Below are 142,454 nucleotides of genomic sequence, written 5' to 3' on the forward strand. Positions count from 1 at the left end.
ACTGTCATGTGTCACACTAGCAAGGTGTTTTGATTACTGGTGATTTGATTACTAACTGTTTGGGGGCTGTGTTGGATAATAGTGGCCTGAAGAAATGCTTGAAAGATTTTCCCACAGTTCGATCAGGCCAGGGCTACTGACTTCTTATGCTAATAGCCCTGTGTTTCTTCAGCACAACCTGGAAGTTTTTTGCTATGTTTTAATGCCTCTTATCACAAAGCATTTTGTCTCTCCAAAAGATTTAATTTCGGAGGAAGTTTCTAAACAGATGCTTGTAGCCAAGCAGTTTGAGCTTATAATTCTTGTACCATCCTGAATTCTTCTGTTTTGTGTTTACATATTCTTAAAACACGCCACTTGGGAGTTGCAAAAGAATCTGTTGTTGAGGAAAAGTCATCTTCACAAATAGTTGAAGAATTGCATAGCTTGCTGCTGCTGCTGCCTACTCTGGTACATTTGCAACAGCCGAGAATAGTCTGCCTTACCTATCTTGTACTTCTTTGTTTCCTATCACAAAACCTAGAATATTTTAAGCATACAGTATAGTTCATGGTTCTCATAACAAGATATTTTCTTCTTTTTAAAAAAAAATGAATGTGTGCCCATGCTGCTGAGATTTTTTTTTTTTTAATGACTCGATCAAATGTAGTAATTGCTACATAATTGAGTTCAAATCCAGAATGATGCAATTGGACACTATTGTAATAGAAAAGAAATGTATAATTCTTGAAAAAACACTTTGGGGAAACTTTGACTAAAAAACAGAAAAGAAAATTCAAAGTCAACTTTTTTTTTAAATAAACAATTCATGCGCTGAATATTTTATGTAGAATTTATAGTAAACCCCCATTCCTATGGTTATGTAGTACAGCAGTGAGTGTTAATGGAAGCAGAATCTTAAAGTGACTAACTGCTGCAGGTGAAAATGAAGGAGAAATAAAAATGTACTTTTTTTTTCCCCCCCAGATGGCTGCGCCTCTGCATCCAGGCCAAGTGGGAAGAAGCCATTCCTCTGGCCCTGAAAATGGCTACAGATCAAGGCAGAATGAAGTTTACTCGACCCTTGTTCAGGTGAAAATAATTTTCAAAGCTCAGGAGCTCACGTTTTTGACAGTCTTAGAGTTTGGCCTTGATATCATGACATATATACACATGTATTTGGTATATTAACATATGTACGTAACCATTTAAGTCATGTAATAGAGAATCTTATGTGTGCTTTGGGTATGATAATCTTCAGAATAGTTTTCCATTTCTTGATTATCTTTTTTTTTCTTTTTTGTATCTTAATATTGTGTATTTTAATATGAGGATTTCAAGGGAAAAGTAAAACTTTGAGGTGAAAATCCACATTGAACTATGTTTTCATTGCTTTTTGTGATGTTGTATTTTTTACAGGGATCTCTACAATTTTGACAAGTCCCGAGATCTGGCTGTCAAGGCGTTTCTGGAGAACAGAGCTTCTATGCACCCAGTCACTTCAATGCTGGTGGGCAAAGACTTGAAACAGGATCAGTGACAAATTTCTCTGAAATATTCTCATTCACAGGGAGCAAAGAAAAGACTGATCCTGCAACCTCTACTGATATGCGTGCTTGGTTATCCCATAAAAGGTTCTGCTGCCTCGTTACTAATTTAGCTTAAAACAAACCTTCCAAATCAGTTTTTATATTTTGCACCCACAAGTGAAACTGTAGAATCACTGAATTTATGGAATTAGGGGAATGATTTTGTTACAAACAATTTTTAAAATACAAAACAGCAATTCTGAGATGCAGTCATTTTTGTCAATTATGTGGAATTTAAAATTGTGAAAAATTAACTGGTGGATGTTGTCACTCTGTGCACAGCTTTCTTTTTCATAGCAACATGCAGTTGAAACTCCAAGTGTCTGAAGACTTAAAAAATAATAAATCTTTTTATTGCTCAGCCTATTTGTCCTTGTATTGATCTGTACAAAAAAGTACAGGAACAATGATAAACAATTTTATCATACTTTCCTGCACTGTGAGAGAAATGTTTGACTTGGCGTCGAACACTATGAGTCCAAAAAGATTATGAAGACCAGACTGGATCACAGCATTATTATATTTGAGCAAAATTTTATTCTAGCCTTATTTGTCATGGCCCTTAGTATTAGTCAGTTCTTCATATTGATCACAACATGATGATTTTACTTAAGTGTTCTGTTGAATCCTGTGTAGCACAGTAATACTTGGAGGCAGCTGAAATTCCTTTTTTTTAACAAAGCTGGGGTATCTTGCTATGCTTTTAGCGCTTATTTAAATTATTTCATCCGACTTCATATTTTAAAATAATTCCAGTTTAACCTTTTTTGTTTAGCTTGTGCTACTTAGCCTGTGAGAAACCAGAAAAAAGTACACTGACCTTTTTTAAGCTAAAATGGTAATTCGCTCTTGATTTAGTAGCTACTTCAGATGTTAAAGCTTTCTTGTATAAAGGATCTAAGGAGCCATTGGCTCTCTTCTTGCTAGTGAAAGCTTCTAGTGGAGGCCTGGCTGAAATGCACCTGAATGAGCAAGGACAAGATTCTGCTGGAAGGAAGGACCTGCTTTAGAAGAATTTTGGCTCAAGGTATTGGATTACAAAGAAAGCTGTTACTGCCTTTGGTTTTCAAAATGTTTGCCATGTTATTGCTTTGGGGCAACTCTCTCTTTCTTGTGGAAGGCCGTGTCTTTCTTGCAGCTGGGCTAGCTGTGGGAATTTGGGCTGCCAGCCAGGCTTGGTTTTTGCGGCTGGAGCTGGGACAGAGGCAGTGTCCAGCCTGCCTTTGAGCAGCACCATTTCCCTCTGCCACGCTGCGTCACCCATGTGGAGACTTCAACCCATCTCCAGCAAAGACTCATTCCTGTAGTAACTCATCCCAGCTGAGAGCACTTTATAGTGGTTGTTTTGGTGGCTAGGAATAATGTGTTGGATAGCATGAACTACAACTGTGGTGCTGTAGTTTTGTCTTTAAGGATATAGGCACCTACAGCTCCTCTCTTGACACGGTCATTGCTAAGTTTTATTTTAGTATCCATTATCACCTGCATCTCTGCACATCTTTCCCTCCTTACTTGTGTCTGCAAAGGAAGTTAGGTAAGGCAGTATGAGGCTCAGAACCGTGCAGGTGCAGTCCAGTGTTTGATCATACCTGCTATAGCAACATCCTCCAGAGCTCAAATTACAGAGTAATAGAGGATGATTTATGAATTCTGTGTTTAACCTGTGATACAAAACTACCTTCTTAATTTCAGTGTGGGAATTGTGAAAATGTTGCAGTCTGAAAGCCGTAGTGGTAGTGGTGGTGGAGGGGGAAGGAGATATCAAATCAGTATCAGATTCACAAACAGTGTGTGGACTGTAGCTCCGATCGCCTTCCTAGGAGCGAATTGAGTTCCCAAATAGTGTGATCAACTATAAGCTCGACCCTGGTAGTACTGGATTCATGAACAGTCCGTGGACCGTAGGTCTGATCGCCTTCCTAGGAACGAATCGAGTTCCCAAATAGTGTGATCAACTATAAGTTTGACCCTGGCAGTATCGGATTCACGAACAGTCTGTCATCTGTAGGTCCGATCGCCTCCCCCCCAAACAAGTAGCTGCGTTCACAAACAGTATGAGTCACTCAAATGCAACATTTACAAAGCAGGTTTTGGATGTCAGTACAGGAAATTCTCTACTAGAGCGTGGGGTTTTAGCTAGCTCTGATGTACAAATGTGCAATCATCACTCACCCCAGAAGATGGGAGAGGGCTCTCAGTCTCGAGTCTCCTCAGGCAGCGTCCTGACGCAAGGGGAGGAAAGGGGGATCAGCGCATCAACTGATCCAGAATTTATGATGGATTCTTCCCTCTCACTTCTTAGTCTCCAGAGGCAGCGTCCAAGCGTGAGGGGAGGGAAGGGGGCTCAGCCTGTCGACTGACCCAGGAGTTACCACGGTTTCTTCCCCCCTCATTCCTTAGTCTCCTCAGGCAGCGTCCCGACCTGAGGGGAGGGAAGGGGGGTCAGCCTGTCGACTGACCCAAGAGTTACGATGGATTCTTCCCTCCCGACTTTTCATCCTTAGTTCACCTTTTATACTTTTCTTTACATTCAGGTGGAGCTTGAGTGACTAGAGTCATACTTAATATTGTTATTGATTGGTGAAAAAGTTTCTCGCTTTCATTTAAAGGTACAGTCAACCGAAAATCTAGAGCGCGCGCTCAGTGAGGGGTGGTCGTACCTAGGAGGCGGGTAACTTTTGGGATGGAGGTGTGGTTTTCACATTATAATGAGCAAAGTTCAAGCAAAGTTCATCTGAAAGGAGTGATTTGCCACCTTTGCTGGCTCAGCACCGGACATGTTATCGTATATCTCCCATTAGACAGCTACTGTGCGGCTTCTCAGCAGCCCAGCTCAGGGAGCGCAACAGAGTTTGGCCATGGTGTCTTCACCCCGCTCCATCCTCCGTTACTCCCCTTTGCAGCTGCGAGGAGGGCAGATTGTGCTACCTAGGGAACCGTGGAGGAGCAGAGTCCATGCGCACCAGCAATCCTGGAAGTGGCAACTGTGTAGCACCCCAAGCAGGCCTCTGTAATGCCAAAACTTCGGTTAAGTCCTAGTTTTCCTCTCCATTCCTGCTTTCAAACAATTCTTCCACAAACACTTCTTCCACAGAATGAGCAAGGCAGATTAATTTCCTACACTGCCAGCCTGCTTCATCTCACTCAGGTTAGAGGTGCAAGGCTATAATCTAGTCTCCTTTTAATCCCAGCAGCTGCTACCAATCCCTAATGGGGCAAATATCTTCTAGCCTTGTCCTTTATGCACGTATTAGTATGATCTACTGCCATGTAGGAGCTCCATTACCTCCTGTTAAATCTTTAAGGTCTTAGTACAGCTGCATTTCAGTATATTCTGATTCATTTGTCTATTTTTCTTGATGCATAAACTCTAGCTCCTGGTTTTTCATTTCTATCTATCTGGTATGATCTCTGGAAAAAGTTCCTGTGACAGTGGGGGGGGTCCCTTTCCCTTCCCAGAAAAAGGGTGTGCTCCCTAGGGTTGGTTTGATTGGATGAAGTCAACTGAATACATTGGTCTGGCTTATTTACAAAGGTAGGGATCTTTGGGGGTGGATTTTTGCTGTTATCTGATTGCGGCACTGCAGGCCGGCGGAGCCACAGTCCCGCTGGAGCACGGTGTGGAGAGGAAGCATGCCCAGATACACCGTGCATGTGCGGGGAGAATGGCTGGCAGTTCCTTGCCAGAACTGCACGAGCACCATCGGGTGGCTGGGAAAGGAGGCCGTGAGGCGATACATGAAAAACAAACCTGACAACGGCGGGTTTAACTCGCTGGAAGAGGTAAAATTCTACGTGCGGAGGTGCAAGGGGCTCGGCTTGCTGGACCTCGATGACACGGTGGAGGACGCGCTGGAGGACAACGAGTTTGTGGAAGTGGGTAAGCAGGCCCTAAGCAGCACTCCGCAGAGAGCTAACGGATGGTGGGGGAGTCAGCGCACGGCGTGTGTTCGTCTAAAATCGCATCTGAGATAGCCTCTGTGATTCTATGGAAAAAAGGCCAAAATGCAACAGTAGTTACAAAAACAGAAATATATTTTATAAAGTTTAGAAGCTACAGGGTTCGGTATGGATCATCTCTATATGATATCATATGCACTGTCCGTGTGAGATACGGACTACGTGTCCAAGGGCTGAACCGTTTGCTTTTGCCTTTAGAGTACCTTAAACAGTTACGCTGCCACTTCTTGTTTTCCTGGAAGCAGAGAAATATGATTTGGGCTGACGACTACAAATTAAAATTCATACTGCTGTGTATTACAAGGAATAGAGAATTTCTTTTTATGAAAAGTCCAATTTAATGCTGCTTGTGCTTACTTTACTTATTTCTTCTAGTTATAGAAGGAGATATAATGTCTCCAGATTTCATACCATCTCAACCAGAAGGAGTTCATTTGTATCCTTTTTTGATTTTTTTTGTCTTTTTTTTTGTAATTGAGAACTACAGTTTTCTACATTTCCCTGTTTTTTCAGTGTTCCTCTGTCTTTAGAAAAAGTTGGTAGCTTTAATCAAATAGCTGTGACCTGTGAAATTCTGTTTGCCCTTTATTTTCCTTTACAGAACTTTTAGGTATAGCAAATACAGAGAACCAGAACAGGTAGGACTTGATGATGATTCTACAGCTCAGTAATGTCCTTGCTATTCACCAAAAGAAACTCTTGAGAGTTCAGCAATCACAGCGTTCACAGCATGAATTACAGTTAAATTTGCTGGGCCTGGGAATCAGAATTGTAATGTGCTCATTACTTTTTTGTTGGAGAGTTTCCTGCCTTACAAATGAGAATATGAGTGAGCTTCCTATCATTGCATTCCTATCATTCCTATATTTTTATTTAATACTGATTATTAAGCAATTTTATATGTAGCCCAAATTAAAGTGTGGTTCTTTTGTGCAGTACATTTCTTTAGACGGGGACAGTTTAACAACAGAGGACCTGGTGAATTTAGGGAAGGGACTCTACAAGATAAAGGTAAAGATTCTGAATGAACATGGCTAGACATTATGTATTTATCCTTCTCTGATTAGAATTAAGGAATAATAGTTAATATTGAAAATATTTGTTTTCTAGCTCACACGTGAAGCTGAAGCTAAAGTTAAGCGATCAAGAGAAGTGATCGAAAGGATTGTAAAAGAGCAAACAGGTATATATGTTTTTCATCTCTAGCTGTTAATTATTTTTTTTCATTTGGTTTAGATAACTTTCTTGGGTTCTCTCCTTACCCAGAAGTGTATGTGTCTTTCAGTTGTTTATGGAATTACCACAGGATTTGGGAAATTTGCCCGAACAGTCATTCCAAATAGTAAACTTAGGTAAGTTATGTATGCACATCTCCTTTATTTTCAGAAGACATGCATATAAGAAGGATCAGTTCTACACTGTATGTTTATACTTCTTTAGTTCAGAGAGTAGCTTCAATGTTTCTCTTTGCTTTGTGCAACACAAAAATTTTATTTGAAAGACTTACTTGGGGTTTTACATGACTTTTTTTTTTTTCTTCTTTTTCATAGGGAGCTCCAAGTGAATTTAGTTCGTTCACATTCTGCAGGTAGTCAGATATTGCTTGATATTTTCCCTTTTCTGTCGCTGTTGATATCGGGCTTAGTAACTGAGGCTGTTACTGTTTCAGGTGTCGGGAAACCTTTGAGCCCAGATAGATCTCGCATGCTCTTGGCACTGAGGATCAACGTCCTAGCTAAAGGATACAGTGGAATATCCTTAGAAACTCTCCAGCAAGTTATTGAAGCATTTAATGGTAAAAAGACACTTAAAGAAATATAGTATGAGCAGAAATGACAGGAAGGGCTGAGGAAAAGGTGTGCAACAGACAGGCATTCAGCCACTGAGAGCTTACAGAGTTAGTTCACGACCAGGCAGGAAGTTTTTGGCAGAAACATGAATTGAATCCAGATAATGTATATCCCAATTCAGCCCTGGCTATACTTGTGAACCTGATGTTATTCCTTACATTCTCTGCTGTGGAGAGAAAACTCATTGTGAGCTTGTAACAGGCATGCTCTGAACACAGAATAAATCAGGACGAGAGGTTCACGGGCAGGCCAAGGCTGACAGTGAACTAGAGCTATTTCTATACTGAATGGTTATGGAGAGGGTGACCTCCATGGAATGTTAAAAGCAGGTTCATTAAGCTGCAGAGGGGTTTTCTCCTGTCTATCATAAAACCAAGTGACACAGCTCACAAGATCACCAGTGACCTGTAGGCCCTCTCATGCATGAACTGGGTGGCATCTACTTATCTTCTAAACACTGGATGTTAGTTGTTCTAAATGGCAATGTTTCACTGTCGTGACTGTTAGTCAGCCTGTGAAGAATCCAACTCTAACCTGGGGCAAGCACTTTTATCAAGATTCAGGTCTGTAATCCACCCTACTGGGTTCATGCTGACCTATGTGCCAATGTCTTTTGGGACGCTGAGATTTTTGGATGGGGCTATTATCATCTTAAAAAAATGCCTATGTGGGTGTTTGCTGAGTAGGCCCACTGGGCAGTATCTGCTCTTGTGAGTAGATTCGTGCACAGGATCGTGTCACGAGCAGGAGCTACAAGACAACACGTGCAGAACCGCATGGATGGTAACAGCCATTCACGCTGCCTCAGCTATGAAAACAGTTAAAGCTACACTGGGTGGCTGGAAGCCTGAGCAGGAAAACTGTTCTACTGTGGGAACACTAAACACGTGCTTATTCAAGGCATCCCTCTCAGACACAAGGTCTGTCCTGGAAGACAAGTTTTTAGCTGGATACTTGACTCTATTTTTGAGTTATTCTGGGACATGTAGACTATGGTGGCTACTCACAAATGTGCCTTCTAGAACACATAATGCTCATTGATTTTCTTGAGTACAAATACTGCTCCTAGCAATTTTACATGGGATGAAATCTCACATATGCAAATATTAGTAAAAAAAAGCCCCACTGCCAAGAATTTCTCATACAACCCTGACAGCGAAGAACTAGGTGGAAAGGAAAAGAGTTGCGCAGAAGCTGTTGGATAAGCCTTAGAGAGCCTAACAGAGCTGAGAGTAAGATGGCAATGGTTCTGGTTTTAGGTTGATGAATTCAACAGTCAACTCCAAATTCCCACAGACATCATAAATGATGACAGTGTGTCCCATGAATCAAGATCCCCTGGAATCAATATTTCCAGGTTACAAGTCCTGAAGAACCCTTCACAACTGGGATGTGACCCGAGAGGAACATATTTTAGCTGCCTGACCATGTAATTCTAGTTGCAATGCTCACTAGCAGGAGTCCTCCAAGATGTTATGGGACTTAACTGAGAAGGGAAATGATTTCTCTATAAGCTGCAGCTAGTCTGGGAGCAGGATCAAATCCTTGTCTGCAATAAGAGTTGTGTTGGTGGTTATATTGGTCATTATTACAGAATGTAACTGTCACCATATTCATGTGTCTGTTTTCCAAGGAGCATATCAAGGGAAAGCTCTAATGAGAGTTGTAATTATTTTCTTTCTAGCATCCTGCCTTCCTTATATCCCTGAGAAAGGCACAGTTGGAGCCAGTGGAGACTTGGCCCCCCTCTCTCATCTTGCTCTGGGATTGATTGGAGAGGGAAAGATGTGGTCTCCAAAGAGTGGTTGGGCTGATGCTAAATACGTAAGATCCGTGTTGGTTTGTTTTTGTTTTCGTTTTCTGCTTGCTTTCTTGCTGACTATTCTGTGTAAATTGTGTGTAGTATTGAGAAGAGGAGTTTTCCTAGAATTGTTAGAATCATAACACTTACAAGTGTTCAGAAACTGTGTACCAATTTGAATTGGGACTAGGTTGCCTTTAGCAGCTCATCCTGCACCTTGAGGGAAGTGGATCCATGAGAGTGGAACATACTGGCCCACATGTCATTGTAACAGACACTGGATGAATGTCCTGCATGTCATTAGATCCTAAAGAAATATCACGGCATGGTATCACAGTGCAAGATGCTGCAGTGACATTGTTAGGGGCTGGAGAGAGAGATAGGATGTGATACAAGCTCTGACAGAGCTATTACTACACCTTCAGCTCCATAAATACCAACACTGTCACACAAAACCCTCAAATTAGAAAAATTCAAATGCTAAGAAGAACTGGAGATTTACTGAACTTACTAGTGAAGCGTCTACTGCATTTTATAATTTCATAGTACACAGATGTTTTTGGTATAGTTGCAGGGAACCTTAGTAGCATCCTTTACAACAAGAAATTTATAATAAAATTATTTTATGTTAGATTTCTTTGGTCACTAATAAGCTAGCAGATTGATCTAGTGGTTAATATCTCCAAGTATGGCCTTTCCAAAGTCTCTCTTAGTCATTTGTTCTGTTAGACTTGTTGGTCCTACCCATGTAATGTTTGAATACTAGATTTATTTATAGATTAACAGTCATATCATCATGGTAACATGGAGGAGTGCTGAGAGCTACACAGGGAGACAAGGAGGGAGGAAAGGAAGGCAGTTTGTCCTGGGCCTCCTGTTTTCAGATGTGGAAGGGTACAATGGCTCATTACTTTATCATCATACACAATATATTCAGGTCATTACCATCTCACCTCTTACCAGTCTCCCTGGGAACAAGGGAAGGAATTGGTGAGAAGGGAGATGAAGCCCAAGAGGAATAAGAACTTCATCCATCAGGTCAGTGGCTCACACAAGTATTCTGTAGCAGGAATGAAATCAAAACCAGATTCCCCAGGAAGTATTTTCGACATGAGATCACCCAGCCTTTCACCCTCTCTCTGTTACCTCTGCATGCTTTTGTCAGATGATTAAATTTGTCTCTTTTATCGTTTCCAGAGGTGAGAAAGTTTCTTGCATTACTGCTCCTTCCATTTCCCAAATATATTTCTCTGAAATCATCTCTGGAAATCATCTGGAAAAAGAAAAAGAAAAGAGCATTCTAATTAGAATAAATTACACTATTCCTCCATTTTTCACAAGAGCAATTGCCTGAATAAAGCTCTTCAGCACTGGAGATACTCTAAAGAAAGATATGACATCCTGTCTCTCTCTCTCCAGTTTCTAGGGAATCATTCGTAAGAAATTGTTTACATCAAGCCAAATCTACTTTGAGGCAGGGGTAGGCAGAACTACCTTCCCAAGACATTTCCTACCTTATCTCCTATTACTCTCTCCCATCAGATAGTATGCAACAGATGTTAATGAGCTGTGACACTATCTCATTTTATTGCTCCTTGTACCTTATTTTTCTGGCACTGGGAAAAAAAGATGCTGGTTTTGAAGCCCAAATATGCAATCTTTTGCTTAGCCCAGCAGTGTTTGTGTGAGAGAAAGTTCCTTTTTCTCTCTTCACTGGAGAATTTCCTAATGTTTTTTATTTATAATTGAAGATTTTAAAATTTTGCTGACTGAATTCTTGGAAAGCATTTTCTTGTTAACTGTCTTGTCATCAAACTACTTTGCAGGTCCTGGAAGCCCATGGTCTGAAGCCAGTTACGCTGAAACCAAAAGAGGTAAGAAACCATAGCCATGACAGCTATAGGAAAACAAGCCTCACTGTTCACTAGCTGCCTTATAGTTAAACTTAATGACTGAAATGCCAGTAATGCTATAAATGCCAGTGATTAAATTCTATTTTCACTGGCAATGGGGATTGATCCACATTTTCTACTACTCCTAATCATTCATCAGTGGAAAATATTACTGTTAATATCCCATGTTTTTCCAGGTTAGTGGAAGTTGTAGTAGTAGGTAACTAAAGCGATGTAAACAGTAATTTTAGCTTTATCCCACATAACACTAATATAGAACTGGTCTTTCTGGTTGCCAATCAACAGATTACTTAGCTGTTCCCTGAGGGTTTATATTCAGATATGTCCTGATTTTATAGACTAAGTTTATATTTCTAGGAGTGTTTATGAATACATAGATCTGTATTCTATCATCAGAGAATATGACCCTTCTTAAAGAACTATAGAGATCTGGAGGCTCCTGTTGTGGATGGCTTTTCAAAAAACTTAATTTATTGCTAAAAGTATATTTTGTAATGTTTTAAATGCAGCATGTAATACTTATACATAATTATGCAAATATATAGTTATAATACCTGTATATGATATAAATATCAGCAGCACAGTGTGAATAGTTAATGTATATAGATTAATCTGTTAATTAAACAACTACCTTTTAAAAAAGTACTGTCCGGAGTGGGGTTTTTCTTCCAATATCACTCCACTTAACTTGAACTGTCAAATCCAAGCCTGGCATTTGGATTATGTGTATATGGATTCAGTAGGGAGGCACAGGCATCTTCAGAAAACTCTTTGTCTCATCCTGAATCACAGCTCCAAGAAGCCCTCTGAAGGTAGCAATCTCTGACCAAAGCATGAGCCCCGCTTATATTTGACTTTTAGGCTGTTAAAATTAGGTGAGATTAATCTTATTTCAAGGATGAAACTTTGCATGGGGATGCAACAGGCCTGAGGCAGTGCAGCCCTCTGGTAATGCACCTCAGTAACTGTAAAACAAATTCAGAAGCAAGCAGCAAAAACCTGTGTCTCCTGGAGAAAAAAGAATTCTCCTGGGCTTCAAGGGCCTTTGGAACAAGCCTGTAGCTGGTATCAACTGTTTAAGTTGTTAAATCAGTTAAGACTTTTACTTCTGTTTTAGTTCTCTGCTTCATTATTATAAGTGTTTCTCACATGCCCCATGCTCATAGCTCCTTCAGTTTAGTTAATAACAAAAGAGAGTGAGTAAAAATAGTGTTATGCTTGCAAAGAACAGGAAAAGAATAAAACATTCCTCTTTGCTGTACTTCTCTGGTTTTAATTTGGATTGTTGCAGAGATGGTGAGTTCTCACAGCATGTGGAATAGCACCAATGATGTTGCTTAACATCTGCTCTCTTTGAAGGGTCTGGCTCTAATTAATGGGACACAAATGATCACTTCGCTGGGATGTGAAGCAGTTGAAAGAGCCAGCGCTATTGCTAGGCAAGCAGATATAATTGCTGCCCTTACACTTGAAGTCTTGAAGGGTACAACTAGGGCCTTTGACACAGGTTGGTACTGGACATTTTCTGTCCTTTAGTTGACAAGAGAGGGCAAAACTTAACAGTCCTACTTGTTTTTCTAGATATACATGCAGTGCGCCCACACCGTGGGCAGGCTGAAGTGGCATTTCGATTCAGGTCCCTTTTAGATTCTGACCATCATCCATCAGAAATAGCAGGTGAAAAATCTTAGTCTTGAGTAACCTCCTGAGTTACTCAGGACAGGTTGGCTGTTTCTACAGTCATACATACATTTCTGTGTAAGGCATATTTGTTTTTCCCCTTGTTCTTCCTAGAGAGCCATAGATTCTGTGATCGAGTCCAGGATGCCTACACAATGCGCTGCTGCCCTCAGGTAAAAAGCGATTTATGTTTCCTTTTACTGTAGCTGACAAGGGATGGTGAAGTTTCCACCCCAGAAATATATTGCCTGACTCCACTAGAGGAGGCAGTTTTATTTTGTTTCCCCTTCAGTTCAAAGTTGTCTACTACAAGAGACATGTAATTTGTTGATCCCATGTTATGGGAGTGCGTATGCCCATGGAGCAGTGCCTAGCAGTGCTGTGCTCACACCTGCAAAAGGCCAAGAGTGGGAGGCCTGGGGAAGATCCTGGCTTCCACATCTGCTTGCTTTGTAGGGGCTTTCTTCAGCCTACTTGCTAAGACCATGAGCTGGGGAAAAATGTTTCCAGAAGCAGCTGGAGTGACTTACTGCATCCCAAACCTGCGGTATCCCAAACATATTGGATGAATTTTATCCCATGTTCTAACATGAGCAAAGCTATTGCAGCCAGTGAAAGATTTGTCTAAGTAACTAATTTGTGAGAGTTTTTTTTCTATGTTGGTTCGCTTAGGTTAGTTCTTGTTTAATATCACTTCTATCCTCAATCAATTAAGAGAATATTGATTTGTCTTTCATTTTGAGCAAACCATCGCAAACAGGTAAAGAATGATGCACTCAAATGATTGTCTTAGCAAGACTGTCATGATAAATGTAAATCTAGTCTTTCAGATGTGAGGATGGGCAGTGTCCCCCAACAGCAATGCACATTTTTTTCAGAGCAAATCCAAGACTGTCTTCACGTCTTCATGATTTATAGATTGGAATAAGGGGAAAGACAGCACCTGCAACTGGGCCAGAATACTGAAGGTGAACTAAGCAGAGATGCTAAGTTCTGGTGATAATATCTTTTGTTCTAGGTTCATGGAGTGGTAAATGATACAATCGCCTTTGTGAAGGACATCATGATGACTGAAATCAATAGTGCCACGGACAACCCTGTATCTTTCTGACGATTTTATTTCTCCAAAAAAATTTTCCTTGGCGCTTTTTATCTTTTTCTTTCAAATTATCATTTATATGTGAGATTTAAAAACCATAGTTGTCTTCAGTCAGTAGCTACAACTGGCTCCAAAAGCAACACTCCCAGTGTAACTAGTAGGCCGCAGTTGTATAAAGCACTGGAGCACGCAAGTGTGTTTTGGGACTTATACATAAAGTTTTATGCATTTAAATGCTTCCTAAATCAGATTCTGGGCTCTTATATTAAACGTATAGTTAGGCAGAACTTGACAATTGATGGACTTAGACTGGCAGTGAATTTTCATTTGAAACATCTGGTGCTGCAGCATTAACAGAACCTGGACTTCTGCCATCAGTGTAAAGATGTTATTGTCATATCAATAGCTGGTAAGCATCACTTCTTGCAGCCTGACTTGGAGAGAGTCTACTAAGCAGCTGAGAAATATGCTAGTATCCAAACATGTTTTTTTGCATCCCTAATAGTTTTCACGCTCCGATCAAACACTTCATCTCATGTAGTCCGTTTAACAAAATATATGACAAAACTATCTCTGCAAGTTTGGAGAACTGAGATTCGATCTTCATTTTCTGAAAAAGTGAGCAGGTGGAGGTAATGCAATGTACTTGCAAAGAAGAGCATGTTAGCATGAAATGCCTTCAGAGAAGACATTCTGATTATTTGCAGTAGTTGTCATGTAAGCGGAAACCTATTCATGTTCATGCCTTAGCTCTTCCCTAAAGATGGTGTTTGCTCAAAGGGCAGAGACCATTTCTGGAGGAAATTTTCATGGTGAATATCCTGCAAAGGTAATCAAGCATTCAGAGAAAAAAAAATCTGTTCCTTTTTTTTTAATCATCTGACATAATGAGATCTTCTTTCGTAGGCTCTGGATTATTTGGCAATTGGTGTGCATGAACTTGCTGCAATTAGTGAAAGAAGAATCGAGAGGCTCTGCAACCCGTCGCTCAGCGAACTGCCTGCGTTTCTGGTAACCGAAGGAGGCCTGAACTCTGGCTTCATGATTGCCCACTGCACAGCAGCTGCCCTGGGTGAGTGCTGAAGCAGTATGAAATGGGAAGTAGCTGAAATGGGAATACCAATTTATACTGACGGAGCGGTAACTGGATTGTAGATGTAAAGGAGGTCTCGCTCCCAGTTGTTTCCCCCTTCTTTTCCTCATGCTTTGGGCTATTGGGTGGCGAAGCCAGAGTGCTCAGTGCAGCTGCAACTGTGTCAGCTCAGAATGGTTTGCTCTGTGCTGACCCTCGTTTCTCACTAGCACATGGACACCACTTGCCTCAAACTTAAGACTGTTGGGATGTTCTTAGTACTCAGTGCCTCCATCTGACGGCCAAGTGCATAAACCAGTGTCAGACTCCTCCATGGAGGAGGAGACTGGAGTTCCCAGGAATTTTAATTGGAGGAGCACAATAAAAATAAGCATGCCAGCATACTTTTCCTCAGGGGGATAGAAGGTTGTAGTGAAAAGGAAGGGAAGAAAAAAAGGCAAAGGAATCATTGATGATAAATAAAAGAAACTCAACTTGTGTTTTCTTTCCTAATGTCTCCTTGTTGTCTTTAACTGTATTATAGACAGGGATTTGCCCAGTTTGTACAAAACATATTGCTGATAGTGTCATGATAGCTGTGGATATTGATTTAATTAATGTAATTAATTATGATTGACAAATTATGTCCACATGCGATTACCAAAGAAAAGTTGTTGCTGCTTTTTCTAAATGGTTTAGCCCATATCAGGTCTTTGCAGGTGTGTATAAGGCTGTGTTTACTGCTGGGCCCTCCTTATAGGGGTACTTTGCTGTTGTGGTAAAACATCGTTGTCGGTGTTTTCCCTCAGGGTGGTGCCTCAGGCTAGAATGGGGTTTCACTGATGCAGAGAGGCACCTGTCCTCTGCAGCACTGATGGACACATAGGTAGGGGCTGCTGCCTGCCTGGCTGCAGTGGGACTCACCCGGCACTGTTCTCCCGGGACAAGAGGAGTCCAACTTGGGATATGGTGTTTGGAGTCAGTGTGTTTCACAACCTTCCTTACTACTAACTTGGGATACGGTGTTTGGAGTCAGTGTGTTTCATAAACTTCCTTACTACTCCTGGACAAACACCTCTGCAGGCCTCCCTAGAGCCAGCTCAGCACACTGCATACCGGGATTAGCGCTCAGCACAGGGTTTGTTTAGGCTGCATTTGCAGAGTGTATCTGAAGCAGATCCATAGAAGCATTCACATCCCTTCAGTTTAGGCAGCTGAGGCAAATAGTGACATCAGTGAGAGCAAATTCATCCAGAGAGTCTGCGCAGCCTCGCGCAGCCCGGGCAGCCAGGGCTCTGCTGCTCGCAGTGGCCGTGACGGTAGCTAGATGCCAGCTCGGGGTTTGTACGTACCCAGCTCTCCTCACTGCAAGTCTTCTTTTTTCTTTCCCATCATTCCTGCTTGGTTCTGATGAAGAGAGAAAGGGAAGAGATGTGTGTTTTTCTAGGTGCAGTCTCTGCTTCAGTTGGGAGAGGGTCCGGATGAGTGTTGCTCTATCTCCGTGGAGCTGTTTCTCTGTTAGAGGAAGCAACAGCATTTCAGTCCTGCAGTTTTTCAGGGAGAGCAGCTTTGAGGAAGAGGCTGAACTGAAAAAAAAAAAAAAAAAAAAAAAAAGCGGTCAATATGGTCAATATGAACTAAATTAATGTAATAGAGGAACTCTCCCCATAGGCTGGTTTTGGAGGTGGGACTGGAATATAAGCCAGCTGGTTCCCTCTTTTGAGGACTGGCAGCTTTCCTTTTGTCTGCACAGAGTTTATGTTGGCTCCAGGGTCTAGTTGTCGCTTGGCTTCCAGTGCTGGGAATCTCAACCTGGCTCATATGGCAGTTATATCCAGGGCTCATATTTGCTCTCTGAAGTTGGGGCTTCTGGGTTATTCTTGGGTCTCTGACATGGGGAATGAAAATGACTGCCAGGCCTCCAACCTCGTGACTACCACCGGTCCCAGAAGTTCACTGATTAGAGTAATTTTCCACTGGTCAAAATAAACACGAATTAACCGAAAATAACATTTGAATTCTGATTTTAGTCTTAAAGAAAAAGAAAAAAAAAGAGAAAAAGAAAGAAGAGGAAAAGAAGAAACAGGAAAAAAAAATGTTACTGCTGTTATTTTTAAGTCACACTGCCAGTTTCTAAAGCAGTCCTGTAGTGCTGTCCACTCCCAGGGATAAAGCCACAAAATAATTGCGGCTCTTTCTGCAGTGCTAGTGGCTGCTTCTCTCCCTTCCTCTCTGGTCTCGCCGTGCCTGCCAGGCTGCACTGCTGCCTCCCCCGGGGCTGCTCCTGCTGCTGAGCTCTGCCGCCGCCTGTGTCGCTGGGGCCCTCGGCGTCAGCAGCTGCTTTCCTGGTGCTCCTGGTTTGGTGAGGGGGCCTCTCAGCATCCTGCTGGGCTTTGGGAAGGAAAGGTCGGCCTGCAGTGAGAGCGCTGTGAGCGGCACCTTTGTTTCTTCTCTTCTGAAGAGCAATGCTCAACCTTAAACTTCAGCACGGCACCCACACGCCTTCTGGCGGCCCAATTCCCCCTGCTTTTGGATGCAGTTTGCACAGGAGTGGACTGCACGTGGTGTTGCACCTGCATCTCGGGCTTTCGAAGGCAGCACGTTCTGACATTGAGGTGTTTGTGTGCCTGGATGGGGGACCTGCGCAGCCTCATAGGCAGGCAAGGTGAGGGGAGGAGAGGTGAGAGAAGATGGGTACCCTTGTTCTGCTGCAGCTTCTGCAAATCACTGAATCACAGAATGGTTGAGGTTGGAAGGGATCTCTAGAGATCATCTAATCCAACCCCCCTGCTCCAGCAGAGACACCCAGAGCACGGGGCATAGGGTGGCATCCAGGCAGGTTTGGAAGATCTCCAGAGAAGGAGATTCCACAACCTCTCTGGGCAGCCTGTTCCAGGGCTCTGGAAATGCCTCAGGTCAGCTGGGAAAGATATTTGCATCCACAGACTGATATTGGTTATCTTTTTCAGAGGCAAAGTTATTTTATTATAAATTACTCAGTACAATTAAAACATTAATGCATCCTCAAAAGAGGATGCTGGGGCCTGACATGGTGGATGGGCTCTTTGCTGCGGTCTCCTTCCAGGTTGGCCGTTAATTCTAGTGCTTTTTGCCCTTTCTGTCCCCCATTTATTTGCTCCTGACTTTTGCAGTTTCTGAGAACAAAGCCCTGTGCCACCCCTCTTCTGTGGACTCTCTCTCAACCAGTGCTGCTACAGAGGACCATGTGTCCATGGGAGGATGGGCTGCGAGGAAAGCTTTGCGAGTTATCGAACATGTGGAACAAGGTACGCTTGAGATGCTGATTTGGAGATGCATCTACTCTATGTACCTAAGCTATGATATTAATGCCATTCTTCCTAGCTATCGTTATTAAAAAAAAAAAAAAAAGTTCACGACTCTTAAATAGCTATTCAAAGATACTGTATGAAGTATATATTTTTTCAAGCACGTAGATCTTTAACAGAGATGTGGTAAATCTGAAGTTGAGTGTTCCTGTGAAATAAAAACTGCTTACTACAGGACAGTAAGCAGATCTTTCCTCTTCTTTTGCTTAGAAGAGAATAAGTATTCTCTCCTGTTCTTTTATTTTTATTTTGAGGCAGATGGTGTGCTTAGGTACAGATGTCAGCTGTTACTGGAAAAACAGAATTATACAGAACACAAAAGTACTAGCTTAGGTTTATACATTTGAGTACTCTGAAGGCTTAAAGTTCTATAAAACTTTTTTTTCTTTTCATGTGCAGACAAATGAGTTTGTAACCGCAGAAACAAAATCTTACATGCAGTTACTTGGGTGTATTGGTTCATATGAAAATAAAAACTAATGCCCAAAACTGATCTGTTGTTAGGTGGGCAGATACTGTTCAAATGTTTCCAGAAAGAATAAAAATCTGCTTAGAAGTTCTTGTAATTTTATCAGCGCTTTTTGCAAGACATCTGATCTTTCAGCTTTCATGAGCAGAACTTTCTTTTATAGCTCAAGACTCTCTTTTTCATCTATGCTAGTCTGAAAGAAGCTTTCTGATTTACAGTGCCCATTAGCTGGGGTATTCAAGATACCCTACATGAGCTATTTACGGATTTAAGACTGCAGTAATTAGGATTGCTTGGCATATTTAAAAGTTTGTATGGCAGACCACCCAGAATGTGCTTTTTACAACGTGTGATACCCCCCAGCACCATTCCTAAGATGACCCTGCTGCAGGTTGCCCATCTGGACGTGTGGATCCACTGAGGGTCTTTTCGTCTTACTAGAAACAATGTCATATTAGCTAGAGCAAACTCCAGGTTTTATAAAGGAAGCCTCCTGTTGGAGGTTCTGCTAAAATCTCTCTTGTGCTGCTCTCATTTCCTAGTTCTGGCGATTGAGCTGCTTGCAGCCTGCCAGGGCATTGAATTCCTACGCCCTCTGAGAACGACCACCCCATTGGAGAAGGTCTACGACCTTGTGCGCTCCGTGGTGAGGTAAGATCAGATAAACGCGTTGCCCAGAGTTTACCACTTTGGAGACCTGCTGACTGCGGCTGTGGTTAATGTTTGGCCGATGTTCTCCTTACAGGCCTTGGATGAAGGATCGCTTCATGGCCCCGGACATTGAAGCAGCTCACAGGCTGCTGGTGGAGCAGAAGGCAAGTGTTGATTTTTTGCACGTGCCTTATGATCAGTGCTCAGGAGGACTCTGCAGCTCCACTTTGGAAGTACCTCTCCGTATGTTCAGTACTTCGAGTCACTTCATCTATCCACATGCTCTTGCGCAACCTTGCTCTGATTGCCCCCGTTTCTGCTGGTCCCACATTTACATTGCTCTGAAGTTCTCAGTTCCGTCCCAGTAACATTTCCACAGAGTTTCCTGAACTTGTGTTGATGTCTGAAGGAGAATTCTTTGTTTGCTTCTGACTTGGTTGTTTTACTTTCTCCTCCTGCAGGTGTGGGAGGTGGCTGAACCTTACATTGAAAAGTACAGGAAGGAACACATCCCTGAATCGAGACCTGTTTCACCAACAGCCTTCACCCTGAGGTCACTGGCAGTGAACACATGTGATCACAATCATCAAGATGAACTTTAACAGTTGCTAGCATCTGGTAGAGAGTAGATTTTTGCGGGACCTTGTTTGGGGATGGCTCTTTTATGGGAACTCAGCATGGTTTTTTTCTGGGAATGCACAGGAACTGCTTCTGTAGTTCAGAAGCACATATGGATTAGCAGGGAAACGCCTCACCGGATCTGAACCTGTGAAAGACAGTTTTGTCATGACAGCGCGGACAATCATGACCATGAATTCAGCTGAATTTACTGAGCTTCTGAACACATTAAGACCACTTTTATGAAGATCACTGTTGCAGAACAAATCTGCTGTACTCTGATGGACTATGCTTAATGTGGCTTCCCAAAGGAGCCTATAGGTTCACACCTGCAATAAATACAGTGAGATGCCACATGCAGCTGTAAACGTGGTTCCCTTTCTGATGTGCTGATGAAAACTGAAGGCAAGAGCTTAGTTTGGAAAATAAAAGGGCCAGGGAAAGGTACAGGCTGTTTCTGCAGGACAAGGAAGCGGTGTTGGAGTGGGAGAGAGGAACAAGCCCTGGGGCGATAGCATGGAAGTCACCACGCACCTGCCAGCTCATGTGTTGCAACCTGCCCCATGTTACAACACCTAACGTGTGACCGTGAGGCAGCGGAGCCGGGACACATAAATACTAGTTTGTGTAAAACTGGCTGCTTTGAACAGCTTCAAACTTGTGACAGCACAGGCTTGCTGCCCCCAGCTGCAGGGGCTTCAGCACGGGTTGGAAGCCTTCCCAGGAGGACTGTGTAGGTACCCAGGCAGGCAGAAATGCTGAACGGAGCGGCCACAGCGCTGTATGGGGCCACCTTCATGTGTCTGTGTGCTGGACAATGTCAAATGTGCCCCGAAAGCAGGATTAGCAGCAGCTGGAGAGCTGGCACGTAGGCCCCTCACCTGACCACGAGAACTGGTGAGTTGTGCAGGGCATCCTGACCCCTGCCCTGAACAGGGCATGGGGGCTCTGGTTACTCCAAGAATCTCAACATGAGCATGGATTGATGGCTCCTCAAACTCACTAACTCTGGGACCCGCCATACCTACCCCAGGCATGCGAGCTCCCAGCCCAGCCTCTTCCTTCTGTGCCTAATATGCAGCATCTTTGACCACCACCTTATGAACCAAGTAAACCCTCCAGCCTCTGGCCTCTCCTGCATGAAATGAACTACTAAGTGAAAGTGTGAGTGCAAGTGTGACACTGCGGGCTACAGGATTCTTAAACTATTTGCCTCAGAGGAGGGCCCAGTCACATGCTTCTTTCAGCAAGGCTTTCTCAAGAGGTTCCTAGCCCCTGCTCTGAGGCCTTGTTCCTGCAGGCTCCCAAGGCTGTGGGAGCCAACATGGTGAAGGCCACCCCTGCAGTGAGCCAAATTAAAAGACAGCAAACAAAGCTTTCTACATTTTGGGGGCGGGTGTGTGCACGTGCTAACACTGAAGGTCAGGGCTGTGCCTTCCACGGCGGCTGAAAAGATGCTGCAATTGCAGCACAGCCAAGGCAAGAGCCCGTTGCATAATGGTGAGAGCAGCAGAGCTGGCCCTCGGGACCTGCCCCACCAGCTGAACCACTGCCAGACCACTCCATCCTCTCACTGCCAACCTCCTGTTAATTACACATTGGGGTGTGCTCTGAAACAGCTACTGCACGAGATCAACACCAGCAGGCAAGCATGTGGTTTGGAACTCCCATCAGAGCTCCTGTGTGACAGCAGACTTCCCCCACATCAGTACACCTGTTCCTGGCCGGTACAGATGTTAGGGATTTTCCATCTTGAGCGGTGAAAGGCTTTAGGCATTTCAAGGCTTAAATACTGACACTGCTTGACAGAGCCAGCATGTGGACTCTGCCACCACCCGTGGCCATCAGAGCCTTTGGGGCTACTGAGTATGTCAGTTCAAGTCCATCTTCCGGACCTGGCTGCTGCCAAGACAGCCCGCCATGCAGGAAACAGAATTAAAGCACAGTGCGAATGCAAGCAAAATGTTTAACTGCAGGGTGACATTGCAGGGCCTGGGCTCAGCCTCTCCCTCACCTCTGCTTCTGGCCTCAACACACCACAATTAGTGCTAGCAGCTCTGCCCAGCTCACGGCGAGTTGCAGTGCCCTGCATGACAGCTAACTTGACATGGCTCTTCCCAATAAATCCTACCTTGATCCCAGTGGCTCCACTCTGTGCTCTTTTAATATAATAATTTTATAGATCAAAATTTCACTGAAAATTTCTTCATTTCAGGAAATAATCTTTATTCAGAAGAGATACAATAGCAACTATTTTTATGCACTGGCAAGAAGGGTAACTGATATGAAGAAACACAGGGTGGGTAATGCACGATAAACTTGATTTGAACAAAAGGGCTGGTAAAATGAGCAGACCAACAATTTAGCAGTAAAATGCCCGTCCAATTTCTTTGTTGTCCTTTTGTAACTGAAATATTCAATGCCTATTTGATTATAACAGTTCCAAAATGATTGCCTTCTTTCAGTAACTGCTCATTATCCCACACTTCTCATTTCTATATACGATTTTTCCTTTAACTATAACATAGTCAATCAATGCCTGATGTCCCCCAAACTGGTAAATCAAGTGTTCCCACCTGAAAAGACAACAAAACATTTATAAATATAAAAGCAGGTCACATACCCAGTATATCCAGCTATCAAAAAAAGTTTTGTTGCACCACAAGAAAACACTATTTCTTTGTTTACATGTTGTCTCTTATTATAATGAACACAGTGAGTTAATATGCAAACAAGTAGAGAATTCCTCACACAAAACAGAATTTATCTAAAAAATAATACCTGTTTATTAAGGTGCAGATTACTTGTAGTTTTAGCCCTAAAAGTCTTTGGCTTTATTTTCCCCTGAAGCAATTAATATTTGAGGAGGGAAAAAAAAATCAAGTCTAAGATGCTAGGTAGCACAGTCCCTTTTCTGCAGATGAAAACAATTTCAAAAGAAACATAAATCCACTAACCTCTCCAGTATCCACAAGATGCGGAGTGCAATTTAATATAAAGGACTTTTTTTCCCAAGGAACAGAGGAAGAACATACCTTGTTGAATTTATGACAATGACATCACCCTGTTTGCCAGCCTCTATGGAGCCGTGTGTGTCCGATTTTCCCAGGGCATAAGCTGCGTTAATCGTGGCCGCTGCTAGTGCTTCGTTCATGGACATCTTCATGTTTACACAAGCCAGATGCATCACGACAGGCTGGACAGAAAGTCAGGTGCAAAACGTGGGTTACCAGTAACATAAATGCCTCTGTCTAGGCCACAGTCTGGGGCACCCCGAGGCACCCTCCTCCCACCTTGGGCAAAACAAGTGCTCCGGCATGATTTAAGTCTTGGGGATTCCAAGGAGAACTGTGAAATCAGCCTTGCAAGACTTTATTCTAAGCCTCTCAAGCACATATGAAGGATCACAACCCTTCACGTTTCAAAAATTCTGGCCAAAAAAAAAAAGAACCTGCCAAGTCACACAAATAAGCATTTTCAATAGCCTAAGCCAGACATACAGCCTCTTTGTGGAAATGAAGAATGTTTTAAGCATGCAAGAACTATCCACGTGTTGTACTAGTAGGAGGCTTAATACCTGTGCAGTCATATGTATTAGGATAACTTACCATTGAAAAACAGTATGCATTAGGATTAAAATCACTGCCAAGAGCAACTATAACTCCTTCTTTTAACATCCTCCTAGCTTGAGGTTGCTTCAGTCTAGAGGGAGAAAGACACTTGTCAGCAAAATCCATTTATCTGTTACATGGTGAACTACAAGAGCAAAAGTAATTACTGAATTTAGCTACATGGATGAATTTGGTTAAGCTAATCATCTTGGGGAAAAAAGGCAAATTCTGCTCATGGCTCTCTACCTACTGCCCTACCACCTACATAAATGGACACTTTTTTTTTTTTTTTTTTTGGCAGAAATAGCGTTGTGGTGATAGCCACTTGCAAGCATCAGGCTCCAGACCAAGGCAATTCTGGTATCTATCAAACCCTCAATGACTTAAGGATTTACATGATGCAAATCTTTTCTCAAAGACAGACTTCCAAATATGAAAACAGGCAAAACCAAAACAATGTTCTCCTCTTGATTTTGTGGGCAATTTGAAAGTTTTCTTAGGCTATGAATTCCCTTTGTATAGTACACATCAAAGGATTTTTCTCACTTAGCAGTGGTAATACAAAAGATACCTTCACTAGCTTAAGCATTAGCTATGACACAAAAGTCTAATTCTTCCACTGACCATTTTACAAACAACCCCGTGGGGTCTGTAACTTTCTGATAGCACAGGAATCTATCTTCAGAGACCCAGCACTTAGCCATATGTAAAAACCCTTTACACCATGAGCATTATGTACCAAGTTTACATTATTTGGTAGGTTGAAAGTACCTTTGCAACAATCCCCAACTGAGCTCTGATCCAATCAAAACTTACACTTACAATCAACTTCAGTACCTGGAATAGCCTTCTCAAAATTGCCCAATCACTGGGTAAAGCAGGGCAATTTTAGGGTTCACAAGGCTGAGGGGCAGTCTCAGGAAAGATACTTTCTAAGAAATTTTTAGCTGCAGTTGTGGTAAAGACAACAGCAGCAAACACAGTTTCTGGAAATAAAACTAATTAACAGTAAAAATGAAAATATGGGGGTAGCATATCATTTTGAAGGCACTGCAGTTAACACAATCTCAGTAACAGGGTATTATCTTGTTTTTGAGCTTTATTTTTGAGGAACTTTTCAGCCTCTTACTGAAAGCTTAATGCCCATTTGTGTCTTTCTACGTGGGACACTCTTCACCGATCCCAACAGAGTTAGAGGCTAGACTCAAGCCTACGCTTTTTGTGTTAAGACACCAGGAACACAAGCCTAGTTTTGCTATTACAAAAAGTCTGTAGTTTTCCTCCCACAGAGTGGCCTTACCTTAGCATGTAGGCAGTGGTTGGTAAAAGGACAGCTGCACACTTAGCTCTTGCCATTGCATTGATACCTTCATCACTCACTTCTTCCAGGTGGCTGATAGCCTGGGCTCCTAGTTCAGCTCCAAGCTAAGCAAATTGACAAGAAAATTATTCATGGCTATTAGCTGATTCAGGTAAGCAATATTGTTATCAGGTGATTGGAGGAGACAAATCACTACTTATATAGTTTTTACCCCCAAAATATCACAGAGAAAGCCTGAAAGAGAAAATGAATTGTAGAGACAAAATATTTGCCAATTCACTGCAGGAAAAGCTACTCACATAAAGGTATTACCATCCAATAGAGTGCAAGCATACCTTCAGAGGAGTATTTAAGTGATGAACAACATGCAACCTATGGGACAACTCTCAATAAAACCATTACTAACTTCCCATTCATAAGGTACTCAGCAGAAGAGGGTTGATAAAACAGACACTAGTTACAGAGTAACTCCTGGAACTGCTGCCTTCTATGGTGAATCACCAAGAAGGCTTTTATGAATAATCAAGATTTCATTTTTTAAATACAGCAGAGAATCGCTTTAGCAGACCCCCACTGGAAGGAGGCAACGTTCAAGTGATGGTGAAACAGACTCACAGAGACTTTCTTTATTAAGACAGTTGCGAGTCAGTTCTCGACTAACCCATCTCTGAGTATGTGCTAACTGTGCATCTTATTTCATTCTGCTGGGACATTTAATGACATTTTTCCTTTTGTATATAAACTGCATTTTTGTCATTCTTTGGTTCATGGATATCCATCTTTCCCACTTGTATCACATGCAGAAGATAAGCAAAGTCAATGTTTGATTAGGCAGGGCAGGTTGCTCCAAGATCAATGACTCCAGGTCCTTAACTCCAAAACTGCACAAAAACTGCACTTTTCTTTCATCTATGACAGGTCTATCTTATAAAGCCCTAGAAAATAAAATGTTGGTTTTGAAAACTGCAATTATTCCGAAGATTCACTCCTCACAAAAGCAAATGACAAGCAAAAATGGCTCAACTGAATGACAAAACACAAGGTACCTCAGCAGATTTCATTGGGTGGAGTTCATCACCATGGAAGTTAATCTGTAACCCCATATCTTTTCCAGCCTGAAGAATTCTTCTAGTAGAATCCAGATCAAAGACTCCCTTCTCACAGAATACGTCTATGTTGTCGACATCTATTTCACCACTTAGTTTGAGTTCTTTCAGTTTAGGGAGATGGTTATTGATAATGTCATCTGTGGCTTCAGTAGCAGTTTTCCCTCTATTGAGAAGAAAATGTTATAAAGTCATAAGAATAACATCTTTGAAGTCTGGCAAGTATTCAAATCACATATACAATTACTAAATTACTGAGAAAAAGATGCAAATACAAATCACTCAAAAACCAGTCGGTATCAAAAAAAAAAAAAAGCTTTTCCCTTTGTCTCCTAAAAAAAGGAAAATAATTTATTTTTAAACAAAAATAAAAAACTACTGAAACTCATGTATACTCATATATGACTTATTTTCCTTTCAAAGAATACTAGATTATACTATATGTTCTTTATCAGGTTGACTTCTCTACGTGCTAACTAATACATAAGACATTTTAAATTCTTGTGCATTATTTAGTCTGACCTACATATACTGTATCCTAAAACACAACTATTTTAAATATATAACACAATTCATGCAATGTTTTTATGTAACTATCAAAGCTCAAGAGGGACGTGCAGCACAAATTGTTATTTTAAGTTTACCTCTGCTCCTCCTGTGATGCCAAGCAAAGTGATTGCTAGTAAGATTTTCTAAATAAAAAGGGCCTCCTGATTTGAGATGCAAGGTCAAAATCATTTACAACCTCTTTATGACACAAAGATAGCCCAGGAGAGACTAGCAAATGCATTTGAAAGGCAGCAATTCCAAAATATGTAGCAGCATTATTACTTTGCACTTTTAAAATCTAAAGATGTGTGAGACATTGAAGTTAAATGGGTGCCATCTCAATCCCCATTTTCAGGCACCACAGAACAAGCACAGACCAGAATTCCACATAAGGGGAAGTTCTGAGTGTTACAGCGATAGTAAATTCAAGGAGCCAAACTCTGTTCCAATTTACAAATGAAGTTGTGCAATTAAAAGCAAACAAACAAACAAACAAAAAACAGAGCAGAATCAGATATAATTGGCTTTCTTTTGTTCATCTTGCAAATAAAAATTATCAAAGTCTGTCCAAAACAAGTTTCCAAAATGTGGAGGGGGGGAAAAGAAAAAAAAGTAGTAGTGCTGACAAGTCTGAGTGCAAGCCTCTCTTAAGAGGCTTCCAGCACGGAGGCTGAATAAGAAAGACCAGCTACTGCAAGATTTGTAATACTCCGGAGGCGACACCCTTATCAGTTGAGCTTTCTGCTGAAAGCTGCCAAGCCTGCAATATTAGGAGAGCCTCAAATGTAAGAGCCTAGCAAGCCAACAGCTTAGCAAGAAGTTACAAAACTGTTCTGGCAGCAGTCCCAGCCAGGAGGTTCTAAGGAGCCTTTTTTGTGAGTGAACATAATGTTGTTCTTCTGTTCCATGTTAAATAAAATAATCATAAAGTGATTTAAGGTTATCAAAATTGGTGGCAATAAGTTTTCATGACCATGATCACTGCAGAATGACTGGAAGAGTATTAGATACTTTATGGCTATCTTGTCAAGAACTGCTGTTCAGTAGCTATAGCAAAAGAGAGCTTTACTTTTTAAAACCTACATAAATCGAGAAGATTTAAGTAAAAACAAGTAAATCTTTTAAGTGTTTGTATGATTTATGCAGAACTGAACTAAGGAGCAGTTTTACAACATATAATGACGAAAGAAGCCTGGCACAAGCATAAGTGACTTGGAAGGTGTCTGTTTAATGGCTTCCAGAATATCTCAATATAGTATACTTGCCTATTTAACACGTAAGATTTGACATATTTGTACATACTGTTACGTGGAATTTACTTTATTTTGGTGAGGAAAAAAAAAACACTCATTAAGGGATGGGAAAAGTCCTAAGAAAGTTATATGGTTGTAGTTTAGAACTCAAGTTTTATGTTATAGTTAAATCCTCCAAATTCTTATTAAAATTCCTTGACAGAATTGTCATTTTCAGATTTGTTACTTTATTTTAACCATTTTCCAATTGCTGAAAATGATAAAGAACTTCAAATAATTATTTGAAAAAAAATTGGTTTTGAATAATTATTATTAATGAAAGACATTTTACACTCAAAAAATTCACTCCAGGTAAGAGAGACTGGCCTGATATAGTAAATCTACTTGATTCAGGAAGCCATCTGTTATTAAGAATATTTAATTTACACACATCTTTGGCTCAGTTATATGCATAAGATGCATGCAATTCCTCAAAAACACAACTAAGATACTGCTTGGTAAAGCATGCAAGGATTAAATGCAACATATTCTTTCTGTTAGCTAATCAAAATCAAAACATGAAGCCGAGTGCAAGTTCCAAGGCTAGTGGCAAATCCAAGCAAAAGAACTTACTGTGAAGGAAACCCTGTAAAGGAAACCCTGGAATCAGTATTATGTTCAGTGAAAGAGCAACTGCACAGGTTACCTGTCACCTGGAGGCATGGATTCTGTGCTACGCTAAGGCTGGCATTATGTAGTCCTGTGTAAACAACCACTATTGTTTCAAATACTCTTCACTGTAGTTTAGAAGGGGTGGGCAGAAGAAACCTCTCTCAAAACAGCAGCCACCTTTTAATGCAAAGCAGTAGTACTTAGAAAAAGCAAGGCAAGCAAATCCCATTACTTTGGAACAGAATGAGCTCCACAGTACGTTGATGAAATGCCAATATCCATGGATCGCTTAGCGCGTTCGATCACCCTGAGCATTTTAAGTTCTGTTTCCAAGTTTAAGCCATATCCACTCTTGCACTCAACCAACGTGGATCCTGCTAGGCGCATACGTTCCAGCCTGTGCCTCAAAGTGTTGAAGAGCTCCTCTTCGGGGGCGTTCTGAGTGTGTTCCACAGTGAAATGTATTCCTCCTCCAGCCTCGTGAATCTCCATGTATGAAGCACCTGCCAGCTTAAGGACAAAAAAAGAAAATCTCAAAACAATTAGCTGTTAAATGTGAATTCTCTATTGCAGGAATTGTGGGATGACGGAAAGCACCCTGAGGTCTCTGCAGTGCAAAAAAAGAGAAAGAGAGAGAGAGAGAGAGAGAGAGAAATCCCTACAAATTCTCCCCTTTTGCTTCCATTCCCCTGCCATATAAGCAAATAATGATGCAAGAAGCTAGATAAGCAGGATTATTCTGAAGTTTTTCTTCCCCTAAACCCGGGGGAAAACTCACCTCTAGTTAAAAATTTCACTGAGGGGAAGAGGAAGGCAAGATTATGATAGTAATAGCAGGTGGCACTCTTGTACTGGCCTCCACAAATGCAAAAATAAACCAAGCCTGGCTGCAAAGATACTTTTCTTTCAACATCCCAGCCTACCTTCTCAGGTACACTCACAGAAATTATCTTGTTGTCTACGGATGAAAAGCAGGATTCAACACAAAACAGGAATAGTTACGCATAAAAAAAGAAAGCAATGAGAAAAATGCAGCTCTTTAATTTTATGATATTACCTTCATTGCAAACTCATGAACCCTGTCACCAGCCCACACCGGATGTGTATGTGCATCTACCAAGCCTAAAAGAGACACCAGAGCAAATGTATACTCAAGTTAGCTCACTGTGCAAGGGAAAAACTAGTAAGTATGGAAGTAAATTAAAGGGACAGCAGAAGTTCCTTGTGTAGCCTCTATCGCTTGAAAAGAAAGAAAAACACAAAGGCAAAACCCTAGGATTTTCTTTAAAGACTACTGATTTTCTTTTAATTGTGTTTAAGGGTATTTACATCTCTATGTGAAACTTACTTTTCTATTGAAATACGTAAGTTGCTCAGTTTCTTATGTTGATGCTTTGAAACTACTAGAGAACTGAGAAATTACAAATTTTGAAATAGTTCATTAGGCCTCAAGGTCTCTTTAAAAAATGCAAGGTGCTTAAGTTGAACTTGGTAATCTACCTTTTACCCTGGCAATCACCCACTGACTCCATGAGGAAGTTTTTCTGAGTTGTGAAACCAATAGCACTGAGCACCAGCATCCACTTCACATGGAACAGATGTTTAGCAGCTAACGTGCTAACATTCATTGCGAAGTTTAAAATATAACACACTCAGATTTACTTTTTTAAAGGAGTAATTTTTAGGGTATGTTAGTGACTTAAAATCCTGCCCTGTCTCTGTGCCTCCAACTGGATGTGGGCAGGACAGACATATTCAGCTCTACAGCTGAACTGCTGATGAACAGAAAGGGAAGAGAAGGGAAGAAACTCTTAAAGGTCACTCAGAGGACCGGTATGTTGTATTACAACCTATGCTACAGGGGAACAGATGCAAGATGAAACACATGGAGATAGAGCTCCCCTGTGTAGCCAGAAAACCAGCCAGAGTGCTGCAATTTTTCCTTAAAGCACTCCTGATAGGGAAGCTAGTATATTTACCTTCTCCTACACCCCAATCAAACCCAAAATAGACCTCGGTTTAAAAAATGGTATTATATAAAAGTGACTTTCATGGTATTTTACAAAGAGAGGTGACTGTGGGATTGGTGGCGTGACTCAAATTTGTCAAACAGACCAACTCATTGAAAAAAAGGCTGGAAAATGAAAAGGTCAGAATGGTAAATGGTGACTGAAATGCTCATTAAAAAAAAAAAATCACTGGAGATGGTCAAGGAAGCTGTCCGGACAGACCTTCTCAGGATTGCTCACATACATGGCTGGTTTCAAAAAGGTATTCAGCTGCCTAAATTCAATGCAGATGTCTACCTCCCCACTGATTTCAACTAGAAATTTTGCACCGTTTTTAGATCTAGCTTTGAAATTTGTCTAATTTGAAACAGGCTTGGGATAACAAGACAAGTAGCCTCACTCATGAGAAACACCTCTGGGTGGCCAAAAAAAAAAAAAAAAAAAGCCACTGGCAACAGTCTTGTTATTAAACGCAAATAAATTACTGCATTATCAAATCAGAACTGATTACACAGGGAAAAGAGCTGAGGGACTTTCAATGCACAGGTACTTTGTCGCTAAGTACTTCCAGTCATTTTCCCTTGAATCACTATGAGAAAATGCACCTACCTGGTAATATGCATTTCCCAGAGCAGTCAATTACACTGTCAAACGATGCTCCTGAAAACTGACTGCGAATAGCATCTGCCTGGCCCACTGCTTTGATGAGGCCATCTCTGGAAATGGCAGAAAATGAACAAAACAGTTTGCATTTGTCAATGACCATTTGCTGAGCTTGACATTTAGACAGAGCTCCCAAAGCAAAAATGATTTAAAAGAGCAGCTAATGATTTGGGAACTGCTAGTAGGACTGCAGACACAGAGAGGCTGTGGCTTGTTGATTTTATGGACGCACAGGAAAATGATATGGAAATACTATGCATTTCAAGCTGTCTACAAAAATGCTTGCCCTGTTCTCTTAGGATGATATCTTGATGCCCTTTCGTTCCTGCTTCTGGTAGATAACATTTACTATCTTGGGGAGAATACACAAATGCTGCCTCCAGCAAGGATCTGCAGGGCATTCTTGTCCTCCAGAAAATGTTACTGTCCTTGCCAGCCCTCACTGCCTAGATCTGAATCGTACTTTGCTGTTAGGTTAAATCTATTTGGGATTGATTTTCAGTTTTCCTTTAGGAAATTCCTCAAAGACTGTATTGGGAATCCCAGACTGCACAAGATAGTTCACCTCCAGACAAGCATGGAGCTTCACCTCACCTACCCCAGAAAAACTTCCGAGGGCTCAGGTGATACCTCTGCTCCTTAAGCCTTTTCTTTCCCCATCTCTTTTTAAATCACTGGAATAATAACTGGGAAACATCACGTGGAGCTCACTGAAGTTCTCTCTATGCTACACAGCAGAAATTAAGAGGCAGATGCAATCACGGTTGGAGCTTTTGAAAACAGGAGAGAAAAGATGCGATTAGAGACATCAATAATTAACTTAAGCTATTAATTACTAAATCATTTATATGATTGCTACTAATTCATGACAGCACAACTAAAATAAAGCAGAGACAAAAAGGATACAGCAGATAGTAAGGCTTATCATCAACAACATCCCGCAATCTATCTTTAAGAGGCTAGCAATGTAAATATACCAGGAAGTTATCAGATGTTGACTGACATAATCAAAATTATGAAAGCAGATTTCAGTGAGTCATTTCTATTGTTGCACATACCGAAGAAGACCAAGTATATCATACGGAATTTTTTCTTTTTTGGTCTTCCGCAAGATCTGTTATGAGCTGAGTATAGAGAATAATATCCTATATTTCGCAGTACACCCATTGAGCCAAGCACTGCTGACCAAAGGCACCCCTCTTTAGCTTATGCAGATGCGCTGCAAGCTCTATCCCCACACACTCCTAAAAACCACGAAAAAGGTTTCATGTATTGAAACACCTCTAAACTGCCACTCAAACGCTACAGGCAGCAATCACAAAAAAGATGGGTGAGCTAGTTTAGCTAGCAATAAACACTGCTCATAATGTTAAAAAAGCAGACTAATAATGCTAAGGGATGTCTTCCACTCTGTCAAACCATAGCTGTGGTGGCTGAAAGGCAGTTCACAATCAGCTTTCCAGTCCCTGACTTTTAAAGTTAAACACAGTCATCTCCACTGCTATCTGCTGCCAAGCCTTTAAATATACCGGCAGATAAACAGGGATGTAAAATACCTATTCTAATAAATAAGGCACCTAGACGTTACAGATATGATTAAAGACCTGACACCGTATATAAGAGTCAGCCACGCAGGTTCCCCGGCTTTCGCCCGGAGCCCAGGTGTGGCAGCCTCCCCGCCCCGAGGCCACGGCGAGGGCCGCCCCCTCCCGCCGCCACGTAACGGCCGCCCGCACCGTCCCACCACCAGGCTGGCGTGCCGCAGGACGGGCAGCCGCCCCGCGCCCTCCTGCAGCAGGTACTTCTCGCCGCGACCGCAGACGAGCACGAGCTGCTCAGCGTTTTCCAGCAGGAGCCCGTACGCGCCCGCCATGGCCGCGGCCGCACGGCGCCCCCCGCGGCACCAAATGGCGGCGGGCGGCGCGGGGCAGGGAGGGGGCGGCCGGCAGGGCGGTGCGGGAAATGGCGCCGCCCGCCCGCCTCGCCAGCGGGTCCTGGAGTGCGAGCGAGTACCCCCCTCTCCTTACTGAGCAGCCACCTCCTCTCCGGGATGTTTTAGGTGCCCTCTCCTCCCGGCTGGTTGCCCTGAGCGCAGGAGGCAGAACACCCTTCCAGCAGGACAAAGTGAGGGACTCCTCTTTAGTGGGAGTCCTCATGGGTGAGGTGAGGTGTCGAATGCTGGCCCACCCTCACTCGTGTCAGATTTGATGCTTGATGCAAATATGGGCTGAATAAGCTACAGTGCTTTAAAAGTGACCTTGGCACTGCTTGGCTGGATGAGGGATGCTGTTCTTGCTGTCATCTGTAGGTGACATCAACTATAAATTGTGCTGGCTTACAAGCTCCCAGTGGGCTCCCATTTGCTAGCTGGGGATTTCTAGGGGGCTCTCCAGCCCCACCACATTTTGCCCAGACAGCAGTGGCTGCCAACTTCCCTCCAGGAGGGAGCCCAAGCTGGTTGTGAGCCTCTTTCCACACAGCCGTTAGACCCAGGCATCTGGAAAGTTCTGGTTCTTGTTTTGCAGTGTCCCGCTCCTCGCCGCCATCCCGGCACCTACCACAGCAGTGTAGCACTCCTCGCCGCACCAGCCTCCACGTACACCTGCCTGCCTCAGGCAGATATACCTGATAACATTTTATCTCCATAGTATACTTCTCCAGCATCAAGACGTTTCTTAGAGTCTACTGCCCCCTGCGGAATTAGAGGTGGGAAAGTTTGGGAAGAAATGCTTTCAACAGGGACTTTGTCTTTCCTCTTCAAATATGCCTACTGAGAGAGGGACTCCAGCAATCCCCTCCTGGCAGAAGGTCTCATCAACAGACTTTCTGGTTGCTCTTACAGTGGTTATGATCATATCTTCCTGTTAATCAGGGCTGGGGTCTTTAATAGTTCACAGGTGGGCCCTCAAACACCCATCTGGTGGTTTTGATCTATAGTAGACACCTTCAATTTGTGCTTCTATGTATTTTAAAGGAAATCAATTTATAGTGGTTTTAGCACACTTTCATGTATATGCATACGCACATTCCCGTACACCAAACGCAGGGGGTATGTTGGCCCTTCAAATGAATCTTTCTGGTTTAATCTTTTCTTCAGGTAGTCAAATTTTGTTCTAATAGTCTTCAAATATGCAGCTAAATGACAAATGTGCAGCTACAACCCAGTGTTTGTTGATTGCATTTGAAAACAGATGTGAAAGGTCAATGAAACTGCAGTAAGTGTTCGGTGTGCTCTTGGAGTACTGCTTTATTTTCTCAGTACAGCACTCACATAATCTCTGTCTTCCTTTTAAACGTTGCTTGCTATGAATGCAAAGGATTAACAAGTGGGGTGGCAGATGGTGTTTTACTGCTTGCAGGAGCTCCTGCTGCTTATTTTGGCTTTGGCTTTCCCCAGCAGTACCATGGTATGTAATGAAAACGGAAAACACAAACACAGTGAGCAAATGTTCAACAAACTGATATTTTTGCCCTTGAGAGAGCAAGTGGCTGTTAAATTCCAACCTATATTTGTATATTCCCATATTTAATTGCCTGCCAGGACATCCAGTTCTGTGAACAAGGACTAGATGGCAAACTGGCCTCCATGCTTATTACATTTATTTCATCTCATATTTGCACTTTTCTTGCCTTTTGTCTATTTTAGCAATTCCAGAGAGGATTTTGAAGGACAAAGATGACTTCTGCAGCTTTATTTCCAGTGATCCAGTCTCCAGCCACTGATGAAATACCTTTTGGTAAAAGGGATAAAAAAGGGAAGATAAATTCTGCATTTTGCTTCATACCTCTGAGAAATGTTCAGTTATGCTCTAAGGATAAACTTGAGTTCTGTGCACAAGCCTTTTCAGAAAATCATGGGAAGATCCTGACTTAAATCCCCAGAATAGGTGTAGATTTTATGCTCAGTAAGATAAGCGTGTGTTGCATTCTCAGCCTTATGTTCCACCTGCAGAAATGTAGAACTCAGGTATTACTGTGTATTTACGTATTTCCCAGGTCTTTTCCTCTTTAGTAAATTAGCCAGTGAAGAAAAAAAAGGTAATACACTGCAAAACTAGTAGTTTATGAGGCTCTGTGTCTGATGTAATTTTAAAGTACTGCTCAGAAGGGTAAATGCAGGAGTGATCTGTGGGTCACATCATCAGGAATTTCTTGAGTGTGATATAAAAAGTACAAACTCTAAAAATTAAGCTGTATTTAAAAAAAAAAAAAGTTAATGTTAGAGCTCATTGGAATCAAAGACAAGAAGGTAGTATTAGCAGAGGACTCCTGACTAAATTTCTTAAGTTTAGCAGGCTTGAATCATAACCCTAATGTTCCAGTAAGAGTGTACTTTGAAATTAATTTTTAAAAGTGATATTTTAAGTATCAGATTATAACACTTTTCTGCAAAATTTTGTAGATGTTAATAAAAGCATTCAAAAGAACATAACTCCTTTCACACTGAAAGATGGAAAGCCAGTTCTTTACAGAGATGCCGAGTCATGGTCTGCTGAAAAGGTATCCTCCTAAAATTGTTAGTTTGAATATTAATGTCCTGTGGTCATGTTGCTTGTGTTATTATCTTTGACTTTCTTCGGTTCTTAAATTTGCCAGTTTTGGTTGGAAGATAATTAATTTCACTAAAATCTTAAAGCAAGACAGAAGAAAGAATAGACAGGGAAAAGAATAAAAGTAGAGATAGAGAAAAAATTCGGTTGAATATCAAATTATTCACTGAACTGCTTTCAGGTCTATGTTGATGCTTCATGTAAGCGTATGTTATGCCTGCAGTTCCTCAGAGAACATCTTTCAAATGTGCCCTCAGACTTATTTCAAAACATCCGTTCTTGTAAACAGCATATAATCTAATAGGAATACCCAGGACTGGGTATTAAGTCCAAGTTTTAGTCCAAATACCATCTAAATTTTCTTTAAATGTTTCATTTTTTTCATCTACTAGGTAGAGCTTGTAATCCTTCACAATAATACACACAGTGTGATGAAGAGTTCTGAAAGAAGATAATAAAAGTCAATTGCTAATGAAAGTTATTGAATAGCATTTCTCTATTTGCAAAAGTAGTGCAGGTTCCTGACAGCTCATCATCCAGCATGGAAATTTCATCAAATGGATTAAATTCAAATTTTCAGATGTGGAATTGACTCATGCTAAGTTGCAAATCTATAGTGTACACTTAGCTTCCATCATGGCTGGTTATTTCAATTTTACATCAAATTTACAATTATTTTTTGCATAGCTTTGCAAAAGTAAAGATTAAGAAGTTTGCATTTTCTTTTTCCTGTTCATGAAAATTTTGCATCTCAAACAATGGAAACTTTGTATTTACAAAGCTAGCTTTCTAAATCCTCTGTCTATTCATAGGTTCTGTTTTACTAAGCTTTTGGTAAATTCCATAAACTTCTGGTGATGCAAATGTAGTAGAGCAATGTGATGCTTTTCATGAACGTTTGCTACCTTCAGTGAAAGTTGCTGGTTTTAAGTATCCTGCTAAATTAGGTCCTCAGTGACTGTGTCAAGACTGACCTTTTAGAAGAGCACTGCAGTTTGCCCCGGAGGGCTAATTCTGCAGGAATGTGTCTTTTGGAGGACAGCAAAGCCTCTCCAACATACGTGCCTAGGTTTCTTTTCTGTGGAAACAACAGAGAAGCAATGGAGGAGGCTTTGTGCGCACCAGTGGCATGGGACCTGTTGGCAGGAGAAAACACAGGGCCTGAGGGCACGTCCTGACCTAGGAACTGCCATCAGTCCAGCATCTTACAGCATCTGGTCTTACAGCTAGTCATTCTTTGCAGTCAGTGACTGTCCAAAATGTTGCCTCCCAGCAACGTTTGGAATTCAGGAATTGCTCAGAATGGGTAGTCTTTTTTTTGGCTGTTTCAAGGAATGTAAGAGTTTCCGAGAAATAAAAAATGAACAGCGAACTACCTGTTCTTAAATGGACAAAATCAGAATTAAGCTAAAACTTCATGTGTTGCATGTCTTGAATCTTGCTATAACTCTTTTTAGACTTTTTTTCTGACCAAGTAACGTCTTAGTTTATTTAATATGTGATTTTGTGGGGTATAATCTTTTATTCATGGAGTGACCTACTAGTTAGTCTCTGATTTCTTTTGTTCTATGATAAACAGTTTGAACACATGAAATTCTATTTTTAGTTACTTTTTATACTGTTTCCTTCCCCAGAAGAAAGGAAGAACCTGTTTATATTCATGATGGTTAAGCCACACAAACTAAAGACCAGCTTCAATTACCTTGATATGTTCAGAGTACCTTAACTTCATCTATGTTGTAATTATTTTCAGACCTTTAGGACTAAAATGTGTCCTAATCCATGTAAATCTTTAGCTAAATTTTCTTGCATGAGTTCTCCCATTGAAATTAATGGATGACTTTATGGTAGCAAAGATAAATACATGCATGCAACTTCACAGAGTGTGGGTGTAGAACAATAAGTACGATCATGTGTGTTATATAGTTAAATGCCACAGTATTATTATGAATTCACTGTGTTTGATGCCTAGTGGGCATGCAGAAATAAAAGTATCGTTCTGAGTTTACAGTTTAATGAATGCACCTATCAAAAAATCTGCAGATGCTGGACAAAAAAGCTCAAAAGAATTTTAAGATGTATGAAAAGAGCACGCTTTCATCAAGGATGAAAACGTCCCACTTCACAAAGCAGGTGATCTCAGCTTTTGAAAGAAAGAAACAGATTACAGAAGAAAAGGGTATTTGTTTTCCTACTTCTAGCTGGGATGTTGCTTATGCAAAATGTAAGTATTTTTTCTTGTCTTTGCTATTGTATTATTTTTCTTAGTGTAGATTTTCATGGAATTTTGACTTTTTGTCCTCAAGGTAAAATGTGGGTTATAAGGATAAGGTCTTGATTTATAATGATATCCTTCCACAGAAAGCTTAGGCCTTCCATAGAAAGCCTATAGAAAAGCACAACAGTTCACACATTTATTTCTTTCCACAATTTGTCCTTCAAGGGATGATGAAAAAAGATTTGGAAGATTAGACTTTATGATTAACTACCATTTTTTTTTCTTACCATCTGCAAACTACAATTGCTGCAGTCTGCTGTAAAGTTATGTATGTTACAGAAAATTGTTGTGTCCTGTCAGGTGCCCCAGAATTAGAGCTGTAGGGATAAATGATCTTTAATTCTTTGATAGAAATTCTAATGCTAATCCTTGGGGTTTTTTTGGTCAAATTTAAGTAGGTAAAAAACCAAATTCTTGAAAGCAGATGTTTTTCAAATCTTATTTGATAGCATTTTGAGGAATGTAATAACATACTTTGATTAACAAGAGTTCAATCTTCTTAAAAGGTTCTCAATGTGATAAACAGCCTATAACAGATTACATCAGCGAACAGAAAGATTTATTTCTACTGCAGGTACTTTAAAATGCGTATCTTGTTATAGCTGGAACTTTCTATTAAGTATAGCTTAAAAAAAAACCCAACAAATTAAATATAAACTGTGAAAGCAGCTTGAATGAGCATGTTTCCCTCTGAATATTGACATTGTTGAGAGGTCCCCCCTATGAAGTCTCTAGGTTTTACCCTGTAATCTCTGATATCTAGATTAATATCACCTAATCTGATTAAGATAATGTAATCTTAGATATTCTAGTCTTAAAGTGGCTGGTCCAAACTGGTCATCCCTGTGTAGGCAGTGGAAAAAGATGTTTCTCAAGGGTGACTTGCCAGACCTTTCTAAGCCACCCATTTTATGATTGGCTGAACCATTAGTAGGATGTCTTGTCTTTTACTAATGACCATAGGAAAGCTAAAGTCTGTCACCTAGAATCATTAGTTAGATGCCACCTGTTATTAGTTGAGATAGGTCTACCCATTACAATAGAACTGCTTTTAACCAGCAGTCTTATTTATGTGTCAGTGAACTAGTCATAGAATCATAGAATGCTTAAGGTTGGCAGAGGCCTCTAGAGATCATCTAGTCCAACCCCCCTGCACACGCAGGGTCACCTAGAGCACGTGGCACAGGACTGCGTCCAAGCGGGTTTTACAGATCTCCAGAGAAGGAGACTCCACAACCTCTCTGGGCAGCCTGTTCCAGTGCTCTGTCACCCTCACTGTTAAGAAATTTTTCCTTAAGTTCATGCAGAACTTTTGGTGCTTCAGTTTGTGGCCATTACCTCTAGTTCTGTTGGTGGCCACCACTGAAAAGAGACCAGCACCATCCTCCTCCCTCCCTCCCTTGAGGTACTTATAGACATTGATCAGGTCCCCTCTCAGCCTTCTCTTCTCCAGGCTGAACAGGCCCAGCTCCCTCAGCCTCTCCTCATAGGGCAGATGTTCCAGGCCCCTGATCATCCTTGTGGCCCTGCGCTGGACTCTCTCCAGCAGCTCCACATCCCTCTTATACTGTGGAGCCCAGAACTGGACACAATAGATAGGCAGATAGTCAGATAAATAGTCAGATGGGCAAAGCTTACCAACTAATTTAAATATTTGCAGTTTTCCATGAATCTGATAAAAATGTTGTCTCATTCATACTTGTTGATGCAAGGTTGTTTTGAGTTGTCATTCCTCCCCCCAGGATGTTCCCCGCCACTTCCCTGGAGTCATTCTTGTCATAGGTCAGGCCTGGCTTGGTAGCTTTGTATTCAGTCTGTGCGAATGACGTTAGTCAGATATCAAGAGAGAAAGAAATTTTCCATATAACTGGAGAGCACATACAGGACAGGTCATGATTATGCAAATTTTTCAACACCATTGATTTATTCATGATTTACTATAGGTTTACTTTACTTTCAGCATGAGCTTATGTCAAGAGCAGGATTGCCCACTGCTTTGGAAACAGTTAACTGTTGCATGTTCTGTAGCACTATCCACCAGCTGCTTTCCCCTTGCGTTCTGTGTAAGAAACTTTTAACACTCTTGCAATACTTTAACACTCTTGTTTTCCTAGTATGCAGTAACAGAAAAGAAACAAACCGTAAAGCACCTGGAAGAGTTAACAGCACAGAAGGAAAAAGAAGCAAAATCTGCAGAAGAAAAGTTAGATAAAGAATTAATTGCATTTGAGGAATTTCTTGAACAAAATAGTATGAGTGCCATGGATGCATTTAGAAAGTTAGTCTCTGTTACAGTTACAGTTCCTTTTTCCACTGAAAAATGCTGCAGATGCAATTCTCATATGTTTTTGTATTTCTGTGTAGTGCAAGTAAAGAAAAAAAGTCCAAATTGAAAATGGCAACGCATGTAAGGTCAGCTGTAAAAGAAATCTGTACTCTTAGAAGGTGAGGCGGTAATCTTAGTTGCACTTTTTTATTATGTGGTCTTGATCTACTAAAAAACAATCCTGGAGAATAAATTTTGCAACTACAATTGAATAAGCACATGCTTTGTTTGTTTTCAAGTCTATGAATCATTAAGAAAGCTAAATGGATTTGATTTTTACAAACTCAGCTGAACAGTGCAGAATGATCTAGGGTAGATGAACCAAGCTTGTATAGAGCAATATTTCTAGGGATAGAATTCTTGGGAAAGAAGTCCAGGAAATGAATTTTGCCTTGCTAACATTGAGAACAGAGCTCAGTAGTTATCTTCATCATGAATATCAGCTGCTTCATCCATTTCACTACTGGCTTCCCTGCTAAACATCTTTGCATTAAACATAAGTCTCCTGCCTTTTCTTGCGAAGGGCTTTTATAGCTTGTGCACGTCACACCATCTCCTCCTAATATTTGAAAGCGATTCCATGCTTTAGATCAGCCCAGGATCATGTGGCTGTGTTTTGTACCACAAATTACTGGCATGTGATCCACACTTGAATTTTCAGAGAAGATGATTCTCTGCAGTATTATAAAGTATCACAAAAAAGTTAACCATGTAGTTAAAGCTCTTCTATGGAGACGGGTACATGGCAATTTGCAATTGAGCTACATTAAGAACCAAGTTTATTCAGAATGGCCTATTAAACAGGCCTGTGCCCTTCCTCATTGATACCATTCTGATAAGAAAGGTTGTACTTAACACAAAATTTCATATGGTCAAGGTATTCTATTTTTCCCACTTTTTTTTTTTTTTGGAAAAAGTTCTTTTGCTTATTTGGCTTTTGTTTTTTCTTGCACACTGCTGTTGAAGTGTAGGCATGAGGGGGCATTTTTAACACCTTCCTCCCCCTGCCAAATTTATCTTAAGCAAGGCAAGTGTTAATTTATATTAGTCTATAAAATATATTACTACTTTAGACCTTAAAATTTCCTAGGACTAAGGTGTTAGTTTTGTACACACAAGCCCACTGGACATCTAGTAATTATGGTATAAAGAATGTTTGAAATACAGCTTTGCGTGTTAGTTAATTTGTGCTGTTAATTATCAAACTGGGCTTGATCCTAACAGGGTGCGTGGTGTGATCTTGGCAGAATTCTCTCAGCGGCCTTAGGGATAGAGCGGGGATTAGCTGTGTAACCTCCATAAACTTGGTCCAGATCTGAGTTCCTCTGTGGAGAATAAACACAAGTGATACAGCAGTCCAGAAGGGATAGATGGATTTAAAATAGAGAGGTGGGGGAAGGAGTCAGATAAGAGACGTCACATTCACTTCACTATAAAGCCTGAGCTGCACTGTGTAATGTAGAACTGAAACCTATAACCACTTAGTCTATAGGTGAGAGGCTTTTTTTAGTAATCCATGTTAAGAAGTTTCTTATTAAAACATATCCATGTGTCTTAACCACATTATCAAAATGTGACCATGATGTTTATAATATTAACTGTAAGCTCTGACATTTCTTTCTTTAGTGAAATCTCAGATGCCGAGTTTCTCCTCCAGGAGTCCTTACACTACGAAGCTTTTTTGATGGAGCTGTCTCCAAAAGAATGGCAAGAACAACAAAAAGCAAAGAGAATGGAAGCAAGAGCTGAAAAGCTCAAGGAAGAAGAGAAAAAGAAGAAGGAGTTAATTACATGTCATTTCAGTCTACAAGAAAAGAAGGATGCACAAAACTCAAAACCTCCTCCATGCTGGACAAAGCCAACTACAATGTATGTTTCCTCCCCTTTGTTTAGGCAAATATGTCCCAAAAATGCAAGCAAAATCTAAAAAAGGTGACTAAACCTATATTTAAACCTACATAGACCCCAAAAGTAGGGGAAAATAAAAGAGGTTGGATTAAGAGTTCTTCCACATCAATATACTTTTGACAGATTTTATTTTACATCAATGTACTTTTGACATTTTATTTTAGGCTCTGTATTTGTTACTTCTCAATTCATTTGCTTCTATCATAAGGTTTTATGAAAATATCTTCTTGCTTTTTTTTTTTTTTAATATTTTCTGGGAGACAAACTTAAAAATGCAGCCATTAAATGGAAAACAGAACATAAAATTCACTGCCATGATTTTTTTTTTTAATATCAAATTTCAGCCTAGGTTGTGGTATTAGTTTGGCTTGTGACTTTTAAACATATTCCTTATAATTCATAGTAAGTAATGTGGCCTGAACATCTCCTTTGCTTCTATCATCTACTCTGTTCTGCACACTCACTGACTCTCCCTCTCTACCAGTTATTCTAAACTGATATTTAACCTTCCACTAACACTAAGCATGTTTTTTTTTTTTTTTTTTTTTTTTTTTTTTTTCTTACACAGGTCTACTGTAATTTTCAGGTAAGATTTGCCCATATTTAGGTCATGGTAGTTAGAAGAAAAAAAAAAAAAAGATATCATTTATGCTTGTGTCTGTAACCACACAGAGTGGTTTAACGGAGAATGACAGAGCCCTGGAACAGGCTACCCGGAGAGGTTGTGGAGTCTCCTTCTCTGGAGATCTTCCAAACCCTGTTCTTTCACAGGAACACTCAAATTCAGATTTACCATGTCTCTGTTATAAAGATCCACGTTCTTGAAAAAAATATATACTTCATACAGTATCTTTGAATAGCTATTTAAGAGTCATGAACTTTATTGTTATTATTATTATTATTAATAACGATAGCTAGGAAGAATGGCATTAATATCGTAGCTTAGTTACATAGAGTAGATGCATCTCCAAATCAGCATCTCAAGCGTACCTTGTTCCACATGTTCGATAACTCGCAAAGCTTTCCTCGCAGCCCATCCTCCCATGGACACATGGTCCTCTGTAGCAGCACTGGTTGAGAGAGAGTCCACAGAAGAGGGGTGGCACAGGGCTTTGTTCTCAGAAACTGCAAAAGTCAGGAGCAAATAAATGGGGGACAGAAAGGGCAAAAAGCACTAGAAGTAACGGCCAACCTGGAAGGAGACCGCAGCAAAGAGCCCATCCACCATGTCAGGCCCCAGCATCCTCTTTTGAGGATGCATTAATGTTTTAATTGTACTGAGTAATTTATAATAAAATAACTTTGCCTCTGAAAAAGATAACCAATATCAGTCTGTGGATGCAAATATCTTTCCCAGCTGACCTGAGGCATTTCCAGAGCCCTGGAACAGGCTGCCCAGAGAGGTTGTGGAATCTCCTTCTCTGGAGATCTTCCAAACCTGCCTGGATGCCACCCTGTGCCATGTGCTCTGGGTGTCCCTGCTGGAGCAGGAGGCTGGACTAGATGATCTCTAGAGGTGCCTTCCAACCTCAACCATTCTGTGATTCTGTAACTGCAATAAGAATTTTCGCGAGATGAAGAACAATATTCACAGCAATCTAAAGAGCTGCCACAAAGCTTAATTAAATCTCAAATAAAATTTAAGACTGAATTAAGCTAGACCACTGCAAGTTTATTGGGTGCATAATGTCTGTAGCAAAAGCACATTTCCCATAGATATTATTTTTACACTACTTTTATCACATCAGTTCATATGATTAGTTCATTCAGCATAGAGATTGTATTTTTATATTTTGCACATACTTTATAAAAAATCAGAACATTATAGAACATATAGCTACTTTTGCTGTCAGTCTGGACACATTTATTGTGGGAAGATGCTGCAGTTCTGTTTATATCTTCAGCCAGAATGCAAACATCAAAGCAGAAAGAAAAACCTGTGGCAATCACAGAGAAGAGTGCAGAATACAAGAAGAAAACATTCATTACCTGTGAGACTGATCCACAAAAGACTGTTTTCCCTGCTGTTGGAGGTATGAATTCTGGATACTAATTTAGTTCACTGAGAAAGGCAAACCCTGATACATGTCTACGGCTTACAACAGCATTTATTGGCAAATCATGAAACTGTACTGATTGGCTAAATAATGTGTATTTGCTTAGAAATATATCATTTTCTCTCTTGTTTTGAAGAAGATGATCCCAACTCTTTTAAGCGAGGACTAGAAGAAGGAGTGGAAGCATGGACTGAATGTAGATCTGAATCAAGTGATAGCAGAGCGTCATCACCAAGGTAAAATACAAGAAACAATCCTTTCCACTTCATGTTTGCTTTCTTCATCTATGAGTATATAAAGAGGGAAAAAATACATGCTAAAGGGAACAAACCCTCCAACAAATTTATTTTTCTTAATTTTCTTAAGTGGGGTCTATGTTGGAAATTCTCTCTTCTTTTACAAGAGTTTGTTGGTGAGTCAAAGCCAAACAGTGAGTGTGGTGCAAACTTACGCACTCTTCTGCCTGAAGTTTCCTTAAATTCTGAGCATTAGTATCTATCAGAAGAAGAAAACAATTATCTACCCATTGCCTACGGCTGCATTTCAGATTAAGATGTCTTGCAGAGGAATAATGTGTCTTACTGCAGTCATTTACAACAGAAGTAGACTTGAAAAGACCTACCACAGCAAGACTGGACTTTGGTGAGGATTATGTGAAAGTATCTTTGAAGCTTCTGGTGTAATCTGCTAAACAGCTGCCAGTCTGCAGTTAGAGCTCCAAGAGTTCCCCAGGAGACAGAGCAATCATTACACAGAATAGGAGAGAAATGGGATGAAAGAGTGTAAAGAAACAGCAGCACTATTGTTAAATGTGTTGTTCACTTTTGTCTTCTCATGCTATCTGGGAAGTAGCAGATATCATGATTCTACCCAGCCATTTCACAGAAGGTTGCTGCTTAGCTGTCCAGGTTTACTGTGTACTTATTAGTTGTTGTTGGAGCTACGATATAACAAATGAAGCAATTTTACAGATGAAGATAGAAGCCTTATCTGTACCTTGATTTTGATTTTAATTATGTGCTGGACCATGTTTCAAGGATTATCTTGTCTCAAAGATTATATATCAACTAGTGAGATAAAATGATGGCTCGACCACAAGGACTAACTGATATATTTTTCTCTTTTTAGTAGGTGGGAAAATAGGATGGACAGTGTAGTAGCATACGACTTGCCTGTGGAGGATGTGGATTGTGATGTGGTAATGAGATGATCTTTTGATCATTTTGATCTTTGAGTGTTGCTTTTATTCTATGCATTTTGCAGCAGCCTAGGGCAAAAACGGTGTGGAGGAGGGGCGCACCGGGGTGCATGGCTGCAGCTGCCCTAGCACAAGGGCAACAAGTCTCAGGCTGCTTCCTGAATTCCACTCCTGGTGTTTGACATTGATGTTTGTGTAATGTTTTAAACTTCGTAAGAAAGATATTTTCATGAATCTGAAATTATGAAACATGCTATTTCCTGACCAATAGATACTATGTATCTTTCCTCTCTCTGCTTTAGGTGCCAGAGATATATTTCACTGATCCAAAACAGTTACTTCAGATTTTCAGCGATCTAGAGGAACAAAACCTTGCATTGATTCAGACTATTCAAGACTTAGGAGAAACAGTGGATGAAATTGAATATACAACCAGTGCCATAAAGGAAAAAATGTACGATTTTGCTTGTCTGCATATTGGAAAAGCCTATTAGAAAATCAAAATGTAGCTAATTAAGTTGTCTTTTGGATTCATGGAAGATAGGCAGTGAACCTTATCTGTGTTTTGTATGTGTTTCAGTTATAATTCCTAAAGTCCACAAATTCTTGCTTATTTTCTAGTGGAGTGGAGGAGAAGGAGGATCTTAAGTTACCAACTGCCCAGCTTTTTGTCAGTGGAGAATCTCGAGGGTTGGGGGAGGGGACTACAAGTTCCAAATACATTATAGCAGAAGTGTGTTTATACTTGTTCTGTCCTCTCAAGGACAGAGAGGAGAGGAGATCCTTTTTTGCTTCCTGCCTTAAAGAGCTACTATGTAACAACTGATTTCTAGCATATTAATAGCTTTTCTGGAAGATCTGAGTAAGCTGCTGGTTGATCTTACTGCACAAATGGATCTGTCAGTGGGAAGACTGAGACTTCCATTTGTTTTTACCACAGAGCTGACAAAATAAGGATCCTGGCTAGACACAAAAAGGTGCTAGAAGCAGCCTGTGTTAAAGAAGAAGAAAAAAGCATCCAGTTGGCACTAAAGACCAAGATGTTTTCTGTTGGAGAGTTTAGTTCAGAAATCCAGGTATCTTTTTTTGCAAAACACATTTTAAAACAACAGATTTTAGGTTCACAGGTTTAGAAACAAATTCTGGGCTCCCACAACTTTCACTAAACCCAGATATTGACTTTATAACTTCCACCTTCCCAGATACTTAATTTTTATGTCACCAAATAGCTAGTTCACAGCGTGCTCCTACAATTTTTGGCAGGCTGAAGATGCACTGCTTATACCAAATTCCACACCTATGTAATAGCACCCAGGAGGTTCAAGGGAAATTCTAGCAGTGAAAGGGAATCACACGAACTATGACCAGAAAGTTGGCTTGTCAAAGGGAGCCTTTAGAAAAGACTTGGAAGTCCCTCCAGGACATTTTTCACTTATTCATGGGCCCTGGCCTGAAAGTGATTGTGGAGCAACCACCATGTGAGCTGAGAGCAATGGCAAGTATAGGGCTTGCTCTCTCCCTCTCCCCTTGTGCTGCCACACAATTTTCCACTCTTTTGATGATGCCCTTTGAGTCATATAAAAAGTTGAGGTCTCACATACCAGATTTTCATCAAAATCAATTTATGTCCTCTTCTACAAGCTTTGTTCTAATTATGGTGGAAAAAGCTAATTGCCCTAAATGTCCAAAATTCTACACCTTTCTGCCCGAAGATGAAGTCGTCCTTCTTAAGGTAGTCTAGTATGTGCATCAGTAGATGTAATAGGTTAAGTTCTCCGGCTTAGCTGGAGTAGATCAGAGACCATTTTCTTAGTACACAGGCACTTCTCACCTGGTTCTCTGAGGAATATTTTTATGTTTGAACATCTTCTGTTAGAAGAAACAGGCAGCGAGCAAGCTTCTACTGGCCCAGCAAACTTTGCAGTTTCATTTTAGAGGAAGTATCACAGCCTTTCTGTCAGATGGGTTTTTGTTCAGTGTTGGGCAAACTAGTGTTTAGCAAAACGCACACAGAGTCGCCTGCTGCTGATGGATGAAGGTGTCTGTCACACCAGTGGTAAGAGCACATCACAATTGCATACTGTCCTGCTGTTTTCATAGGATTTTCACAAGTAGAAATGCTATTTTTCCTATATTTTTTATAAAATTTGCATGAGTTTCTTTTTACTTTAAGGACAAAATGCTGAATATGCTTAATAAAAAGATTGCAGAAGTATATAAATGTAGTGTTGGAAGAGAAGGGACATCAAATCTTAGCTCAATTCAGATGTTGAAAAAAATTGAGGATCGGATAGAAGAATTATGTGACTTGATGGAAACAATCCCAAGTGAAATTATTGAACAAGCTGAGAAAAGAAAGATGAGTGAGAGAAGGAAAAGGTAAGATATCTAATCTGCACAAAAATTGGATATTCCTATCTGGTTTGTTCTTTTGTGGTCTCAGTTAAGTTGCCCAGTAAAAGCTGATGGTTGGATTTTTTGTCCTCTAAACCATCTCTTCCCTCAGTATAGCATAAACTGTATATATGTTATATTCTTGACTAGTATATAAAGTAACATACGCATGGCTTTTGGAAATCATCGGTTGACAAGTACCTCAGACAATGTAGAAATTTCATTGTCATTTTACATTATCAAATACCAAATACAGTTGGGTTCCCATCTACAGTACAGCTCTCTAAGCACAATGGTCCTGTATGTAATAGTATATTTTTAAAATAGCTGTTCAAAAAAACTCAAACCATACTATTTATCTGTTAAAATGTGTTCAAATTGTACTTTGCATTTGCTTAAAGAATAATCCCCCATACTTACACATTACAGTTGGCCAGAAGAGCAAATAATTTAATGTGATGATTACTCAGTTGTTTTTGAAGAAACTTAATGTATACTTCTCTGTGCTAAACAATTGCAGAAATATTTTTAATACCATATTGGCATTAAGTAGTTCCAGTTACACTATTGTATTAGGCAAAAATAACAAAGCTTTAATCTCCCTTTGTTCTATATCATGGGTTTCACACTACCAGCTTTTAGTTTGTAATATTTACTATTGTAATTCTTTGCAACTATTGTGACAAATTTAATGTCTGCTTTTTATAGTGTGCATCAGATATGTCTTGAGAGTTCATGTATAAATGTAACCTTTAGTATTTTGAGCATAGTATTTTAATTCATTTCTGAACTGTTTTCCTAAGGTGTTTGAAAATTGAAGCTAACCCTTCCTGACCAACTCCCATTTCAAAAATAATGCTTACTACCTCTCAAATTAATGCAAATTCTTCCTTTTAAAAATGGCAAGCTTCTTCCATCTTATTTCCTCTTCTGTCCACTGCAGGTTACGCGAAGAAAAACTGAGACGAGAAAAGGAACTTCAGACAGAACGTCTTAAATCTTCTCTACAGAGAGCTATTGCAGAACCAAAGAAAAAGGTTTGTTCTTAATCTATTCTTTGTGTTTCACAATGATAGGATATTAACTACAGAGTCAGTACAAATGCATCTTTTCTTAAGAATGAATCTACAGCCACACTTCAAGCTTGCTTCGTGACTCAAAGCAGCAGAGTGTTTCTTAGAGACACTGTGGTATAACAGATCTCCAAATCTTATCTACTGTGGAGGCTTTGCAACTATTTCCAAATATTTTAGAAACAGATTTAAAGGTTAAGCACATTTTAATAACAGTATGTACATACTGTGAAGTATACACCTTGCTGTATCGTTCTGTGTTTCAGGTGGGAAGACGACTGGTATTTCGTTCACAACCTTCACCCATTAAAACAAAGAAGGCAGCCAAAGCTGAAGTCCCTGCAAATACCGAAGATGACTTACAGTTTTTCATTTAGAGGTTCCACTTCCTTTCTACTCAAAATAGGGTTAAGATAGCATTAGAACAGCTCAACCACTTGAGAGCAAAGGGACTCACTAAGAAATCAGCAGTATGCTGCAGCAGGCACAGCAAGCTATTTTTCTACAGCCTGGTTTATCACTATTAGAGAGAAGAAGCTATTCGTGCTGCTCCTTCACTCAGCTGAGAACAGCAGCAGCAGAAAGACCCACACACACAAGGTGGGCAGTTCTTCATCTTCCATTGCATACTAGTTTTTTCAATTTTAAGTTGCAGTACTATTCCCTTCCTCCAGCATTAGTTGTTTAGATGCCATTAAGTGCTTAGAAATGATTTAAGTTTTAGCTTTCCCCGTATGTAGAACAAGAAGTACACACTGTACTACAAAGTTGTGGAAAATAAAAAAGACCAAAAAAACCCCAGTTTATTTCCAGATATACAAAACACCTATTCTCTCATTTCTCCATCTTCTTCCTCTTCTTCCACACCTCTGATGTACAAAACATTATTGCACCTATGAGCAGAATAATAAAACAAACTGTTAACCATTAATATATTTGTTTTACTTTTAGCCACATATACACTGTTAAAACATTTTCCAAGCTTAGCAAGAGACTGTTTATTACGTTGTGGCTGTTCACCTTGTACTACTTTTCCTTGGAGTTCATTGTAATTGCAGGAAAATTCTGTCTTTGGAAGTATTAACTACTTAAGAGCACAGTACAAGGCTATTTTACTCGTGCATTAAGGTATAGTCTAGTTTAATATTCAAGCATGTAAAATTAGCAATACATAATACACTGTATTAATGCTAACAGATTAGCAAATCTACAGTAGTCTGGCATTTGGCTACTGAAAAGAGGGATCATAAATACTTCTTTAGAAGTATTCTTTCTTCACACAAGAGTTAAGAGTCTCTGCCCAAGAACTGTATTGAACAGCTACAACTGTGGCATGCATTTAGCCAGGAGGCAGAGCACCAAGCCCTTCGAGGTCTAGCACAAGAGACACAAAGACATCTGCAAGGACGCAGCCCCCGCACGCACGGCCCCGGTACCTTATGAGGACTTCGCCGAGGTGCCCGGACAGCGCGCCGTCTATGTACTCCTCCGTGTTGGCGAGCTGCGGGAGGCGGGCAGCAGCCGTTAGAGCGAGCGCCGCGCAAACCCCTCCGCAACGCGTCAGGGCCGCCAAGCGCCCTGCTCCCGCGCGCCAGAGCGGCCCCTCACCTGCATGTTCATGTAGCCATCGACGGACACGAGGTAGCCCTTGTACTCCATGCCCCACTTGAGCTTCACCATCACCGGCTTCCCCGTGAGCCCGTTCAGGAAGGGTTTGGGGTTCAGCGGCAGGCTCTGCCGGAGGGAACCCCCGTCAGCGCGACACGGCCCCGCGCCCGTCAACGCTCGCGCCTTCCCGCCCGCTAACGGCTGCCGCCCCCCACATCCGTTAACGGCCACCGCCGGCCCACCCCTGTCCGTTAACGGTCGCAGCCCTCACCATGGCGCTGCCGCGGGCTAGGGGACACCGCAGACGCTCCTCGCGGGCCGCACGTGCCGCGGCGCAGGCGCAGGCCGGCGGCGCGGGGAACGCAGGGGAAGGCCGCGCCTGCTCCGCCTTCCGCTTCCGGGGCGACCTCTGCGCGCCAAGAGCAAAGGGACGCTGCCCATTGGGCCGCGCGCCGCCGAGGCGGGGCTGCGGGGCTGCGGGCCTCTCTCATTGGCTGAGACGGGGGCGGCTCGGCCACTTTCCAGCCAATGGTTGGAGGCGCGTGGTGACGTCATTGGGCTGCGCCCCGCAGGACGGCACTGGGGGTGGGGCGGCCGTTGGGGCGGGGCCTGGGCGGCCGTTGGGCCGGGCACCCTCCCTGCGGAGCCGCCTCCCGCCTCCCTGCCGGCCGCCTCAGGGGCCCGCGGGCCGAGTGAGGGCTTTGCCCTCCCTCTCGGCTTTGGCGGTCTCCTCCCTCTAGACCGCGGAGGCGTTTTCGGGCTCTTTGTCCCTCAAAGCGGCAGGAAGATCCTTTCGCCTTCAAAAATTTACCACGATGCTAACACCGCCTCTCGCAACCAAGCGTGAATCCGTCACAGTTTAGCGATGCTGGCTGTGTGTGGGTAAATCACACACACCCACCTGCGGGTGTGTGCAATGACTCCATTGGAGTCGAAGGGCTCCTTTCCAGAACGTTATAATGTTTTTGAGACCGGACAGCGCTGGTAACTGTTTTCACCTCAGGTGTACGTACACCCGCAGTTAGGTCCCTCTCTCTGTACGGCTTTCTGTCCGTCTGTGTGTCATCTACATCTCCACGAGGTGGCAATGTTTAGCCTGCATGGTGACCGTGACATCCGACGGGAGACTCCGCCTGACAAACTCCTAATGCCGTCCCCGAGTGTCGCAGCTCAAAACACGGTGAAACCAATTCCTGTATAAAAATAAAACTGCAAGCGAATACAGGGGCGAAAAGACTGAGAGTTTGGAGGCGAATAATCTTCGCCTCCCAGGAAAAGGAGATGCCACGGCTCTTCTTGACGGTAGAGAGCATTAACCTGTCCACATTCATGACACCTCAGTGCCGCTGCGCCGACCGTAATCCCCAGCTCTTAATCTTTGCTAGATGAACTAATCTTTGTCCTGTTTACTGATCTGTCATGCCCCACTAATGCCGACATTGACTCTAGTAATTCATATCTTATTATATGCCAGAATGTGAATTTATGTAACTGCATATAGAAAAATCCCTTCATATTTGATAAATTGATTGCTTTTTGTGGAAAAAAAAACTACATATGTTCACTAGCTGCCCTTTCCGTATTACAACTATTTTTTTTTGTACATTCTATTTTCCAGAGCACAGTCCAGCTTCCACCCATTGACAGCAAAAACATCATTATCTGCTTAAATCTGAGTCTTTAAAGCTGTTCAGTCACAGTCTTTCTTAGCAATATTTCTATGGCTGGGTAGGAGTGAGTAAGACTGGGGATTACGATTCTTTTTAACACCAGGTATCAAAAGCACTCAGATGTTTATTTCCATCATGCTCAGAAATGAGTGTTGATTTTTCTTTGGAGTTGATTGTGGACAATAGAGACAACATCAGAATTAAGTAGTTTTAATTAGTAGTTTTTCTGGTGGGAAGATTCATCGGGGGGCAGCTGAGAGTGTGGTATCAGCTTTTTGTAGGGAAGCCTAGATTGAGATGAAGTGATGCATAGGAAAAGTGTGAACACTGTCAGAAATTATATAGATAGATATAGATCTAGGCCAACATTCAAGGCATTTGGAGCAAAGAACAGCTGATTTCCAGTAATGACAGGTACAATGTGGCAGAATGCCAGTGAGTTTAGAGTCTCATGGACAAAATCACACCATGGAAGTAATTTTTTGTATTTTCCTGACAAGGATAAATATATATCATAGAATCATAGAATATATATATCCGTGAATGCCAAAACAGCAAGTTTGGCATATGATCTGTAAACAATGTTTCTTATTTTTATATCCTTAGCCAATTCTGATCACAGTGTCTCCAGGTCCTGCTGGGAAAAATTTTTTAGGCACGAAGTAATATATGAGCAACTGCATTCTGTCTTTATTTCACTCCATTCCTCTGACATATGAATGAACATTTTGGCTGTGTTTTCGCACGACTGGCAAACCTGCAGGGCCAGGCACAGCAGTTTTGGAGGCACAGGGCAGCGCAGGAAAGCTGCTTGGCTCCTGGTTTCATAATCCGTGAGTGAATTCACACAGCGGTGCCCTCGCCAGCTGCGCGTTGCCTCTGCAGCACTCCTGTGTGTCGGTGGGGAGGGCAGAGGTACATTGCTGGAAGCACAGAATGCATGACTACATCCCATGTGGATAACTACATAATGTGGTTAATCGGGGGACAGAATAGCTTTTCCTTTTTTTTTTTTTTTTTTTCCCTTTGAGGAATTTGCTGTTTACTTTGTTGACGGAATCGTTCTGACTCAGAGGCAGTCTGCTTACATGGGTTTTCTCCTGACCTTCAGTATAGGAGTAAATTTCACCTTTTGTTTTCTTTGTATTTTCCCATGCCGAGTAATAGTTTGCATTCTTTTCTGTCTTTGGGTCAGGATATTTAGACTGTTGCTAACAAGAAATGACCAGGAAAGAGGTGTTTTTTTTTTTTTTTTTTTTTTTGGTCACAGATTAATACAAACCTTAGATCTTGGGTGGATGGAGAGGATTTTCCTTCACAGCTCAGGGGAGGGAATTTAGCGCGACTGCATACACTTTGTTCCTAAGGAAACATTAAGCAGATGGACATCCGAAGGAGCAGCATTCCTGAGGAAGGGCTACGTTCGACAGTGATGCCTGTGTAAGTGCAAATGCCTGTGGGCGTCATTGACACACCAAGTCACTAACACTGAGCAGAGAAGGTGGCACCTGTTCAGCTCTCATTGCAAAGAGAAAGCGGAGCTGTTCAGAGGTATTTCCTGGTTGAGCTGAATTTGCTGAGACAGGAACTCCCTGCACAAACATTTCTTGAGGAAACTTTTGGAGCTACCCATGTTTCGATATTGGGCTACAGGTATAATGAATCCCTTACACCTTTCCTGGTGATTTACCAGTGTAAATGGGGTTCTGCTCTGCTGCACTGTCCTCCCACATCAAGCAAGTTATGTTTGATACCACACCATCATCTCTGCTGGAGTTGTAGCAGCACCAACATGGCCCTTGCACAGATGCTATAGAGGTGGGCACTGTTTGCAACCAGAGAACTTAAAACAGACATGAAGGTGCAGCCATGGATTAAGAGTGGCCAGAGCTGTGTTACCAAAAAGGAAGCTCTACCAGGAGTTGCAGACCTTTGGAGGAGAGTTTTACATGAAAACCAGTCAAGAGGATTAACTTCACTCTTGGATTGGGTTTCTACTTGACAAAGCTGTGTAAAAACCTGCTGCTTTTCCCACTCTAACCTGCCCCTGGTGAAGATAACCTGATGAAACCATCCTCCTTCCTGCCTCTTGCAGATCTCCCAGACCTTAGGGTCTGGTTCTTGAAGATATTGGGTGGTGTGGCACCCCAGCCTAAGCTGGGTACTTGGTACAATCATGTTGACAGGGAATGATTTCCAACAGTCTTTCTATACTGATTTTTTGGGGACACAGTGGTTATGCCTCCCATGGACCTCGAAGGATTTTGAAGATGTTTCCACCACTGAGAGAGTTTGGCTGCTGTAGCAACTCTGTTAAAATATGAAGAGAATCTAAGTCTTGGACCTAATCTTGCAACGAGCGAGGTAATGTTTTTCTTCAGCAATAGTCATAGTAGAAGAATTACCATGATAAATCACAGTGAAATGTAAAATCAAATCTTGCCCACATATTTTATGTAAAATATATCTGACGAGAATAAGACAATAAAACTTTTGTCTAAAAATACATTTTTTTTCCTATAAGAAATGCAATTTTTTCATAGATGTGAAAAACGTAGATCAGTTGTCAGCTCTTGGTAACTCAGGAAGCTGATGTGATAGAACGTGTGTGCTGGAGTTTGACCTTTGGGGGGTTTGCCAGAATAAAAAGGTTGTCCAACCAGCTGATTTTCGTAGAGGTCACTCCTGGTAGAACATCTTTTCTCTTTTTTGTTGAAAATTTTCTTTTTAACGACCCTGTCTTTGAGCCAATCTCCATATATGTGTCAATAACCATCCTTCACAGGCCTTGACCAGGGATTGGGACTATGATCTAGAAGACAGCGAGATCAAGCTCCAGAAGAACAGGGCTAAAGCATCACTTGGAACCAACCGAAGGGAAACATCTGGGTGAGGCATCAGCACCAAGAGAGGCTGGCAAGGAGCCCCACGCGCCCTGCGAGAGCTGGTGTGTGGATCTGAGGGGCTTGAAACATCCCTTGGAGGGGACTTGGACAATGAGTAGAGATCGTGCTCTAAAGGACTCCCAGTTGGACTGGAAATGGGCTGGCTTCTTCTCGCATCAGAGGATTTTATATGTACTATCAGGTTAACACAGACAAAAGAGTCTTTTCTCTCATAGTTATGTCGATATGAAAAGAGATTTGCGGGCTGGTATCTCTATGTTAACCTGTGTCTTGATGGATTTATATGATTATTTTGCTCCCCACAAGGAGATTTTCTCAAGAAGCTCTGCCATGAGCCTTTCACTGAACGGCGCTGTGCTGATGACGGGGGGAATGTTCTGATGCTACTGAATGGGTATTATACAGAAATTGTGAGAACATCAGCGCCTTCTTTTATGTACATTGAAAACGTTCGTTTGTTTGTGCAAATAGTATTCATGCGAATTATGCAGCTACACTAAAGGGAGGCCCTTTAAAAATGTGTCTCTGAATACACAGACTCCTCTGCCAAGAAATAATGGGACTTCCTTAATTATCAGCTGTTATCTTCTGCTTTTGGCAAACTTTCATTGCTTCATGTGCTGTTGTTTCTTTTATGTTTTGACATTAATGAATTGGAATTGAAACTATGTACTGAAGAAAACAAAGTGATCTGTATAAATAATAAGGTGGAATTCTTGAACAAAGTGATCTGTGTAAATAATAGGGTGGAATTCTTGTGTGTGTCAAAGAAGGGGGGGAAATCAGGCATTGTGCAGGAGGAATTTGGAAGCTGCTTTCACACAAACATCTCAGTAGAAACTAATAGCTGGCTTCAAATCACAGAAGTGGTTCAAGAGTTTGTGTTTTGAGAAATCCGCCTGAGCAGAGCTCAGAAAAGTTGGCTGATGCTGGAGATGCTCCATGTTAGACAGCAAACTACATTTTAACTGGAGAGGTGTATATCCTTCTGATTTTTTTTTTTTACCTCTATCTGTGACTGAATTTTTGATGGTGGGAATACAGACCAAACAATAGTTTTTAAACATCAATTATCCATTTTTCATGCTGAAGCCTTCCTGGGCTATAGTTATCCTGACAAGACCCTGCTCTTCCTGGGGCAGCAGGACATGGAAATCTCTTTTCCATGAAGGGGCTGCAGACAAAATACTCCCAACCCGCTCTGCAGCCTGAAAAGGGGTTATGTCCATATGTCGTGTTTGACTTGAGCCTGAGCCCTGGGCCCATGTCTCTGCTGGGGGACAGCAACCACCACCTTGCATGTGAGACCAGGGGCTTCTACCTCTCAACTGAAGTGGTCGTGGGGCCTCATCGCGAGGGCCTCCCCTGGGCTGGGGTCCACTGTAAAGTCCAATGACAAAGGTACTCTGTCAGTTCATTTATGCAGCAAATATTTTCCTTTGTACAAGCACAGGGAGTTATAGTTGGCCTTTTGTCGCCTTATAGGTGTTTTTGAGGAGGCGCCTTACATGTCATTTGCTTCCCCGTTTGGGAGCGAGGAGCCTGGCGAGCTGCGATGAACAGTTTCTGCATCCTGATGCACGAGCAATTCCGGGGGCTCCTTGTGGGCCCACTCGACCCCGCCACACGTGTCCCTTCTTGTGCTCTCACAGTGTTTGACAGCAGCAGCTATTGCTGCTGTGGGCACAGGCATCCTCAGCAGTGGCAGAGTCTCAGATCCATCGGCCTTCATTTGGAATCTCTTGTCTCTCAAGCAGTGCCGGCCCCTTCTCATGTTGCTTCTTGTTTCTGTTGGGTGCAGACAAGGCATTTGCAGCCCATTTCTCGGTTCCTTTCCAGCCACTGTCATGCTGCTGGCTCCTGCAGTGGCAGTTTGCTCCACAGGTGATGGGGAAGGCCACACGGCTGAGTAGAAGCGTGTGCTCAAGAGAGGGTCAGCAGCTGCCCCGCAGTCCTGCACTGACTTGCGAGCTGAAGGTGCAGACGAGTCAAGAGCAGATGAGGCACTGACCATACTGTTTACAGCAATGCAGGACACAGATACTTAAGCTTGTCTGAGTAATAAAAACAATTGAAATAAATAGGCCTGCTTCTCTGCCAACAAACAGAGGCCTGGTGTCTCATCCAGCTCGTTCCAACCAGCACGTGCAATTTGTGATTGTTTGGAGGATCAGACTATATTCAAGGATTAGCATGTGGCCTGACTTCAGCCGATTTTCATGAGTATACCTATAGGTATACTCATATCCTCAATATTTATTGCTGAATTCAAGGCTTCACTCCAGAGATCATTATATCTTATTTTTCCAGAACATGCTACATTTGTTTTAAACAAGGGGTAAATAACCTGTTTTCCCAAGCACCGTTTTGGACATGACCTTGGCTGAAAATTTCTTGAAAAATATCAGCTTGATGCAGATATTTCCTGCTTCCAGGAGAGCTTTTCTAGAGATTTGCCTCCTGTAAATGTTTATACAAACAGTAAAGACTGCCAAAGTTATAAGCAGCTAAAGAAAAAAGAGCTTAGAATGGAAAATGTGTAACTTCAATAATAAAATTACCAACTTCACTTAGTAAATACATACATTTAATATAGATTCTATATAGTATATACTGGGTAAGATAGGAAAACAGTATTTTGATTGCTGCACAATCAAAAAACATTTAGAATATCCATACATAATTTTGAATATTTTCTGGTGTTTTATTTCTAAAATCATCCTTAATGCTTTGATCAGTTGTAGATTGCACTGAACTGATACTGTATTTCTTTTATATGGTCACTTCACATAGGGCAAGCGACTGCTTGTCAGGATGGACTGTTAAAGATACGTAATTAGAAAGGGGAAAAGCCTAGTTCATAGCTGTGACACTGGATTTACGTGCTTCTCTGCGTGGGACATAAACCACTTCAACTCTTTAAATGCTCCAGAAAAGACCTCTTATCATGTTTTGTTTCTAGGAAAGGAGATTTACAGGGTTAAATGATACGACTAAAGATTTATTTAACAACGGATGTTGAACCTGAAGAAAAATGATTTTGTTTAATTTGCAGTACTGCTATGTTGCAACTCCAAGAACTTTAATGACGATATTATTTTACATTAAGTAGCTTATAACGTAATTCATGGTAAATTGGACTGCATGGCAACTCACGAGCCCCTCCGGTCTGCACGATAAGGGGGAAAGCACAGCATTTTAACTGCGCAAAACTCCGAAATTTGTAATGTGTGCTGTGCAGCCCCCTGATGGAGACCCCCGCCAGGGGAGAGGGGTGACAGTGGCTGCATGGGGAAAGTTAGGTCTGGGGAGGGATTTTCCCCCAGGCCGTGTGGGCTGAGACCTCAATGATTCTTCTCTCTGCTTTTGGGGCCCTCACCAGACCTAGGAACTGTTATCTCCTGAGGTGTCCTCAGAGGTATCTATCTGGTGTTCTTCTGATGTGACATTCATACAAGAGTTTTCTTTGCAGGTCTATTATTGGTAGCACCGTATTTGGCAGAATTTCAGTGAATTTACTCTGAAAATAAAAAGTTTATTTGCATGAAATTGGATTTTTTTTCCTGATCAGTATCTATTAGGTTATTAAATATAAATGGAAAATACTGCAGACCTGTGGCTTTGAGGCTGGGGAGACATTGGGTGAACAACAAGTCTTATAACCCAAAAAGCCCGAAACATCTGTGATATTGCCAAGTTGACTCCAACTCAGATTGGAGTCTGCAATCAAGACTCCAACCAAGACTGACTCCAACAGGCTAAAAGGTGCAAGGTAAGCACATTGATCAGAGCTGTAGTGTCTTTAGCGAATGAAGGGAAACAAAACACCCTTTGTCCACATAACCTTTGATTTTGCTGTTTCTGTGGAAGTACACATCATCTCCAAGTATATTTAAATTGCACCAGGATGGAAGTAATCACTGCATTATCAAGGACAGAATGCCCTTGCTCCATGGGAATTGCCTGTAAAATTGTATTATAAATTCATACTGCCAAAATGACTAAGTCTGGTGTTGTACATCTGAAATACAGTGTAATACATTGTTGTTAATGACAAGCACCACTTAATACTTTTTATCTTTACAGCATAGGCAAATCCACTTAATATATTCTTTAAATATGCTATTTTTCCATGCTTTATTTATACATATTTAACATGCACTTGTCTAGTATGTATTATAAACATAAGTGATACTGCAGAACAGTGAATGCAATACACTACATGTGGACAGATATTTTAAGTGCCACATATATGTGTAAATATACTCTATGTTATTTACTAACATCCATTTTATTTCAGACCTCAGAAAAATGTGGTATTCTCCTGTGTCTGAGACCACTGATTATATTCACAATGGTGAACAGATTAACCATTTAGTTGCAGGTATCAAGGTTGTCACTCAAACTGGCAGCACCTCAGAATGGCTAAAGCTTATCAAAAATTGTCTGGATTGGAAATGACAGCCATACATGCATGAATGCGCCTGTATGGCTGGAAGATTGTTGAAGTGTGAAGTGAAGAAGTTCACTACAGTTTATATTTTATCATAATTACTGTATTTCATGAGGGAGCATTGACTTGCTGCTTTATAAATACAAGGGGAAACAGAAAGAAACTTCATTCTCTTACCATCTTTTTCTCCCAAAGGTCACCACATCTGAACAAAGAGTATTTATTTCATTCCTTACGCACTTACGTAGCCATTTACTGTACTCTGTATAAGTGAAGCAGAATAATTTTTTGCGAGACTAATTAAAAGTTGCATGGTAGAAAATGTTTTTGTGATCACACCACCGTAACGAAATTGAGCTGTCTTTACTGACGTGTGTTCCATTTACTGCGTTTTTTAAAACATATTTCCCACACTTCCAGTGGGCCGTTGTTCTTTTTAAGAGCAAAAGGACAGTAGAGTTTTGCATCCTAAGCAAAATAATATCCTTAATGAACACATTTAGAAAAAAAAGTCATAGTAATTTGCCTCCTCTTTATTTCATGTGTGGCTTTCCTCTGCTTCTTATCACTGTAGCATCTTAGAAAACTTCCATATCAAATCAAGAACAATGAAGTTGCTCTGGATCAATAGGGTCAATGCATGAAGTACGTTTGTCTCAAGCCAGGTGACATTTCCCTTCTCCTCCAGCCCCAGTATGAAGTATTGACCCAGCAATTTTACAATGTTTTACATTTCTGATCCCACGTGGAATGAACTTTCAGTGAAGAGGAAAAGCTGATAACTGAGATTGCTGACTGAGATGAAGGCTGCACTGAGAAAGCTTGAAGGCTTCAGCTGACAGAAGGACAAAAACAAGCATTTATTAAAAAAAAAAAAAAGGTACAAAATACAAATGCCCCAGGATAACACAAGCCACAGTTAATTCATCTCAGAGAAGACCACACATGGGAATGGGACTTAGCCCTGCGTTTTTCCTCAAGAACCTCTATTCCTGAGGAGAGAATGGTGTCCTGCAGAAAGAGAAAGCTTTACTCAGCACGGCACTCCAGACTATCTGTTTGGTTACCACGGAAAATTTGGGGATTTTTCTTTTTCAAGTGCTATGTGCCTAATTAAAGCAGAAGAATTAATACTGACTTGGTATATACTCAAAGGCAACCGCCGTAGCTGCAGCAGCCAGTGGATGAACTGTGGATGACAGCAGATGTTCATGCTCTGCCTCGGTAGACCAAGGCACGTGGCAGTTTTGAGACAATCTGTCACCTCGGGCATGGGTCTACTTCCAGAAGCAGGCTTACTTCTGGGTCTAACACTCGCTATTGCTCTAACAAGTGGCCTTCAGCAGGTTCTGCAATTTATGAGTAACATGGCCATTATTGTTGTATTTTTGGTGTTAGGATGGCACCTGAAAGGCTTACACAAGGTTGAGCCTCTGCTATGTGAGGCACCCTACAAGCAAGAAGAGGGGGCCAGTGTCTCCCTTGCGGAGATGTCAAACAATGGTGGGAGAAAGGAGGCGTCATCCAAAAGGTGGAGGATGCAAGCAGGAGAAGGAACGCCTGCTGCTCTACCCACCACTCAGGAAGTGAAAAAGGTGCTGCCAGGATGCATCAGTTTGCACTGCAAAGCTCTATGAGCACCTAAGGCACAAAGATACACGTGTTTCCACTCTTCTTAATGGCTGGCCAAATGTGGAGAGGTGGAGCACGTCCCTTCCCGAGTGCGTGCGGACGGCTCGGAGGTGCGGGTAGATATGCGATTGTCAGCTCCGATTAGTCAGCGAAGTGACCTACTGTACTCGTGTTCTATAGGTATCACAAAAGCCGTTCCGCCTGTGAATGAGGCGTCGGTGAGAAGCTGAATTTAAGCCCACTATTGTATGGGAATGTCCACTTCGCTTTGCCACACTGCAGACATTCAGGCAGGCAGGACACCCTCGGCCGACTCATTAGGGCATACATTAGAGGCGAGCTGCCCGCGCTCGCCATGAACCCACAGCGCTCGCTTGAATGGTAGGCCCTGGTGGCAGCTCTCAGGGCAGGCCTGTTCCCACAGCACCCCGCTGATCCTGGGCGAACACATTCGCAGCTCCCCGCTGGCTGCAGAATGTATTGCTTACCCCGTCCTCGCCCGCCACTGACAGCCCTCATAATAATAACCTGCCCGGGAGGCGGCGGACAGGGCCGAATTTCTGACAACTCATTAGCTTGGGATACAGTCAATTTCTGACGGCGCTCACCGCCGCCCGTGCAACAGGGCTCAAATAACACTGGGCACCTCCGGTTGATGCAGAACCTGTCTGTCCTGAAAACGTTGCTTTTTTTTTTTCCTTAGGAAGGAGAGCTTGGGAAGGGTGACTCGGTGAAGAATGCCGAGAGGGTAAGACAGAATGATTGGCAGCACAAGAAATGCTCAGGAAAAAACGAGGCCAGTAGGGGGTCGTATGATACTAGAATGAAACCACAGTTGCTCAGAAGGATGCTCGACTGTCGCTGGCAGTCGCTGGAGGGGTGCAAGAGGCATTTCAGAACCTGGCATGCTCCCGTTGTTCCCCTGTCTAGCCAGGAACAGTTCTTGGAGTGCAATTCACCCATAAAACCCCCCATCCAGTGTAAGGAGAGGATATGGAGTGCTGTTCACGAAGAGCCATTTTTCTGACTGCCATGAGATGTTGTTGCCATTCCTCCAACTCGGAGAGCGGTGCTTGCAGTGGAGAGATTTTCACAGGAAGCACCCAACAAGGGCAATGCTGAGTAGATTTGTCACTGCAGGCAAGAGACATTCTTGCTTCTAATGAGATGGGAGCTAGATAAGGAACTGTTACGGAATTCATGCATATTTTCTGTTTGCGACGTATGTTATTAGGATTTCCTATGCAAACTGGAAACTTGAATTTCATTCCCTCTAACAGACTTGCTCACATTTAGTCATTAGAATTGGAAAAGGCAAAACGTTTGATTTATAAGGTCTTTGTCTGGCTTTACACAGGTAGACAAGGAAAGTGTAATGAGTTTTCTACAAATTTTAGTGTGCAGACAAGAAACAGCTTGACTAAAGGTAGTAATTTTCATCACTACTCAATAGTAGTGATGAACTAGCACCTACAGGAAGAGGAGAGAGGTAGCATGAGCAAATGCCAAAAAGACACAACTTGGCAGCAAAAAAAGTTAAAAACAATTCAAGCCATAAATAAATAAATAGAATCACTGCAGTGTGCTGTTTTCATAGCTCAACTTCTTTGAAAATAAGAGTGAAGACATCCTGTACTATAGCTGTGAACATACCTGAACGTTGTGGTTGGGGAAGACTCATGGCTCTTGCTAAAGTGCTTTTCGAGATGTACGATCACAAATAAATAACTTCTGTCTCAGGAGGAAGGGAAATAAGAAAGAATGAATGATGCTGCACTGATGCTGCACTGTTGTATTGTGTGCCCCTAGTAAGGAGTCTGTCTTGTAGGCAAGACAAATTACGGGGATGAAGAGATATTCCAGGCACAGTGAAGACATCCCTGACCCACTAATAGTCTCCCTTAGTTGTGAAAGCAGCAACACATAATAAATCATATCAAAAGTCAATAAAATGTTTTTAGCAACCTTATTAATGAACAGGAAAGGGAGGAGGATGGCAATGAAATCAGTAAAAAACACTAAGTTTGGACTTGTTGTCAGCAGAAAAAAATGCATACAGATTAATGTAGTGATTAAAATGATCAGGCAACATTCACAAAAAGACATTCAGTTCTGGCAAGTATTTCTGGAGGAAAGGAAACCAAAAATATTGATCTAGATTTTACATTGCTCCTCACAACACAGGCAGTCTGTCCAGGGAGCTGGAGGATGACATCCCTTGAAAAGAATGAGGCCTACAGAATCACAGAATCGTTGAGGTTGGAAGGGACCTCTAGAGATCATCTAGTTCAACCCCCTCTGCTCCAGCAGGGACACCCAGAGCACATGGCACAGGGTGGCATCCAGGTCAGTTTTGAAGATCTCCAGAGAAGGAGACTCCACAACCTCTTTGGGCAGCCTGTTCCAGGGCTCTGTCACCCTCACAGAAAAGAAGTTCTTCCTCATATGGAGGTGGAACTTCCTGTGTTTCAATTTGTACCCCTTATCCCTCGTCCTGTCACTGGCCACCACCGAGTAGAGCCTGTCCCCATCCTCCCTACATTCTCCCCTCGGGTACTTGTACATATTGATCAGATCTCCTCTCAGTCTTTTCTTCTCCAGGGTAAACAGGCCCAGCTCACTTCTTAGTCTTTTGTCATATGATAGATACTCCAGTCCCTTAATCATCTTTGTCACTCTACACTGGACCCTCTCTAGAAGCTCCACATCCCTCTTGTACCGGGGAGCCCAGAACGGCACCCAATACTCCAGGTGCGGCCTCACCAGAGCTGAGCAGAGGGGCAGGATCCCCTCCCTCCACCTGCTGGCAACGCTCCTCCTGATGCAGGCCAGGATCCCATTAGGAGTGTACAGGCTTATATCTAGGTGAGATCACCTGTTGGCAAGTGACAAATAATTCCATTCCATTGACCTGAAAAATAGCTGCTCATGGAAAAAGTTGCAAAGATAGAAAGAAACTAAATGAATGCAAATGAAAAGGCTGCCTGACATAATTTGAAAGCCAGGGTGAGTTATGGGTAAGTGAACATGTTGTTCCCCAGCCTGTGCCTAGCTGTTGAAAGACACAAAAAAAATCCCCAGGTGAAGTCCTTGATGGGAATCTCAAGCAGGAGAGCGAAGAAATGGCTGTTGTGGCTGATCTGCTCATGATTCCCACCTGCAAAATATGTAAGGTCGAAAAGCAACACTGTAGTCCGGAAGCCTCAAGAGAGTATCTAAAATCTATATATGACTTAGCCCTGTTTGTTTTTTGGATGTGTGCTTTGTGAAATGCAGGGGAAGTCGGAACCTGCAGTTGGAATTAAACAGCAGTGCCGACTCTTCCCACCAATGAAGGTTAGTTACTAGAAGGAGAAAGGGGAACTTTGTGAAGGAGGAAGGAATTGCAATCAGTGATGGAGGCAGGAGTGCATCTTGTGCTTCTTATACATTTTGAGAGTCTTGTAAAGGAGGCAATGGCATCCAGCTGGCAGTCTTTCCTTGGGAAAGATTCCTCCAGGAGTTTCACCGGGGATGCCAGTGTCCAGGCCACAGCAGCAAGCACATATTCATGAACTGCCTCTAACCACGCAGTACAGAGCAGAGAACAAGCTTTATTGTCTGTTTCTGAGGGCCCTGGTTTACAAAACTAATATCCAGGGGGTGTTCTTCAAGTGCTAAAATATACAGTAAGGGGGAAAAAAAAGAATGACTGAAAATGCACAATCTGTTCAATTTATTTTTCTTTAACTATTTTTACTTAAAACAGACTATGGAAATTTCTTCTGGGATGAAGCTAAATTTCTTCCTGTAGATACCTTTGTATGTTTGTTGCTGCACTTGTGCACAGATGGACTGCAGCTGATGGTGCTACATCTTCTCACACCACATTAGTAACCAGAATAAGGCTGGCCTGTTTGCTAGTGACTTGTTCATTTTCAGTACTGAATTTGAAATGGGTTCAGAAAGACCGATGAAAAGGAAATACAGAACTTGGCTGGGTCAAAAGCAGCAGACCAATATCGCAAAGGAACAAAGAAATCTGCGTTCATATGGACGTGTATATATAAAACAAAGAGAAAACACTTTCAGATGATGGACATTTCCACTTGATGATGTGGAGGGTCCTTATAACACTTTTCAAATTACATATGAAAAGTCTTCACAGGAAGCCACTCCAACAAGCTCCTCTGCAATTATTCTGAATGAGGAAAATATATATAAGGAGAACAAGAGGATGTATTTTCAGGTTTTCCAGGAGATGTTTTGACTTTTGTGCACTTCTTTCTAAGACTGTTGAACATTCATTCCCAAAGTTAAAGCTCTTCTTTCATTGCAGCAGGCTGAATAAGTCCTAAAAATGGGCCAGCCCTAAGTTCTCACTGTCATTGCTAACCCCTTTTATAATACCTTAGATACCTCTCAGGATTAAGATATTTCTCTGTTAAGCTCTCTGAGGCAAGAACTGTTAAATCATATCTGTAAACTGCAGCATGGGGAATTCTTTACATGTGTAAAATTCTTTCTCATTATTTATATATAGGGAAAAACATTTTACAGGCTGCTCTGAGTGCATAGCAAATAACTCAGGGGAACAATGGGAATAGTATATGCAAGCTTTCACCTTAAAGATCCTGTTTGACAACAGAAGTCTGCATGGCTTTACTGGATTGCTTGAAAGTAATTAAGTTAAATATTGTGTGTTTTTTCATCAGCTGGAAGGTTTCTTCTAAGCACCACCCTACTCCAGTCCCCAGTGGACAAAATAGTCTATAAGGGATTTTTAAAACTCAAAGAAATAGAGATGAAGGGATTCTGGCTAGCCCAGGGAGGTTAGTGCTGAGGACATTGATGCTGGGGAGTGGAGAGGGATGGTGTGAGCACGTATTTCTGAGCACAACCATGTCACCGTATTGCACAACTGAGGGGATATCGATGATTATATTCAGATGCACAACATATCATTATAATTTAATATTTATATAGAGACAATGTCAAGAGATCAGGTCAGGATCTGGATTCCCGTGCGCTAGACTGAACTTCATGGACATGAAGCAAATCTCCTTCAGAGCTTCTCCACCAGCATGTCTGTACCATGAGCTGCATCACAGGGATTTCTCCCTTTTTTCCACACAGATATTTTGCCTGGGTGGATTTTGCCAGCTCCCTCTATGGGTGCTGCGTTTCCTGACCTCGGTCCGTGCTTGGCAGGGGCCGTCAGCGGCTCCCTCCCCGCTGCGGCTGAGACCCAGGAGCATCGTCCCACCTGCGAGCACTGACGCCTGTTGCAGGACCCCAGGCACACTGTGTCTTTACACGCTCAGAGATGTATGTTGAAAGGTGTGTTTTTAGCCCTACTAGCCATTTTGTAAGCAACATCTGCTATATCGTGTATTTGCCTGCTGTCTCCTCTCAGAAAAGGAAGAAGTCAAGGTTTTGCAGGCCAAGTCTAATCCTGTTTACATGGTGCTTTTAACTCCTGCATTACTAGTTCAAAGTGTGTGTCCAAATTTAGAAGGAAGTTTAATACAACCTCAGGGTTTGCACTCGTCAGATCTCACTAATTAAACATGTTCAGGCCTGGTCAGCACTTGGATGGAAAGCTGTCAAAAATGTCTCGGTCTTAGCTAGGAGTGGTGTTAAGTCTGCAAGTGATGCATTTCTCTTCATAATGAACAACTGCCTCAACCAGGCTCAGCCTGGCATCTCTGAGCATCTGAAGCAGTGGTGGGTTTAATTATTCCACAGTACTTTGCACTTATCTTCAGTGTGGAAGGGGAATGCCATGCCGATTTTGAAGGCTAGCACAGAACTACTCAGCATTTAGGTCCCCAAATTCCTATTCAAGGACACTGAGACGGACTTTGAAGCTACAAAACATCTGTGCTGGCTCTCTGCACAGTGTGAATTCCTAATGGCACCCCCTGCATGCATAATGCCAATGCTGGTAGTTCAGGTTGGGCTGCTGCAGACGCTCTTTTAATCAGAAGGGAAATGTGCATTTTGTAAATGTATAATCACTAAAATGCTGACCCTCTTTTCACCAGAGGAGGATGTTGATTGGAGGTGTTGGTTTCCAAGAGGAGAGTTATGCTCTTCCTGCCTTTAAACTTCATCCTGCTTCGCCAGCTGACCCCTTCACTCATGGATGCTATTGGTGTCCATTTCTCATGTTTGGGTGAAGTGCACTCTCTGAAAAGGGCCAGCCTGAGACTCGTGAAGTTCTTCAATAGGATTTCAGGATGAACTGGATCTATCAGCACAGAGAGGGTAGCTGAGTTTAGCCCTGAAGTAGTTTTTGCAAACACCTTAGTGATGTTTCGTTACACAGAAGCAGTTGTAATAAGCCACTTTACACAGAAGTTGGTATTTTGCCAGAAGTAATGCTTTAAAATTAGAGAAGGGTTAGTGCATATCCATGTAAAACTTTGCAGCAGATTTTCAGCTACAAAGTTTATCAACTCCTAGACTCCCTGGTTACGTTGCGAACACGAAGTTCAGACCATCAGATGACATAAATATCTACCATGATCTTTGCCATAAAATTGGTGTCTAGTCTAAAGCAAGACATGGTCAATGTCTTGAAATTCCAGACATCTCCTTGTTTTTGCTGAATTTCACTCAAGCTCATACTGAAGTGAAAAAGAGTGCTAAGAGGCCAGTCTATACCCAAGGCAAATTGCAGCCTGTGTCATTGGGCCTCATACAGATCTTTTAACTCTTTGCAAAGAAACATTGTCACATTCATCACACTTTTAAGTGTAAACCTACCTGGCTTTTTAATAGTGGGAGTCATTTGCTGAAAACTACCAAGTGAAAATTAAGCTTTTGCAAACATCTGATTCTGCTTGCATAATGCTGTCAGATTTAGTAATATCAGTGTTCCACTTACAGCTAATTGCTACTACTAGATAAGCAGAAACTATCAATGTGTTTTCATTTGAACATAGAAAAGTTCTCTCTCCTTTGTTGGTAATGTACATAATTAGCACAACATTGCTCACATTTTCCATCATTTGCTATAGTTCCTATGATATCTGATTGAACGGGGCAGTGTGTTAGCATAATGACAGTAAATTGTAATGACAGAGATGACTGATAAGAAGTATTCTAATATTTATTTATTACTCTAATATTTATTTATTATCCCTACTTCTCCCCAGAATGAAAGTACTTGTCAAACACTTGTGTGCCTTGGGCAATTGTCTGTATATTGTATTGTAAAATGCCCAGCCTTTCTCTCACTGTCATAACAGACTGACAGTTTGTTGTGGATCCCTCCTCCTCCTTAGAGAAGGACTTCAGCGAAACCTCCGTAATCCGAAGAGCCTTGCTCTGAATCCTTACTGTATCCTTACTCTTTTGATAGAAGTAAACAGCACCAGGACAGCAATACTTTGTTGCTGCCCCTATATCCATTACAATTGCAGTCAGCACGTGGGGCAGATTCGCAGGAGGGCCATGGGTGTTACTAGGTCCATAGGGCACCTATGACAGCCACAGGGGAGCAGCGCAGCCTCCCCAACGGAGCCTGCAGGCAGCTCTGTTTCTGTTCAGATCCACCAAGCACCCGCCCTGGGTTGTCCTGACATCCTTCAGCGAGTCTCAAGGCCGCACTGCTGATCTTCTCCGCAGCAGAAGGCTCCCCTCGCTGCATGAGGGTGCCCAGATGCAGCGGATGCACCCAGCGTCCTCTCATCCATGCAAGGGAAAGGCAACCCCCCAACTTCATTTCACCCTCCAGGCCTCAGCTGGGCTTCCCGGGCCTGGCGGCTCCAACTGCCTCCTTTTGTAGAGGTGTCAGTCAGGATAACTTCCTTGACCTGGCAAATCGCAGCCATTTTTCAGCTGGACACAATGCTAAAGCTGCAACACATCATTGTGCTCCAAAGGGATTACACAAGCAGGGCTGTCTGCCTGGCATGATGTTATTATATCAATAGGACTTTTCTTTCTCCCAAAAAACCTAAGCTCTGTCATCTTTTAACAAAGAAACCTAATGCCAACCTGTTGCCAGCCGGCACTTTTAGCAAAACACTGCTGCTTCTCTTGGAAAGCGCTAACAACTATAGTCTGTTTGGGACAAAAGTGTCAAGGGCTCCGGAGGGGAGAGAGGACTTCATCAGCCGCCGAGATTTCTGTTTCCAGATCTAATGATGAGCAAACAGAAACAGGGTTCACACAAGTAAACCGTAGCCTGATCTCAAGTCTCTAAATGCAGCGGAAACCCTGGTTCTCCTCACCTGCTTTGGAGAGGTCCTGGGGACTGCCAGGGCTGTGTCCCACCAAAGTCAGCACACACTGTGCTAGGGGCTTTTGCACGTGGGGCGAGGAGGGCCTAGCTGTTGCAGCAGCAAGAAAAAAAAAAGACATTTGATGGATATATCTTCTGCTGTTTCAGTCCTGTGTTTCTCTCCATCAGACAACTCTGCAGCACGAGCAGCCTGCCCGCAGCAGGGCAGCCAGGCCAGCTGGTGCTGCGAGGCAAGCACCGTGCACACTGCTGCCCAAGGCAGAACTCACTTCTCCAGGCTTCTCCTTCAGGGAAAAATCCTGAATCTCCTCCACCTTTCCCTTCTCTCATTGTGGGTGCCCCGATGTGTGTAAAGATCCTTCTGTGCAGGTGTTGTGGGTGCAAACCTGCGTGTGCCGGTGCGCACAGTCCGACTCGGCACCCCTGTGTGCTGCAGAGCTTCCTCGATGGCTCTCGGGGTCAGGAGCAGCCAGCGAGTTCCCCCATTCAATTTATTGCTCGCAGCTTTTGGTTTTGCTGTATTCAACAACAACTAGGAGCATTCTCCCCGCCAAAGCAGTGTTTCACTGCCATTGCCTCGCACTCTCTTATCTCTGGCTCTGTCTGGGTTATTTATTTCTCATGACATAATTCTAATCAAGTTTCAGAGCGCCTGATTCCTGTAAAGCAGCATGAAAAGGCTGTCGCTGCTGTGCCTACTGATTGAGGATTAAAGCAAACACGATTCCATCTGGCTACATCAATCTTTCATGTTCGTCCATCTGTGGTTTTGCCTGTCAGTTAAATTCATTTATCATTACAATAAATCCCTTTCAAAGAAGGGAAAGGGAAAGTGAGGCCATTTGCAGGGCCGAACTTAGTTTAATTTGAGATGCCTGCATGAATCTACTCAAGAAAATACGTGAGTAGGCATTCCTAGCCCATCCTTCGTTATGTACCTGTCTTTAGAAATACAAAACCTCTGCTTCTCCAGGAAGACTGGAAGACAAAGCAGATCCGTACCTAGCAATGCAGGAAGATGGTGTGAGGGATGTGCTGATCAGGTATATTTATGTCTATGCAAATCAAGAGAGACTCTACTTTCTGAAAACCCAGTAGAAGAGGGCAAGATCTTTTAGTGTCTATCAGCATCTGTAAACATATCAGCCTACCATTTATAAAATTAGATGCCAGGCTGTGGAAGAATTGTTTGTGAAAGATTTGTTTGAAAGCAGGAACTGAGAGGAAAACTAGGGCCTAACCGAAGTTTTGGCATTACAGAGGCCTGCTTGGGGTGCTACCCAGTTGCCACTTCCAGGATGGCTGGTGTGCACGGACTCAGCTCCTCCACAGCTCCCTGGGCAGCACAATCTGCCCTCCTCGCAGCTGCAAAGGGGAGTAACGGAGGATGGAGCGGGGTGAAGACACCGCAGCAAACTCTGTTGCACTCTCTGTGCTGGGCTGCTGATAAGCCGCACAGTAGCTGTCTAATGGGAGATATACGATAACATGTCCGGTGCTGAGCCAGCAAAGATGGCAAATGATGAACTTTGCTTGAACTTTGCTCATTATAATGTGAAAACCACACCTCCATCCCAAAAGTTACCCGCCTCCGAGGTACGACCACCCCTCACTGAGCATGCGCTCTAGATTTTCGGTTGACTGTACCTTTAAATGAAAGCGAGAAACTTTTTCACCAATCAATAACAATATTAAGTATGACTCTAGTCACTCCAGCTCCACCTGAATGTAAAGAAAAGTATAAAAGGTGAACTAAGGATGAAAAGTCGGGAGGGAAGAATCCATCGTAACTCCTGGGTCAGTTGACAGGCTGAGCCCCCTTCCCTCCCCTCGCACTTGGACGCTGCCTGAAGAGACTAAGAAGTGAGAGGGAAGAATCCATCATAAATTCTGGATCAGTTGATGCGCTGATCCCCCTTTCCTCCCCTTGCGTCAGGATGCCGCCTGAGGAGACTCGAGACTGAGAGCCCTCTCCCGCCTTCTGGGGTGAGTGATGATTGCGCATTTGTATATCAGAGCTAGCTAAAACCCCACGCTCTAGTAGAGAATTTCCTGTACTGACATCCGAAACCTGCTTTGTAAATGTTGCATTTGAGTAACTCATACTGTTTGTGAACTCAGCTACTTGTCTAGGGACAGGCGATCAGACCTACGGTTGACAGACTGTTCGTGAATCCGATACTGCCAGAGTCGAGCTTATAGTTGATCACACTATTTGGGAACTCGATTCGCTCCTAGGAAGGAGATCGGACCTACAGTCCACACACTGTTTGTGAATCCGATAATGATTTGATATCTCCTTTCCCCCCCCACCACCACTACCACTACGGCTTTCAAACTGCAACATTTTCACAAAATTGGCGTAGTCGGCAGGATGTCAATAAAGGAATTCCTACGGAGACAGATATGTGGCCCCTCAGAAGGTGGGAAAGATTGGGCCAAAGATAATTGGTCAGATCCTGAAAAGGTTTTGCAAAGAATGGAGGAATGCCATGCTAAGTATAAGGACAACAAAGGCAAGGGCGTTATTTGTGCTGTTCTGGGCGGTTGCTTAACTCAGGCGCAGAAGGACTATAAAATAAGTGAGAAATTGAAATTAGATTATCAAAGCAGAATTCAGAAAGTCAAAGCTTACAGCATGAATTAGAGAGGGAACAGCAAATTGAAACAATGCTAATGCAGGCGCCCCACACAGCCCCTGTACACCTCCCTGCTTGGGTCGATCCGTTATACGGTGAGTCATGGACGAGAGATGGAATGGTCAGACCTTGAACCTCCACCAGAAAAATTAGGGAAAAGAATTTGTAAATCAAATTTTTCAAGTTTTCACTTAACCTTGTACAAGATTTTATCTTACTACCTCTGCTGAAGAATTGGTCCAGGATATATCTCCGATGGCCTGAAATTCTCAGTGGCTTAATACTTGATACTGTACTCAGCATGGCTCTTTCCACAGATTTTTCCATTCCTTTCTCTCTTCTTTATCCATATGTTGTATTTCCAGGGAATAATCCTCTTTCCAGTTTGAATTACCTAAGACCAAGTCTTCTAGCCCCAGTTGGCCTGATGATTTCTCCATCTCCTTCACGGAGAGTCTGAGAGTCTCCCCTGCACTGGCCCTTCCACAGGCAGGTACCACCCAGCACAGGAGGTCTCTGTGCTCCAGCGATTCACTTTTAAAAGCTGCTTAAATGCCTTATCTTACAGCTAGGAAGGGACTCAGAGCCCCCACATCTATTGAAAGCCTTGGCTGCCTTGAGAGGAGATATAGAGCAAAGTCCTATGGGGATCCCACGGCAGCATTCACAGCAGGCCCAGGCACCTGTGGCCTCCTAGGCCCCAGGAGGGGCCCAGTGCTGGGCCAGAGATGCTGGCTGCATATAGGAATAAGCTTCTGAACTTCTGAACACGAATAAGCCATTCAGCTCCGGTTCATTACCACCTTAGTCATTACTTTGCAAATATTTGGACTGCCGCCAGAATTCATCAAAATATTTCTGGATTCCAAAAGCGTCAAGAATTCATACCAGCTGTTCATTAGTCACCGCTCGCCATTCAACTCGCGCAGGCTAGGAAACACCGTCCTTTGCTTAGGGGATCAGCAGCAATACCGGGTGACCAGCCAGGCATCCTCAGTCACAAAGAGCCATTAATAGGAGACGGGAGTGAACGTTTTATGAGGCACCCATAGCTGGAAAATGATTTGCCTGGATAGTCAGCTAATGTCTAAAAACACACACACTAGAATCATTTCCCCAGATAACTGTCCCTGTTGAGGACTGTTATCTCTCGGTTGAGGTGACCCTCAGGCAGCTGCTTGCCAGGAAGAGCCAGGGGCAGCTCAAGGCCAGTGCTCCATGGAAAGGGAAAGGAGAAGAAAGGAAGCACCACAATCAGCACAGGGTTTTCAGGCTCACACAGAAGCACGTCAAGATCCCCAATATGGGACACATACAAGTCTTGTGCAGACAGGGTCCTCAAAGGCTTACACGCTTCTCTGAGGCTTTTCTTGAAACTGAGGAATCTGCAGCAGCTGCTCCTTGTCTTCTTGGGTTTGATACCAGTAAATGGACATCTCCCACTGACTCTGGCATGTGAAGCTTGGCCAAAACTGCCATCTGCCTTGAGTCACTGCATAGTGATAAGGTCAACTGGGACACGACCTCTCCAGTCTGCTGATCCTGGTCACTCCTGAACGACGGTCCTTCCCTGCCTGTCTTTAGTACCCACATCCCCTCGTCCCGTTGCACATGCTCCTCAGCTACACTGCCAGCTCTGACCTACTGCTGAGCGCTGCTGAGGGGAATCAATTTCACAAATGAGCCGGTTGCCCTATTTAGCTCCCTTCCTTTTTCCTCTGAGCACCCTTGTGCCAGCAGGATGGCACCCTCTGTCCTGAAACTCCTGAGAATACATAAATAAGGTGGTGACACCTGAGAAAACTCTATAAAACAAAGTTATCAGCTTCTAGTATTTTAATCCGGACCAGTGAACATGCTCATTCACAAAATCTGATTTTGATTCTGGACTGCATGTTCCCAGTGCCTAGAATTCTGTTCCATATCTATCATTCATGCCCATCTTTCACTTCTGAAAGATCTCAAATGGAAAATTACTGGGAAGAAGCTAAATTGCACAAATGGATTCCAGACCACTAAATATTTATGCAGATGAAAAGAAATTGCCTCTCTTACAGGGAGATAAAGATGGTACAAACATAAGATTTAACTAAATATCTGATTTTCTCCAGTCATTCAAAAAGAAAGCTTTAATTTCCCTAAAAAGGACCAAAAGAAAAAAAGAGCACAGCCCAAGGGAAGGGAGGAAAGAAAGACATTAAAAAAACATGAGGCAGTATTTCCCATTATGAAAGAGGCTTTTTGGAGACATGATGCTCAGGACTACATTATTACAAGATTTTGTGTGATTTATGACAAATCTCATAGCTGAAAGAAAATGCTTGACATAATTTAGTTAATATTACAAAAGGTCTTTGAAACAAGCTAGCACAAGCTTTAAACTTTTAACTTACGATAAATTAAAATTCTTAGACCAAGACCCCATGATATTGTAAGGACGCCACATGTCCCCGCAACATCATGAATTTCATTGTTGTTATGGAAATACTTAAAACTGTTGCTGGGTTTGGGGGACTGTTTTTATTGGCTCTAGTCTTCTTTTGTAAAATCATTTTGAAAGTGATTTAGGAAGAACAAAAAAAGAGTTTCTTATCTGTTCTTGCTTTCAAAAAATAAAAGCAACCACTGCTGCCCACTGAACACTGTAAAATCTGCTGTCATATAGTTCAATGTCAGATCATAACAGGCATTGCTTTTCACAAAATTCTGAGCTTTTGAGCATAGGAGGCCAGACTCAAACCCACAATCTTCTTCAGGCCATAATACTCAAGAATTAGTCATAAAAAAAAACAAACTAATGTTTTTATCCCAAGTGAAAAGGCAACTTATAAAGGCTGAGCTAAAGGCTGGGAATTGACCTCTCTCATGTCGCAGTCTAACAGACCTCACGAAGTTTAGGTTTTCTCCGCGCTCTCTTTGAACCTGTGCTCTTACTTCTGCCTCCCTGCCTAGGCTGGGATCATTTGATTACGTTATTTTGTCTCCGTGTTCCTTTTTTTTTAAGATATAAAAAGAATATATTCCATATATACCTGCTAATATTTAGTAGAGTTTTGCTACAGCAACTGGGTGCAGAGTTGTGTGTTAATGAATATGGTCGATCAAAACATGTAACATTTCATGTTAAAATATTTCAGAACAGAATTTCTAGTGAAATAGCTCAAACTGAAAAGCGTGGTTTCAGACAAATAAAAAACCTTCCTTATTTCAGCCCCTACAGAATGACATAAAAACAAGTGACTTTTATTTTTTGCTTCTTCCTTTTCTCCAACTTTTTTATACTAAAAAGAAGAAATAAAGAATGCAGCATAGGGGATATGTCTCAGTTTAGATGGCCAAATGGGAAGGAAATATTACTCTGTAATTTGAAAGCTGGGAGGAGAAAGAAATGGCACTTTATTTCCCTTTAAACCTTATCAAACCACACAACTGGTTCTGCTTCCATCCAATTTGGAAAGGATATTATGGGTTCAAAATGTGTTTAGACATGCGCTCATGAAATGTGAAAATTGAATATCAATTTTTCATTTCAAGTTATTTTCTTACTAAAACCAGAGAAAATTCAAGCACCTGGACATATTTGCTTCAATCATAAAACCATTTTTTCAGCTGATTTTATTAGACGCTCTGGTGCTGACCTCGCAACCCTCTGCTCAGATCTATGTATTGACCTGGTGGCTTCGTGCTTGTTTCCATTCTCACTTTTATCTCCTCCTTCTCATCTGTGTTCTGCAGAAGGTTTGTGAACAGCAGCTTGTTTTTCTTGGCTGGCTCTCAGAAGCATCAATCAATGCTGGATCATTGGACCTCACCCTCTTTAACTTCAATCCTATTTTAAATCCATTAAAAATCGTAGGCATGTGTCCTGTGCCGTCCCCATTCCTGCTTGGTTTCCAAAAGCATGGATGTGCTTTAGCAATGACAGCGGCTGCTAAAGTCCCTTTGAGCTGGTGGCATGAAGTTGGCCTGCACTTGTGGTTGGCCGAGCCCAGCATGAGCAAAGAAACCAGGTGGTCAGCCCGTGAGGAAGACCTCTGGCACCCCATTTCCCTGCGAGTCCTATCCGAAATCAACTCTGCCAGGACGTAAGTTTCTCCAGGCAGCACAGATTCATTTCAGAGCTGGTTTCAAGCTATCTGTAGACACCTCCATGTCAAATACACGTGGGTCATTCTTCCCAAAGCTAACCTCCACTGGGAGAAGTAGAGAGATGAGGTTTATGGAAAATTATTCAGTAGAGATTTTATGATATCATTGGCCTGCAGGCACTCACTCCTTAGACACAGTCCACAGTGGTCGGTACAGGACACGAGGGGAAGTTCATTACCTCCTCACACAGCCTGAACCGGCTGCACATAGTCAAATCCTTCCCTTTGGTTACAAGGTGGCTCTCACAGTAAACCCCTGGTCTCCAGTCCAACTGTTTCCTTTCTGAAATGCTGACAACTTACACCCGCAACTCAGTCCAGGTCTTTCAGTTAGTCCAACTGTTAGAAAAGTCTTAATTTGTCCTTTATGAAATGCTAATAAGTGGTTTCTTATCGGTTCCTACCTCTTGCAGATGTTTGGTGATCTCATCTGTCAGAAATGTATTCAGAATTTTTTCCCATGCCAAGATTGCAAAGCTATTAAAAAAAATTCCCAGACTTTTTAATTCCTGCATCTTTCTGAATGTTCCTTTTACATGTTGCTTAAGCTCTTCATGATTTTCTTTTTTTTTTTTTTTTTAACCAATGAAGAACATTATCTCAGTCTCACTGAATGTCCCACCTCTGAGAATTGTTTGGACGTGGTAGAAAACTATGGAATTATTTGCCCATAGTTAGAGAGAGATTCCCCAGAGCTTAGTGGCTGATCTGTGTCTTAAAAATGCTTTTGAAACTGCTTTTTCCTATATGCAGTTCATTCATATGCTACTGTGGATTCGTTTGCTTTGATTAAAGATCTCATTTTGCAGGTCAGCATATTCTCTTGTGGTACATTAAAATATAGAAATTGGAAATGAAAAAAAAAAGAAGTCTTTCATCTGTTTCTCTTTTGGTGATGTGATAGAGCTACATTATCCATTATTATGTCTTTTAGTGGAGCTGGAAATCCCCTACACCGTGTGACTTCTCTTGTTTCTCTTAGGACTTTTGATTAACATTCAAATACATATTTTGCACAGTTGCACTGTGCACTATAGTGTCATGACTTGTTTAACAGCATTTCTATGCAGAGGATTTCTCTTTGGTTGTTCCCAAGACAGGACTCACACCTTTAGCTACTGTCTAGCAAGCTTTTTTTTAGTATAGAGTGGGTTTAAATAGATAGGGATAAGGAAGATTAATTCACTGTCTGTGTTGTCAGCGAGCAGTGAGCCCAGTCTCCTTGGCATCGTAAAGCTTAAGCTAAAGGACTAGGGTTGAAAGGCTTAGCTGTGCTTCAGAGAGCAGGAATTCAATTTCCACTGGGCCTAGGGCCACAAATGGACCTGAAGTATTGCACATCTGAGTGTTGTGTCACCTGCTTTTTAGGCATCTTGTCACGGTCTGGTCTGTGTAGCCCTGAGTTGGCCGTCTGTGCTCCCCGTAACGGGGGTGGAGAGTGCTCGGTGCCCAGGAGCAGGAGCACAGGGCTTAGGGCACTAGAGGGTTGTCTACATGAGCAGCTAATTCATCATAATAAGACAGATCAGTAGATCAAGCAGCGTCTGCCCTACATGTGTCCAAGGACTCTGCTTCAGACTGTAACACGCCTGTCATGGATGTGAGTTAAAGTTGCCTAAGTTACTGGTCATTAGTGTGAAGCCGTGGGTGTCGCTGGGTGCTGAGGTGCAACTGATGTTCTTCTGGAGCACAGCTTTCAGTTTAGCGCTCTTTAAAGCACTGAATCTAATTCTCGTGTGCCAAACCTGCTATGGCAAACAAAACAATCTGCAAAAAGTAGAAATGATCGAGGAATTTCCTTTAAAAATACACTGCTGTTCTTGCAGTGCTAAGACTACCCCCAGCTTCATCTTTCAGAGATCTGATGTGAATAATGGTGGAGAAAGTCCACTGTACTGCATGATTTCATAATTTTCAGATGCTAAGCCCAAATCTGGACAGGAAGGCAAAGGTAGTGGTCTCTCCAGCACCTCTTCACAGCAAAACTGCTAGGCACAAGGTTCCACCAGCTTCAGTGAGACTGTGCCCAGCGGTTCAAGTATGGGAGGTAAGGTTTGAAGAGGTAGGACCTACCACAGGCAGTTTGGGAACATGGCTTCTTCCTGCAATACTGGCCTTGTCTCGCAAAGGAAGGATTTCAGTGCTATGAATGGGACACTTTCCAACAGACTCATTTTCATAAAGACAGAAATCACAACGAGTGATTGTTCCACATTTTTGAGTTCCACAGATAATTTGGCTTTTGGACTCAGACCTTATAGCACAAAACGAGGGATGTTATAATGACCTAGAAAAGTACAGTCTGTCATGCTTTAACATTTCCTTTATTACTTAATTGTCTTGTATGCTTCTGAAGAAATTTCTCATGCAAAATCTTATACTAATTTAGCAAAAAAAAGAAGATAGTAGAGAATGAATCAGAGAAGAGCAAGACAAGAGCTGAAAGGTGAGGGACTGAGAACATGAGAACGCAGAAATCAGGTGTGAAGTAAGAATGGTTTTATGAATAAGAGAGGATTAAAGACAATAAAATACTATTAAACAAAATTAAAGACTGGAAATGAAGGATGGATTTAGTATGCAACGTAAATGGAGATGGAAGTTTGAGAGTCTTGAAAAAGAAGAACTGATAGTGTGGAAAAAACAAGGGCAAATCAAGAAAAGATACAATAGAAATGAAAGGTCATTTATGTTTATTTTTCAGCTGAAATAGACCAAATGGTTTCTCCTGACTGTTAATGATGAAGAGATATAATGTTTTTCATGATCATTTCAGGACACAGAGAAAAAATCCCTGTCAAAGTTTTTATCCAGTAAAAGAAATACAGTCTGGTGTTGGTGAAACTATTTGTGGATCAACCATATAGATTTCACTAAGATAAAGAATAATGATCTCAGAATGCTGATATAAACTCTTTCATATAGCAACTTGTATCAGTCATTTGTAACAAAGGCAAAAGTTTAGGTTCAAACACTAACAGCATCTCAGCTGCTACTGGTGTCACCTCTGCATGAACTGTGCGTCCTTCAGAGCAGGCATCTCCTTTCCCTTCAGGAGCTTCTAGGATCTCCCTCCTGGGTAAGGGCATGTGGCTAGTGTGCCCTCTGGTAACAGTCTGCCATTTTACTGGACAGTAACTGCAAAGTGTCACCTGCAAAGGTCACACCAAAGTGTCACCTGTCATCCTCAATGATCCTGCGGGACAATGTGGAATTTGAGACACATGCATTAATTCCTGAAAGCCTGAGCTGCTTTGAAGGAGATGGAGATCCCCTCTGGAAAATTCCCTTGAAGGAGATCAGGCTTGCTCCGGTGCAGGGAGCATGTCTGAAAGGCATGTCTGCACTGCTGCCTGCAGCATGGTTTAGAGATATCAGACATACATATAAGCAAGAGCTCAATACAGGCTCATTTAACTTAATTGCACCATTTTCAACCAGAGCAGGAGTCATGTGGCCCCCAGCATCTTTCACATATGCTGGAGCAAGGCAGCTGGGAGCAGTAATAATCCTGTCTGGCTCCATGGCCAACTTCCTGCTCCGCATGTGTCCGATATCCAGGCACATGCTGAATAACCAAGGTTGTTATATTTAAGAGTCTATGAAACACGATGTTTTAAATCTCCCTAACAATGCAAGCTTGCAAAACGCCAAAGGGTGACTAGGTTAAACGCAGACTCATATGCACAAGTCACTCACAGAAATAGCTCTGCTACATATGCTGCCGTAACAATAAAGACACAGCACATTCAACATTTATGGAATAATTCAGCATTTAGCATAAAGAACTGAAAAAACTTACATTTCCACTCACCAGAAGGTAATTCATTTGACCACATGGGGCACTTCAGATATTTGTTAAAAAATGTGTTGAGTGTATAGAAGAAGAAAATTCCTTTTTAGGTGTATTTTCCACTATGAACTATGCCAACACATGGTGATGCACCCAGCAATCTGTACCATGAAGTCTGACTACAGTCAGTGCACTTAGGCTAGCGTGAGCCCTTTCTGGCAGCAAGATGTCCTATTGCATCCCAATGTCATGGGTTTTACTGTACCCATTTTCCTGTAAATAATTCTCATAAGGCCAAAGGATCTTAAATACAAATTGGCTTTGTCCTCTCCCTATCAAAAGAAAGGAGATTATTGTCACAGACCAGAAATAGCCATGATGTCATGCTGCTTGTACGCCCAACAGAAAGCAAAACAAGTCTCGAATGCAGTGGAAGAGCTGCCAAGACCCATAGTAAAAGAAGCAGCTGAACTGAGGTTGCAGCTAAACTGAGGTTTTGATGCTAAGGAAATGGGGATGGACTGGCTCGTTCAACATGTGGGAGTTCAAGATTTTAAAGACAACTTTGTGAATGAGTCAAGAATGGCATCTCTTCACCCTGCACATTATCCACATTCTCCTTAGAATATGCACAACACCACTCCCGGTGCGATATTTCAGTCCTCTCTGGTATAAAGAAAATAAGAAGCACTAGTGATACTATTATACCACATGCATTACTTCTTGCAATAACTGTACAAATGGTAGCAATTTTGCAAAAATAGTTGCATAATCAAATTCAAGCCCGGTATATTTCATAAGAACTTTAGCTCTTCAGATACATGAAATGGCTTACCTGAGCCCATAAAAAGGCATGACCAGGATATCTGTTTTCTCTGTAGCATCTTCATGTCAGCATGGATATCCTACTTTTTAACCGAGGGGTTCCAGCATGTCTCCAGAGGGTAATTTTCTGGTTCCCAGTATGCCACTGTGCATGGCAAATCCATAAACGATGCTGTAAAAGCAATATTTTAGGTCCTGAGGGAGTAGAATATAAGATGATGTTGGACCAGTAAGACAAATTATGCTGCAAATATGACAAATTACCTTGCAGTGCCTCTTGCTCCACCACAATTCTGCTGCCATGGGCCCTCTCTCTTGCCAATATCACAAGACACTGTTGCTGCTGCACGGGTTAAATGATCAAACCACACACACTGAACCAAGACTTGATGCGTAAGTGTAGATTACAGGGCTTTTCCTCAAGTCTCCTGGGAAGAAGCAGAAAACCTTGCTAGCAATAGGCATGTTGCCTTGTATTGGACTTACCAGACAGCATGGTTAGCAAGACTGGGACTGGCTAAAGTGGCTGCATGACCAAACTGATGACTGCAAGAGATGCAAATCTAAAGAAATCATCACAAAGCTATAAAACACAACATGCAAGGAGTGGGAAGGACCCAAGCCATCATTTTCCAGCTCAGCAAGTGATTTAAATGCCTGGGTTTCGAATGTCCCACTGGAGACACCAGGCAGGTGGGTATGCACATTGTGGGTACTGCACTCATTTGGGGTGCCTGAAAATGCAGGCAGTGTGATGTGTTGGAAAGCCTTGGTGGCAAGGTGCAAGCAACCACTGGCGAAACTTTCTGCTGTTTCTAGTATGGCAAAATCAGCCCTCTGAGTGCAATAACTGCTCTAACTGCCAGGTTGTAGAGTAGTCTGAGTCTCCAAAGTCACTGACTTTTTCGGGTTCTTTCTGCCAGATGGTGCTTGTCCGTGTCTCACACAGTCACCCCCAGAGCCACGGCTCTTTCCATTCATTGGCACAAACTTCATTGCAGCTGCACTGTGCACCCAGGAGCCAGGCTGCTGGGCATGTGGGACAGGCACCTTGTGCTGCAAGGTTCAATGGGGCTTCCAAAGAAGAGGGGAGCCACCTTCTCTGTATCACACAGACCGGGGAAGATCTTCTATTCCAACAGCTCTTTCAGTTAAAGTGCATTTGCCAAGTGCTTCTCTGAACAATTCTAAACGCAGTTTGTCAGATTTCCCTCATTCATCCTGTTGACCTTGCAGATGGAGACACATTTTTTCAGTCTTGATTGCTGCTCCTACCTCAGAATGGGTAGTGATTATAACTGAAAGTTAACAAGCTTCACTTAGTTCAGATGGTAATGTGGTCCTCAAGCAGTTCTAACTTGGGAGGTAGATTTGTCAGTGATTCACTTTCTTGGAGAAAGCCCTGACTGTCCAGTGCCTACAGCTGACCTGCTAAGTTACATTTTAAGCCCATTTTCTAAATGCTTGGCATTCTGCATGCACACCTCGGGGTCCCTGTGCCTGACTCTGCGTGATTGTCTTTCTGTACAGGATAGTGCAGCATGCTCGTGTGTCCACTTTGGTACCAAACCCACAACCGATGGGTCTCTGGGGAACATGTGGCTGCTTGGTGGAGCAGCCGTGCTCCCTGGGATCCCAGTGTTCTGGGCGTTACAGAAGAGGGACACTGAGGAACAGCACCGAACGGCAAAGCAAAGAGGCCGCAGGGGATGGCATGGTCCTGGTGATCCTGCCCTCTTGTTCATGCTGGTTCCTGCGGGTAGGTACCGCCAGCAGATGCCCTGGGCTGGGGGCAGCAGTGAACGTCCTCCCATCTTGCTGGAGAAGCTGCAGAGAGAATGGCACGATCCTGCAGCTTCTTTCTCCATCTACAGAGCAATGGCAGCTAGCAGAGGGCACTTCCTTTGATCTCAGTGGGATTTAGCTCGTTTTCCATTGCTGGCATCCCGGAGCAATGCTGAGTGTCATTCGCATTCTCCCAGATGCTGAGGATGAGGCAGCGGTGCCCGGGCCAGCCTGCCCGCTCTCACCGGTGCTGCCTCCCTGCAGCACTAAGCAGGGCTCTGCTCCGCACAGGGCCTCCCTGAGCCAAAAGGAGGGATCTGTCAGCAAGGAAAACACCAGGGAAAATCAGCTGCAGTCCTGCGTGAAGGCAGCACTATGGAAATGATGATAAGACACCTGATTTTCTGTTGCCGCGGGGAGTGTTTTTCAGGCTGCCTCCGGGCTAGCTGCTGGAGCCGGCAGCCGCGGCGCTCGGAAAGTAGCCAGCAGGTTAATCCCCGTAGTAATGCGTGGTAGGTAGGAGAGAGCCGAGGACTGACGTCAAAAAGCTCATCAGGGCTGAGGGTTTCTGTGGCCCCTTAATTTCATCATTGTCTTGATATCTGCATATCAATAACGCAGAAACGTAGGGAGCGACACGGGGCAGGGGTTATGCGGGAGCTAGGAAAACACTGACGCAGGAATCCAGCGAGTGCAGGTCCTAGTGCAGAAATTACGCCCACTGCCTACCAACTGTTTTGTCTCTTTAACGAGTCCTCCTCACCTCCTTGCTTTTTTCTGTGCATTTTTTTTCTCTTCTGGTTCCGTGTGGATGGAACATGTGCAGGTTAGCTGGTTCCCCTTCATTCCTGCTTGTCCAAAATGTGTGGTAAGAAGAGAGAGAGAAAAAGAAAAAAAAAAAAGGGAGAGAAGGAGGAAAACCTCTTAAAATGCCTGGAGCCACAGCCTGTGGATAAAAAACAGCTGCACATGAAACATAGCTGATGTGGTTTTCAAGCTATTACGGCTTAGAGAATAAAATGCCGACTCAACCCTTACTTTCAGAAAGGAGACAGAGCCCCAAAAAAGTATTGTTTAAAATGATTATTAATGTTATTTTAGTGATAGATGTACAGAATCTAATGCACCTGGATACAGCTTCTCATGCAATCCCTTTCTGTACTGTAGTCCAGGGCTGTAACTGCCTTCCCATAAAAAATGCCTGTGAGAGGACGTTTTGGTGCTGTTAGTCAGAGGAGTGTAGCAGCTATCAGTTCTTCTAGACACCAGGAATAAACCCAAACCCCACCTTTCCCTACCATGAACCTGGAGAGCAGGCAGCAAAGGGAAAAGCCACCTGCTCCCATGACCAGATGATGAATCTCTGCTGGATGCAGATGCCCTTTGGCTAGTGCAGGGAGACCTTTTCCAGCATTAAGAGGACTGATGCTATAACCAGCGGGGAAAAACAGGGTCAGCTCTTTGACAGTCTATGTGGTAAATGGGTTTGTGCTCAATAAAGGGATTTATTGGTACATGCAGTGTGCAGAAGTGTATACCTAAGAGACTGAGGCTGTCTCAGCTTTAGTTCTCCATATAATGTACTACAATTTCAGTGAATAACTCCAGGTTTTCTTTTTCCTGTCTTTTTCAGGGTGCCCATTGAGCCTTTGCATTCTCCCCCGTGGCAGGCAGAAATAGGGTGCGTTCCCTGCTCATTACCGTCTTCTGAAGAATAGCGCTATCATTGCCACAATGCCTCTGTGACTTGACTTGCAATTACACTACACCCCATGAATGTGCTTTCATTCGTGCATGCACACGGGTCCAGCATGCAAAATACTTGGCTCAAAAAAGTTCATCACTGAGTACAGTGAAATGTAAGGGCACTTCGGTTGCCTCGTTTCCTTCATTTGTCCATAGGGTGCTGCCTTACGTCAGGACTCAAGCTTTAAAAGTAACTTAGACACAGAAACGTGAAGCTCTAATCAGTAATTACAGAGGTGAATTATCCTTTCCTTTATTTTCCTATAGAAAACTTAGGAACCGAGCTATTTCAGAATGCGATGACTCAGTGAAATGTTTTCATTACTCATTTGATGATGGTTGGAAGATTTTCTGTGGTTTACAGAAAGTAGAAAAGCACAAGACTTAACAAAGGGTTTTAACAAAAAAGATTAAAGATATGGTATCAAAACAGACGAGAGGAGGATGACATCAGACCTCATCCAAAACCCACCGATTGTCATCAGACATCAACTTGCATTGACTTTAGTGGACTTTGAATCAGAAATGTATTTTTTTCTCAAAACAAACAAATTTCTACTGCTGCTAACCAAGTTTTTATAACATTTCTAAATTACGTGTCTGGTACATTAACTTCCGTTCATGGCTGGAGGAGCAGATCTCTCCTCAAAACAGTAATGGCCACCAGATCTGAATCAGCCAAATCTTCCCTGAAGCAGAAAGGGCACTTTCTGCTCATCCAGTAGATGCCTTGTGCTGACTCTGTCCTCAACCACTTGTGAGACATTTCGCTGATGTTTTCAGTTAGTCACCAAAAATACTGGCAAATAGGCAAAACAGATGAATCAAAAATATATGTACAGAGGACAATGGAAAATGAAATGAAAGGCCCCTCAATAAAACAACAACAACAGACAAAAATAAGCACCTCTAGAGCTAAAGCATGTAATTAATTGTTTAATCTAGAATTGCTCTCTTATAGTTACGTTTGTTAGCAGAAAATGCTCCAGCCTGGGCCCTCATCTCACATACTGAAGGGTGACACTCCAGCTGGGTAAGACTTCTGCTCCCTGCCCCGAGGTGAACTTGCCTTTCCCGATCCTTGAGGGAGCTTTGAAGGCACTGGCAAGATGGCGCTTGTGACAGTGCTGAGAACAGACAGACGTATCTGAAGGACTCCATCTGCTCCAAGGGCCTCCTGTTAAACTGTAACAAGGATCCAGCAAGTTTACACAGATGCCAATATAGAAAATGGTGATCTTTGAACAGGCCACTAGTTAAAAAGTAAATCTGATCTTTTGAATTTTTGAGATTTTTATGACAAAAATCTAGGCCAGACTGATCCAGCTGGGCAGTGGGTGAAGTCCTCCACTGCCGTTTTGCTTCTAAAATTAGGTTCACCTGCTTGCTTTAAAATGTTAATCCCAGCTCACCCCAACCCTTGCCAGGGAGCTGTGGTGAAGAAAGTTGCAGTGAATCCTCTCACATCCCCTGCTTTAGGAGGTTAACATTGCATGCTGATCGAAAAGGCTGAAGGACTTGCTTGAGATGTGGAGGACCCTAAAGGATCTCTAAGGGAACCCCTACAAGCTCCAAGGCACCTAAATCCCATCCCTGAGTGTTTTTGTGTTTTGCTCCGTGTAAGACACAGCACCACAGAGCCTCTCAGCTGTACTCATCCCTCTGGACGGGAATCTCAGACAAAGACAGGTCATCTTAGGGTTTCTAGGTGGTTTGCCCCTCTGTCTACCTCCAACCCCACTGCAGGAATGATGACTGGAAAAATCGCTTGGTTTTACTCACCAGTAATACCTATGTTCCTAAGAAATGAAGGAAGTCGGGGAAGAGATCATCTCTCTCTTCAACATAACTATGTGACTTCTTACTCCAGCAGCTCAAGAGACATCACTGATGGATAAAGAAATGTAACAACATCTTTGGTGTGCGCTCCTCTCCCTACCCTCTACCCAACATCCACAGGCGCTGCAAAACAGGGGCCAGCCTTGGCTGTCCCGGGAAGATGTCCACAGCTTGTGGCCTCACGCAGCCCAGCACCGGCTACTCCTGAACTTGCAGCTTTGGTGAGCTTGTTGCTGTGCTTTTGTACAGATCACACGGGACTTCTTGCCACAAAGACCCGGGAGGCTTTGCCAGCATGATCGGAGCTGCCCATGGCCTCGGCTGCAGACTGCACAAATAACACAGAAAGAAATAGAAAGAGTAAAGGGGTTTTATCAGGTTGCCCAGTTGCTAGGCAGGAAAGAATGTGCAGCTCAGTTATTTGGCTTGTGGGCACCAAGGCACGTGTGCCAGTGGCATCGCAAAGGAGCCGCCTTATCCTGGCAAGGTGGGGGCAGTTCAGCAGCTCTCTCCATCTCCGTATGCCCAGGCTGACCTTCGGGTGCCCTTCCTGGGGTGTCTGACACTTTTTCTTTGTTTTTCCCACCTTTTCTATGAAATGTTCCCATTTTAGCAACACCAGATTTCCTCCTTCTACCACCACTGTATGTCCTAACCACATACCTTTATTTCTCTTTCCTATCCTGGCAATCCTCCTTTTCCCACCATGTATTTCTCCTCCTATTTTCTCTCCTTTGCCACTCTCTTCCAACTCATTTCTAGCTCATACCCAAGTCTGCATGTACTCTTCCTCCTCAGACACTCACACCACCATCCATCTCCTGTCTAAGGAATTTCTCTGCAGTTTTTCAGTCCAGATCATCTTCTCTCCTCCCCTGGTGATTTCTGCAGACCGGTCACCCTCTATCCCAACCATCCTTTCTCAATCCCTCCTGTTCTTCTCTTCCAGACCATTAGTGTCCCCGTTTGCAGACTAGCCTTATGCTCCTGATGTCAGCTGGGCTCTCGCTCAGGTTTCCCCCAGAGTTTCCATCCTAAATACTCAAGCAATTCTACCTTAGAAACTAGTACAGTCCGTAAGATACTGCATTTCCATTTTCTCTCCCCCAGCCCTGTGGGATGTGTCGGTTGCAATCCGGCTGTAGCAACCTAAGCCAGCACTCCTCAAACTGCTCACAGGCCACGCTCCTGCGACGATTTCCCTCCCACGAGGCGCGATGCAGAGACCCTCAGGGACAACCTTTTCCTCCGCAGCCACCGGTGTGAGGAGCACCAGGAGCCTGGGTGCAGGAGCGGGCTCGGGTCAGCCTGCAGGGGCTCCAGCCCTGTCGAGACTCGTGGCCCTCTGCGTTCACCTGGAAAGGAGGGAAAACGGGACTGGCTGCGCGAACAAAATGCTTCTCTGTCAACTGTAAACTAGTGCTGAAAAACTAGAAAGTTGACAAGGATTAGCCTCCTTGTACCTTTTAAGTTTCAGACACGAAGATAACCTAGCCCCGTGAGATACATATTTTCTCGCTGTCAGTAGATTATATACTAAATACCTCTCAGCGTGCTGTTTTGTGATTATATAACCCCAAGCAGCCCTGTCTGTGAAGCATTTTTGAAGTGCATTGCAGAATGCAGCACGATGGTCTTAAGACAGGATCATGCTGCTTCTAAACCAAAGCTGTTCAAAGTGCAAGGATAGAAGCCTGAAAATTTTCCTGTCATCTGTACCATGCTCACCTCCCAGGTTCGATTCAGAGAAGTGACTGTGCAGGAGTCACTTCTCCCCCTTCCTTTTTCCCCTGACACTCCTGTGCTGTTGAGACCTAAAAAGGTGGAGGTTTGGGGTGAGAACCGGCCCTGGCTCTGCCCTTCCCTCTCCAAAGCTGCAGGGTCCGCTGGCGGAGACTGGTGCTATTCAGCACCTCAGCCACTACAGGACATCTTGATCCCCAAATGTGTGAGCTAAACCGCCCCCTGACTCGCCTGGGGAATGAAGGCAGAAGCCTGGATGCCCACCTGGCTCTTGCTCACCAAGGAAGCAGTTACTAGAAAGCAGCTGAGGAAACAAGAAACATCCTCAAAGTGTAAAGAACTGCTTTAATTCACCACTAGGTAAGCTCCTCTTTTAAAATGGAGATAGATGGGGGGAAAGGGCAAATTTCAGAGGGGAACTCCTGTTCTGCTTGTGCACCAGAGCACCACGAGGTACAGGAGGTGGTGCAGGAGCCAGACCCAGGCCAGGCAGATCTGCATGTGTCACAGCGTCACAGAAGGGCTGAGATTGAAAGGCACCTCTAGAGATCACCTAGTCCAATCCCCCTGCTCCAGCAGGGACACCCAGAGCACGTGGCACAGGGCGGCATCCAGGTGGGTTTGGAAGATCCCCAGAGAAGGAGACTCCACAACCTCTCTGGGCAGCCTGTTCCGGGGCTCTGTCACCCTCACAGTCAAGAAGCACTTAAAAAGGCTTCTATTTTCCTCACAGCGATGCCCGCAGTGAGGTCGACCAGGAAACGGGCAGCGCGGAGGGGAGCACAGCAGGGGCGGCTGAGCGGCAGAGCGGTGCGCGGGGCTGCGCGGGGCTGCCCGGGCGCTGATGCGGCGAGGGGCAGCGCCGGGGCTGCGCGGGGCGGTGCGCGGGGCGGTGCGCGGAGCTGCGCGGGGCGGTGCGCGGTGCGCGGGGCGGTGCGCGGGCTGCGCGGGGCGGTGCTCAGGGCGGTGCGCGGGGCAGTGCGCGGGGCGGTGCGCGGGGCTGCGCGGGGCGGTGCGCGGGGCGGTGCGCGGGCTGCGCGGGGCGGTGCGCGGGGCTGCGCGGGGCGGTGCGCGGGGCGGTGCGCGGGCTGCGCGGGGCGGTGCGCGGGGCGGTGCGCGGAGCTGCGCGGGGCGGTGCTCAGGGCGGTGCTCAGGGCAGTGCGCGGGGCGGTGCGCGGGGCGGTGCGCGGGGCGGTGCGCGGGCTGCGCGGGGCGCTGCTGCGGCGCGGGGCGCGGGGCGCCGCGCGGCGGCGCGCGGGGCGGGCGGTGCGCGGGGCGCCGCGCGGGGCGGCGCAGCGCAGCGCAGCGGCGGCTCCATGCGCGGCGCGCGGGCTGCGCGGCCATGGCGCTCGGCGGGATGTGGCTGGCGCTGCTGCTCGGCTGCGCCGCCGCCGCAGGTGGGTCGCGAGCGGCGCGTTCTCCGGCCACGGCAGCCGCGTGACTGGACCTCTCTCTATATCGCGATATAGGTAGATACGTAGATAGATAGATGGATGGATAGATAGATGTATGTGCGCACGTGTGCGGATAGATGCGTGTGGCAGATGTGCGCACATGGGGGTGCCCCTAGCCATATGTATGTATAGATCTGTGTATATATATATATATAAAATATATACATATGGGCTCATATGTGTGTGTGTATATACATATGCATATGCACGTGCTTGCATGCTGTGCTGCTGCAAGGGCCAGGGTCCTTCGCGGCTCCCAGGCAGGTCCCCCGCGGGTGGCAGCGGCACCGCGGCCGGGGGGCTCTGCGAATGCTGCTGTCTTGGGAAGGCAGCACGGGAGGAGTGGGAGAGGGTTTCCCCGCAGCGGGGTCCTGCAGCACCGGCGCACGCTGCGCGTAAACAGTTTGCATAACGCGCCGCCCGCGCAGCGAGTGCCAGCTTTCTGCCTTAAAAGAGAAGGGGGAAAAAAATATGGGAAACGAACACGTAATCAGGCACAAGATGTAAATGAAACATCACCAGGCAAGTGTTACAAAAATGCTTAAGCAGGAAGCATATGATTTTCCATGGATGTTTTACAGGTGAGTCATGGTATTTGCTGCATGCTCTCGCTCATTGCTAAAGGTCTGTCCAGTGGCATGTACAGTATATGGAATGGGAGCAAGTACTTACTGGGGTGTAATCGCTGGGTTTACGAGGAGGGAAAAGTGCCGTTTCAGTGGCTGTGGGAGAGCAGTCGGGAGCTTGTGGGAATCCCTGTGCCCCGATCTGCCCTTCCGCTGAATTCCTGTGGCAGGCGGCAGCGCACAAGAGAGCTGTCACCTCCTGTAAGCTGCATCCCTCTGCATCTGTCAGGCTGCCTGGTCTAATTAAAGCGGAAACGGGGAGGGTTTCCTCCATCCTCATCCCAGCGCTGGGATGGGACTGGGGGTCTGGTGTCCCCAGCATTCTGCAACTCCTACAAATCTGTCCAGAGACAGATCAGTGCCATCAGCTCAGCTGGATGGTAGCAGGAGCTGGGCGCTGTGGGGGTGGTTGAACACTCAGCTCCCAGGGACAAGGAGGGCGCTTCGGCCGCCTCCAGGCAGGGTTGTGCTCCTTGAGGCAGAGCCCCTGAGGGGACGGATGCTGGGGACACCAGCCATGAACCTGGCACTGCTGCCGTGCCAAGGAAAACCCTTGCAGACCTTGGGCCTAAGCACTGCCTCCCTGCAGGCAATACCCTGCGGTGGGTGAAAAAGCAAAGGGTGCAGCAAATGTGCACAATAATCCTGAGCTGTCTCAGGGACCCGGCTGAGCGCTGCAGTCTTTACTTGCCCCTTCCCAAACACGCTCTGCGATGCAGTGAGTGAGGGAAGCACAGCAAATGTTCACCTATTTGCTTAGCAGCTAACTGCGCTGTGCTACATGTAGCCAAAGAATCCAGGAAAGCAGCCAAACACATAAATTAAGCCAGCTTGTGGCAAGCCTGGCTGATAATATGATAATAGTCCTTACTTACCTACCCCTCAGGAGCGTGGTGTAGGTTAGTTAATGTTTACACAATTCTCTGGAAAGGATCTTCAGGAGATAAAAGCAATATTATATAAACTTTCCAGTTATATTTGTTTACTTTTCTAGAAGTATTCAGCACAGTTGATACACATCATCTCAGACACACTTCTACCCCTCATATTTTTATCGGCATAGGAAACTAATTTCACCAAGTATTTTTGCTCCCTAAAGACTTCCCTGGGTTGTTTACCCAATGAAATCCAGAGCCTGGCCTTAGTAATGCTTTCTAATGAGGGCATAAATAGTAGTGGTCCACATCTGTTCTGAATAATCCGTGTAGAAAACCTGTCTGAATTGCTGGTGGTAGAAACGTTTTGTCTCCAGTGCGTATTCCCTTCAGAAGCAGAAGGCGCAGGGAAATCTGTCACATGCCAAAGGCTTAGCCTCTGCTCGTGCATAATATCGCTTAATTGCAACTATGACACTGTAGACAAAAAACGAATAAAGCCCCCAGAAAGGATTTATTGGATGCTAAACTCAAATGACCTTTGGATGTATGAAAAAAATGCTCAGAAGAAGCCGTAATAATTGGTGCACAAAGCGGGCTATGTTGGCCTGGCCCTGTGATAAAGACAGCATTATGCACCTCAGAGGTCTCGCTCTGCCCGCATCCAAGTCATCACCACCCTTTTTTTCCTCTTTCCCACGTAGAACAGTTATGTTTCGTCAGAACGGCCTTGCACGGCAGCTCCACTTGTTAGAGAAGAGGTGAGGAGCCCTCCTCGTCACCCCAGCTCGCCAGGGGTAGTCACCGTGCTCAGTTTCACCCTGAGCCCCATGGCCATTTTTGACCCTGCTAATGCATTTTTTTTCAGCCGTCAGAGACTTGGTTGCAGGCGGTTTGCCAGTGCTGTTCCAACCGAGGATCTTTTTTTGTTTCGCTGTGTTTCCCTTTGTTTTTTTTCCTCCCTTGTGCCCACCGGCAATGCGTTCCCAAAAGATGCGGCGGGATTTTGATGCCATCCTGAGCTCCGCTGCAGCGTGGGGCTGTGGGGTGGGAAGGGAGGGTGGGGAGAAGAGGCGCCTTGTGTCCCGACATGTCGGCATGGGCACGGGCCACCCCCAAGAACCACGCCGACCTCTCTCCTGGCCTCTTGCCTGCAGGTGCGAGCGGCGCGGGCGCCCGCTGCGAGAAGGCCTGCAACCCGCGGCTGGGCAACCTGGCGCACGGGCGGGCGCTGCGCACGGACACGGCCTGCGGCACCGGCGCCCCCGAGCCCTTCTGCGCCTATGCCGAGGCGGCCGAGGGCAGCTGCGCGCCGCCGGCCTGCGGCCGCTGCAGCAGCGCCCACGCAGCGCTCGCCCACCCGCCCGCCGCCATGGCCGACTCGCCCTTCCGCCGCCCGCGCACGTGGTGGCAGTCGGCCCAGAGCGCCCCGCAGGAGACCATCCGGCTCGACTTGGAGGCCGCCTTTTACTTCACCCACCTGATCGTGGTGTTCAAGTCGCCGCGGCCGGCCGCCATGGTGCTGGAGCGCTCGCAGGACTTCGGCAGGACCTGGCGGCCCTACAAGTACTTCGCCGCTAACTGCTCGGCCACCTTCGGGCTGGAGGACGACGTGGCGCGCCGGGGGGCCGCCTGCACCTCCAGATACTCCAGCCCCTTCCCCTGCACGGGAGGAGAGGTAAGGTGCCTCCTCTGAGCTTCGCGATCATCCCGGGCGCTTTCTACAAAACTTAAAAAAAAAAATAAATTTAGCATTTTTAGAAATTTTAAAATTTAAAAGCCTGGGGTCCCCACATTCCCTTTAAATACGGTTGGCCATCGCCAAGAGGTAAGCATACAACCAGCCAAAAACCCTTCTGGCTACCCTGATAGGTAGTTCTGCATAAACCAGATTAACCAGATAGTTAAGGAACCTTATACTTCATTTATTTATTTATTTATTATGTTTACACTTATTCTTGCATGAAATCTACATGCAGAATGGCACAAAATCACAGTTGCTGAGAAGGAAAGCAGAAGTTTTTTGTGAAAAATCAGCTTATTTTCAATATCAGAGACTGCAGGAAATAAGTTCCATGCTTGGAGCCTTTGCAGGTAATGCCCGTTCCTTTTTTCTCCTAAACTCTGTGTTGGGACCCTCTCCCAGGAGCCCGTGGCCCTAGGGCTGCTCTCTAGACTCCCACTCGTGGTGAGGCATCTCCAGGGACCGCCTCTGGATCTTAAAGGCTGCTCCCTCTAGTGGCTTAGTTTAATGAACTTTAGCTAAAAGTTCAATGAAACTTAAAATTGCCCCCGGTAAAATTTAGAAAAATGGGCATGTTTAAATGGTGAATTAGGTTGGCTCTTTGTGTTTAGTCCTTGCTGATTACTTGCTTTGAGGTGAAGGTCCTGTTGTTGGAGATTGGTGGTCACGTCCCAGGAAAATCACCTGTTGAAGCATCTGTGTGGCTTCCCGCCCTCAGCCTGTCGGTTGGAGTCACCCTTATCCTTGATTTGGTTAGCAAACCACTCGCCACAGAAATGCCTGGCTACCCCATTGCGTCTCTTGGGGAAGAGCCCCGGGGAGGCAGCCAACGTCGTGCTCTGGGAGAAGCCGACCTGTGCCCCAGCAGGCTCCAGCAGAGCTCTCCAGAGCTGTCAGACAGGTCCAGGACTGCTATTTCATAAGGGTTTAAGTAAGGTTGTTCTCCTCTTCGCTCTCTGTCCTCTCATGACCCAGAAGAGCAGACTAAAATTTCCTTCACAGGGAAATCGGGTCCCGCTAAAAAGTTGGTTCTAAAGGACGTGGCCCACAGGGATTTTCCGAGACCCTCAGCATTTCCACCAGCCCCTGTGTCTCACTGGCTCTACCGATCTGCGATTCAGTGCAGGACTTTGCAGGCTGCAGGGAATTTGTAGCAATCAGCATCGGAGAATTGCCCTCTCCCACTTGCTCTTTGGACCTGCTGGCCAACTACCAGGGCATGTTTGGGGGGCTCTGACTTGCGCTGTCCCTTTTCAGCTTTCCCAGGGATCTTTCTTATAGACCAGAATCCAGAGTATAAAGCAGGGCAGTTATCTCTCTTTTTCCTGTTAGGTCCCATAGAATTAACACCCTGATGCAGTTTTCATTTAAATCACCCCTGCAAAGTAGGTGCAGACCAGGATGAGGGGTGTGTCTGGCGAGAACCTGTGGAAACAACATCCTTGGGCCAACTCATACAGGGGTTGCTGCCATGTGTGGGGACAGTGGGTTTGAGACTCTTACGTAGAAACCAGTGTTTATTTCAAGAAGGAAGAAAGTTTGGTTTTGCATCTACAGCAGTTCGCTGCAAAATAGGCTACCTCCTGCAGGAGGTACATGGAGCTACCTCCAGGATCCCTTCCAGCAGGATCCCTTCTTCTGGCTTCACTTTGGTTTGTGCTATTACAAAGAAGCCATAAAAGTCAGGATCATTTAATTATTCCAGGCTTTAAACAAATGTCGAGTACAAGGGGCTGGAGCTTATAAGATTTTATGTATATGGCACACTTCAGTTTGTTATACTTAAACACCACTTGTATTTACCTGCAAAGTAATAACAGCAACTTTCTGGTGACCAGATGGCAAGCATGCATGCTTAGCAAATATCACATGTAATTTATTACAGTGTGCTGCATTCCAGCAATTACTTCTAACTGCCAATAGCAACACACATCTCACCTAAAGAAACATCAGAGTTTTGTGTTCTGTTTGGAGTTATGCAGTGCTTTACTCCCACTTCTGCAAGCACCTCATTTCAGACATATGGAAACAGTAATTTCACTTGAAACAGTGGTTTCAAATATGCAGTCATCTCAAAACATCCAATTCTGAAAGCTATTATTTAATTGCAGTTCATTTGCCCCAGTTTTTTTTAAGGCTAACATAAATTCTGCAAGTGCTACTGGAATTCTTTTTAATTTTTTTTTCTATGATGTAAGTATAACCTGTGCTCCAAACTGTGTATCACACCACCCATATATCATTTTCTCCCATTTTTAAACATTTCAACACCACATGGGCATTTCCAGGCCCAGAGTCATGCTCACGGGATTCTGAACAGCGGGTCCGTGCATGTTGCTGGCACCCCCGGGCCATGGGCACCAGAGGTCATGGAGGAGCCATTGGAAAAACTCACAGGAGGCCTTGGGAGGCGGCTACTCACCCTCAACAGCTCTTGGTGCACAGGGACCTGAGGCTTATTTTTAACAGTTCGTGTCTTAATTTGAATCAAACGAGCATCCACTTCACTTCTTATTGTTTGTTTTTCTTAAGAAAAGAAGCAGCAGCCTCTTTGCATTTCTCTAGCCCCATATGATTATGAGTCATTCCTCAGATGTCTGGTCTAATTCTTATGACAGAAACCCTCCCTCGTTGCGACTTGGGCATGATGTTGATTTTGAAGAGATTTATGACACTGCAAAAAGCACGATGCCAAGCCTCTAGATTCTTTTTAAAGACCCAGAGCTCAGTGCTCATGGAAAAACAAGAGATGCTGAATTAGCTCCAGGAGCTTCTTTTCGTCTTTCTTCCTCTGATACGCCAGCTCCATGTTTTCCTTTCTGAGGCTAGGGCTGGCAGCTGAGCTAGGGGATGCTGACAAAGTGATCTGCATGGGACCTACCACCAGAAAAGGGGTGAATGCCTAGCATTCATTTTTCCTGATCTCAGTGACACAAGGTCTCTGCAGTGACTTGATGGGTCTCTACCCATCTTCGATGCCTTTCCCAAATGGGAAACGTACCTCTGGGCCTAGTTATCCTCTTTGGATGCAGCTGAGTGGACCACCCTGAGGGAGGCGTGAGCTGGAGGTGAACAGCCTAAGGTGAGGCTGGGAAGGAAAGGGAAAATCCAGAGGGAATTTCTTCAGCAGCTGTTCACCATGCAAAGCAAGGAGGCTGAATCCACCCAGCACAAAATAGGTATCTTCTCCTCCTCTTGCTTTATGCTGAAGTTATTCCTGTTTTACATCAAAATAGCCTGGGGGAAGATCAAATCCTACAAGTACAATGTAGGAGGAGAGGAATGCCTGGTGCTTAACACAGTGTTCGTCCAGTGTTCATGTTCATCCAGTAACAACGGGAAGCAGGGATTTTCTTTTTTTTAGTGATGGGCAGCAACACGTGCCTGATTAACCAATGTATGGATAGTGCTCAAAATGTGGGAAAGCATATGTCACAAGGGATACGACAGAAACAGGCAGTATGACCATTGCAAGGAATAATTTAGGAATACTTTTTTTTTCCATAACATTACCATGGAATTTGATGTAAAGGGCCAAAAGAAGAATCTAGTCACAGCCATGCACTGGTTTTTGAGAATAATACACTAATGCTCTAGTTTTAGTCTTAAAGGCTTTGCTGAAGGAATTAAGCACATACTTATAGGCATGTACTTAGGGACTTTGCTGACTGGAACTCCATGCAGGAGCAGTGGGAAAAGGAGAAGATGAAGGAAAAGTAAATGCCAGTGCAACCACTTGGGTTTCCAGCAAACTTTAAAGGTCTGCTAGTGGGAGGGAACAAGCTTGCAAAACTGTAAAGGGGAGAACACACTTCTTCCCTGTCAGGGAACGGTTTAGGATCAGCTGTGTGCAAAGGGGTCACTGAAGACTTCCCTTATGCTTAATTTAGTGAATTAATTGTTTCACGACAAAAGTTTGTTTAGCCCAGGCAGAAGCCTCTAAATGCTGGCCTTATATTATCAGGGATAAGGCCAAGTTTTAGCCTGTGTCATATGAGTATGGTACAGATCCAGAATAATTCTAGTTTTTCAGGGTGTTACCCCTGAGCCATATTACTGCGAGGAAAATCAGAACTGGATTCACCAGCCAAATATAATCCAATCTAAGTAAACAAGATGCAGAAACAAAATCTTGCAGCCTCAGGCTCAGATAAGAACACCATTTTTATTAGTATACAAAAAGGTCTATCTTCCCTCCCATATTTTGGATCATGTTAATATTTCTTCCTTTACAGGCTAATCTTAAAATTATCTTTGACTAGATGTCACTGTTAAGGGCTCGTCTACATGGGGCCCTGAGCAGATGTTAATTCTTTAACTATGAGTGAGAGTGACTGTCCACTCTGCAATGCAATTATCTCATTCACTTTAAATTCCCATCTGTGGTCAATTCAGATTAGCTCGCCTGAGTGTCCCCATTTAGGCAAACTCCGCAATAAAAGAACTTACTGAAGCAGAGTCTCCTTGACAAGATTTTAGTAAATTAGTAACTTGTTTGAGTGTTCATCTATTCAGAATACTGCTAATAAATCACTTTGAGACGTCAACCATTGTTGCTATTTTCTGTTAATAGGAGAAGTGTATTTGCAGCTTGAAAATATTCCAGCAACAAATGCTAACATGCTTCCAACTTTTGAAGCATCACATGCTTCTGTTTTACTGCAGTGTGTGTGTGTTTTACTAAGCATTTTATTGATCTCATGTGTCTCCTGTAGCAGAAAACCTTCCAATGTTCTGTGGTGTGTTGTTACTTCATGCAGCCTGTCTCTGTTCATTAGGGATTTGCACACCAGCCATACAGGTTTTACCTGAAAATAACTCTGTAGAGTAAAAGTAAATTGCGTCCTGCTAATTAGGAGTTTGGCCCTAATAGACACGGAGCAATTTTAGCACTGGCTGACACAAACAGCAGTTAAAGGTACTCAGGGTTTCTATTTTGGAAGCCCTACTTTTGGATTATAGACACACTGTGCTGCAGCGTAGAAAGTCTTCCTGTCTTAATTTTGGCTTTAAGCATATCTACCACCTTTTTAGTATCCTTAACTGGGCCTGAACCTCCACTGATCTGAGCTCCAAGGATCTGCTGGGCATGGGAGATTTGAGCTCAGTCACTTGCAGAACTTGGGACTCCACAAGGAAACTGCAAATAGCAAAGAGCAGCCTCAAAAGAGACTTAGACTTCAGACTATGAGAGGGATATGAACTGTTTTGTTAATGGTTCTCTGTCACTGGTATCTGGACAAAGAGGAAATAAAAGCCCAAACTGGCTGCAAGGAAAGTGAGGTTCCTGCTGCTCTCTGGTCTTAGCGGAGCATAGGGCAGGTAAGGATGCAGCCAAGGCCCCATGTTTTCAAATGCCATCTCCATATGTTGTAAAAGTGCCTTTTGTAGAGGAAAATTTTTGGAGAGCATCCTGATGATTCTGTCTTTGTGAAAATGCTCCCTGTTGGGTGTTACACAAAAGCATTGCATGCGAAGGAGCTACTTACTCAGATGGGCGCCGGTGGTGATCGGTTTATGGCCAGGCAGAGAATCACTCTGCGTTATCTCACTGAATTAACCTGCATGAGGGGTCCCCTATTTCCTTAGCCTAAAGAAGAAGAATGATGATTTCTAATGGGATGACATAAGCAGACTAAGGCTGGAGTTGATGAAATGATGAAGGTACCTAAAAATCAAGGGCTGTGCCAGCTGCTGAGCAAGCACATTCCCCCTGGCGTCGGGTCACGAGAGCAGAGCGGGATGGTGCCCGCCGGCCAGCACAGCACTGGACGGCGCTCAGAGCCTGCACCCACAGTGGGGCAGTCTTCTCCTAGGTCTACTGTGCGTGGAGTAGCAAAGGTGATGCTGCCAGCAAGCCTCTGGGCCAGGTTGTGGCAAGCCCCTAGCAGTCCCAGAGCCCCGATGAGTCCCTTTGCTGGGCTTCCCAGGCACCCAGCGTCTCAGAAGGACCAGGGCATGCACGAGATGATTTGTTACTCTCCCCAGAGTAAAATGATCCTCCACACAATTATCCTTTTGCAACTAGCTGACAAAAAGGTCTCATCATCTCCTTTTCTCTCTTCCTTTCCTACTGCTTATGGCACTTGGGATTTGGCCTTCTGCTTGGCCAGCTACTGAAGTGCAGCCATCTCAGGGATGGAGCATGGCCAACGCTTAATAACGCGGATCCACAGTCCCCTGCTTAGAACAGAGAGTTTCCAACTACTGCAGATTGGAGCTGCTGGATCAGCTAAGACAAATTATTCCTAAGAGGGAGCTTGGCCAGTCTATGAAAGGGGATATATTGTAGGCCAGCTACAATGGGAGGGAATGGGTGCCATGACTCCAAGAGGTCCTTTTCAAACTTATGTCCTTATGTAGGCAGTGAAGAGCACTGTACCCAGATGAAACAAGAGGAATTTGGGTAGGCAGAATTTAATTCTCTAAATTGGCACCTGGCCTTGTTAGCAGGACTATTGCTTCCCCTGAGAAAAGTGCTGTGGGATTTCAGTGGCGAAGCCAGAGCTCTCTTCCAGCACTGCACCCCACTGCTTCGTTCCACTGTTCCCTGTTGGCACAAAGGGAAGACTGGCACACTTATTCAGCTCCCCGTTTGCTGGCTGTAAAGCAGGGCTGCCATATTCCTCTGGTTACAAATGTATTCTTGGGAAGCACAGTGAATCTTGATGCATCTCAGAAGTTCTGACTCAGAACTTCGTGCTCTGTGGACTTAATCTGTGCATACACAATGGATATTTGCATGAGATTTCCAGTCTATTGACATCCAAAATGCTAGACAAATGGGAAATCCTCAAATTCCGCCTGGGCCACATTTCCCAGAAGAAAAGGCGTTAGTGTCCCAAACAGCATCGCCGTAGCTGCGCGCCATGGCTTGAGCTCTCCAGCAGCAGGCTGAGAGGGGAGGAGTGCCGTTTCTCAGGGCCTCTTTGACTCTGCCTATTTGCATGTAAATCAGACAGGTATCGTTCTCCCAAAATTAAGTGCAGTGCCAGGCAAGCGAATGCTTTACGCAGCGGCAGCAAGCAGCCAGACGCATGTACACAAAGTCTTTTCATCCCAGACAAGAGCAGTCGCAAAAGGTCCTTCCAAGCGAGCTACCCTCGGGCTGAAGGAAGCGCGGGCGATGCTGCGGCGCTCCTGCACGGCGGTGTGCCCCGCTCCCCAGCTGCCCAGGGGGTTGTGCTGCGGCCCCAGGCAGCGAGCCAGCCTTCCTCGGGGCACTGCCTGTGAACAAGCAAGGCCACTTCTCTCTCTGGCTCTTCAGGTGTAGCTCCAGGTTTTCCTCGGCGTCCCTGTACAAAGCAGGTACTGCTGGCAGACCATGGCTGAGCCCATCAATCTCTGTGGGGATAGAGAAAAGAGGGCAGCTACAAGGAAAAGCATTTAAATATTGTCTTTCTTACTGATAGGCCACAGGACTTCTTCACGTTGTCACCTGAAATGTGCTGGTTCATTTTCCCAGGCAGGATAGTGCAGCTCTGAAAACAGTGGCTTTGAAAAAGAAATTTCAAAGATAAGAACATCTTAATCATTATTTTTCCATCACAGTGAATATCCAATGGCAACATTCATCCAACAGGATTCATGAACAAATGAATTGAATGTTCTGTCTGGGTTTGATGAGAGAAAATAGCGATCAGGTAAAATAAAGCCACTGTGGGAATAAGCTACCTGTCCTTGGAGCAGCATTGCTAATTGGAGAGGAAGAAATCCAGATGCTTCGAGCTGTTTTCAGTGGAGAGGTATTTCTGTGATAAGAATATTACTTCTGTGATCATTGTCTGAATGAAAGCAGGCATGACCTAGCAGTGTTTCATTTTCATCTAATGAGATTGTGTAGCATGATCTCAAAAGGCGCTTGGGAAGTTGGCTCACGTCTGAGAGCTGCTGGACAGAGATGCCAGGGATTCTGGGGAGATCCCAAGGCTTGCCCAGGTTTTCCTCATGCCTCTTTCAGCCACTCACCTGTTGGCTTCCGTGTGTTAGTAACAATTTTTCTTGCACGGTCAGTTATTTGGAAAAGGGCTGAACATTGCCTTGGGTTTCTGAAATTATATTAGTTGTATTGGTATAAATTAATCTGTCAAAGCATCCACTAAAACCAGTTATTTGAAAGAGCTTTGTTGAAACAGCTGGATTTCCTTTTCTAAAACTTTGTAAGACTGTGTAACTCTTGGATGGTGAGATGTGACATTGTTTCTCTAGTTTTATGTGCTGTAAAAAATAGCAGAAGAGCTATAGGCACAAGCCAAATGTGCCCCAATGTTGTCCTTTATCAAATCACATTAAATAGCCATAACAGCCACAAGAGTGTCATTTCTGCAGCAACTTGGTGAGCTCATTGAATGGCTGCTGGTCGTATGTAGCAGATTTCTATGGCCATTGCTTGAGCGTTCGGATATAGAGGAGTGTTTCATATTGTGTCTTGAAAGCCAAGCTGCATTTGCTCATGGTGCCCTTAGAGCTTTCTTTATGCCTAAGTCATCAAGTCTAAGTTTCTCTGCAGTAGCAGGTCATGTTCCCCAATTCCTCTTGCCGCTTCATCTCATCCATGATACTAAAGTGCACACTGTGACTGTGTATACACAGGCCCTTCCCTGAGGAAAAGTGGGACCCTTCCCTAGAGTCTATTTCAACAAATAAAGCAGACAAATAAAGAAATACATTTAGAGGAGCTTGTGGGAGATACCAATTTCAGCTTACAAACTTCCCACATCATGTCAATTATAAAAAGCATCTGCCAAAGTCTTGTTTTAGCCAAGGATCATTGCAACTAACCTTGCATCTTGCTACTGATGGGTTTTTCTCTCAATAGCTCTTCTGCTCTGCATGTGGGATAGTGCATCAAGTGAGTCAAGCAGCCATTTATCAGTAGAGGGTAGCGGCACTGTGGTTCTAGAAGCCTTCAGCATAGAGGGAGAAGTTCACTGGGTTTGGTTTTGGTAAGGAACAAAACTTTTTATTAAGATTATAAGAGCTTAATCTCTTAAAGATATATTGATTAAATGTGGTTAGCCAGTTTGAAAGATTTTAGGAGGGGTCAACAGACAGACACACAGATACACACACAGTGTAAGTGCATAAGTCATATTTCAACATGACACTAACCTTAACAAAATGAAACACTCCTCTGCAGACACTGTTCTCCTCTCTCAGAGGAGCTAAAGAGAGAATGGGACAGAGATTGACCACACTGGCACAGAGAATCCCTGGAAATTCAGTGTCAAACATCCTAACCAGGGAAGTAAATACTGAGGTAGATTTGAGACTTCAGTAATAAATCTGAAAGACAATAAAAATCTCTCTATAGAATATCTCTGTCTTCCAGGGGACATATGTTGGGAGGAAATAGGTTGGTTATTATCAGCACCGGGGCTAGTGGTTAGAACTTGAGTATGGCTAATGGGGAGCTCTGCTCCTGGCAGTGCCTTGTAATTCCAGTTAAATCATATGAATTCTGTGCCTGAGGATTTTACCTGCTGTAAAAAAGGGTCGCCACAGATGACAGTGCAAATAGGACTGTCCATGCTCCCTGCATGTATCAACTAAGATCTGCTGTGCTTGGCTTGAAATAATGGCAGTGACCAGTTGATGTGTACAATGTTGGTGAGATGCTGGTAGGAAGCACAGCTGATAATGCCATGTGTGTAATCCCACCCACGTGCTTTATCCCAGCTATCATGGTCCAAATTTCACTTTTGTGGTTCTTAAGATAGGTCTGCTACGGCACTAAGCCGAAGTGGCTGTTAGCTACTAAGGTTTGCCATCCTCCTGTGTACAACAAGACTTTCCTTCAGGTGCTGTTGGGTTTTAGGCTCAACCGCTCTTTAGGAAAGGTGCAGGGAGATGAGCAGGGAGCGGTCTCAGCTCCAAGGCTCTTCTGGAGAGCTGGGGACTAGCAGAGGGGCAGGTGGGACCCAGCACTCAAGCCCTGCTGAAAGAGGGTGCAAGAGGGATGGGTGGGTGTGGGGCTCCTCTAAGTGGGAGTACCTGTCTGGCGCTCAGTTCCCACAGCCACGTTTAGATTTGACTCCCTCTGCAAGTGAAAAATAAAAAAATAAAACAAAATAAAAAATAAAAGCCTAATTAGGCTTTCACGGTGATGATTATTTTATTGCTCCTAATGCAGTTTCTTGGATGGAAGTTGAAAGCAGACATTGTGGCAGATTAACATTATAGAAAGCCCCAGTGGGCACACACATGTTGTGTCATTACTATTATTTTTAAATTACTCATATCTACAAATCAGCCTAATTGCCCCCTGTGAGCTTTCAGTAACTCTCAGCAAGGCAAGTGATTACTTTTAACTTTAACATCTATTAGGAGGGAAGCTTAATTGGCTCAAGGACAGCAGCAAAGCTGCAGAGCCCCGACTAAGTTCTGGGGGAAGTGCAGGAACCAAGAAAGGCGACCCCAGCACTAGCACTGCTGTATCCTGCTGGAATCTCCAGGTGGAAACGCATTCACGGGCGCTGGGCATCGGATACGCAGGGAGCTCAGCCCACCGGGGGGCTTCAGCGCTCAGTTTTGCCCCATGTGGGTATCTATCTCACCCAAGCAGGATGTGAGCAACGTTGCCTCAACTGGGGGCAGGGCCTGAGGACTGGAGGGAGATTTCTCAGGAGACCAGGGTGCTGGCAGAGCTCCACCACGGGCTTTACTGCCCGCATTTTGAAAGCACTGTACAAGTGCTAAATAAACCAGATAGATTCCAGTGACACGGAGATTCAACAGAGCCTAATAATACAGGCCATTTAAGCTATATTTATTTAGTGTCCGCATACCAACAAACACTGCAGGCTCCTAATGCAAATCTTAACATCTCTGTTGAACACTTACCTAGACATCACATTTCCTCTTATAAACTGACGCAGGCCTTGCATTTTTTTAGCTGACTGTATTTGGAGAAAACAGCAAACCATGCATCCTTTTTTCTTACAGGAGTTTTTTCCTTTTCTCTGTAAAATGCATGAAAGTGAATAAAACTACTTGCAAAAGTCAAATGAAACAGTACTGAATTTAGTAAATGCCTAGAAGCCAAATAACTGAGTCCCTATTATAAATAGATCACATTAATTGAGGGATTTTAGATGCATTTTCATGGATGTGGTTAGACGATACAGGGCAGAGTCTGTGCTTCTCTTTGGTGTTCTTGCTCCTTCTGAAAGAAACCATGGACCATTTCATGTCATGCTATCATTTGGGTTTTCACTTGCAAGCAAACAAAGTGTGGCTATGCCTTTCACAGTTAGTTATTACTTTTACTTCTGTCATTTTGCTCACTTGTTGGCTTGTTTCCATGTGGGTCTCCTTATTCACTTACCTGTTCATTTATTCACTCTTCCGTGCATTGATTTCTGCTGTCATTTTACGAACCCAAGTAAGGATGGCCGTTGTGGCTACCTGCAAACCAAGGGACCCCGTTCATCACTGCAGTCCCTTGTTTCATGGCAAGAGGTTTGGTCGCCCACAACTCCAGCTGGCAGGAGCTCAGCAGTCCAAGACGCACCTATGTAGAAAGCTCTGCTAGTGGGAAATCTTTCATTGGGTTTGTTGACTTCTTCAGGCAGCGTTGACCTTGGAGCCTATTTTGTTGTGTTCTCAGCATCGTTCATTAGCATTTTCCTTCCCACTGTGGATATATATATATAAAGCTGCCCTTTCATTACTTTTTGAGCGTAAACATACTAGGGTGCTTCTTGCAAAGGGACTTTTATGTATTTATAAATCGAGGTCATTGTGGTACAAGCGGTTACTTGAGTGCACCACATTCATGGACGTTGTTTTATTTATATTCTGGGCTACATTTCTGTGTCTGGGGAAGGGTGAACAGCTAAGGCTTCTTGCGCCACTAAGAGAAAAGAAAAGAAAAAGTGAAGTAATCAACAGATCGAAAGCTGCTCGTGACTGCACACAAGGAAATGGAAATACTGTGAAAATTTATGAGGGTGTCTATGTTGTGATGTGCCCAAAGCACAGACAGATGGAGCGGCCTGGCTGGAAACCAGGGTATTTTTACTCTGCAGTGTGTGCAGGGTGCTCTAGGGGAGGCAGCGCTTGGTCTTCTCCTGATCAGCACCGGGAGGAAGGAGCGCCACAGCAAGTGGTGTCCAGGGTATTTGGCTACGTAGATAGTCTTTTCCCAAGAAGAAAATCCTTCTGGAAGCTTTAAATCACTTCAGTATTGACATTGATCCATACAAACATCACATTTATAGGAGACAAGAACCAACAGAGTAAAATTCCAGATAGTGTGGAAGGAATGTGACTCTTGCACGGTAAAAGGAAACACCAATGTGGAACAGTATGCAGGATTACCCCGAGAAATGCTGCAGGTGCAGCAGAGGAGGGAGACCAGAACAGAGGTAGCAATGCTGGGAATGAAGATGTGTTTTTGATAGGAAGCATTTTGGCATGTCTAGCACAGGAGAGTTGTGCATTTACAGTTTTTCTAGCTCTATAAAACAAGAGCATGCATTAATGCATTCACTAGGCAGTTGCTAGTATAAAGATGCTGTCCTCCCAACTTGTCCTGCCCACTTGCTACCAGGGGAAGCCACATCACCTTCCAAATGTTATAATGCTTAATTTTGGCCTAGTATCATATTGGCAGAGGCTTTAAGAGCCATCCAGTGAGGCTCGCTGAATACAGGTTTTAAGGACGGTCAGGAAGGACGTTCTCTTCTACCCATTGAACTCAACATCTTCCTTGCTTAGTACAGTAACTTTGGTAGCACTCTGTGGCAGGACCTTTCCCAGGGCTTTTTGACTATGGAGAGCAATTGACTTTCTTTCTCTTAAGTCTTCAGGCACAGACTTTTTGGAGAGGTGTGAGGGAATCTGTGTTTGCCCCTTCTCAGCTGCCAGAGCAGTTGCCTCAAATATCCGAAAAATTGAGATGTACCCTAGTGAGCCAGCACTCCAGCCACAGCTGTGGAGCTGCTGCCAAGGGTTCCTGTCCCGGCCGCTTGGGCCATGGACACGTGTTTTGAGTGTTGTTTTGGCGAGCTAAACCGGGAGGTCTTTGCAGAGCTGTCGGGAAGAGGAAGCAGTGGCTCAGGGTTAGTCACTTCGCTTTAAGCGGTTGTTTTGACGACTCTTCCAAGGCTGCTGACAAGTGCTGGCTTCGAGGCGTCCGCGCAGCCTCCCGTGGAGCCAGCCTGGGGAAAAGGGATGGGGACGCAGTGCTGACACAGGAGCTTGCTGGGCTCCCTCGAGTACAGCCCTGCCACGGGGAGCCCATCTGGCTCTTCGGGCACCTGCCTGCAGTGGGGACAGAGATGCAGAAACCGGGAGCAAGGTTACAAAAGCCATGGTGAGGCACACAGCGTAGGCAAGATAAATGTCTATATAGGCTGTAAGTTCTCCTCAAATCCTGCTTGAATGCTTCTTCTGTGCGGTTAAAATTAAACAATATTTTGGTTCAGAAGCCTGGCTGATTACTGTGCTCAGGGGCTGCCAGCAGAAGGACTGTAGGTATAAAAACACAACCAGCTTTGCTCTGCAAAACCACAGTGCCTTTGTGGACAGGATGCTGTAGCCCATGGCCCATCCCACCTGTGGAAGAGCTGCCGAGAGCAGAGGTAAAAGTGCAAGCGCTGACTTTTGAACATCTCTGCACGTGGGGTTCTGGGTAGGGTAGAGATGCAGCTCTATAACAGCTGCTTCATGTATGAAGACAGTGTGACCTGACTGTTGTGCTAGGATTATTCCTAAGATGGGATGGGATAAATCATAGCGGTTAGCCAGGAAATCCTGCTGAGAAACATGTTCTTGATCTTGCTACACGGCCTCTGGGGGCTTCAGTCCAATTGACTGGGACAGGGCAGAGATTTGCTGTTCATGTTTTGTGTGTCATAATAACTGTTTTGTATTTTATGAAAATATATCTAGCAGTAGCTGAGGGATGTTGACTCTGTTATTTGTGCTGGGATCAGACTCCGTCTGTTACTCTGCACTACTTTAGGTTGCAAAGGGGCTCTGGAGCTGGGGCTGCCAAGCCACCAAGTTGAGTTCAGGACAGCTGCGTGTCACTGGAGCGATATGGAGCTGCCATGACGAGCTGCTGAGAAGCTGCTCCTTGTAACCCACCGGGAATTACAGGCAGGGAACATGTTTAGCATCAACTGTTTCCAAGTAGCCATAAAAAGAAATGTTTGCAACATTTTAGGAATTGAGCTGGAATACTGTCTCCATTGAAACCAGTAGCATAACTCCCCCTCAATTCCATCCATCCGAGATTTAACTCTCCAATTGCAAAGGCACTCAAAATTGCTGATCTGCTCACCCCAACTGCCTTTGCTAGAGTTATAAACATCAGAGATGTGCATGGGGTGCATGTGTCCGGATAAATAAGAGCAACTGCAAATGATGAGAAGAAAATCTCTGACTGTATCTGGTTCCCATGTATGTGTTTCCTTCACCGCTCTGATCTGAATCAGGAAGAACAAAGGGCTTCTCAGAGAGGCCATTTATGCAATCACAAGGAATCCAAAGTGCTAATTTTTTACTAAAATTTCTCAGCCTGGCATTTTCCATCATCCCCACTAAAAGGAAATTAATGTCTCAAATCTGGATGTTTTCCAGGGAATTTTCCTTCCGTATCTGAAAGCATCTTGTGTTCACAGAGCCGCCAAGGAGTCAATGTAATCTGCGTTGCATTAATTTAAGCTTGGGTAAATAGCCAGCTCTGGGAAGATGTGGAGGGCCTGGCGTGTGTATCCTTTAGGGGCTGTATTCAGATCAGCTTGATATTCTTAATTTTAGAGAAGCCAAAAAGACTGTGTATAAGTAAAAAAAGACCTTTCGAAATGCGTTACTACTTATCCGTACCCCTCATCAGACTCAGCACGTCTACACAAGGACCACAGCATCAACCCTGTCCTCCTCAATCTTCCCAGCTACCTCCTCCCCCTTGGGCAGCCTTTAGGGAAAAGCAGCCAGACGCTCACATCCCTGTAGGATGCAGCAGCTCTGTGGGAGCTGCTGCTGACCTGGCAGCAGTGCCATGGCACGGGCAGCTTGTCCGTGTGTGCCACTGCGCCGTGACATGTGTGTCCACGCGTCCCTGTCCCAGGACATGCGTGTCCAGGTGCCGCTGTGCCGGGACGTGCGTGTCCAGGTGCCGCTGTGCCCTGACGTGCGTGTCCACGTGCTCCTGTCCCAGGACATGCGTGTCCAGGTGCCGCTGTCCTGGGATGTGCGTGTCCAGGTGCCGCTGTGCCCTGACGTGCGTGTCCACGTGCTCCTGTCCCAGGACATGCGTGTCCAGGTGCCGCTGTGCCGGGACGTGCGTGTCCAGGTGCCGCTGTGCCCTGATGTGCGTGTCCACGTGCTCCTGTCCCAGGACATGCGTGTTCAGGTGCCGCTGTGCCGGGACATGCGTGTCCAGGTGCTGCTGTGCCCTGACGTGCGTGTCCGAGCGCGCTGTGCCATGATGTGTGTGTCCAGGCACTGCTGTGCTGAGATGTGCGTGTCCAGGTGCCGCTGTGCCATGACATACGTGTCCACGCGCCGCGTCGGGCAGCAGTGTGTCCAGGCCCACTGGTGCCAGCCCATGGATCGCCACCACACTCAGTGGGCGTGCAGGGTGCACAAAGCCCCCTGCCACCACTCAGATCAGACACAGGAAAAGCTCTAAATCTCCTTCGAGGCCTTGACAAAACTTCCCCGGGCTGGGGCTTGGCAGCTGTGGAAAGCAGCCAGGTGCTGGCCAGGAGCTCTGCCCGTAGCCATGGGCCGGGAGAGGCCGCTGGCAATGCCGGCGCATCAAGAGCGCCTATCGCCAGTGTGTGTGAATCCCAGCCAAACTAAAGGGAAGCCGTCGTTAGCTGAAAGGGATCAACCACATCCGTCAGTAAGAGCAGAGCAGCTCCCATGCCTGAGCACCAGCGATTACGAGATTCACTAAATCAAGTTTTCTTCCCATCCCTCTGGGTACTCTGGAGCACCCCAGCTGCTCTGCACAACTTGACCCCCTTGGCATCTATTTATAACATTATGGATTCATCCAGCCTTCAAACCGGTCAGTGAAGAACAACCTAACTATCTTTAAAGTGTGCACCGTAAATTAAAGGCACCAGTGACAGATGCCTGTGTCAAAGAAATGTCATTTTATGTGAGTGGTAGCTAAATGAAATGTATGCTGTTCATGGTTTCACACCATAGGCACCTAGGCCAACAAGTTTTAAATAAACCTCTTAAAGAAAATTAGTTATTTTTGTCTAGTGCTCTCAAATTTCAATTTGAGCTAATATTTACCTATTCCATCCAACTGAAGTTAAAATAAAGGGTGGCTGATAAGTATTTATTTAAACTCAAGAAGCCCTCAACTTTTCTTTCTCTCTTATCTGGGTCCTCTCAGCTATCGACTTGCTGTCACTAATCGCCTCACCTAATCACTTTTCCATGGGAAGCAGCCTGGGACTGATAGGCGCCAAATATTTGGAAACCCAGGCTTTATTTGTTAAAGAAATGCCCCACTTTGGGAAAGGGGGAGAGGGGAGGAAACGTTTACCTTCTGTGTTACTGCCCGGAGGAAGGCCCGTCTCTGCGCCACGTGCCTGCTCTCGCAGCGGCGAGGCGCAATGGTGGCGGCCAGGCCACAACCTTTGCTATCAGCTAATGGCAACATTCTGGGGGCACTGCAGGGCTTTGCACGCCTCAGGGAGCCCTAGGTGCTGCCGCGAACCTTGCCCACGCTTTCTGTGTGTGTCTCATCCCGCGGGTGTCTCCGTGCAGGTGATATACCGAGCCCTGTCGCCGCCCTTCGCGGCCGAGGACCCGTACAGCGCGGCGGCGCAGGAGCAGCTGAAGATCACCAACCTGCGCGTGCGGCTGCTGAAGCGGCAGGCCTGCCCCTGCCGCGCCGAGGGCCGCCCGCCGCCGCCCCCGCAGCTGCTGCACTTCGCCATCTACGACTTCATCGTGAAGGGCAGCTGCTTCTGCAACGGCCACGCGGACCACTGCGTGCCCGTCGCCGGCTTCAGACCCGTCAAGGCCGCCGGCGTCTTCCACGTGGTATGTAGACACTCAACAGCGTCCGCGCTGCAAGGGCCCGGGGTTTAAAAGCAGCAGGGGCACCGTGGTTTCTTGATCTGAGCATAGTGTTTGACATGTGATGCCATAAATTCAAAGAGAAGCAAGCAAAACCAAACATCTCTAAAAAGGAGGTAGTCCCCAGGTGCAGTTGAGGAGCTCTGCTTTCCTTCTGCCTGGGTTTAAAATGCAATAGGGCCCACCAGGACCCCCTTCTTTCAAGGCTGCAGAAGTAGCTACTACACAGTTAAGTTTGTTTATTTCAGCTGATTGAAGCAAACGAAAATCACTGGTTCTCTTCTACCCTCAAACTCTAACCAGCAATAACAAAATATTTAGAAGATGATGAATACCAGGTGTTTTGATAACAGACAGGAAGATGTTTCCCTGAAAGCTGTAAGGATTTTGTGGTTGTGGCTGTTTCTGGAGGACCTCAGGTACTGAGTCAGATCTTGGGCCAAGAGTCAGGAGAGCTGGGTTTTGGCTCTTCCAAAACCCAAGAGTCCCAAAGGTGAAGCTTTCTGTTGTGATTTACTGTACACATCTCTGAATAAAAACCCTTGGCTCTGGTTTCAAGGAAGCTCTCATCACAAGAGCCATGAGCTCAAATCCTTCGGGACTGACAAAGACCCAAAATTCAGGTCTTCCACATCTTGAAGATGTGTCCTGTAGCTACCAAGCTGTTGGAGAAAACACAGGCATGATGGCAACCAAAGCATTTGCCATTGAGATGAGCAGAGTCCAAACTTTGCTTGCAAGACCTTGGAGCTTGATCTCACGCTGGCAGAAAAACAGCAGAAAATTGCTTCAGTCTCTGAGCTGGGCCCTCTTCATGTTTTCCTCCCTGCTCATCTTGGCTTTCTTGACATAGGAAAGGTGGGGAAGATCAGGGCAGCTAAACATATTGCATTGAGTAAGGTTAAAAAGGGGAAGATCATAAAAATGTAAGCCAATTACTAGAGGTAAGAAGTCTGGCATCCATCCAGCTCTTCAGGGAATTCTCCTGTGAGTTAAATTATGGTCTCAAACATGAAGCAGACAGCATGTTTTTCTTCTAATAGAACTAGTCCTGCAACATCTTGGAAATATACAAATTTGAAAGCATGCAGCGCTATGATTGATACGCCTGTTTCAAGTAGCACTACTCCAGTTTTCACAGATGTTCCCTTAATGAAAGTCTTTGAAAAGATCTGTTTGCCTGGAATTATTTCAGTGTGATACAATAGCATGGGAGCGTGTCCCAAAGCACTGCTGAGAGTTACAACAGAGCTTGCAGCCAAATATACTTCTGGAATGACTGAAGCTGTGGAAATTATAGCACATAGGTAACTGGGAATGATGGGGGAAAGAATCAAAGGCCAAGATCACGCTGATAAAACAAAGCAAGAAATAGCAGCAAGCCCCAGCTCCAGCTCCTAGGGGACTGAAGAATTAAACTCCCGTTATAAATATTTATGTGGCAAGAGTCCCAAAGGTGAAGCTTTTATAGCAGATTTAACTCATCTGACTATGTCTTAAAGTTTTCTCTATGTGACCCATAAGAGATCAGCCAGCATCAAAGTCATGTAGCCCCACAGCTCACTGCAGAGCCCTGCTGTAGGGTTGGGAAAGTGATATTTCCTTTTAAATTATCACATTATTTTATTTCCAAGATGATATCAAAATATAGTTGTGTGCATAGAGGATGGTGGAAACTGGGACTCTTTAGCTAGAAGAAGTCAAATTTCTGAAGAGAGGAACATTCCAAAGAGGGAGCATAAGTTTAATCTGAAAAGGCCATTTATTTAAAAGATAATTCTGAAGAATTATGGTCAATTATTCGCGTTTGATATGGGGATTTCATTCTTATATATCTGGGGTTACTGCAGAAACCTGATTGTAAAATCAAGGACAGTAAAATTTGGGAAATGTGTTTGCATTTTCCAGTATTATTATAAAGTTTGACATAGTTTTTGTGCGTTTTCCCACTGGAACCATCCTGAAGGATACTGCCAAAATTACGGAGCTGCCATCATATTTCAAAATTTTCTGAATCTTCCCCAAAAAGGGCTTTTTCCAAAAAAAGGTATGTGTAAGTTCTCTTAAATCCCTACTTGGACTCATCCTAGAGGCAAAATCCTACCTACAGGCTTGTTTTCAGCTCCTGCTTGGCCAGCAAAAGAACCAGGTGTGCTGTCCTTGTTTGGCTGGCCTGGGGAGTAAGCAGGAGACCTGTGAGGTCTCTGACAGTCCTCGCCAAGCAAGCTGAAGTGCTTTAGCCCTTTCACTCAGCAGCCAGGCAGAAATGCTTCAGCAAAGTGAGGTGCAGGTAGGTGGAGGCTTGTGGCTGCCACCCAGATGGGGATTTGGCAGAGAAGAAATGAACTGTGGGGACAGCAGGCCCAGTTCAGCTCGGCACATCAGTAGCCATCCAGGATACGAATGCTTCTTGATGGTGTGGCCATCTTGCACTGGGAGTCTAGTTTTTGGGGAGTAAAATGTTCAGTTAGTCTCCAGAGCAAAAAGCAATAGCCAGGAACATGCTCGAAGAGGCTCTCTGTGTCCCTCCCTGTGCACAGGAGCTCCCTGTGCCCTCTGCCCAGTTTCGCTGCTCGGGCAGAGTGTAGCAGAGCTGCTGCTCACCCATCCCTCCCCAGCACGGACTCTCTGAGGACAGCAGCTTTCGCTCTGCGTGTGCGTGTGTCTCTGTGAAAGCAGACGGCGACACCAGAGGAAGCCTAAGGCGCTTAATGAGATAGACAGTTTCAGCTTTTGGAATGGGGCAGATCGGAAGAAGGGCTTAGGTGGAGATATTTATAGGTCTACTAGTCCTAAATAAAGAAGGAAGGAATTTATATGTGAAAGCTTTGGGTTCCTTGGGAGCTGGAAATGCAGTGTCAATATTTAGGTGAATCATGAACCAATAGCTGGGCTCCTGCCCTGTATGGGGGTCTCCCCCTTCATGAGCTGCAGAGGAAGAGCAGAGAGATTGAGGAGGACGTTGGCTGTCTCCCAATGATGGCCAAGGTGCTACATGTGGGTAGTGTAGCGCTGACTGCCCTGGTTACGTGTGTGCAGAAAAGAGCTGTCAGGGCCATGCAGCTGCTCTTCCTTCCCTTCCCCTCCTCCCAAACCATCCGTCCAACACACACTGGCGTGCGTCCGGCCTTTTCCAGATAAAGCAGCCTTACTGCCCTGCCAGGCACGTATCTTTTCCCTGTCCTGCACGGGGAGTAGGAACAAATTAGCAGCCTGGTTTTGTTCTTTCCCTTGTTCACTTTTTCCTCAGTGATGGTTTTAAAAATATGATACAGTCATTTCACCTTTGCTCTGAAGAAAGGAAATGGGACACTAGAACCTGAGGAAGAAAGAGCACTTCTCTATCATTAGGCAGCATGAGTATTCTTCCCCCTTCCCATATGGCCAACTCAGTGGCTGTTATAAATTGTTATCATGCTACAGCCATCAAAAGATGCTGAAGGTCTTCTCCAGAATGACCGACAAGATGCCTATTGTACCAGGAATGAAAAAAGAGACACCCTCTCCCCACACCCAGAAACAACCAAACTTCGCAAGAACAAGACAGGAGATGAGAATTTTGTCATGCATAAATTCGGTTGCCCAGTGCTTAGAGGCAGCGTATCTTACTGCATACCAACAACATCCAGTAAGCACAGCTTCCAGAGCTCGCTCCCAGCGGTCTGAGTGCAAGGTTAATTTAAAGCTGTCATTAGCGACCCAGTGTGAATGACATGATTTTCCTCTGGACTGATATTGTGTCCATTTTCCAAGTAATGAAAGAAAAAGAGAAAAACTACAATTTTAGCAGTTCCAAGAAAGTCTATTAAAAGCAAAAGTCCCTCACGGCTACTTAGGCTGTCTGCTTAGACTGCAAGGTTTTGGGGACCGTGACTTTCTTTTGCTGTGCATTTGTGTTGAACCCGCTATACAATAGTGAGTTCTTGTAATATGGAATAATAAATAACAGGTGACTTGAGTGCCTTTCTTCTTCAATGTAGCGTTTCTTTCTCACTGTGCAACATTTTGGAGCACAAACAGGGGAGAAACTATTTTATAAGATCTGAGCAAGAAAACACACGTATTTGCCATCTGAAAGGAAGCATTGGAAGGTAATAATTTAGCAACAAAAGGCCATGGAAGGAAGCATGCCCTAGCAACTGTCTTTGTATATAGAAATCAGTGGCTCGTTTATCTTGCACAAGTCAACTTTTGTAACACTGTTTGCATTGTGGCCGCTAATGACTGGCATTGCGACGGGGCTGTCAAGCTCGGACGGGAAACAGTGTGAAAGTGAACTGGGATGTAAAGACCTCATGACAAAATGAAAAATGGTATGAAAAGGATTTTCTGCCTAAATGAGTTGAGCCGTGCGAATGCTTAAAGCGGGGAGACGCATGGGGAATTGTGTTTGTGTACTTAGTGACGCTCTAAAATGACCCCAAATGGCTACGCCTTGTGCTTAAATGTAAATTGAGGTGAATGAAAAGGGAGGGGAAAAGTGCTCTCTCTGTTGTCAATGCATACGGGTCAAATTCTACTTCAGGGAAGATGCAGAGCTGCCGAGGCATCTCGGGGGCCGGGTATGTGGCTCCCAGCTCTGCCTTGGGCCCCCTCAGAGCGGCAGCCCCTGCTTTTTAGCTGCATTTCTCATTCCCGGCTTCCCCGTTGCTCTCTGATATGATGTAACATTCGCAGGGCACCTCCATCTTGTGTCTGGCCTCGTACTGCTCTTTCCAGCATGAATTTCTCCCAGGTGCGGGCAGCCTGTTAGCACTGACATTTTGCATGCCGCTGCTTCGCTTTTCCTTCTCTTACTTCTTCTTCTGTCTATTCCTATTTTTAGTTGTCGTGGTATTTCTTTCTAATGAAAATAAATACCTGCCTGCTTATGGGCTACAAGAAAACGCTTGCAAATACTTGGTTCCTTTGTTGCTGCCACTGCATAAGGATCTTTCCTGTCTTACTGGAATTAGACAGAGGAAAATCAAGACTTTTCTTCAATAAGGCAGAGCTGGGATGGAGGGATTTAAAACAGAGATGTTTCGGGAGGTAATCATTACAATGCTATTAAAAGAGAACAAGTACAGGAGCGGAGGCAAGGTTTTTGCAGCGCTGAGGTCTGACTTCCATCGCCCTGCTCTGGCTCTGCACTGCTCGGTGTGCTTCTGCCGTGGCACCAGCGAGCTCCTCAGCGGGGAGGCGGCCGCGCTCTCCACCGGTGCCCTGGGATGCATCATCCTTCAGGGGTTCATAGGTGCCGCTCGGTATCGCAGCCCTGTGTCATAATGCTGCACGGCGCTTGCTGACCGAGCTCCCGCCGGGATGCTGACTGATTGAGTTCCCACTGGCTCCTCCACGTCCCACTGCTGAAGTGCTCAAGGCCCATCTGGCTGTGGCTACAGCGGGCCTATTTACCCACCAGGTTTTGCTGTGGCTCCTTCTACCCAGGAACGAGCCAAGGGACTGTGCTGGGCACAGGCACAGTTCAGGCTTTTTAGCAGCTATCACTGAACAGCCAAAGGCTTTGCAAAAAAACCCTGCCACAGCCACCGTAAAAGTGTTTGGGGTTCAGTCATGAGATGTCCACAAGATCCAGGTGGGTTGAACAGATTTATGTTTCCATACAGCTGGATGCTTTGGGGTATATAAAGTACCTCTAAAACATTTGTCTGTGTGTGGACCGAAGAAAGATCCAAGAGAAAGGCAAGTTTTACTGAAGAGTGTGAATTTAGGAGAGGGGGGGATTTGAAGGTTTGGAAGAAGAACATTTTGGAAGTGGCCTGACAGAAAAATTGAAAGTATGAGGCCCTCTTGAGAACTAAATATGTCAGCTGCAAGACTGTCTTTTTTCCTTTGCATTTTCCTCTTATTCTTTTCCTAAGTGAGCCCATCCTGAAGAATATAGATGGCTTCACTATGCCAAGCCAAACAGACCAGCTAATATCCACCGTGAGGCCAAAATAGTGCGGCAAACTGCTGGTTTAGTATTTGCCCTTTTAGCTGAGCTGCTTTCGGTGGCCTGTCAGATTGCACCCCGGTGCACACGGCCGCCTCGCTGTGCTGTATCCTATTCTTGCCTGCTTGATGATCCCAGCATTTTAATAAGCCAGGAGAGAATTGCGTGAAAAGTCTTTGAAAGGTTTTGCTGTTTGCCTTGCTGTTTAAAAGTCTTGCAAGGACTTTCCAGGTCGATTTTAAAGTTTCATCTGTACCACTTGCTTCTGACGCTGAGGAGACAGCAGCGAAAATCTGTTGAGAAAGAGAAGTTTCGGCTCCAGTGGGGCCCTGAGCAACAAAACTGTATTGCAAAGAAAACGCTGCAGGGCAGTTTGCCACCAAAGCTTGTGCTGGTTGCTCCCCGTTGGACTCAGAGCGCTGATTATAACAACATGATGACTCTCCAGGCTGGGAAGATGCCCCTGGGCTGTGCTTGATGCTTCTGCAGCCCTTTGGGGCCCATCTCCCCAGCATTCAGGAGTCTGCTTGAAATCAGAGCTGCTGAAGCAGGCAGCAAGGCAGGCCTTGTGCTAGCCCTCCTTCTAGTTCACCTCATCATGTGGGGCTATCAGGGTGCCTCCTGTACCTTGGCACTCCTTGTGCCCCAGAGACTCCTCAGGCTTTGCTGTGAGTGATCCTTGCTCTGTTTCCCCTTACTAGGTCCATGGGAAATGCATGTGCAAGCACAACACAGCAGGAGCCCATTGCCAGCAGTGTGCTCCGCTCTACAATGACCAGCCTTGGCAGGCTGCAGACGGCAAAACCGGAGCCCCCAGAGAGTGTCAGTGTAAGTAGCCAGCTGGGAAAAAGATGCAGCTGCAGGGCTGAAGCTCTTCCTCCTTGCGCACCTTTCCCTGCTGTTTCCAAGAGGCAGCAGATACCCAGGTGGCAGACAGCAGATATCCAGGTGGTGAAATACCTTAGTGAGCGGAGAGCCGGTGTCCCGCTCCCGCCCAGCGCCCCGAGCGTGTCTGCCCGTGGGGACAGCCCTGTTTGCGAGGCCGCTCACTCGCTGGCTCTCCCGCGGGGCCTAAGCACGTCTTGGGAGATGTGGCCGGCTGTCTGGCAGGCTGCAGCTCACCGCAATGATCTGGAGATGGCAGGGCTGGAGAGGGGAGATACAGCTGTGGAGAAGGAGTGTGTGCACTTCTCTTCTGGGCCTTTTTCATCTTGCGGTCATGCCAGCCACAGCCAAGAGCAGTTTGTGGAGCTGCAGGCGTGCCAGGGGCTCGCTTATTCTCTTGTGCTGCTAAGGTGTAAAATGTTCAGCTATATGTGAGCTGTGGTCCACACTGTAACGGAGAGCTTAGAAGGCCCGTACAGACAGTTTGCCAGCCATCCCGCCTCTCGGTTCCCCCACCTGCCCACGCTGTCCCGGCCATGGGCAGTGCTGGTAACCAGGCTTGCAGGAGCTCTAGCCTTTTGCGGACACCCTACCTGCTCTGAGCACGGGGCACGGGCTGCTCTCATCCCCGCAGCTGGGGCTGGGCTGACCGAGCTCTCGCAGGCTGCGCCGAAGGCTGGAGGAGCCCCAGGCCGTGCTGTGCTGGGAGGCTCGGCCCTGCGGTGCGGCGGGTGCCACGGCAGCACGCGGGCGGCCTGCGGGCTCCCACCCTGGTGAGGGCTCTGGGCACCATGGCTATCTGGCCAGCAGCACCTCAGCTCGCATCGCGCTGTCTATATGGGCTTCGGCGAGGATATTCTCCAAGAGAGGGACATCCCCTCGCAGCATGTGATGCATTGTGGGTGCAATGGATTTCACTAGACTTCAGAAGTGCAGGCGTGTAGGCTCCCTCCAGCACCCACGCAGGGATAGGGGGATGCCACCCCGCAGGTGCCTTTTCCCTCCTCTTCCCTCCATGAGGGACATGCAGGGGTGAGGTGCTCCTGCTGCTGGCACAAGCATGGCGAGCCGGGCTCTCCCACTGCCTCGTCCTGCGCAGGGCCAGCAGGGCCCTCGGGGAAGGCAGCAGCGTGGGTCCACGCGTGGGCACCGCAGCTGCTGCACGTGGAGGGCTCAGCAGCCTCTGGTTTGTGCCTGGTGCATTCATATTAAATTGCAGCTCCATCCAAACCCTGGGGATGCTTTAGAGCTCCATTTCATTTAAGTTGAGCAAACAGGCCCTGCCTCTTGCTGCGTTGTTCTGCCAGCCGAACTTCTCCCATCCAGCCAGCAGCTGCTCAGGTACGGACACATTTTCCTCCAAGACCTGACCGGCTCAGCCTGAGGGCTGCGACACTCACCCGGCCCTAACAGCGACTTTTAAGACTCAGTGTCTCCAGGGCCTCCAACACAGCCTCTTCTTCCCCCAGGGGCAGAGGGGCAGATGATTCAGGTGATCCCTTGCATAATCTCTGACAACACTTTTGTTTTGCCACATCAAAAAAGAGCTACTAGAGTATGAAGTACAGTGTAAAAATATTTTTATTTTTCAAAAGTGAAAATAAAGCAACAAAAGAGAAGCTACCCTTTCTTAAATGTCATTCCTAGGGAGTGGGAAATGTGGATGCAAATGTTGAGATACCTCAAACATTTGAATAAATAGGATGTTCCTGTCAGGTCCGCCATTCCATAGTGCAGCTTGGGTTTTCATTTCTTTTTTATATAAATCAAGACCTTTCACTGCCTCAGGACGTCTTTATGTTCCCTTTGGCTTCATTGCAGCTTGCAAGTGTAATGGGCATGCAGACACTTGTCATTTTGACATGGATGCGTGGCTGGCGTCGGGCAACCGCAGCGGTGGCGTCTGCGACAACTGTCAGCACAACACGGAGGGGCAGCACTGCCAGCGCTGCAAGCCGGGCTTCTACCGGGACCTCAGAAGGCCTTTCTCTGCCCCAGACGCCTGCAAACGTAAGTCAGTGTCCTTTATACTGGGTGCTAAATAAAATAGTTAAATAAATACTGGTTGAATAGAAGGGTGTCAGGTGTCTGAAAGGTGAGGTCTTCCTGCTCCAGCTTGGAGCTATCCTTTTGCTCCAGCAAAGGACAGGGAGCTCTCAGCAATATATTGACCGAATTCCCTCACTGGTGCTGTTTGCAAAAGGCCATCATGAGGTTTGCAGAATGAAAGTCGGCAACAGGGGCTGACTAGTGTCTCCCGAGGATCCCTCTAGCTTTGTGGTGGGGGAAAAGAGATGGTTCATTAATGTTCTCTGGCTATTTATGGAGAGTAATACTATCTGTGTATGTCCTTGTTTGGTGATGACTGAGACCCTGGGACGGGGGTGCCTTGGCCAAAGGGGGTGCAGTCAATAAAAAGCATCGCCCACCAGCATGTGTTCGCAGCAGCAGGTGGATACGGAGGGAGAAACAGGAACACAAGCTAAGTGATATGCCAGAATGCATGACAGCAAGGAAGCTAGGCCGGAGGGGATGATTTGGCCACATGTGAAATTAAATATTTCCCAAGGAAAAGCAGCGATCCAAGAGCAAAGCTCTCCAGGGACCTGTGTGAGCCATAGTGACTCACTGGAGGGGACTCCAGATCCCCAAACCACTCTGAGCTAAATATAGGGGCCTGTCATACTCACTGCTATGCACCATATGGCCACCCACTGACTCACTGGATTTTTTCTGACTGACCCAATCTGGAGCGGGGTCTTCAGGCAGGAGTGGCAGGGAAAAAAAAAGCCACATATGCCCCATTTATGTCACTGGAGGGAACACCGAGCACATTATCATCTTCCAAAAGAGAAAACTTAGTTTGAACAAGGAGGATCCGGCAGCTCCTTTCCATGCCAGAGAGCTGCACTCTGGACTTGGATCACATGTGCAGTTTCACTTTCGTCTCCGGGCCACAGAGGGAATTACCTCTTTCATCCGGCTCTCGCTCTGCCAGTTCTCCTCCTGAGGCTTCCTGAGGCACAGCCAACATGCCAGGGAAACCTTCCTCTTCTTGACCTTTCACTCATGCAAAAGATGAGCAGTAGCATCTGTGTATTTTGCAAACCTGATGCTCCACACGGAATCCAACAGGATTGACCACAGGTCTCCATTACTCAAGTAAATAATTTGTTTGCTGCTGTAATATGTACATTAAAAAAAAAATAAGAGCTTCTTTAATTACTTTTCAAAGTCCCTTTACCTACCCACATATGCTGAAGACACAAGTCCTTTAAACAAGTATGCTGAAGACACAAGTGCTTTAACTGTGGCTGTGCTGCCTTCACTAGGATTTGAATTCTTTTAAATCTTGTTGAATGTACATGGCAGTGCATGTCAGGGATGGGCATTTCTAAGTTTTGAAGACAAATTGACTGTTGCCATTCAATTGCCATTGAGTGGTCAATGTCTCCTATCCACACAAGCCGTTAAGGAAGTGAAGTTTTACAAGGACTATGATACAGTTTTCCCAGGACTCTGGTCCTTGTAGCAGGTTAGTGCTATTTGACACAGTTCCAGCTGAACAGCAAATGCTCAATGACTGTTAGATTAAATTATATAAGGCAGCAAGTCTACACCTGGAACATTTCCAAGGTCTATGTCATAGTTTGCAATAATAAGGAACATGTGTGATGCCCTGTTATTTTGTCAGGGAAAGCCACAGAATTGCCTACTTACTTCTGGCTCAAATCACCATTATTGCTTAACTGCAGAGTAGCAATGAAAATTTTTAAATACCAAGGTCAAAGTAAATAAAAGAGTTGTTAAGCCATAATCTTTAAGGATACTTAAAATATTTTTTTGGGCAGAGAGTGTATAATATTTGCTCAGGAGTAGGTGTGTACCAGATAAAATGAGACATTTACCATGTGAAACAGCAGTCTGTACTACTGAGTCTTTCCCCTCGCCATGCCTATTGGTCCTTTTCTTTACATCCCTTATGAATTTTTAAGCCTCAGCTATAGTACAATTGCAGACAATAAATCAGGTTTCATAACTGATGAGATTTTTTTTGCTTTTGGACTGTAGGGTTTTTAGGGTAAATGTTTGTCATTTCCAAAGGTTAACTGACAGCTTGCCAATCCAGGGAGGGAAATTCAGCCCCTTTGGCGTACCATTCCCTGGATTTCACTTCCAGACAGTACCTCTGAAGCACAGACAGCTTTTCCTTCCTGTGTGCAAGGAAGTCACATACAAAATACTGCTACAGAATACAATGATGCATATTGGCATACTGGAAACCCCATAACTCAGGTATTACCAAGATGCCCATGAGATGGAGTCATCCCCTCACCTCACGGACATCCTCCATGACATGCTACAAAAAAATAGTTTGTAGATGCTTTAGCTACTGCTCTGCTGCTTTTCCCGTCCTCCTTGGGATTGCGTCTCCTGCAACAAATACTACAGTGAGTTGCAGATAGGTTGAAAGGAGGAAAACTTAAAATCAACTCCAATGTGGCAGACCATGAGATAACAGTAAGTGTAGGCACCAGATTTCACATCATCTGTGAGAATCTTTAGAATTCTGTCTGAGTGTGGAGGTGCTTGGTCTTATTTTCATGCAATTCTTTTACAGTTTGTGTAACTTTCACTTTTGAGCATGAGAGTATCATTTCTGCACATACCATGTAGTGATGGGGAGCATTTTATTCCACTGCCATTTCTCAGCATGCTGTTCCCACCACAGCACATCACAAATATTTTTCATATTATAAATCTACCACTGCTAGTATCTAGATTAATACTAGTCAGTGTTACAAAGTGGGCTCCATCCCAAGATGCAAGACCAAAAAACTTTAATTTGACAGCTTTAATCCATTGACACCCCAAGCATCACTTCCTTCTCCAGAAGGGAACCCAGCTGCAGAACCAGCCTTACCTCTTGGAGAAACTTCAGCTAATTTGAAAATCTCTCTTAAATGAACTCCACTCCAAACAAATAAGACAAAATTCTGAATTTCCATTCAAAATTGTTTTATCGCTGTGGGCTGCTATTTTACATGTGCTGCAGTTTCTGGAGTGCTTTGAGATTTCTTCAGGGAAGAACTTTGTCCACAGAACAAATTTACACAGACGTGACGAATAGGGAGGAGCACATAGGGACAGGACAAGCCTTTAGAAACACACCTCTTTACAGCTTTAATTTAAAAAATACAACCAGTTGCATTATCACTTTTCATGGCCTTCAGTCCCTTATGAGTTTGATATTGTGCTTTTCACAATGCCCTTTGTAAGATTAATTTTCTTTCTTCACCACAGTGTTGCCACTGAATTTCCCAATTTCCTGTTAGGCAAAAAATAAAATAAAATAAATTTTAAAAAAAGAAATGAGAAAGCTTTAACCGAGATGTAAAGAGCTGCACTGGATTCCAACAGATTTGGGAGTGAAATTCAGCCGAAGCGAATTGAGCCTGTGTCTCTGACTGGTGGGTTTAGCTTGCCGGCTGCATGAGAACAGTACAGTGCTAAGTGCTTGAAATTTCCCCTGAAGGGGCTGAGGAATGCCATAAATATCCAGTGCGCCTCGCAGGAAAATAGAGCATTCAGATCCGTGTGTCAGGTGTAAAACACTTCACAGGCTTCAGGAGAAAGGTATGCAAGTCTCGCTGAGCCCTGTTGAAAACTGTGCTATTAGAAGTGCTGGAGTTCACTGCCTGCAGCTAGTTACACTCTTTGTGGAGAGGCTTTCTAATCTTTTAATTTTATATAATTATATTTGGTGGGGGGAATGGAAAGGGTGGGGAAAATGTGAGGATTACTTTGACAAAGATTCTGGAATCCCAGTCTCCTCTGTAAATTGTCTGCCAATATTATTTCATCCTCTAATATTTTAAAACTACAGGTATGTCGAATCCCTCAAACCACAAAAATGTCATCAGAGCAGGTTTAAATACATGTATGCCACACTAAGTGTTTTAGGACAAAGCACGGTTGTGTTACACGAAGTGCCGTTTCTTTCTATTGCCTTCACAGCTGCAAAATAAATATTTGGTTTAGTATTTGGTGAATTTTTTCCTTCCAAATAGTGTTTCTTTTTCCCACAGGAAATTCGCTTTTTAAGTAAATGGAAACTTAGGCAAAAGTATTCCAGGGAGATCTTGATTATTTTTTCATCAATCGTCATCAATTTCCATGTCCAAATAGCCAGGATTTCAGGGTTTTGGTTTACACTTTTGACAATTAGAGGTCAGAATTTTTTAAAAAATATGTCTTAGATTTTTTTTTCCCTTAAAATATTATGTTATCGATGGAGCAACAGGCCCAATGTGTTCATACAAAAAAAAGGGGGGGAGAGAGAAGGGAAATTTCAAGGGAAATTTCGAGCCATCTGACCCAGGTGTCCTTCTTGATTTGGGAGGCTAGCCATACCCTGGTTGACTGTGTCCCGATGCACTTCCAGGTCATCGTTCAGCTGTAAGTGGTTGTGAGGGAGGCGGATAGAGCATCCCCCTCCCACCGTTCATCCCAACCTTGTGAGAGAGGTGAAGAGAGCCCCCGCCGTTGGTCTGGGATCAGATCAGCGGAGGGATCGCACAGAGGGATCAGATCAGCGAGGGGATTGCGCAGATCCCTGCAGCTCCTCACGCCGATGCGCACCCAGCAAACCCACATTTCAGAGCACATGCCAAAGCTAATCTCTGAGTGCAGCCAGACTTTGTTTAATGTTTTGAAATGAAATGACACCTTTGCAGGCAAAGGGAGGAACTGCAAAGGTGCCCGGGTTCCTTCCCGCAAGGAAGTGCCCGGGTCCCATTTGAGCCTCAAGGCCGGGCCCTGACGCGCCTCTGCCTTCCCTCCCTGCAGCCTGCGCCTGCCACCCGGTGGGCTCGGCCACGCTGCCGCTGGGACCTCGCACCTTCTGCGACCCCAGCAACGGCGACTGCCCCTGCAAGCCCGGCGTGGCGGGGCCCCGCTGCGACCGCTGCCTCCTGGGCTACTGGGGCTTCGGGCCCTACGGCTGCCGGCCCTGCGACTGCGCCCGCCGCTGCGACCCGCTCACCGGCGACTGCCTCAGCGGGTGAGTCGGGCCGCAACGCGGCGTGTGAAGAGTAGGCACGGGGGAAATGCTGCCACGTAGGGTGGCGTCAAATATTTCAGGGTGAAGAGGGAACCAAGGCTGTGCACTGCTTCAGTTACAAGCAGAACGGCTCGAGTCAGCAGCACGTTTGGGTTAGTTGTCCTCTGTGCCTGTGTGGGCGCCTGTGGGGCCAGCATCTCTTGTGTTCTTTGTGGTTTCATCCCTCAGCCGCTCCAGGGGTGAAACGTGAGCCCTGCAGAGACCCGAGTGAGTGGAGATGAAGGCTCTGTTAGCAGCTTTACTGCTGCCATGCAGCCAGCACTGCTTGCCATGGATGTAGAGCCAAGCTACAGCTCACTGAAGTGATGGTGGCACATTTTAAAAATAGCCGACTGCCTGGATCTTATATCTTTCTCTTTTTTTTTTTTTTCCTGTACTGATGATATTTATAGTGTAGTAGTTCCTAGAGGGCATTTTAATCCAAAAATGGATTCATAACCCACTCCAACAAAGAGCAAACTCTTCACTTCTTAAAATTGTTCCTCCTGTCTGGGTGTGTTTAATAAAATCAAGATGCGGAGAGAAAGTTCTGGCTGGAAAACGTATTTAGTGGTAGATGGTGGAGGACTCTGCTCACCTCAGGAGGAAGGCTTACCGCGTCCTTCCCTTCCCACAGCGCCGACGTAGACTGGCATCACGAAGTGCCTCCTTTCCAGCCGGTGCTCAACGACAGCGAGCCAGCCTGGGGCTGGGAGGACGAGCAAGGGTTTTCAGCACTGCGACACTCTGGTAAGATCGCTTTGCCCCAGACCTCTTGCTAGGAGCTGACGTGGAAACCGTCTCTTGCGCTGGCTGGTAATTAACGCCTCCACAACTAATTGCAGGAGGGAGCGTATGTTCTCATGTTACGTTCTGTTCAGTCACCTGCACCCCTTCACCAATCTGCACACCCTTAAGGCTCGTTCAGTCAACAGATATTAAGACATGCAAAATCCAGGCAGATGTTCCAAGCTCAAAACCTGGTCTGAGTGTTTAGGTGCCAGCAAGCCAAGAATTACCCACCTGAATTTTCAGCCCAAGCTCGGAAGCTTTTATAAGCTTCAGTCAGATCATTTAATAATTCTATTGCGTATGTTTTTAAAGGCTCTTTTTGTTTTATTTTGTCCATAATGTTTTAAATGTGCCTTTACATTTACCAGAGCTAACACATTTTGTTGGACAACATAAAAACATTGTTTAGAGCATGATGCTCCGTTTAATGGACAGAGATGTAGGAGATTTATGAATCAACAATTCAACAACAATTTTGTCATGAATTATAGCTTAAGATACAGTTACAGATAGCCTCATATTTCAGGTTCAGTTTCAGGGAGAGAAGTTATTTTCCTCCTTTTCTCGTAGTTTGGACACTCCGGGTTGTTGGTAAGCAGCCTGGCCATAGTGTGCAGCTCCTGTGCTGGTGAGTGCAGCCAGATGAAAATGTCCACCCTCCCTCAAAGCCATTACATACAAGCAAGTGTAGTTGCCTGCATTTTCAGAAAACTGCATGAAAAAATCTTGAAGATACAATACTTGAGTTAATTGAAGGAAAAGTCCCGTCATTTGTCCAGGCAGCTTAATTTTAAACATAAGCAAGCATATAATGGTTTTCTTTGCTCTAAGCTCATGGAAGTCATTAATCTGCCTTAACCTGTACATTTCTTTTCAAAATTTTGTCTGGGACTTTACGGTATAGAAAATACGGCAGGGAAAGTCATGCTTATTATTTGCATCCTAATGCAAAATAATAAGGCCTTTGTCTTCTTTCTTTTTAATCAGTAAACGAAAAATAATTGCCCTTGAACTAAGACTGTATATTGAACCTGGGTCTGAAAACAGGGCTTTTTGCATCGTGCTTGTTTGGACTGGGTGAATACCTTCTGCCAAGGTAACCTGCCTGTAACACAACTAAACTCCTCTGAAGTACTGAGTCCTGGAAGGTCATAGTACAGGATGTCATGTCTTTGACTGGGAAACCCTTGGTCTCTGACAGCAAAGGAGACATTAAGCTGGTGCATTTGCCAGTGGTTAGGAATTAGCTAGAAAGCTGGGGAGGTTTCGCTGCTCAGTAGCAAGATGGGAGCAGCCCAACTGCAGAGTGTATAATTTGTCTTCACCTTAATTATGATCGATTATGGCTGAGCAAGTTAGAGAAGAATCAGACCACCGGAATTGTCCAGCAGTGGCTGCCTCTCCCAAGGCCTTCACAGGGGGATTTTGACCATTTCCTACTTTTTAAAACATACCGTCTGCAGCTTATCAGGGAGCCAACCACAAGAGAAATACTGGCAAATTTCCTACAGGCATCAGATGGGCTAAGAGGACCCCTCACATTCTCTGTTTCCAGACTGATCTACCTCACTAAAGTTGAAGGCAAAGATTACGTATCTTTTTACCTGGTGTATTCCCAAGTTTCAGCGAAGACGCCCATCTGTTACATGCAACACATGGATGTTTGCTTCATTCTCTTTCCACAGGTAAATGCGAATGTAAAGAACAAGTTTTAGGGAATCCCAAGGCTTTCTGTGGAATGAAGTACACCTATGGTGAGTTGCTCGATGTGGTGGGTGGCGTATAAAGGAAAGATATTTACAAGTCTGCATAAGAGCAGAGGAGCGTCCGAGGTGCTGCTTGTTGCACTGAGCTCTCGAATCAGTAAGGGCTGCAGAAGGGAAATATCATAGGTTAAGCCTTTTACTGCAGCATGGGAGCGGAGATAGCTATCCCATAAAAGTTCACTGGGTATTTCACTGGACAGATATGCAGTCTGTCTTCAGTTTCACTATTTCAAGGATCATTTTCAAGGGGAAATTATAAGTATAGGTTTGTTTGCAGACGTGAACCTTTGCCTGGTATTTCCTGCCTTCCCGGAGCTCCCCAGGGAGCTTGGCTGTATAAGAGCTTTCCCTGGTACCAGCTGCTGCTCCTGGGCACAGTGTCCAGAGCCCACGGTGGCGAGGGCACATCCTGTCCCACCACTGCGTACACTCAGTAGCGGGCACTGGAGTGCTTCAGCCATGTAAACCCTTGGGCTGCTTAATCTTCAGAAGGATCCTAGGACTTTTTTTAATGTCTTCAAATGTATTTCAGTATCAAATAGATATTGTGCCTGGTCAAGCTTGATGAAAGCATTGCCCCTCTTGTCAGCCATGTACCCGTGTGCTAAAATCTCAGGAAATTGCAGGAAAATAGAGATGGAAAGGTCTCTGAGAGCCTGTCTAGGTCTGAGGCAGACTTGAAAGAATTATTATTAAAAACGTATTGCTGAAACTGTATCTGTAGACCAGGTGCCCGAAGCATTGTCTAGAAACCACTAAATCTGAATTAAACTGAACCGGAGGAGGGACTGCGATCACTGCACAAGACACTCCACTGAGAACTGCTCTGGCAGCTACTAGGAGCTTCATGGGCAAAAACCCCTCAGGTCTGTGCTAGCAAACTGGCTCCTTCAGACCACTGCAGAGCAAGGAATGTTTTTCTAACACTCCCTTCCTTCACAATCTTCCAGAGGTTTTTTGCACCTGTTCCATCTCACACTGAACTTGAAAATGCACTGGGAGATAATCCATAACCTCTGCAGAGCAGAGCAGCCCGCAAAGGGAAGTTCAAGGGGCCGCGACTCATTGAAATATAGCCCTGGCTTAGTGATATTAGGAAAAAATCTCATTCTGCTTTGCCCTCCTTCCTGATCGTGATAGTGACTGTGTTTAATCTTGTGGAAGATAAGAAGAAAAAAAAAGTTTCAAAAATGCCAAGTTCATAAATCTTATCTGTCTAAAGTGCACTCTGGCTTCCCACCCTTTCATCACACAACATGCAAAGGTATCTGCTAAACAGGAGACACAGATGAATTATGGGGCTCATCATGAGCTTCGGGAGGCCACACTGTAGGAGGAAAGGGTTCCTATGCTTCACAGCATGCACCCTAGATAAAGTACTGCCATGCAGAATGCCTGCCTCTGCGGGTGTCAGTGCACTCTGGAAGTTGCCCATGCACGAGGCCCATGCCATGCAGGGGCACAGGAAGGGGATTGCCAGCTCTCACTGAGTTTCTGGCCCATTATGTGTGGGAAATCCAAACGCTGGAGTGTGTCTGTTGCTATCTGTGGGCTCAGAAATGCCCACAGTTTGCCTCAGTCCACGCTGATGTGTCAGTCTCTGCCACTGCCTTGGGTTTGGTGGTTCTGCCAAACTGCAGGACCAGCAGCAGGAGGCTCACCGAGGGCAGCCATTCTCCCTGCCTTGCTGCTTCCTGCAGGAGGACCACGCTCTGCAAAGCCTCAGGGTCCATCCCTAGAGCCAGGGCTTTCTGCCTGCTTTCCAGAAGCGCTAAGGAAGCAGAAGTATTTGCTGAGCTCCAGCGGAAAACAGGGCCATCAAAAGTTTTGGAAATCAGGTCATACACAGCTCCTGCTGCCTGCTGGGCAAGACTGTCATGGGCAGACTAAGCCAGGGTGTTCCTGGCAGTAACTGGGGAGAACCTATTACCTATTGCTGTGCCAAGCCAAGCCTCAACTTCAGCAAAGGTCATCAGGCTAATTCTGCTATAACCACATTAGACAAAGAGAGACTCTTACAAATACTTTATATTTTCTTTGTTTTAAATTAACAGTGATAAAGACAAAAATCTTATCAGCTCATGATAAAGGCTCCCATGCAGAAGTCAACGTGAAGATCAAGAAGGTCTTGAAATCTACAAAGCTAAAGATTCTCCGGGGCAAGAGGACTCTCTATCCTGAATCCTGGACTAACAGAGGCTGCACTTGTCCAATCCTTAATCCCGGTAAGTATTTCATTTTGACATCGTAAGAAGTGCACACTCACCATATTTACACATATTTCATTCTCACCCCCAAATTCCCTTATATCAGTGAACTTAATTGTAGCCTAATGTTGATTAAATTACTGACTTTTACTTCTTTTGGATTCCAAAAGCAATCTCTGTCAAATATGGATTTCCATAGAAAAACACCTTTTCATTCCACAGATTTTCAAAATGAGATCTTTCTTCATGAATTGCAATAAAGCTGAGTTCCAGCTTTACCAGGCTCATTGTATCCCCACAGGGAGATTTCATGCCTCGAGTATATGACATGTCTTTTCAAAACATATGCTAATCTGAATCCATATGAACACTCAGATCTCATCTGAGTCATGCTACTGTTCTGAAGTTATCATCTAATCTCAAGGGAAGATGTCCCTTTGAAAGTAATGTTTGCATTCATAAGATACAGAGGAAACTGTATTCTGCCCTCTGCAGTGAGAGGAGAGCTTCAGCTTCCTTTTTTTTTACTCTTATTTCACTGAAATGAAGTGTGATCAGTGCTAGTTAAACAGTGTGTGCAGCCTTCTGAAGGGATTGGGAAATGCAGACTCAGGGTTTTCTTCAACAAAGCAAAACTAAGATCCAGCTGACACACCTTTCTTTATGGCTCCCAGATAAAGTAAGTTACCAGCTAATTCAGATAAAGGATTTTCCTCCTGCAGTGTAAACACATCACTTGGGAATCATCCTATCAAAATGCAGGCTTAAGTATGGAGATTTCCTTTTAGATGCACAGCATTAGGAACTTCTTTTGGGAGGAAAGGGCTGTCTGCAAGGTTGAATCATGCAGAAAGGTTATTCATTGATGAAATATTTGCAGGCTTTCATCTCTACCTGAGTGAATGTATTTGGCTTTGAAGGCAAGAGCACAGCTGTAGCAGGAAGTCTTGTCGGGTGCAAGGGTCAGATGAATAAGCAGCACTGGGCAGGACTTTTCCATTTAAAAACTGTAGGATTTTTGGATAGTGGTAAAACACCGTAAATCCATAATTAAATAGATAGATACAGGTGTTTATTTTTTCCGTATGCAATGCAAGTCCAGGCACAGCTGCCCAACCAGAAACCTAAAGAAATGCTGTGGAAGCTGCCAGATGCCAGATACATGGGGTGGCCCCTCACCTGGCACAGAGCTCTGAGGCTCCACTGAGTTCCGTGGAGTTTCCCTGGCTTTCCCCAGCACAGGTGAGAGGGCCCACGGTGGCACAAGCAGTTAAACCGTTGCCATTTGGACATCAGTGCAAGAGTGAAGGGACAGACTCTCTGCAGCGTTTGGCACGCTGGCTGTTACTCCCCTCCTCCCTGCCACTGGCCAGATTGCTGTCAGAAAAAAACATCTGGCTGTTGCCTGGTATTTTAAGGTGCTAAAAAGTGTCTACCAAAAAAGCCAAAAGTGGGCTCTTTGCTCAGATATCCACAGTTTAGTGGAACAGTCTTTAACTCAACAGTTCTCCTGTGCAAGTGCTTTTCCACTCTTTCAACCTTGGACAGGTTGGTCAGGGAAGGTATCTGCAGTGTTGCCACCTCCTGTGATTTACACTGCAAAGCTTGGTGCTTTCTGGAAGTGCAGCTGCTGGAGTCTCCTCAGTTCACAGTCACACATTAATCTCAGTTTTCATGTTAAAAAGAAATAATGAAGTTTCTAAAATCTCTTGGTCCTAATGGGAAATCTTCAAAAATACCAGCTGTTCACATCATGCAGAGTCACAGATATCAAAGAGGAAAAAAAAAAAAAAAAGAATCCCAAGTATTTTTTTCTAAAATCTCATGATATTTTTTAGCTACCACATTCATTTCTGGATAGTTGCAATACCACATTAGCAGATTTAACCCCCTCTCAGGGTGAGAGCTTATGACCTCCAGATGAATAAACGACCAACAGCAGGATAAAAAGCCAAGCTGACATAAAACAATTTCCTGACGTAGAGCTTTAATGGAAATCACATCTCCTCAGAACACAGGGGAGATCAAAGATCAAAATTAAAAAAAAGCATATTTTTATTCTGTTTCACAATGCTGGAGTGATACCGAACAGGCTTTTAGAGATGTTGGCAAGAAGTAAAGACTCCAAACGTTTATCAAATCTCTGCAGGCTGCTGCTCAGATGATGAATGTGCGTAAGAGCCCCATGAGGGGATATTTACTGCACACACACACACGCAGGCACAGGCGCAGGGCAGCTTCCAGGAGGACAGGGATCACTGAAGTTTTCAGTGTCTCAGCCACCTTCCAGGGAACAAACTCCCCTTTACAGCTTCAGCTCTGCCAAGCACAAACGGACACAAACACAGAGTTCCTGGGAGCAGCACAGGATAAAACACAGAGCTCAAGCCCTGGCTTGCGGCATCCCAGTCGTTTGTTTCCTTTTATTTTTGCACTTCCATAAAGTCAGATTAAAAGTCAAATAAAGTCCTCCCGAGACAGCAGCCGATGTAATATTTGCTTTCCCTCTGAGAAAGTGGGTATGTCCCGTTTCTGTCTCCAGGTAGACAGCTTTCCTGGCAGACAAATGTGAGGAGTGATGTTTGTAACAGTGCTGAGCTGTGCAGCCCCTGACCACCTTGATCATTTGCAGGCTTGGAGTACCTGGTAGCCGGACACGAGGATGTGCGGACCGGCAGGCTCGTGGTCAACATGAAGAGCTTTGTCCAGCAGTGGAAGTCAGCCCTGGGAAGAAAGGTCCTGGAGATTTTGAAACGAGACTGCAACTAGGAGTGCACAACCACCTAAGGCCTTTCTTTATGCACAGAATGCAACCTTCGCGGAGAGGAGACCTCTAGGATGAAAACTGGAATGTGAGAAAATAGTGTCCAAATGTGTAGCGAGGTGTTCTGCTTTGTAGGCACTGTCTGAATTAACCCTTCCCAGCCAATGTTCATTTACTCTCCTTAGCTTCTTTGCAAGGGTGGCCACAGCTATGCTGAAGGAAATCAAAGCAAGGGTGGGTTCTTGTCCCACTCCAGTGCCATTCTGGAATAGTTCCTACGAAGCCACCCGGGACTCAATTGTCACCCCAGAGAGGCAAAGGAAGCCCCACTGTCACCGGGATAAATCCTGAGCAACTTCCAGAGCAGGGGACTGCCCCCCGAATTTGCTCCCGTGTGCGGTGGGGAAGAGAGGGCCGCAGTTGGGCACGGCTGCACGCATGCTGGGGCTGCCCCGAGGCTGCAGCCACGGGCAGGAGGGAAGGGGGTCGCTGCCTGTGCACCAGCCTGCTGACAGGCAGGTCCCATCCACCGCGTGCTCTTAGACAGGGGCCGGCTCTCGAGGGTGCAGTGGTCCTGAGCTTTTGACCATGAAGGGTTAAAAGAATGAACCTATCCCAGTGTAAATATGTTGTTGTATAAAGCACTTTACTACCTGCCACTTCATGGCATGGAAAGCCTAACTGTGTTGGGGGAAGAAGTCGTTGGAAGTGGCACAAGAGAAAATACTTATTGAAACAGAAGCACTCCTGAAAGCCCCGTTGTGGACGGCGTAAACGGTATAAAGGGAACGGCCGGCCTGGCACTGGCCACTCAGAGTATCTGAGGATGCAATTTGAAAGATAATGTATTTGCACTGAAGTCCTAATTTCAGACCAGCACTTGGACCCCATGGGTAGGACTCCAACAAGACTTCACAAACAGCATAAAACGAAGAAGAGACTTGGAAATAAAAAGCTGCAATCACCAGAGGAGAAAACTGCCTGCAGGAAAAGCAATGGATTCTGAGGACGGAAAGGACTCTCATTCACCTATCACAAGACAGTGATTCATGGTGGGCCTGGAGTTAATTTTATTTTTATGTTAGTATTTAAAACTGAACATTTGATTTGTTTTCTTCCGTGTTTTTGTTTGCAATATCTATGGTCATTATACTTCCTCATTAACACCAGTATGGAATATAGCACCGTTTACAGCACTAAAGTATATCTTTCTGTAAAGCATCTTTAAACACATTGCATAGAGTATATTTTGTTCATGAGTGTGAGGGGAGAGAAAAGGAACATGTGCAAGACCATAAAAGCCCAAGTCTACCAATCCGCTTTACTTATGTATTTTTCTTTCAAGGTCCTGTGGACTCCCAGAAAATGATATTATTTTGGTAATTTGTTTTTATATCTCATGTATGTAATAAATATAATATGATTTCAACATCTACATCTCTGGTTACTGTTCATGCCACTGGCAATGTCGTCTTCATGCCTGCGCTAAAGAGCATGCAATAAAGAGGGAAAATTGCCATGGGGCATCAATTCCCCTCTGTGGGGTAAAACTCACCATATGGCAAAAGGCCAGGCAAAATGGATGGCTCACGGAAATCCAGTTTCAGATCTATTTGGTGAGACTTCATTATAGGCCTTTGCCAAAAGAGAGGGCATTTCTACCTAAAATTTTCAAAGCTGACCAGATGGCTGAGCTGCAGAGTGGTATCTGATAGAGAGCAAAACATGGGGGATTTAAATCACACTCTCTGTCTACATTTGAAATCATAAAGGGGAATTAAAAAAAAAAAAAAGCCTGTGGGAAATGAACACTGTAGCAAAAGGTCTATAAAAATGTCACAAAGTGAAATGAAGCATCAGAGTGGAGTGGCTAACGGGCACCGGGCAGCATGGCAGGACCTCCTCGACTTGCGGGGTGGCCTGTTAATGAGTTACCACCGCAGCCATCAGCTCTGCTCCTTTCCCACTGGCCGAGGAGACGCACAGGAGGGGTCAGAGAAAGACTTCTGCAAGGTCCTCCCTCACGCAGGGACATTCCCTCCTCCATGTAGAGCAGCTTTGGCTTGGGGAAGTCCTGCGCCCTTGCACCCCAATGCACGGGGATGGTCCTGGTGGCTGCTGTGGGGGAACACCAGAATTTGCTTGCAGCACCTTTTCTGTGTGCTTACAGCACTGACTCAGCTGGGGCTGGACACTCCCAGCCCTGCCAAGGAAAGGGCCTGTTCACTTCTACCAGGGCCTGTGTCTTGCCTAGTAAACCTGCCCGTGAGACATTGCTATTATGGAACTTTTGTTGAAAGGAGAAATGTTCCTTTAACTTAAGCAAGAGAATAAGAATCTCTCTCATCTTCAGACCTGCCGATGACTCTTTGGATTTTGTTTTTGGCAGGATTATAGGTGTTTCCTAGTTCCCTTCAGCTGGGATTCACACAGATGGAAATACCAGACACCCTGAGCCATAGTGGCTGGACAGACCTGTTGTACAGCCCCTGAGCACACTTTTAGTTTTAAGGCACTCTCCCTACACATTGTCATACACTCCCTATATATATAGGATGCATATATATATATATACATACTTTGTCATATACTCCCTATATATAGCTGACGCTAGGGCTACACCTGATCTGTCAAAACTGTCTTTCCTGCAGACCAAGAGACCACCAGTGCAGCTGGCATACACATTCAACTCTTGTAGCCATTGATTTTTAGCCATCTTCCATAATTTTTCACTAACTTTCCAAAAAAAAATGCATCCTCCCCTCTCTGTCCCTTGTTACATGAGTTAGGTGGGGTTAGATCAGAGTCTTGGAGAGATCCTGGTGATGCGTGGCAGAGCCTGCTATGCCTTCAGCAGATGTCCTGGGACTGCTGTAAAAGCAAATTGCTTCTCACGAACATCTCGCTTGGATTTAGCTGCAGCTAAGGTGAGTGAAGGTGGGTGGTGAGCTGCAGCTCCTCACCAGAGGCCTCATGAGGCTGTTGGTGGAGAGAAGGTGTTAGAAGCAGCTTTAGCTTCCTCTCTGAACAGGGACAGCAGGAGAAAACAGTCACCAGCAAATGCACACTGAGCCAGATGAGAAGGAATAACGCAGAGCTCTGGAAGGGAAAGGGGGATGTAGATCACCTACAAGGCTGGGAGCATTACGGTTTGGTGGGACAGTCACCTCTCTGGGGACTTTGGCTGCCAGACCTGACTTGCATATGAACTCAGCATGACCAGGAGATTCTCTTACTCCAGGTATGAGTGCTGGCTGCTTTTTAGAACCGTGTGGCAAGGCGCAGAGTAACGGGACCCAAGTTCAAGTGCTGGCCATTGCTCAGCTGCAACAACTCAAGTCTTATGAGAAGTTTTAAGCAAGAAACCTTGACTTGTGAATGTGGCCTCTGACACTGGCAAAGCTGGGCTACAATCAAAACTCGTATGTCCCATAGCATGATTTTGTCAAAAACAGCCTCAAATCACAACTTTTTTGCTCTCCTCCTGAGAGTTAACAGGATCGATTCAAAGATAAACCAGCTGTTTTCCAAGCCCATGATGAAGGAATTAAAAAGCAGTAAGCCATGTAACTGCAATGTATTATAACACGGCAAGACCTGGGACTTTGCTCACTACTGCTGGAAGGATTAATTGTGCCTGCAGTGAAGGGCAGAGTGAGCAGGCCATCCACCAGCAAAGAGGGAAAGCAACCTGATTTCACAGGACCCTTCCACTCACATGAGATCATCTTGCAGCAGCAGGACAGACCACCAAGCCCTTTTGCAACTTGAAAAGTGTATTTTGACAAATAAGTCTTTACAACTGAGTGAGTTAATTGGGTGTAGCTGATTCATATTTTATCTGTATAAGAATACAACACCTTTCCCTACCTACCTGAACAGCAGATTTATTGCTCAGTAGCTCTAGGAGTAGCAGGGTGGCAAAACATCCATCCAGCTGCATGACAAAAATCAACAGCAGGAAACCCAACACTGTGGCACTCGTCGCTGGCAGCAAGGCACTTAGCACGCATAGAGGGGTCTTCTCTTCCAAACACACGCCTGTGGCCTTGCAGTCCACAGTGGTTGGTGATGGCAAAGCTGGTGACTTACCACAAGCTTAGCCTGGTGCTTGGCGAAGGTGGCACGTCCCCATTTCCCAGAAGTGGCCCAGCATCATCTCTCGGGTACATACAGACCCTAGTCCTTGCAAAGGCAAAATGTGGTCAGCTCCCCCCCTACAGCTTTAAAGGCCCTCCTGGGCCAGACGCTCCTGCGCAACCCATTCTGCAAGGAACATGAGAGGTGGACAGCTGAGGGGCTGTGCAATGGGCCAGAGCGCTTCAATACCTCCAGTTTGGGCCTGTTAAAGATGACTTTTCGCTTTGACCCTCCTGAATGGACACCTCCTCAAACCTGTCTAAAAGGTGTAGACACCATGGGGACAGTGCAAAGAGACACTGTGAGGACAGAACCTTTCGGCAGCGCTGGCCACATCCTTGCCTACAGCAGCTGTGGGAGGGCCTGTCCAGCTCCCAGAGGCCAGCGGCACATCCCCACACCTCGAGGGAGCTCCACTGACCACAGCGAGGACTGGCCTGGCCCAGGAGCCAGTGCTGCCCATGGGCACCTCAGGACACCCAAGGAGGGCTCAGGTAGAGCTAACGTATGATATTTCTCTTGAGTACTGCCCCAGCCTCTGGCTGTTTTCAACTCAGGGAATACCTGAGCCTGACGTGGTTCGTTCTGTTTTTAACTCAAGGAGCTCCCAATCTTGCCTGGAACCCCAGCACCTGCCATGTTTTACACCCACAAAATGAGGGCCGCAGTGCCTGGCTGATTGCAGATGGACAGAGAGGGGCAGGTGCCGCAATTTCCCTTCCTCAGCACTCCCAAACGAGTTCCAGCTTCAGCCTCTGGCAAAACCCCTTCCTGCCTCAAGGGTGCTATGAAAGGGCCTATGTGGAACTCCCCGCAAGCACTTGGCACTTGTCCCTGCCATCCATCACTGGCTGCAGTGGGATGCGGCCTTCCTTTTGCAGTGGAAAAATACAGGCGTGTTTAATATAGTTGCTGCAAGGGGCTAAATCTTCTGGGATGTGACCATGTTACTGAAAATGACTGAACATCTGGTACTACGGGACAGCCTAAATGGAGAGCCGGACTGGTATGGGTAAACATAACAACTCTGGAACAAATAGCTGCAGTGTATTTTTTTTTCTAATCTTTATTTTTAGTTGTCATATTGACTTCAGTATCAACAGTGGATAGAAAAAACATCTCAAAAATGTCCGGTGGCTGCCACCCCAGCATCCAGAAGAGCAATGTCTCCGATAAGGCAGGAGGAGATCAGCTGTGTATGGACCTTCTGGGCTGATGTGTTGATTTTTTGATGACGGTGTTTCCAAAGCATGCCCTTGCCCAAGGGTCACAGCTTCTTGCTGCTTTTTCCCACAGTTCGGCATGGAAATACTACGAATGCATTTTACTGCTCCAATGAAGGCAATGTGGCTTCAACAAGGCTCATAGGCTGGGAGATATACTATATATGGGAAGCTTGCTGGTACATTGAAAATGTTAGCGTGGTCAAGAGGCTAAATGCCACACGAGGGACTAAGAGAAGAGCTCTGTGTGCCCAGCTGGGCCCTGAAACATGTGCACCTCCTTGTTTCTGTCCCAATGGTGGCTTGTTTGTGGCAGAAATCAAGCTGGGCCGATCACGGATTTGTTGTGCGCATGGACACTTTGTGCTCATGGACACGTCGTGAAGCCGGGCTGATGCTCGTGGCCAGGGAAGACTTTGTCATGCTGAAGTCTTGACCCTTGCAATGTAATCTGCAGCTCAGGACACCTCCACACTTTGCCTGGACACTTTGGTAGTGGTAGAAAAGGCACAAAAGAAGGTGCTCAGCGTGCTGAGGGGTGTGGATGCATGGGTGTGCACGTCCCTATGGGACTCCTCGCTTCATCATTTCCCTGACAGTGTTTCCTCTGCTCGCGTCTCTGGCAGGTTGCACACACTGACAATGTTTCTTTCCTTGGTTGTTCTCGCAGTGTTTTATATAGAATTCATATATGATCGCAAAGCACAGGACCTGTATTTTCAATCAACTGGAAGATAGGACTGGCAAAAGGACCTTGGACCTGTATGAAAATAGATGTGAAGGATTAAATTGCTTCCTAAAACTAACATGAGCAAAGCTTCCCTGAACTGCTTTGTTAGGGACTCCTTTCAGCAGGTGCAAAATCCAACCAGCTCCTGAATCCTGGCTTGAGACACAAGCTGCAGACCGAAACTAAGGCAAAAGAGGCCAAAGTCAAACAACCATTCCTTAGACTAGCTTTAAGTTTAAGAAGAGGAGTAAAGAACTTTCTAAGGCTGCATTTGCCGTGCATGCCAGATTACATCACATCAATATAGTTCAGTAAGAGATATTTTTAACATTATAACCTTAAAAAGTGCAGCTGTAAAAAATCTGTTTTGAGGATCAGGTTCTCCTCTCTCTTGCTTGCATGAACTGCAACTCACATTTGGACCTCTAGCATTTGTGCAGTCCCAGCTGGGCCAAAAGTGCCACGTAGGCTTTACTAGGGCTTTTCTGAATAGCAGAGGCACAAGCACAGGCTGGAGGCTGGAGGTTCACCACACGTAGGGTGAGGCAGCAGGGGACGATGGAGTGAGGATTCCCCCAGGGCTGGGGCAGACACCTTAACCCCAGGTTCCAAGGACTGTTAGCACTGCCTGAGGACCGGCGTGACCATAGGGGGAGATCAGTGGGCAAGGAGATGCCCAGGTGTTTTGGTGGCTGACAGAGAGTCACTCAGGTGACACATGGAGAAGAGCAGAGGGGCTGCCCCTCCACAGGGGCTGGCACATTAAAGCAGAGCCACAGAGCTGCTGTGGCAGCATCGGCACAACCGGGCTAGGGGCACTTGTTTGAGGACACCAGCACGTGTATAGCATGGAGCCACTGAAGAAGTCTGGACATGCTCACAGGCTGCAGCTTCACATGCAGGTCTGTGCCCAGCACAAAGCAACCCTCACCTGGGCTACTACTCGCTCCCAGCCTCTGAGCAGCCTAGCTCCATGCAAGTCATTTAGGGACTGTCCCTGGCCCTTGGCCACCCCTGAGCACTGCCAGGGGACTGCTCGGGAGAGCAGGAGGTGACAGGGGCCAGAGCCATGCCAGGCACCACACTTGCAATTTGACAGTGTGGACGATGGTGTTCCCATACTCGGGAATGCTCCCGAAAGCAATTGAGTTTCCTAGCGTGGCTCTACCTCCGGAGCACATCCTGCCCCGTGACTTGGCTCTGTCTGCAGCCAATGGCTACAAAGGCAGGAGGAGGAAAACAACAACAAGAAAACAGGAGCCAAGTTATGCAGCCAAGAGGAGGGGAAAGCACATTTTCCTGCTCGCTGCGGGTGACCGGCACAAACCCTGGCACACGCTGCAAATGTGATTCACTGCTCTCCTTTCTCTTCCCTCCTCAGTAGAAACGTGCTTGAACCAAAGAGGCGCCAAAGGCACTCATTGAAACCACCCGTGGGGCTGAGTGCTCTTCTGCCCAGGTCCAGGTGGGAGCCCAGACCTGCCCTCGCCACATGCCACATGCTGGGCACCGAGGCCAGCTCCTGGCCTCCCTCAAGAGCACTCGTATCCGCCAGCAACGGCGGTTCTGTGCCCCCATAAACTGGATGCCCTTCCCCGGCCAATAAGTCAGCAGAGGCTGCCGAAACGGTGGGGATGGAGAGAGGCTGGATTCCTGTCTGTGTCCTCGATGCTGGTGGCGCTGCCGAGCGCCTGGTTTTACCACCCCCGCACACCCATCACCGCTCGGGGCGCCGAGGTGCACCAGCAAAGTGCACAGGTGTAGACCCTGGCACAGCCTGCAGACTATTCCTCCTTCCCCTCATCTACCAGCGTCGGGGAGACCAGCACGACCAGCACCGCAATGAGCTTCAGGAATTAGGATGCGAGGAGCAGCGTGGGTGACTTCTGCCACAGACAGTGGCCTCTGTTTCTTCAGCCTCACTCTGTGCTAGTGACTGTTTAACTTTGATGCATTAAAGGTAATAAACTGCTGAATTCTTCTCAGCAAAAAGCTCTTATAATTGGATAATGGCCACAGAGCATCAGTTGCTGGGTTGCCTAACGCCTGAAGGAAAGCACGGGAATTTTTTTTCCACCCCCAGACCTATTATGAAGCTGACAAGGTCCTGCTCTCTGCAACTCCCATTAATTTTACTGCTGGGCTTAAAGATTTATGACAGCTTTGTCTGACGCTCGTGAGTCAGACAGGTATTGTTACATGCCAGCATAACCCAGGTAGCAGCCACGGCCGTTCGCCACAAATGACTGCACTCCAGTCAGGCTGCAGCAGCTTTGGAAAACTCCCAGCTTTTGTACAGGGAAATACTAAATAACCCAGAATCGCCCTAAATTCCAGTCTCCCTTTCCACCCTCAGGGAAGCCCTACACATTCCGAAGACTAGGGATCAGTGTTTGTCATGTATTCCAACAGCGAGCAAGCTTAAATCCTTAGAAATCCTTAAATACCTGGTAGGTGATGACATACAGTGAGGACATACCAAAGCTGTCATTTAAACCCACTGTGATTTGGAAAGAATCAAGCATATTACCCAGGAGCAAGCTAAGAATGATTTGCCTCCATACTTATGATTTTACCTTTAGTACCTATAGCTGTGCAATTTTATATATATATACATACATGCATATATACAAACAACACACACACACATATGTACATATATGAAATGTCCAAAACAGGAAAAAAAAAAGAACTAAAATAGAGCCAAGGTGAAGGCAATACAATAGAAAATGCCATCAAGAGTTCCTGACCAGAAGGCTAACCCAGCATTTACCTGTGGTTTTCCACATGTTTTATAGACATTCATTTTCTATGAGCTTGACGCCAACTTATAGGTCAAATCTGCAGCAGAAACAACTTTTTGTTTCACTCTGCAATTCCTGCACTATTGTTTTCCTTCTGTATACTGTAGTCCGGGTTAGCACTGCAATATATTTTGGAGCACATATGTATCAAGATATTCTGAAAAATGAATCTGCATGGTAAAGACCCAAACTTTGCTCAGCCAGGAAAAGCCATGATTTGGCAGTCAGTCTGAGTCCCTTGAGGAAGGTTTTTCTGAGTAAATTGCAGTGAAATTGCCCATTGCTTTGCCAATAAATTACCATGTGAGACACTATGATTCCCATAGACTTTCTTCATTAATCTGAAGTATGTTCATTAGTACGTCTGCACTCAAAGAGGATACAACGAGAGAAAGGGGTTGGGACTAACAAAGCACCCCTTCCTATTCCCAATTCTCTCCTCCCAGGCTGTACAGCAGTTGCATCCACTTGCATCAGTTGTGGTACCTCCAAGCAGAGATCGGTGCTAGCTCCTGTCCAGAGAGTTTATTCCTCAAAGACATGGGGTCTGAGTGCTCCAGACAAGGTCTGGGGAGAAGAAACACCATCTCCTTGGTGGTGCTGGGAAGATCTTGTGTTACTTCCCTGGCAGGGAGTAAGGACCCAGGAGCGGAGCAGCAGTGGGTTTCATAGCTGGCAGCACTCTTAATTGTTGCTGCAATGACACAGTTTTTCCAGAAGATTGGACAACAGGTAGACTGCCCAACTGGCAGGAAATGTCATTCTGGCAGAAGTGGAGACCACCAAGTGACAGCAGATACCCAGGTTAAGAACCAGTGATACATTGTGCTGAAGCAGTTCAAACCCTGGATGGCTTTTAAACCCCTCCACCTTCTGAGTTTGAGAACACATGGAAGCCATGATAAAATCTGAACTGTGAATCTGAAGTCCACTTCAATCCACTTCTTATAGGTTTGGGGAAGGGGGATCCTTCTGCTGAAGGAGTGCAGAGGTCTGAAACCTGTCCAGGTCACCTATTAAACACTGGAGATGCAATGGAACTTACTTGCTGTGCTTAGGTGATTTTATCCTAATGACAGGCAAGCTGCTGAGCACCAGCCTCTAGTCCAATTCTCTCCTTAGCACTTCTTGAGTAAGTCCTAACTTGGCAATAATTAACCGTAAAGGTTACTGACTCATCCTTTCTCTTCCAGCTAAGGAAATTCATTCGTCCTAACATCATATAGCTAAAAAAAAAAAAAAGGATTCCTGTCAGGAGATCCACTGTGTTATTCACTGGAAACTGAGAAGTGACCTTCAGGTATGAGTTCCCAGACAATGCAACGCTATTTGTACGTGTTATAATTGTTTTTGTTGCTGCACAGGCCTGTACTCACACTACCTTCCTCTGGAAACCCACCCAAGCCAGGGCCTTGACCTTCTCTCATCAATGCAATATAATGTAAGCTATTTTTGAGAGAACTGGTCTATCTGCACACTTTTTTTCCTTGGTGCTGTCATCAACCCTGATTGCTTTATTAAGCACAAGGGGAAATGACAGCCATGGTCCATTTTGCTGTGTACCAGGAAATACTTGGGTGTTTTTTTTTTTTTTTTTTTCCTTTTTAATGTGAGGGGCACTCAATAAAATCCATTTTTGACTCTGTATCACATATTTTGTGACAATAAAAGACCAAACAGACCAGAAATAATTATCTTCACAGTGCAAACAGACTAAAAACAACACAGATAATGAACCTTTTCCTTGACTTTGCCTCCCTCAAGTTCACAGCCTTGAGGCCCTCTGGTATCTGTAGCTGCTGATACGGTGGCTGCTCGGGGCGAGCCAGCCACACATCCCGCCCGCCGGGCCTTCCTGTTGGCCCTCGCTGCTCTGGGAAGGCCCGGGCTGAACCTCACCACGTCCCTCACACAGGCACCAGAGACGCTCCTTAGCCCTGCTTTCCTGTAGGCTTTCCACCAGGTTCTGCTCAGGCTTCGAGGTGCCCCGAGGCCAGGCTCTCCACCTAGGGACAAGGGGCACCCACAGCCACCGTCCATGGCCATGAGGAAGGTGACGGGGAAGCCATGGAGCTGGCAATGATGGCTGAGAGCGATGGTCACGTCCAGAGCTGGTCGCCTGAGGCCTGAGCGCGCTGTACCATGCACACACACCATGCTAGGGACGTAAACTCCTCAGGCGAGAGCATCTACAAAATCTCATTTTTAAAAAGAGAAGAAATGAGGCAGGCTAGTGGTCACGAAGGACATACAGGAGGTCATCGAATATGGCAAAAACACTAGAGGTGGGAAAAATAGAGAAGTACTCTGAAGACATCTCTAAGAACCTTGCAGGAGCTGGCATCCATGGG

The 142,454-nt window shown here is 44.7% G+C and overlaps 6 protein-coding genes across 6 annotated transcripts in view; 4 read left to right on the forward strand and 2 right to left on the reverse strand.

Moving 5' to 3' along the window:
* Positions 1-1,929, forward strand: part of LTA4H (leukotriene A4 hydrolase) — a 16,072-nt gene extending 14,143 nt beyond the window's left edge. Inside the window, exons 18-19 of the mRNA XM_088532922.1 lie at positions 967-1,071; positions 1,399-1,929. Of these exons, the coding sequence (XP_088389048.1) occupies positions 967-1,071; positions 1,399-1,519 (226 nt within the window). The 3' untranslated portion in view covers positions 1,520-1,929. The remainder of the gene's footprint in view (positions 1-966; positions 1,072-1,398) is intronic.
* A 3,259-nt stretch (positions 1,930-5,188) lies between these two features.
* HAL (histidine ammonia-lyase) lies at positions 5,189-20,027 on the forward strand. Its single transcript, XM_010221627.2, has 20 exons — positions 5,189-5,448; positions 5,904-5,964; positions 6,139-6,166; positions 6,465-6,539; positions 6,639-6,711; positions 6,814-6,880; positions 7,079-7,116; positions 7,198-7,323; positions 9,063-9,202; positions 11,006-11,053; positions 12,452-12,599; positions 12,674-12,769; positions 12,887-12,945; positions 13,791-13,871; positions 14,635-14,700; positions 14,778-14,943; positions 18,096-18,230; positions 19,302-19,410; positions 19,505-19,574; positions 19,872-20,027. The coding sequence occupies exons 1-20, from the start codon at positions 5,202-5,204 to the stop codon at positions 20,010-20,012; spliced, it is 1,974 nt and encodes a 657-aa protein (XP_010219929.1). The 5' UTR covers positions 5,189-5,201; the 3' UTR covers positions 20,013-20,027.
* Positions 20,028-22,327: 2,300 nt separating this feature from the next.
* Positions 22,328-33,088, reverse strand: AMDHD1 (amidohydrolase domain containing 1). The gene is made up of 9 exons (XM_088532884.1): positions 32,928-33,088; positions 31,138-31,244; positions 29,577-29,641; positions 28,752-29,029; positions 26,007-26,232; positions 24,940-25,064; positions 23,637-23,730; positions 23,064-23,224; positions 22,328-22,604 (listed from the first exon to the last, which is right to left on the reverse strand). The coding sequence occupies exons 1-9, from the start codon at positions 33,062-33,064 to the stop codon at positions 22,490-22,492; spliced, it is 1,308 nt and encodes a 435-aa protein (XP_088389010.1). The 5' UTR covers positions 33,065-33,088; the 3' UTR covers positions 22,328-22,489.
* Positions 33,089-34,867: 1,779 nt separating this feature from the next.
* CCDC38 (coiled-coil domain containing 38) lies at positions 34,868-49,352 on the forward strand. The gene is made up of 15 exons (XM_088532923.1): positions 34,868-34,928; positions 35,594-35,691; positions 37,785-37,965; positions 38,526-38,593; positions 40,134-40,297; positions 40,384-40,464; positions 41,972-42,214; positions 44,162-44,286; positions 44,450-44,546; positions 45,439-45,508; positions 45,811-45,962; positions 46,449-46,584; positions 47,682-47,887; positions 48,846-48,939; positions 49,242-49,352. The coding sequence occupies exons 1-15, from the start codon at positions 34,868-34,870 to the stop codon at positions 49,350-49,352; spliced, it is 1,887 nt and encodes a 628-aa protein (XP_088389049.1).
* Positions 49,353-49,754: 402 nt separating this feature from the next.
* On the reverse strand, positions 49,755-50,857 carry SNRPF (small nuclear ribonucleoprotein polypeptide F). The gene is made up of 4 exons (XM_088532958.1): positions 50,840-50,857; positions 50,584-50,784; positions 50,412-50,476; positions 49,755-49,868 (listed from the first exon to the last, which is right to left on the reverse strand). The coding sequence occupies exons 1-4, from the start codon at positions 50,855-50,857 to the stop codon at positions 49,802-49,804; spliced, it is 351 nt and encodes a 116-aa protein (XP_088389084.1). The 3' UTR covers positions 49,755-49,801.
* Positions 50,858-89,320: 38,463 nt separating this feature from the next.
* NTN4 (netrin 4) lies at positions 89,321-131,366 on the forward strand. Its single transcript, XM_088532948.1, has 11 exons — positions 89,321-89,432; positions 91,707-91,711; positions 92,108-92,628; positions 109,438-109,716; positions 116,392-116,518; positions 118,397-118,585; positions 123,425-123,638; positions 124,315-124,427; positions 126,155-126,223; positions 128,290-128,460; positions 131,075-131,366. The coding sequence occupies exons 1-11, from the start codon at positions 89,338-89,340 to the stop codon at positions 131,209-131,211; spliced, it is 1,920 nt and encodes a 639-aa protein (XP_088389074.1). The 5' UTR covers positions 89,321-89,337; the 3' UTR covers positions 131,212-131,366.
* Positions 131,367-142,454: the final 11,088 nt, after the last annotated feature.

Source organism: Tinamus guttatus, unplaced genomic scaffold (genome assembly GCF_059628265.1).
Source record: "Tinamus guttatus ecotype Peru unplaced genomic scaffold, ASM5962826v1 Tinamus_guttatus_pri_ptg000472l, whole genome shotgun sequence".
NCBI classification, from domain to species: Eukaryota; Metazoa; Chordata; class Aves; order Tinamiformes; family Tinamidae; genus Tinamus; species Tinamus guttatus.

Coding starts and splice junctions, on each gene's coding strand:
- HAL (XM_010221627.2), top strand. CDS start 5,202: ATGCCCAGATACACCGTGCATGTGCGGGGAGAATGGCTGGCAGTTCCT. Junction 6,540..6,638: donor AGGGACTCTACAAGATAAAG/GTAAAGATTCTG, acceptor TTTGTTTTCTAG/CTCACACGTGAAGCTGAAGC. Junction 6,712..6,813: donor GATTGTAAAAGAGCAAACAG/GTATATATGTTT, acceptor TGTGTCTTTCAG/TTGTTTATGGAATTACCACA.
- AMDHD1 (XM_088532884.1), bottom strand. CDS start 33,064: ATGGCGGGCGCGTACGGGCTCCTGCTGGAAAACGCTGAGCAGCTCGTG. Junction 25,065..26,006: donor ACCCAATGAAATCTGCTGAG/GTACCTTGTGTT, acceptor CAATTTGCTTAG/CTTGGAGCTGAACTAGGAGC. Junction 23,225..23,636: donor ATGCATACTGTTTTTCAATG/GTAAGTTATCCT, acceptor CTTTCTGTCCAG/CCTGTCGTGATGCATCTGGC.
- CCDC38 (XM_088532923.1), top strand. CDS start 34,868: ATGACTTCTGCAGCTTTATTTCCAGTGATCCAGTCTCCAGCCACTGAT. Junction 35,692..37,784: donor AGTCATGGTCTGCTGAAAAG/GTATCCTCCTAA, acceptor AAAAATCTGCAG/ATGCTGGACAAAAAAGCTCA. Junction 46,585..47,681: donor AGTTTAGTTCAGAAATCCAG/GTATCTTTTTTT, acceptor TTTTACTTTAAG/GACAAAATGCTGAATATGCT.
- SNRPF (XM_088532958.1), bottom strand. Junction 50,477..50,583: donor ATGGCTACATGAACATGCAG/GTGAGGGGCCGC, acceptor CGCCTCCCGCAG/CTCGCCAACACGGAGGAGTA. Junction 49,869..50,411: donor CTCGGCGAAGTCCTCATAAG/GTACCGGGGCCG, acceptor TTCTGCTCATAG/GTGCAATAATGTTTTGTACA.
- NTN4 (XM_088532948.1), top strand. CDS start 89,338: ATGGCGCTCGGCGGGATGTGGCTGGCGCTGCTGCTCGGCTGCGCCGCC. Junction 92,629..109,437: donor TCCCCTGCACGGGAGGAGAG/GTAAGGTGCCTC, acceptor GTCTCCGTGCAG/GTGATATACCGAGCCCTGTC. Junction 118,586..123,424: donor TGCCCCAGACGCCTGCAAAC/GTAAGTCAGTGT, acceptor CCCTCCCTGCAG/CCTGCGCCTGCCACCCGGTG.